The sequence below is a fragment of the Amphiura filiformis genome, chromosome 8, assembly GCF_039555335.1.
Source record: "Amphiura filiformis chromosome 8, Afil_fr2py, whole genome shotgun sequence".
Classification (NCBI taxonomy): Eukaryota; Metazoa; Echinodermata; class Ophiuroidea; order Amphilepidida; family Amphiuridae; genus Amphiura; species Amphiura filiformis.
The window spans coordinates 12,391,187-12,511,397 of NC_092635.1; the positions used below are offsets into that span (position 1 = coordinate 12,391,187).

The 120,211-nt window shown below is 37.5% G+C and overlaps 1 protein-coding gene across 1 annotated transcript; it reads right to left on the bottom strand.

Moving 5' to 3' along the window:
• Positions 1–2,080: 2,080 nt before the first annotated feature.
• LOC140158628 (integrin alpha-9-like) lies at positions 2,081–107,305 on the bottom strand. The gene is made up of 25 exons (XM_072181790.1): positions 106,337–107,305; positions 58,807–58,931; positions 51,806–51,921; positions 51,033–51,201; positions 46,632–46,757; positions 42,823–42,903; positions 27,735–27,895; positions 26,264–26,401; positions 24,747–24,855; positions 21,287–21,381; positions 20,520–20,656; positions 18,494–18,651; positions 17,547–17,710; positions 16,682–16,849; positions 16,053–16,132; positions 14,905–15,049; positions 12,840–12,971; positions 11,439–11,608; positions 10,032–10,257; positions 9,054–9,161; positions 8,322–8,486; positions 6,987–7,103; positions 6,157–6,267; positions 5,525–5,644; positions 2,081–4,935 (listed from the first exon to the last, which is right to left on the bottom strand). Exons 1-25 carry the CDS (start codon positions 106,645–106,647, stop codon positions 4,870–4,872), a joined length of 3,498 nt encoding a protein of 1,165 aa, XP_072037891.1. The 5' UTR covers positions 106,648–107,305; the 3' UTR covers positions 2,081–4,869.
• Between the last annotated feature and the right edge of the window lie 12,906 nt (positions 107,306–120,211).

Consider the following 120,211-nt stretch of genomic DNA (forward strand, 5'->3'; position numbering starts at 1 on the left):
ATCTATGCGTAGAATCAACAATCTGACAATTACAGTAATAAAATTCTATTCTTATTAAAATACATAAACATATTAAAAATATAATTGCTCAAGCCCAAATTAAATTGTATTTCTTTCCTGAGCCGAGCTTAAAAATGTCATCTAATATTAATCCAGGTTGGGTCACAGTTCAACACTCTGAGGAAGAATGTCAGCCAAGACATTTGAAACTGTCAGGTTAGTGAAGTTTAACTACATTGGTTTATGAAAAATGATCATTTGCAATTAAAGGGATCGCATAGCAACATCTGCATGCTACTTTTGTGGGACCTGCACCAGACATACCAAATTGCATACTGAATACGAGGAACGTCCTTCTGATATCAAATAATTTTGACATTTTGAAATTCGGGATATAATATAAATTTTAAGGCAAATTATTAAAAATTGATATTTTTGATATTTAACAGTCCTCGAAGTAAACTTTATAAATCTAATGATACTTAAAGTGTATGTAGCTGGGAGGAAAAGTCGTCCATCATTTAAAATTTTGACCTTTCAGTATTGAAGATACACATTTTTTCCTAAAAGACCTAAATATTTGAGGTATACCACCGGCATACCTCATATGAGAATGCGATTTGGTGAATCTGATGTGCTCTCAGGTCCTACAAAAATACTGTGCAAACATTGTTATCCGATCCCTTAAGCATATTTCTCTTTCTAAAAAACAAATTTAAAAAGTACAATTTTATAAATTTTCTTAATAGCAGTACTGTTAGAATTATTACATTTAAATTAAATCACATAGATCACAATACTTTGTGGTCTTTTTCAAGACAATTACAATACACAATAACATGATTTCAATTTGTATATCAAGATAGTGTGTAACAACATAATCTCATCAGTTTTAATAAAATAAGTGATTTCTGTACACATAAATAAAAAATAAAACATTGGCATATCAGGGCTTGTTTTTAAGCCCCCTGGTCTTAAAACAACAGAAAAAAAGGAAACTAAGAAAATGTGACTAGATAACTATATAAAGATGCAGGATTTTGACCCCTCAGTACACAAATTAGCATACTACCATTTATGGACCACTACACACTACCCAACTACTCTCAAAGGGTCACCCCTGATTGCCGTACTTAAGTGTCATATATTAAGGCATTTTTTGACACTATTTTAAACTCACTTCCATAATACTTCGGTAGAATTTTGGTATTGCTGAATGTGACAAGTAAATCCAGTGGTAAGGTATTCATTGGCTGATAGATTTGGTTCACACCATGGTCTAGGGTGGACATTTTATAAATGAATTTAGAAGAGCAGCAACGACACCACTTGCATTACATTCCAGATGTTAAATCTACATCATATGCAAAATTTGAGGAAAAATGAACAAGTCAGTTTTATTTTAGGGCCATTTGTCTATAACTGGTCTTTACATGTAGCCCTATGGAGAGAGTGCCGTTGAGGGTGCTATAACCCCCATTTTAGGAATAAAAACGTGATTTAAAAAAACCTGACCCGTGCAAATTTTCTAAAATTTTCAGAGTATATGTAGTATGAACATGTAGAAATATAATCAAGTAGTTGCCCTACCTGCTCTTCTCCGAAAAAATAAAAAGTCCTACACCTCAATGATATTGAAACCTAGGTGTTCACAGAGCGACACATGTTGCCGCATTGGATAATAAAGCATGATGACAAGTGTGCATTTCATAGGTTCAGTGGCACAAAGATGTATGTCCATTAGCTGCTGTATGAATGATTACATCTACACTGCCTAGGACTCAGCGGCATAAAGATGTATGTCCATTAGCTGCTGTATGAATGAATACATCTACACTGCCCAGGGCTAAGCGGCACAAAGATGTATCTCTATTAGCTGCTGCATAAATGTGACCGTCCACGGCTAATGAGCTGTAAATTCCTCCCCGGTCAATTTTGTTTTATTTCGTGTTTAAAAATAAACATCATAAACTTAAAAATGGTATATCATTTGACTTCAAACGATATCCAGAAGCGGGTTATGGTTTGTTAAACTTTGCTCCTTCAACAAAATTATAGCTTTTTTATTTATACATGTGTCTCTTTTTCCACATCGCTGGCAATAAATATCAAACAGTCATAATTGGCGGTCATTTCAAATCATCCCCAAGTCAACGAGGTTTAAGAAAGTTCTCTCATTGTTAATTGTTGGTTATGCATACCTGTACAAAATACAATGCCTGGTAACCCACCACTTGAACAGGATTTAGCAATATAAGCAAACAAAGACCAGAGCTATAGCCATCTAAGGTAGAAGCTTATTATCCACTTCAACAATAGGATTATTGATTAGTTTTTGACTATCGAAATGAGACGGATGTCGGGCCAGCTTAAGTTACCGATGAATATGACCTTCGTACACATTTTACACCGTAACTCAGAATACAATTTAGGGAATTTACGGCTCATTTGTGCTGCCGGGTCACAAATGACTACATCTACACTGCCCAGGGCTAAGCGACACCAAGACGTATGTCCATTAGCTGCTGTCAGAATGACTACATCTACATTGCCCAGTGCTAAGCGGCACTAAAACGTATGTCCATTAGCTGCTGTCAGAATGACTACATCTACACTGCCTAGGACTCCGTGGCACAAAGATGTGTCTCCATTAGCATCTGTACAAATGCTGTATCGATATGGCCCAGTGGCACCAAAGTTTAACTCTATTATTCACAAAAATGACATTTTAATCTTCAGATTGATCATTCCTTGTACTATAGTTGGAATTCCAATTGAATGAACATAGCTTGCAATAGTGTGACATTTGTTTGCGTACACTGCATGATGTACGCCAGCACGTGCAACAGTAACGCCGAAGTGAATCCAACCATAACAACAGTCTAGGTCAATATCAGCTTGTAAATGAGAATGTCAACATCTACACACACAGTTACCAATCCAAAGGGAAGACAGATGAATCTCCATGGTCATCTCTGATTGATACTCCTCTCATTACTCAAATAGTGACTTTGTGCTGCGGAGCCCTGGACAAAAGTGAGATCATTTACACAATAGCTACAGGAGATACATCTTTGTGCCGCTGAATCATCAATGTCACCTATAGTGGCCTCTATCACCTTGTCAATCACCCTTCATGAGACATAAATGTTTAACCCCTGAGCACTACATGCTGATCTAACATTGCCTCTGATCGGTCAATTACATGATATCTCCACTTTAATCATCAATCAGAATGGAGCTTTGTTAATAATTCACCCTAATTTTTTTGCGCGGTGAAATTATTCTAACAATGTTGCTGATTGGTCCAATTCATAATGAAAACTTCTTTTTGACCAATAGGCAGGTAGTTTTCATGGGGTTAATAGTTAAAAAATTTCAATGTCATATTGGTCCACATTTTGTGACACTTTCTAAGACTTCCATCAGCATTTAGTTAGAGGGTCTGCCTTATTGTTAGCACTGCATACAAGTATGTAAACCATATACTTCTATAGATATGAGTTGATGTACAGCATTTTATACCCCTCCAAATTCCTGCCAATCTATACCCAAGCATATCCAGCTCTATATAGTAGAACAGTCAGTTTGTCATATAGGTAAAAGCAATACATGTACGAGCGTATACTATCTAACTTCAAAGCTGTGCAAAAAGAACAATTTACACTAAGTACTATTAATGTTTATACTTCAGTTTTCAGCACAAATGATATAATATTGCCACATCTAAACCCAGCACTAAAAGCAAATACATTCATCTTCCTTTCAGACCATTATAAATGTATATACATTACTAAAATGGTGTCACCCAAGTAAGAGTTTTGTTTTACTTTTAATTTAAAAACTAAACAGGCCAAATAAGCCCAAACATAGGACATGTTCTAAGAATCAACACATGATTTGGGTACCTCCTTGATACATTACAAGTAGACTAAAATACCTATGAAGGCTTTCAATAATCTCCAAAATATATTATCTAAAATGTGAAGTGCCAGATTAGTCTGTGAATTTGCAAATGAATCCATACAGTGAAATATTGACCCAATAATGATGAGTGGAAAGTTTAATTTTCACCTTTTGCTTATAAATCTTTTAAGTGTTAAAATTGGCACACTCCAGATGTTCTTTGCTTCAACAATAATATGTGTCTGAGTGGTGCAAAGGTTACCACATTGGTATTAGACACAAAATACATGACAGCGTTGTCAATTACCAGGCAGGTAGGGTGGGTATTTATAATATATTCCCCTTAAGCAAAACCACCATTGTTTAACCCTAACTTACTGGAGGCTTTTTTGGCAGAAGGGAAGGAAAGAAGGAAGGAAGAAGATGAGAGAATTTTTCTCTTGTCTGAAGTTTTGAATCCTCAACCCCTCGGGTCCTAGACAGATGAACGGCAATAGCGTGCAATGGAGGGGTACCTTAACCGGCCATTACCGTGCACACATGTGCTTTCACATGATGACGTAATCGCATCTGGTGGGATACTTGCACTCACAGTTGCTTGCTGCTGTAGCTTTTGGTAGGGTTATGGTTAGTGGCCATCTACACTGTAGGGGATACTCTGGTATATGGCTAACATCATACAACATAGCTACCAATTAATTGCTGATGTAGCCATGGAGTACCTATCTGTACGACAGTTGATACACTGTGTACACATGAGCACACATTTAGACAATTGTATGCATATTACAACACAGGTATTGGGCACTCTTTGGTATCAATGATCTGAGTATTGACCTTAAATCCCAGAGAGCAGCATGGCTATGGGGGTCTTGCTGAAGGACCTGGCTGTGTAACTATATTTCTATCTACTGAAGCACCCATAAGACACATGAATTGTACATCTATCATCTAAGTTGTTCATCACAAGTTTGCTGCTTGCTGCATCTTTTCCATCTCATCTTTGGTTTTTCTTTTGAAGAATCCACACTGCAAAGAAATAAAGATACCACACACATTAAAGTTAACAATGAATTGCATAAGATTACTGTTGGATGTAGATGTGATCTGCTTTATTTACTTGTGTCACCCACAATACTTGATAAAAACTTTGGGACAATTTGAGTAGGCTGATGTAAATGATGTCCTCAAATTCCCTACCAATTTTGAATCCTATAATTTGAATGGTGGAGGATGGTAGAAAAGCTTTTCAGCATATCAAAAACATCAGAAATACGGCAGGATAATGGCAAGTGTTGCTCACACAGCTTTTCTTGAGAAGTGCAGTTTTCACTGTTTTGAAATTGGTGAAAATTGTGTGTTTGACCTCAGAATTATACTTTTTTCAATAAGTTGAAACAATTTCAGTTGAAAATTTAATGTTTGTACTTGTGTAAGTTATAAAGGACTGCCAACTTAAAAGACCACATCTAGCTTAGTGAATCCATACTAAAGTATGCAACATGCTTCATGTTATCTACATATTTTTGTACCATATTAGGCTTCACATATTTTTTTACTCACATGTTTCTCATTCCTTAATACTAAAAAATAATGAAAAAATACCATGTATACTTACTTTATATAATATTAGTATGATTATTACTAGTAATAGGAATCCCCCTAGAATACTGAGTAGTATTATCCACCAGGCTACAGGTTGGCTGGGTGGTTTGTCTGTCACAACACCAGTGGCAAGCTGAAAAACAACACAAAGACACTTTTGCTTAGATTTTGTTTCAACTGATAATTGTCAAATGAATTTGTTGCAGGAAGCAGTAGTACACAAACCACCTTAGGCAAAAATTAATACATTTTATGTCTCAAAGCCCATGGCAGGTTCAAAAATGAATGCGGATTGTTTTTTAAAATGTTTTTGTTAAAGTTTTTTTTATTTTAATTTTGAATTAAGATGTCATTTGCAAGTGTTCAAAAGTACACAGAATATAATTGAGGTTCATTCAAAACATTTCATGATTTTATGGCAAAAAACTATTAAAAGAAGTGAATTTGGTGTTTCAGCTGAAATGGACAAGCTAAGAAACACAAACGCGCACGGGGAGTTTGAGACATAACATTATTTTTTTAGCCTTATGAACTATTTAACTAAGAAAACAACAAAGAATGATGAAACCAAAAAGCTGGGCACTTTCAATGCAATAGTGTCAATCAATAAGATTCAGAAAGAAGTATTTAATGTGAATGTCTTACATTATAATAATCTGGTTCATGATCTTCTGGTTGCCTATGTGCACCATCAGGAGCATTGACTTCAATGATTGACTGACTAACGACCTCCTTGAATCGCAGAAAAAGCTCAGACTGAAAGTAAAAGAAGGAAAATAGAGATCACATGAAAAACTTGTAATATTATATTTGTAAACAAATCAATTTCTAATTCACATTTTCTCTATATCCATTGTATTTCTCTGTCTTAAGTCAGATGAACTGTCGATTATATTAAGTAATGTAGATGGTGGCCACATTATCTAAATAATTTGGACAGTTCAACAAACTTTGAACAAAAGATATAGATGCATGTGGCACTAGTCACATTACCTGGCTTGTTGCTCAATGTTATAGTTGATTTGAGGTTTTGACCATTATCATGGTCTCAATCTCAAACCAACTAACATCTCACCAGTCCTGAACAGCACAAACATAGTGGTCTGTTTCTCACCTTTTACCTAATACATAATATAACAGCCCTGAGTTGAAATTGGGCACACTTGTATTTCCTAGAACAATCCAACTGTAGGTGACTGCACTTTGATTACACTTGGTCAGTCCCCATGCTTGTGGCAGTAAAATGGGACTCCAGGATAGAGTGTCATAATCGTAACTTCCAAATCATAATGTTTAAGGTTTTAAAATAAAGGTGACAGTCCCAAACAGGATTTCAATGGGGTGAGAGAGGGCTTCAAATGGAGTCCTCCATTCAGGTTATCCCATTTAAAATTCAACCTCCCTGTATGTAAGAATAAAGTCATATCTTCCATAGGGGATGTATGGATTTTAACTGGAATATCCCAATGTCTTACCTCTAAGAAAGTAGGTACCCATAGTAATGACTCGATTACTACTGCAAAGGTGTCTGCACTTTGTAACTCTACATTAATTGCACACTTTAATGTCACACACAGCGCATTGCTACACGCCTGCAAATATAAAACAAAGGAAAATAATCACTATTCAATAGCATTTATATTTCTATGATATTTCCTCTTTTCTGTAATTTTTTCTGGAGGCAAAATGACCCTAAAATATCATTGAAAGCTTGAAAATTTGGCAAAAAATTGATGATTTTTTTTGCAAACATATTTTAAAAATGTTCTAAATTTTTTAAAAAAATTTTCAGTCAAAATCAATCAATTTTGGCCCCCAAATGGCTTATTTTACATAATTTTAGCAAAAAAGTAAAAAAAAAAAATCTCAGAATGCAAAAACTGGATCAGTCGGGCCTGTAAAACAGGGTTGTTTTTTCGTCACCTTAACTAGAAATTACTGTTTGAAATATTCCAGCCCATAATAAAGTTGTATAAAAAAGAAAAGGAAGGCTAGATCTTACAATAAGGTATGCCATATGGACCCATATTTATATCAAGTTTGTAAGAAAATTGGATCCATTTTTATACCAGAGATAAAATCTTAACACAAAATCTTAACAACATTCTTACAAAGTTTCAACAACAGAAAACAAAATTTGGGCTCCAGTTAGGTGTAAATGGGGCATTTTGTTTTACACCAAAATTGGCCAAAAAGGGAGACCATTATTATACCAGAGCTCAAAATAGAGACCAATATTTGAGGAACATCCCACGCCCCCACAAGCTGCACTTTGCGCTTTATTCCACAAGTATGCAACATTCTTAAATTAATCAGAGGGTACATGACAGGTACTCGATTCTGAAGTTACACCACTAGTTGTTAAATATACACAAAGACCACAGATGGAAATTATCTTGTGCTTTCACCAGCGGGATCATCAGTTGATTGCCACCTGTCTTGGGTGTTTCAGCCCTCTTATAATCAAGACTCCCTCAGAGGTGGGGGAGGGGCAGCAGTGATAAACACCACCTCCCGCTGGTGAGGTTCTAATAACACTAAAACTATGCTTTTAGCATCTGCTGCTAAATAAATAATCTGAAAATGTAACAGGCACAGGCCAGCCAACCAAAGAGATCAAGCACCAGTTGACTATGTCAGCTTGACAAAGCAAGACGCTTTGCCCTTGTAGGGATATGCAATCACTGTCAAAAGGGGGACCTGTGTATATGTACCCCCAGATGACCAAACTAGTCTGTAGTAAGCAGACCGGATCCGGCACCCCTAACCCTTCCATGCAGCTGAAATCACTTAACCCTAGCTAAACTTACCAATTGTTTGCTGCTCTTTGATGCGACTGCATGTGCCCCTTCATACACCTCCTCCCATCTTGTTGGAGCTGTAGCTTTAGTTTTGTTCACATAATGTTCTTCTAATCTGTATTGTTGTAAATCTAATATTTCTTTAATATTGCAAGTCGCAGGCACTCCCTTTGTCTGAATAAAAGAATATGCATAGAGAGTGGATATAAATATTATTATACATCGGTAATAATTCAATCTATATAAGGAATTAAAGCCTTTCATAAATATACAGGGTGTCTCAAAAAGAACTGTATTTTCATCAATTCAAATTTTAGTGCTTAATTGTCCAAAGAAAATGTTTCACTCCTGTACTAAATAAAGAAGTAATTAATATATAGTTCTTATGAAGCTCAAAACAATGTTTACAAAACATCTTTAAAAGGTAAGTAGCTAGTGTTCACATATGTTTGTAAAAAGATTATAAAGTTACGAGAAATATAATTATAAACCCAATACTCATAATCACAATGTCTAAACTTGTTCTGAATTCTGTGACTGTGATAGTATGAAACATAAAAAAAAGGTTTTGCCACCACCCCAAACACCCCCCGCCCACACACATGCAAATATTAAGATTTGAGTATCATTTACAGTTTGGTCAAATTAAAGAATCAAAGTCAAAATGTTTCATTTAGCAAAAAAGGATAATATTGTTTTTAATTCCACAATATTTGAAGAACTTCTTCATATGATACTTACATAAATATTCTTAATATAAATGAGCCAATCTCCATTAGATAGTCGCCATGGTATTGAGACATACACTACCGAGTCAAACGGCAGACGACCTGGTCCTCTATTAAATGCCTGTATAGAAATGTACAAATCAACCATAATAATACAAACTATCAAGATTATCTCATTGCAACATTCACCCACTCAAAATCTAAGAACAAAATTCCCAAATATGTAACTTCGTCTGTGGTAAAAGATCTTTTCTTTGCATTTAGCCAAAGTTTGCAACTTTTTTGGTGATTTTTTTATTATTATAATTATTATTATTACACAATACTTATACGGCGCTCTACGGAGCACACGGCGCCTTACAAAAGCGACATAAACATAGTATAGCATGAAATGCAGAAAAATTAACTCTGGAACAAGTGTGTTTTCAGGCATTTTTTTAATATAGACACTGACGCCGATTCCCTGATGTCAACGGGGAGACTATTCCAGATTGGCAAATCAAATATTTTACTCACTTTTCGTTTTTAATTATTTTCGTTTTGCCTATCACCAATAATAGAAACAATCCTACAAATGAAACTCCTTAGTCTTAAAAGTTGGAACCATTAAAAACTCTTTCATATTTGTTAGTTGTAAACTTCCATTGTAATACTCACTATTATTGGAATGTCCAAAATGCAACCCCCATAGCTCTGACAGCTCAAAATGCCCCTTTAAATGCTCTCTCACACCATGCTACAATTTCATGGTCACAATTGGATTATAACATCAGTATATTACTACAGTAAATGTTTTATTTCTTCCAAGTTACGTGTTGTGAGTCGAATGTATATGGGAGTGAATGCAGAAATGGTATACAGCCATACTGATTGGCTGATAAACTGTCATGACAAAAGATGGTCGAAACAATGGTCATCGGTGCATAGAAGAGGTGGCGAGCTTGCCTTTTCTACGTGATTAGATTTACTTTACAAAACCTTACACTCTCACCTCAAACACAAGCGAGAATGGTGGTCCAATGGCTTCCTCATCTAACAATTGAATTTCCTCTGTGACGTTCTGCACCACCACATCAACATCATATTCTGATTTCATTCCTTCCAACTTTTCATTGGAGATAACACCAGCAGCAACAAGTGCCTGGATTAGAAATATGTCTGCATTCTCTGAGGATGTTTTATTACTCTCGTAATACACAGAAGCTGGGTCAGATACTCTATATAAGAAAAGCAACACAAAATCATGGGTATATGGTATGGTAAAGACATAATTGTGATATTTCTCCTCGCTCCCATCCACTGTGTAGAATGTGCAGGTTACATGGTGGGTGCCCGGCGTCTTGTGGTTCGAATGGTCACGTAAAATGGCGGTTCCGTGTGTCAGACGAGTCAAACCTGAGCACGTAAAAGTTGCAGGCCTTATCGAAAAGAGTAGGGGGATCATCCCCGGGCTTGTTACCTGCACCCTCCCTAGGTCCCAGGGCAGTAGTAGTAGTTGTTCATACAGTGATTGTAGTAGATTAGTTGTGTTAATGTCATGTTGTGAAATGGTGATTTAGATAGATGTTCAAAGTACACTGCTGAGCAGTGGTGCGCCTGAAATATAGGCGGGGATTCTCTAATCCAATCCAATACATGCCAGCCTGAGCAATGCTCACTGGCTCAAGTGCCCATCTCATTTTCCTTGTTGTTTGAATTAGCTTGTTGTGGAGGTTTGCCACTCCACCCGCACAACAAGATTGTTTTACCTTCCCAGTACTATATATATCAGAGGTGTAAGTGAGTTAACGATCCACTCCCTGAAAAACATGCGAACCTAAGGCGAGCACCATGCCAAATTTCCGGAATTCCGCGGGTGCAAGGGGGCTTGTCTGGGGAATAGGCTGCAGGGTATCACCCCCTCCAAAAAAGGGTGTTTTTTTGCTCTTTTTATGATAAATTATCATCATCCAATTCCGGAAATGTAAAAAAATAAATAAAATTAAAACAATATTTTATTTTATTTGTTTTTTATATTTCCGGAATTTTTTTTTGTTGCCACATTTCCGGAATTCTTACACCTCTGTATATATGCCAATAATAGAGGTAAGGGCCTTGTTCAAGTGCCCAACACAATGGCACCACCGGAGCTTGAACCCGCAACCTGATTATGAGTAAGCATCTGAACCGCTGTGCAAGCGGGGCATCTCTTTAGAATTTGTGTGCACCAAATAGTATGTTTCTAGAAACTGCAATAATTGTGACAAAAAAATCTTTTGTGCAAGATTGAATAATGGTCAGCACTGGTATTGACAACATAAGGTGTGTTTGATGCAACACATCACATATGACTGTCTTATGTGGGGAACATAATGCCAATAAAGAATTATTTTAAACAATAAACATTGCCCAAACCTACCCTTTAACAGTAGTATCTGCAAGCACCACCACAGGAATCTGAGGATCATATATATTATTAGATGGTTTCGTCTCTGTGCTAATTGTGCTGGCTTCCACAGAAAAATCAAGGACATTTCTGTTGTGTTCATATGTTACACCACCGACGTCAAATCGCAATTGAATTGCGCACTGAAGGAGAAAAACAATTAATTGTCAGGTCAAAAATTGTCCACAAGTTACATAACCTATAAAAAATAATGCACTCATTCAATATCTATAATCTGAGGTATGTATGTTACTGGTTGGAATGATATATGTGACATGTCATGTCAAAAGGAGACACTTTTGGGCAGGTTATCAATTTTAACATATCTTAAATATAGAGATATTTTGCTCCACAATGCCGTTTCCCCAATGAAATCGGATATTCCTAAGCGAAGATATTGAGTTTGTAAGTTATGGTATTTTAAAATTGGAAATTGAGATATCGGCCTTTAAAAACATTATTGACAATGTTGAGAGTAGGAATTACCTAGAAAAATGTCTCAAAAATACAAGATGCCAGTTATATTCCGGTCTGAAACTATCAGACAATATTTTAAACATTAATAACGTCACAAATTTGCAACAAACCCAAATTGTGAAAAAATCACCCCCAGGCAGATTTTTGGCTATTTCTCCATTTACAATCCTGCTCCAAAGTGTCTCCTTTTGATATGGCACGTCACATATAACATTCAAGTTGCAGTTTCACAAACTGTGATAGGTCAATAAGCAAGTTGCATCTGCTCACATGCCTATGCAAGCTGCTTCTACTGCCCTACTTGCTGATATTTCAACATTGCTCCATTTATATATCAGCAATGATTTTATGGTGGACATGAAATAGGCTGCAAGATAGACTCCAGACAAAAAGTGCTTTGAAAACTATTTTAATATACTCCAATTGTTTGCAGATCCATATAGCAACCAAAATTTATGATTAGATAAACCTTCAAAGACACCAGTATAAGCTTCTTCATCCAAGTCATATCACTTTTAATCCAACTTGTTGTTATGAGGCTAAAAAAATAGTTGACTTGCCCTTTGGGTACCAACACCTGGGTCGGTGAGTTGATTTAAGATTATGCTTGGGAAAACAGCACACAACAAGTTTACTGTTCATATTGCCCAATATCTGATTTGGCACAGGTGTTAAGCATGGGTCCTAGGCAAAACAAGATGCGCATGCATAAAACTAGGCAAAAAACATTGAAAACTGCTGACCAAATGTTTTGTATGATGTCACATGTCAATTTATCTATACTAGCAAACACAAAACTAGCTAAGTTGTTGAACCATGAGAGCAATGCTATATTACTTCTACCAATCCTTAATGTATTTTTTTTTCAGCATGTTATAATTATGTAAGTCTATTTACCTCTGTCATAGATCTCATAGGGTTACCAATGATACATTCTACAGCTGCTGTATTGTTAATATATTCCACTGGTTCACATCTTACTACTTCATCAATATTGCAAGAAGCTTCATCCCCTGATATGCATGTGAACTGCAACATAAAATAACATTCATATCAAACTGTTAACTCCAAGCTCTCAGAAATTAAGCTGTTTTGTTTGCTTTATTTCATCCAACAGTTTAAGGCCTTGTGACACCATCCATTGGATGAAAAGCGACCCAAAGCAATAAATGCTTACCGGTATATAAAGGGTTCACAAAAAATAACTCCCCCCTAAAATTACAAAACATTTTTTTACATAACTTGACATACATTTCGTGGATTTGAAAAATTTAAAAACCTGTGAATAAAGAAATTGTTTTTCTACCCTCCCAACGTTCTTTCGTCTGAAAATCTTTTTGTTTTGGCCAAAAATAATCACATTTTCTAAAAATGATGCTTTCAGAAAAAGTTGCACTTTTCAACATCCTCATTTATGTCAAAATTAGCTTCAACAAATCAATATTTTGCACTGCGTGATGGTTGTATGGGTGACTAAGGGTTCAGAGACAAAAAGGTGAAGGAAAATACACACTAAATCAATCGTAACATTGATACTGAGAAAGTTTTGTACATTACAGGTATGGGATGTTGAAAAGCGCAACTTTTTTTAAAGCATCATTTTGGAAAGATGTGATTATTTTTGACCAAAACAAAAAATATTTTGAGAAGGGATAACTTTGGTAGGGTAGCAAAAGATGCCTTTATTCACAGGTTTTTTAATTTTTCAAATCAACGAAATGAATGTTAAGTTATGCAAAGAAATGTTTTGTAACTCCTAAATTGATTTTACCATTTTTGAAAGACCGGCTCAATAAAAACCCCTTACATGTTAATTAGTCATTGTTTTATACTGCAAGATGATTGCATGGGTGACTGGGTAATCGTATACATGAAAATTAAAGAAAACAAAAACACCATTAAATAAATCAAAACATTGATATCAAGAATGTTTTTGTACATTAAATGTATAGGATGTGGAAAAGTGCAACTTTTTCTGAAAGCATCATTTTGGAAAATGTGATTATTTTTGGCCAAAACAAAAAGATTTTTTAATGAAAGAACTTTGGGAGGGTAAGAAAATGATTTCTTTTTATTCACAGGTTTTAGATTTTTCAAAACAACGAAATCTATGTCAAGTTATGCAAAGAAATGTCTTGTAATTTTAGCGGGGGAGTTATTTTTTGTGAACCCTTTATGACTTGGGCAGTCCAATAAGGAGGGTTAGGGTGCATAAGGGTAATTAATGTTGGGTTGTGGTCACTAACAATAGAAAGATAGTATACCATCATCACACATTGTATTGTGGAACCTGGAAATTGTTGTATATTCTAATGTACAGTAAATCTTGATTTTAACTTTAATGTTCAACCACAGACTGCCAAAGACCATGTATCAACAGTCAAAGTCCCTGTGCATTGTATGCTGTAAATTCTAGCATATTAACAAGGGCTGATTGTTCGATCATTGTGCCGTGTCTAATAATCACGCCATCATTGCGTGTCTTCGCATATACGTGATAGAGCGTTGCATGCCTTCACGATAGACCGTAAAAATACGCGGTACGTGCATAGCAGTTTTGCCTATCGCATTTCATGGAACAATTGGCCTCATTATCAGGGGATACTGAGACTTTGACTGCTTGTATGCGGTCTGTGATCTTTTTCATCCATGTGTTCAACACATACAAAAAAAAGTTACTCAAGTATATAAACATGATTATAATTTATAGTTGTAATGCACAACAGTTCCCCCTATACAGCCCCCTTGGAAGTAAGCTTGGATTGTCATCCTTGCACTGACAGACGAAAATGAAAAAATTTACCTCCCTGGTATAATGTTATGATATTGGGAAACCCTGCAGGGCAAATATCCAGAAATGGGCCTCTCAGAATGTGATCACTGCTTGTAGTCGCTTAACTATAACCTTATTACACATTTAATTAACTTCCTTTCTCCCCCTGTAAACTAAGATAAATCTTACCCGGCTTTGTTCCAGCGCTTCAAACCGAATATCCCTGGAATGTCTTATTATGACCTTGGCATCATGAGCTTCCTCTCCGACATTACTCACTTTCAGACTTGTACGCATAGTTAAATAGGCACCAAGGGTGTAGTACGGTTCACCACTGTTTATAGGATTAAAATGATAATATCAATAATTTTAAAACTTAAAACACCTAGAAGTGCAATGGCCCCTCTCATCTTTAATGACACTGCAAGTGGGCCAAAATTACATACATGTAGATGTTTTTTCAGTATACTATAAATGTAATAAATGTTTTTTTGGTTAGCTATTTTTCAATATGACTGTGTATATTAGTATAGTCCCCTGTGACCCTCACATCGAAATCAGCAGATGTTGTGACCCCACAGAAATTATAAAGATAATACGGAAAATATGTAAAAGAATCTAAACCAACAGAGAAGTTCAGTTACTATCTTGTTTTGAAATCTAGCAAGAAGGTTTCAATGGGTGTGTCGTCCAACGGCTTGAAAACCTGACGGCCCACCAACTGAAACCTTGTTGCTTAATTGCTACTTATTTAAGAAATTATGTTAGGCCATCTTAATAGTTTGTCTCAAAGCTCTTCCCAAGTTGAAAATGTAATGCGGAATGGGGTTTTAGGGTTTTTTTTACTTTAATTTTTTTTATCAAGTGGGAAGTTACAAAGGAAATTTTAACTTGTATATGAAGAGCTTTGTTACAAAATCCCTTAAATCCATGTGCCCAATATTGAGAACACATCAGAAAATCATCAAAAAAATCACTGATATAAGGGGGTTTGCAACAAAAGCAGTTTTTGGCGGGATGCTTGGGTAGGATAAGCATCCCGCCAAAAACTGCTTTTGTTGAAAACCCCCTTATATCAGTGATTGTTTTGATGTTTTCTCAAAATTGTGCAAGTGGATGGATGTAAGGGGTTTTGCAACAAAGCTCTTCATATGCTGTCTTTTACCTCTGAAGAAGTCAGACGTGAGATTTTTGTGTGGTAGATTTTGAAGGAAAAAAACAGCAGAAAATATTTTATACTTGATTAGCCGGCAATTTCACTAATGCGCAGGGGAGCTTTGAGATGAACTATAGAACACAATGTAAATACAATCAAGGTTTTGTTATGGTAATCTTACTCTGGGAAGATGACTTCACCAGTGAGTTGCAGGTCAGTCTGACAGATAGCATCTGAACCACAATCTCGAATGAATTGAAGCTGTAAAAAGAACAAAAATGGAATGGAAATCAACACTCTTGAGTAAATATAAAGTTGTATACATGTGTTACTTTAGGTATAGGTGAACATAGTATTTGGTTTTGTTACTCTAATGTCAATAAGTCCAAACTTATGCTCCTGTAAATTTAAAGAAGCATGCACCAGATACCAGATACACTCCACAAAAAGAGCACTTGGCAATGGTGCCCAGACACTCTCAGTTGTCAACTATAAACTATAAATAAACTATTTTATTGAGCAAAAATTAAGTCACCATCATAAAAACTCCCCTTATTTTGATTCTAAAATGAACGAAACTATAGTTTATGCCATGTCTTCAGTTACGCGTATTGCAAGCGTGTGTGAGTATAATGCACTAGGTCTACTCCTACAAAGTGCTACATACACACACCTCTACAAGCGAGTTAAACGTTATCAATACACGTACTTGATGATGTGGGGTCGTCTATGGCCTGCGATTGTCCAATCAGATTATGTGTCTATGAACAAGACCACTCTCACTGAATAAGAATATGTTACAATACCTACCTCCTCAACATATGTACCATTACCACAGATATTCTCATCAATAATTGGTGGTAGACCACCAGGAAATTTGATTGGGTTATCTCCTCTGGGATTCTCAACAAACGGATATTCATGAACCCCATAGTACACATGAAAGTCAACAGGCTCAAGGAAGTCCTCAGCAGTTTTCTGTAAAAATAGAAAAAAAGCAGAGTTGATTATTCTGAGATCTATTTACAAGTGGTAAATAAGTATAGTGGTTCTTCAAGTCAAGCAGACATGAGTTTGAGTCTGTGAAAACAAATTGATGCAATAATTTATTGGTACGTAAGACAGAACTATCAAAGCTTTTAAGCTTAAAAGATGGTATATGGTATTCAAGTTGAAATATGCCTATTGAAGAATAAATTTGTTTGTTTTTTATTGAAAATAGAAAATGAAGTTCTGGTGAACTTACATGTCATAAATTGAAACAAAAACCAACATCATTCCCAGTTGAGAGCCTATTCAACTTTACCACATGAAATTGCAGCAGACTGCTGGTCCATCTATAAGAGTCATGAGTCTCATCAGCAGCCAATTCGCTGTCGTAGTGCATGTTAGAATATGACCGTTGCTAGGCCAACTGGATCACACTTTCTTTGTTACGAACCACTGATCGAAATGATCACAACACAAAGCTTATGGCATATTCGGAACAGGTGTATGAGCCCAGGCTTGGAGCAGTAACCAATGGTTACTAACGTGCACTACGACAAGAGATTGGCATAATACTTTACCCCTTTGATGTAAAAAACTTAATCTGTACAAGTCTTGGCGCTTCTCCAAGAAATACAAAGTGCCTCTAAGTTATTCATATTAGGAGTACACCATCTGTGTTTCTTACCTCTAAATATGCCATGTACGGTCCATAGCAGGTTTTTTTGTCAGCCTTAGCTGCCAGTAATCTGTAAATAGATGACTCTTGCATACCATCCTCTAAGAAATAGAACCTCCCTGGAAATCCCTGTGTCACCTTTTCATAGTCTGCAGTCAATTCAACATCCATGTCTGAAATTAAAAAAGAAAGAAAATAAGTTTAATTTAAATCTGTTCTTAAAGCCAAAAACAAATGATTAATATTTTCAGGCACATGTACCATCTTATCTTGTCTATGTATTTTGTTATTTGATTTTCTGTGTTATGGTTATTATTTGTTGAAAATTTTGTCTCGGAGATGATCATATCTGGCCTTAATGGCCTCTCTATCATCTTTTCAATTTCATTATTTATTTTTAGGATATTGTATGAAATTAAAAATGAGCTTTTTAACTCCAAAAGAACATTGAAATAAAACATTGATTCTGAAAAAAAGGAAAAACAAAAACAAAACACATTTTGCATTGTTTTATGAAACTGCATGCACCTAAACCTGTCAGCCCAGGAGCAAAAATAGAACTTGTTTTGGCAAAAGTAGAATTATTTTCCCTGTCAAAGTGTATTGCGGAGAATACACTTATTCACTATGGAATTTCACATTTTGTTTCCTTTTTTCTGGGCATGTCACTCCGGCAAAATCCCAACAAATTTGTCCCCGCACAGGCAGGTATGTCCTAAGTTTTTACTCTGGTATATCTGCCTATGCATGTCATGTTTCAATTTGTAAATTCATGTTTAAATGTGCTAGTGTGCGATGCGTAATTCTTCTTTCCCCTGTACATTCATGTTTAAATGTGCTAGTGTGCAATGCGTAATTCTTCTTTCCCCTGTACATTCATGTTTAAATGTGCTAGTGTGCAATGCATAATTCTTCTTTCCCCTGTACATATCCTCATAGTTTTTGCCAACACTCACCCATACTCTCAGGAGTACCTGGTGCTTCATAGAAGAAACACACAGAAACCTCAACACATGTAATAGGTTTGCCATCCAATTCACAGTTTTGTATATCTGGATCCATTGGGTCTGGGTTCATTACCAGCCATATTTCCAAGTTAGCAACCGGTCTTGTCCTGAAATAAAATGAACAGAAATTCACAATTATTATTATTTAATTCACATTTTGAAATCTGAATCCACTTGGTGTGGGTCACATCTCACCAGTCACAACCAACTGTAGTCTGTAGTAGCAATAGGTCTTGTCTTTAAACAAATGGGAAAAGTAGCACATGCATGCAACATAGACTTTTCACTTAAATGAACACAGCAGCCAACAATGTGACGATTAGAGGTTAATAACTGCGCATCGGTTATTTGGAGGGCATTGTGGAAAATCTAAACATTTTGCCTTTGGAACCAAGGGATATCGCGAGGTCCAAAGCAAAATGTTTAGATTTTTCACAATGCCTGACATATTACCGATGCAAAGCTATTCATTCATAACCGTCACTTATATCTCTTCACTTTACAAAATACCCAAAATTTTCCTCAAAAGTTTGTAAAAATAAACAATTTTTACATTTTAACTTTTTAAAAATCAAATGGGCTAAAACAGGACGAACAATAACAAAAGTGCGTATCGCAATCTGTGCAAATATGGAAGTGCGCATTCCAAATATGGCGGCCAGTGCGGGTTCAGTTTGTTTCATGCACAACATGGCGCGTGCGGAGGTTACTAATATTTATTTATATGCATTTTGCAGTCAATTGTGAGATATTAATGATCTCCATTTGTGTTTGCATTTTTACAAATAATAAAATATGATTGGATCACACGCATCGCGTATATTCAAGAGGTTATGAATTGTCCATGTACACTTTCTAATGAACACCTGTGTGCACATGATGCAGAAGTGAATCCAACCATGCCAAAGCACTTTTGATTGGTTAACATTTTCAATAAGGTTATCCAAGGTCATGCATTTGCGTTGTATTTTGAAATGTGATTGTGGTCCGAAAGCTGTTGGCAGCCTAACCATCTGATGTGCACATTTTTGAAATGATCTAAATGGCAATCATGAAGCATGTCCTGAACGCAATCTAATAAAGGCAAACCTGATTCTCGTGCAAGTGAAGGCATCAAATTACTAACTAATGTTAACACATACCAAGGCAAGCAGTATATGTTAAGGATAGCCATTAACACCTCAGAACAGGTTACTTGTAATATTTTAAGAAATAAACATTAGCTATTATGATTAAATGGGAGTCAAATTGACTTATTTAAGCTTATGCATTTGGTGGAACAGTTAGGCAAAATACGGTAAAACTGGACATTTTAGTGCTACATTTTCCCCCAGTTTCGCATTTCAAGGAGACATTGTATTGCGAAAATAGCAACTTGCGGATGTATTCCTTTTGTGTGTAGTTCACTGAATGGAAACTTTAGAATCGCAAATTTAAAAACAAGTGAAACAGTTCAAAATTGGCAAAGAGCAAAAAAGTACTTTTGCAAAAATGTGGTACTTTTGCAGTAGTTGTTATTGTACAGAGACACCATTGTCATTATATTTTACGTGGTATATCGAAAACAGACACTTTTGGGCAGGATCGTAAATGGAGAAATAGCCAAAAATCTGCCCGGGATGATTTTTTTACAATTTGGGCTTGTTGCAAATTTGTGATATTAATAATGTTTAAAATATTGTCTGATAGTTTCAGAAATATAATTGGCATCTTGTATTTTTTCATACATTTTTCAAGGTCATTCCTACTCTCAGCATTGTCAATAATATTTTTAATGGCTGACATCTCAATTTCCAATTTTATTATACCATAACTTACGAACTCAATATCTTCGCTTAGGAATGTCTGATTTCATTGGGGAAAACGGCGTTGTGGAGCAAAATATCTCTATATTTAAGATATGTAAAAACCTCAAAATTGATGACCTGCCCAAAAGTGTCTGTTTTTGACAAGGCACGTCACATATTATACTTACTTGAACAAAATGACTATGTCACTAGCTGGAGCCCCTACAACAATATCTGGTATAAAATTTAAATCTGAATCTTGTCCTCCAGTCACAGATAAACCAAAACTCTTGATATTTGGAACAAATTCTCTGCCAGCTAGTCTCTGCAATTAAAGTAAAGGGAAAATAATGTTAATGTAAGAGATTAGACCTGGATAATGACTTTGATTCGCTGGAATCTCAGCTGTGTGTAACACTTGCACTGTTTATACAGTGTGTGAAATATGCACTTTGTAGAGTCACTGCTATCATAAGTCCACATTTTAATAGGCCTATATGTCAGTGTGTATTAATTACTGAGCAAAGCAATGTACCGTAACCACTCGGGTATAAGCCCACCTTTGGCTATAAGCCCACCCCCTATTTTTCAAAACATTCTGGGAACAAGGGTGCACTCAGGTATAAGCCCAGTCCTAAATTTTGGCCAAGTTCTTAAACCAAATCAATGCTTTGCTCTCATATTTAAGAACAAATAAAAAAAAATATCAGTTGATAATTAACATTCCACACTTAAGAAATTGACATAGATGATAGAAATTACTGATACATTGGGCATATACAAATGGGGGGGGGGGTGGTTCTTATTTTTAAATTCAAGCACTAGCCCTTCCCTGGTTATAACCCCACCCCCATTTTTGAAGTGAAATCTGCAATCTAGGGGGGTGGGCTTATACCCGAGTGGTTACGGTAATAATTCCACCAATGTTGCGTATGACATTTTGCATGCATCGTACCTGAGAGTATTTCATTTGAATACCACTTGCTGAACCAAAGTACACATACACTGCTCCTGAGTTATCATCTTCCCATGGTGCACCAATTACTACATCTGAAAACAACAAAATGTCACATGCACATGTTAGGAGTCATTCAACATTTTCACAATTTTCTCATATGTGACCCGATCTGGTCCACGGAGGCCAAAAGAGGCATTATTGAAAATTTAGTCATTATTATTATTACTTTTAAATACACATATTAAGCTATCCTATACTGAAAACACCAAAGGTCTAGCATACTTGGTTCTAAAGAACTTTATGAAGTTTTGTGATGTATATTTTCTTATGAATGTTATTGTTTTTTACTCCATATTTTTGCTTTTATCTCAATTTCAAATTTGCCACCTTTGGCCCCCATGAACCAGATCGTGTCACATATACATGTACACCCCATACATATCTTTTCAACATCCTCCCTCATACATACACAAACCTGGTGTTGCTTTAATCGCATTCTGTCTGATTACACCTGGTGAGGGGGCACACAAACATTGGAACCTCTTTCTGTGACACATATTGGGAGCTGTTTAAATATATAATGAACATTGGAAAAATCTGTATATAATATAGTTTTCATGTATTGTTGCTATTCCTAATTAATGCATGACTCCATTTGAAATCTACACCCCCTGTGTGGGAGATTAAGGTCATTAAGTTCATGTCTTCCATAGAAGGTGTATGGATTTCAACTGGATTTAACCAATACCTTTTTTGGTACACATCAGGAACAATTGTAACATTTAGCCTATTTTCTGCAAGAGCATAGGTCACTGAACTCAATACCAAAAGACACCACCCCATCACACCAGCCTCCCCATCTGCTGCTATGATCATATAGCACTATCTTCATTCTCCTCTGAGTTTTGACAACTGACAATTCCAATTAGAGATCCCCTCAACTATGATATCAAATATTGCCATGTTTACAAGTTGATAGGCAATGGTAAATTGATTTTCTCACTAGTAATAGTGTTCTATCTTTTAAATCTATGCATTAAAAGACCTGTATAATTATGAAGAGTTTCAATGCATGCGCTGCCCAATGTTATTTTTTATCAAGATATAGCACTATCTGTGATCTGTATGAAAGTGTAAGAATATATGAAATATTTGCTAAAGGCAAGGCTATACAATTCACCATTAGGTGTTTTTTTTCATATTTTGAAGAATTGACAAAAAGAAAGAAAAACATGCTGAAAAATGTGAAGCTCCATTTAATTGTGCAATTCTTACCCCCCAAAAAAAAATTGCTTGCTTCTCCTGACCAACCCTAATTGCAAAAATTGGGATACAAGTTTTTAAGGTGCAAAAGAATACCAACCCTTATTTAAGAAATTCCAGAAATGTGACTGTCCATCACAAATGGGATGTAATATCAGCATTTCACTTTTTGAGATATTGGACAAGCATATTTTCCTCAAAATAAGCTTTATACTGACATATTAGTGTCCCTGATGCTTATTTGAAAGGAAGCAAAAAGTCGGTAAAAGAATTGTGAAATCCTTTGTTTTGTAATGATTGTGAGGTTCAGTGGACCATATCTTAAAACAAGGTCTTCTGCTATACAGCCCATTTGTGGTGGATGGTCACAAATTCCTTTTTTTATTCAGAATTGTCGATATCCTGAAAAGTTTTCTTTAAATTTTTTCACACTTTGAAACTATTTTAAAACATGAATGAAGCAAAACAGTAAAAATATATTTTAAATTACAATATTAAGGCTATTAACCACAATATTAAGGCTATTAAGCTAATTAGGTCTATGTAAATATGTTTTTGCTATGAAATAAAAACAATAAATATTTGACTCAACAATTTGGTTTACAAAGAGCGTGCGAGGGTAAGCAAACAATTGATTGTTTTGGCCTGATTAGATCGTTTTTGTCTTATCTCTATATAGTATGTTAGTACACTTGCTATTGCAAAAATATGACTTGTGATAATTTTTAGATTTTATGTAAATGAAATTTGCTACATATAAATATATCTCCTATAATGAAATCCACTTGCCCTAAAGAAAGCAAAATTTAATTTTAATTATACATTTTAGTACATATAATCAATATCTTATTTTAAATGGATTGTACAGCGTTTAATGTTGCAATCACTGTATTTGGTGCCCTCACTAAGTTAGCGATTATATCTTTTTCACATCAAGTAACAAATACCAAAACAAACACACACATGGCAGCCTTGGCATATATCCATTTGGCATGTGAAGCCTCATATTAAGTGCTATATATAAAGCTCTATTACTGATATGATATGTGATATGATTAAGCTAAGTGAGGTGTTTGTTGTGTTATATCTATTTTCATATTACATTAAATATTCTAGGCTATTTCAAAACCAACAATACACTGAGGACCAAATTGAAATTGCAATTACAATTCCTGAGATAAAAATATTTTCAAAATGTAGACGCAATGTAAAAGAGGATCAACATCTTTTATATAGCTCATAAATAAATTGCAGACAGTTGATTACCATTTGGTATTTTTTTACCATCAACTTCCACCCTTTCATAGTTTTTCCAATCCCAGCAATGCTTATGCTGGGCAATACATAACCAGCCTCCGTTCACTGGCCAGACACAGTATGTGTGTTGAGTATGTGCAGGTAAGAAACTGTTGCTCATCCTAATACCTCATGGACTCATTGATTAAGTTATGGGCAGATTTTGATAGAATGAAATAAGCCATGGCAGAACTTGGTGTTGTGTTGTCAAATATGAAATATTATTGAATTCATGTACGAGTGAGATAATAAAACAAATTAACTGTCTTAAATTTGTGTAATGGTCAAAATATGATCAATCGGCCGGTATTGTTCCATTTTTACAGTTCATGGAATGGAACAATCCATCTTTCACCTTGTGATTATATTTTGACCATCAGACTCATAGAGTTAACCTTAACTCTGCAAGTGCTCTTGGGTGAATAGAAGGGAAAGAATAAAGGAAGACAGCAAGAAGATGAACAAAGAAGTTGCTTTTTGGGTAGGATTTGAACCCGAGACCCCTCGCATGCCAAGAACTAAGTCGCCCACCAGTAGCTATTGGTGTTTCGCTGGCCCAGCCAATGAATATGTGCATATATATGACTTAGGGTGATTGCGTCATCACAACATGTGCAGTAGCTTTCAACTATGACCTAGTCCGACGAGTAGGACCTTTTTTTCTAAGTTACCAGACTATACTCATTTCAGACTATACTCATTTCACACTATGATCACTATCTGACATGGTGCAAGAAAGACGAATCGCGAAGTCCAGTGACAGCGCCTTTTTTTTTTTTTTTTGGGAGGCGCTTGTTAGTGTATTTTTGTGGTTAATCTTTCTTGAGCGATCAGAATTAGAGTATAGTTAGTAACTAAGAAAAAAACAGGTCCTACTCGTCGGACTACTATGACCTACCTTCATAACCATCATCAGTGAGATCTCCTGCTCCAGCTATTGCTGACCCAAACCTAGCACCAGCCACATTATTTCCAGATAGTTTGAAATCTAGTGGCTTTAGTTGTCCCTGGTATATACAAAAAGTGAACACATATAGTATTGATTTATAAGGATTGCTTGATCAGACAGCATTATATAGCAGCTCCTAATTTATTTAGCACAATTTCAAATATGATAACTGCACTTAAAATGTCAAAACAAATAAAACCTATGCTACTATGCTATTATAATTAAGCTTATACTATGGAAGGAGACACACAAAAATGAACATATCACCTACTTAAGTTTGTTCGACTTATATAAGGCAAAAAATAAGACTCATAACACCGTGTATTGATATAGAATGGTGTACACACAGTTTATTGATGCACACTGTAACAAAATGAGAATAATTTTCACCTATGATAAGCCACAGCAGCTGATAGGTGTATCCCATCATGCTCTGCAGTATCATAGTAGAACTGCACATGCCACAGAAATTGTATACAAAATCCCTCACTTCAACTTTCAATTACTCTCTTATATCAGGGAGTTTAGACTTTTGTTTGAAACAATATGATCTCTAGAGTATTGTGAAACTATCCATAGCTCTCAATATATAAGCGGTTCTTACTTTTTTGTTTTTTATGTATTTACTACGGAGCAAGCAGATAGACTACAATGCATGATGGGATACTCCCTTCAGCTGCTGTGATGATAAGCCAAACTAACTTTAAAGATGTGTAATGATGATTCTCATACATAGAGCTGTTTTTTTTCCAGAACCCAAAAGTGGACTTCATATTTGAGGTTCTAATTTCACTGTAATTAAATTGTTGGATCCCCCACTGTTCTATGTTCCTTAAAAGTATCCTTACTCCGCCATTGTTAATGTATACATAAACTCTTCCTTCATCCTGCTCCACGGTGTACAGAGGAGCACCAACCACAGTACTGTGAGCTCAATTACACTCCAGTAAATGTTGGACCCTCTCCACTCCTTATTCCATTCTCTTCACTCCATCCTTACCCTACCATTGTTAATGTATACATAGACTATTTCTCAGTGGCATAGCCATAGCCAAGCTGCCCCCATGTGACTGTGAGAAGTCTTGCTCTCCCTCCCTTGTGGAAGGACTTTTTTGTAATTGTAGCCAATTTTTATCCCCCCCGCCCCCCCCCCCCCCCCGAAAAAGTCCTGGCTACGCCACTGCTCTTCCTTCATCCTCCTCTACAGCATACAAGGGAGCAGTAACCAACAGATCTGTGTCCTCAAGCAAACTCTAGTATAGTTGTTGGACCCCCTCCTCTCCCCGTCCCATACAGCCATACATTATCCTTACCACGCCATTGTTAATGTATACATAGACTCTTCCTTCATCCTCCTCTACAGCATTTAAGGTAGAACCAACAACCGACCAATGTCATCAAGTAAACTCTACTAGTTGTTGGACTCACTCCTCTCCCCATCCCATAAAGCCTTACTTTATCCTTACCGCGCCATTGTTAATATATACATAGACTCTTCCTTCATCCTCCTCTACAGCATACAATGGAGCCCCAACCAACAGATCTGTGAAAGTGTCATTATTCAAATCAATAGCTGCTATGGCCGCACCATAATATGTATTCATCTAGAAGAACAAGACAAAAACAGTAAAACATAATTAATTTCTTTAAATGTTTCAAACACAAAATAAAAATGTAATTCTCTGCAATACTTTGAAGTACAAAAAAAAACCCATAATTTGCTCTTCAATGGAAAATGAAAATATCAAAATCATACTAATCTTGTTTCTGTTGGTCAGGAAACATCTAATCCTAGAGCACACACAAAATAAAAGTAAAACCTATTGGTTTGACTTCCTGTTGCCCATGGATGTACATACATGAATGGTAGCATATAAATTGATTCACTTTACTTGGGGGTGGATGCATTTATATTTGCTCATATTTTCTAATATTACTGAATATTTTGTTACAAAAATAGCCAAATTCACGGGATGTTTTTCTCCTGTGTGAAAAACTGTGTATTACTTGTTCCTCTCGATAATGAACAAACACTTGCTCTGAATGTTGATGCTTTAGTTTGTCCAATGTCTCTGCCAACAAATAACACACAGTTATTAACCTATAAAGCTTGAACTGAAATAATAGAACCTGAGTAAATTCCTTTTCTCTAGCTACATTTATCACAATACCTGCTCACTAAACCGTAGTTTTAGGCAGAGCTTAACAAACTATTTCTGAATATGTGTTTATTATAAATCCTGCCCCAAAACAGATTAAGATCAAATTTCAATGAATTGTCTGCATGATATTGAAAGTGATTTCATCAATATATCCAGTAAATCTGAAAATGGATGACATAAGCTTTTGTTATATTATCATGCAGTGAGAAGATGGATTTGAATTCTGCTCAACATAGACTGATTGCATGTTCCAATAAAAGAGGAAGAGGAATCATCCGGAAATAAATAAATAGAGTGTAAAAAGTTGTTTTTGGGAACTTGACAAGTAAAACATTCTATGTAATTGAAAAACACAGTGTTTGAAGAAAAACACACAGTGTTTTTGATAATCATCAACTTGTTTGAAGCTGTAATTTTAATCTATATAGGTTGATAAATTAAGTAAAAAAATACTGGGTGATGACATTTTGTAAAATGTACTCTTAATACGAGAGGGGTTATTTCTGGTGGTAAAGTGAAATTCATTTAGGTGTTACTGAGAAAATATTTGGTCACCGAGTGGTCCCATGGGCTATCTGGGCTGCATTTCCGGTTTTTTTCTCCTAATTTACAATAAATCAACAGTACTATAAAAATCATTCCCAGAATTAAGGGTATTCCCCACTACAATGAGGCAATACCTTATTCACGTACAAGAATCAAGTATGTTAAATTTCTCTCTCACCCACACAAAAGCTAACACAAATAACATTATACACAATGCAAAAACCCTTACCAAGTCTCCATAAAGTTCTTGGTATACTTCATAAGTTTCTAGGTCATATATGATGACCTTCCCTGTGGTTATATCTTTCTGTCTTCTCATCGCCCTAGGTGCTGACGCGACTCCCTGTATGGAATCTCTGGTTTGGAATCTCCCTGATGCAATGGCATATCCTGTCAATGATAAACAATAAGGAAGTCAATGTTAGGATATTTGTAGCAGTAATAAAGGTTAGGTTAGTATAAATAAATGTTACCATTACTACATGAGTCTAACCTTGTATCATGCGGTCAAAATTGTCATTAGTTCTGTCAGGGTTCTGTCAGGACTATATTAAAGATTTCATGTTTCCTTCTGTATATAGCTGATCTTGATAGGGGTCCTATGATATGTAGATGTACTACAACTTGTTTGTTTGTTAATGTTTAAATGGTTGCTTTGTATGGATATACAATTAAAGGACTGGATTCAGTATTTAAAAAAAAGGGGGGGCACAGGCATGGATCTGTTAGTAGTGGGGGATTCGGCAACTAGAGATCAACCCATTTCAAATTATAGCTGTATCTGTGCCCCCTTGAATTTTTTTCAAAGTGAAGATCCAATTGAAGCCACTTGGTGGACAATATTTTTGTGTAAAAGTTTAGTTGGTAAAAGTTTGAAGATTGCTGAAAATGAAGGTATTTTGTGGATCATTTGGGTTTCCAAAGCTGCAGCCAAAACAGTCACTTAGTTATCCATACACAGGGGGTGAGGCCCTCCAGGATATGCCCCATGCATTGGTTTATATACAGTTATCTTACAGATATCCTACCATGCTTTTCTATCCTTTTCACTAGTTTTCCATAAAGAGCCAAGAAAAACTATAAATGACAGAAAATTTATTGCATTGGAAGCATACTTTCATGCGCTGCACAAGTAAGGAACCTGATCTTGTATTCAAATTTACAAAACATATTTTTCACAGTATTTTGACATCCTACACAAGTACATTGCATTCATTTCTTTGTGTGGAATAAGACACCTATTCTATCCACCTTGAAATACCACCTCTGGTTATCAACTAAGAAAACAGTGGCATTAAAAAGAGCCCTGTGTGCGGTGTAGAGACGTTTAAAAGAGAATGCTGTCAGCAATTTCTATCATGTATGCGGGAAATGCTTATACATCTTCAAATAGGCATTTTAAGCACCAGAGCATGATGCTTCTACAGAACTACAGAATTAGCACACTAAACTATGATTTAAACCTCTCCATTACAGTTCCATATTGTGATAACCTAAATTACTCAAATTATTCACTTGACAGTGTTTACCTGGACTAATCACATTTCTGAGGAAAGTGCATATTAATCAATGAAAAACTGTCAAATTGTCAATCAATCTATCAATAACATTAATTAATTGATTACAATGATCAATTGATGCATCAATGAATGAATTTCAATCAATCAGTGTTCAGTACATAAATAAATAAAATATATATACTTCATTACCTACCTAACTGACTGACTACATAGGGCTATCGAGCTATTAACCCTAGAACTACTGAGCCATATTTTGTAACACAAAATATGAAGATGGGGGTTGTTGCGACCCCCCCTTAATTTTCAATTATAAACATCATATACCGTACCGCTATATTTGGTACTTATATATAGTTATGGGTCTCCTCTATCCAGTGATACCAAAATAAGTACAAACATTCCCCACATAATGTCACTATGATGTCATAATGTGAGCATGCAAATTTGGGAAATTCTGGCTATGAACAAAAGTATAGGCAAAATTGATTTTCGGCTAAAAATTCTACAAAATGCGAATTTCACAGAATTTTTTGCTAAATATAAAAGGAAACAACTATTTTCACATAACTAAAAAGTAAAAAATCAGTAGCTCTTGAAATAATTACATAAGAACGAAATGAAAATCATGAGGGCCTCACCAACCCCCCTCCCCACCATCTATGGTCATCTTTGATGGCTGGTCCTACCTCCGGGTAAAGTGCTGGGGTGAAAATTTTTATCACCAAAATGAGCGCAAAGGATGTATCTACGATTAGCTTAGATCGTTTGGGTGTAAACGTGTGTGTTTCTTTTTATGACGGATAAAAAATCTTGGGGGGTGGTACAACCCCCTTCTTTGTAGTTCTAGGGTTAATAGGTCATTAGGGTCATTAAAAACCCTGAGTGGATTAGGATTCTGGGTGGAACCTCCTTCTATTAGTAGCTGGATGGTTTATATAAAGACCTCACTCTACTTAGATTGCTCAATGTTTTACATGCTTTCCATCTAAACATTTGGCATAATGTATCAAAATCACTGTGGGAGTATGGGCGGAATTGACAACTGATTTTCCACCTGGAATAACTGTTTGTGTTTCAGTCACATAATTTATTCAAACATGTTCATCATAATCACAACAGGTTCTTTTGTTTTGGCAACAAGTCCAACTCACTCAGGTCCAAGTTAACATAGTTAAAAATTTAAAAGTGGGCACAATCGTTAGCCCAATCATTGTAAACACAATCAACACATTTCATCATTAACCACATCACACAGACACAGTGAGACACCGTAAATCTGGGCCACGAATTGTGGGTGTATGAACTCCCGCAAGTTTAATTCGGTATTGATCGAAAATAAAGTCCAATCACTCCCATGGTAACCCATAACTTAATTGTGCATGTTTACCCAAAGGCGCTTGTGGTGTATTAGCACCGACCCTGGGGGATAAATGATTGTATTGCTACAATGGACAAAGTCATTACAATACAATTTACCAAGTGTTGGTAATAATACTAGAATACAGTCGGGTTAATCCCACTGTGAAATCTCTTGATGTAAATCTGAGAAATTGGACACATAGGAACAACTGTAAAAAGTAAATCAAGAGTTAATAATGCCTTCATACAATATCTACAAAATCATAATTTAATAATCCAATAATGATGCCGAATTACGGATGCTGTATATACTTGCACTTAAATCCGGAATATGCAATATGCATGCATGAGCATGCCATGGAATTAATTTGAAATGGCTATTATTAATATCAGAAAATATTGCTTCCTTGCAGTCCCAGACGTAGCAAGAAATATTTTTTTTGGAAGGGGACTTAAGAAAAAGTGAACTCCAGTGCACCAGTGCTACGCAACATGCTTGCAGGGAATCTGAAGGGTGGTGTGCCACCCCGGAGAAAGTGAGCTAAAGTGGCAAATTGTTTGAAAATGAAGTCCCAATTGAAGCCATTTGGTGCAACATTGTCACACCATGTGAATTTAATGTATAAGCATAGACTGTGGAAGCAAATTCTCGTAGCCAGGGGGTACCTGTTTTTTGGGGGGGATTTAGGATTGTGAAAAGGGAGTCATCTTCCTCCTTGACCCTGGCTACAGCCTTACAGGCCTGCTTGTGGGTTCACTTTTCCTCTTTTAAGGTGCTGATCTATCTATACTGTCCCAAAAAAGTTTCTGTACGTGTGCAAAAATTACTAATTTTAAAACTACACCATTTTGGGTAAATTTTTTTTTTTTAATAGATGCACTACCGGTATCTAATCCTGCACATTATGACACCCTATTGAATCCTATGTGACCTCAAGAAGTAAAATTACAAGCATTTGATTAGGCAAATGTCCAGTTTTAAAGGTGACAAACTGACCTATTCAAAAATCCACAGACTAGACTTCTGGTTTGAGAATGGTGGATGGCTAAATTTTGCACGGCAGGATAAGAAATGGCATATATTGAAAAAAATTATTTACTTTAATTCATATGATTTAGATTTAAAATTGGGATTTGTTTTTAAAGTGTTTGGATACTTTTTTGGCATAGTATACAAGTACAATAGTAATTCATTGTATATCTTTATATCTAGTGACTATGATTTTAAACTCTATAAACCATAACCATACTATACAATGTACTTTACACAACATTAACCCCAAATCTTTACCATAAACCTATTTATATAAACTTAGCACCAACCTTTAATACCCCTGGCCCTAATACCCTTAACATAACCCTAATTCTTAACCCTCCTTTCTTACCATACCTCAAATCCTAACATCAGCCCAAATCCTAGCCTTAGCCCAATATGATCTAAAACCTTCGACTAGCCTCATTATAGTAAGCTTGCCATAATCAAAATCCCAATCTCAGCCCAAACCCAAATCCTTACATGTTAAACACTGTTTAAATGTTTAACAATTCCTCATTTTCAGAATGCAATTTAGTATGTCAGATGTGCTCTCAGGTCCCACAATAAAGTACTATGTACTTTTTGCTATCCAATTCTTTAACTGAACTGAACAACCAATTGCTGAACTATTTAAACAGGTTGTTTAATTAAGAATTTTAGACAACCTGTTTCAATTAATTTAAGCAACTGCTGTTCAGTTCACCCATTAAACAGGGTTGTTTGAACAGTGACAATAACCCCAATTCTTATATAGCAATGATAACCTGAACCAAACCTAACACAAGCCCCACTGAATTATATGTCCATTATAACAATTAACCTAGATAGAAGGGTATTCACTTCTCTAGATTAGAAACTGGAGGTTTCTGTTTTGCTTTGTTTTTTCTGTTTACAGGTATTGAGGAATCAAGATTGAAAGTCATTGTTTCCTTGTTTCTGTTTACAGGTATTGATGAGAAACCAGATTGAAATTCCATCTTTCCTTGTTTTGCTGTGTGGGAATTGGTAACGGCCCCACAAAACCAGAAACATGTCAAACTATTTCTTCTGATACAAGGCATATAGCTGTAAACTTGTAAAGACCAGCTAATTCATGTTAACCCCAATACTGCCTGTGTTTTTTGGCTATTGGAAAGGAAAGAAGGAACGAAAGAGGAGAGGTGATGAATAAAGAAGTTCCTTGGTACTCTCAGCATTCAAACTTTTACTCCTCGCCTGCCAAGCATAAGATGGGTGGAAATGACACCACTTATATCAAGCATTGTATAGTACCTCTTGTGTGTCAGCTTTATTTGTCTCAATGTTTGAGTGCAAACACCACTAGGTTATGCGCCCCTGCAAACTGCCTTAAAATAACACCACATTTGTTTTTATATACTTCTTCACCCTAACAGAACGGGGTACTACAAAATACTACTTGATATATGTGCTGTTCGTGCGTGCATCCCACGTGGTGTGATGACGCAATCGCTCTAAGTTATATATAGGCACGGTTCCGCTGGCCAGCAAAGCCCAACACCCATGGCAAAGTGTCGCCGACCCAGTGCTTGGCATGCGAGGGGTCTCGGGTTCGAATCAACCCCAGAGCAAACAACTTCTTTCTTAATGTTTTCTCTCTTTATTCCTTCCTTTTTTCCCTTCCCGTCGCCAAAAAGCCTTATAGGCAGTTAGGGTTAAGATATAATACAATTTGCCCTGGGTTCTTCGATGTGATTCTAAGAAATTAAGTACAATTCATGCAATTACATGTCAGCGTTGAATAGGGATCAACAAAAGTCAACATGTAATAATTGATTAAAATCCCTCTTTTTCTATTTTATGCATTCAAAAAATTGACCAATTTTTATAGTATATATTATTTTAAGGCCATTATCTCAAAATCAAGTTTGCCATCTTGCCGACATGTTCTGTATTTTATAGGTATGGGCATGTTCATTAATCCACATACATAGATCCGGTATTTTCCATGTGACTTCTTTACTTGTACATTTTGACATGTTTTCACTCAGATTCAGAGTTGTAACTTAATTTACAGTGAGATCATATACCAGATTTGCTTGCAGCGCTATTAATCCAAATATATGGGGAAATATGGGAGAGTTTATGGTAGAGTTAGAAAATACTCAAAATGCTATGGAAATGATCAGATTGTATAGGAACTCTTTAACATACGTCAACCTGTGACAAAATTTGATATAAATTTAATATTTTTTTAGTTTGATGGAAAAGTCAATTTGATGAAAATGTGCAATCTATAAGAAGCACATTTTAGCATGATCAAGTGTTTTAGAAGCCTACAAAATAACCAGCAAAAACACATTTAAAGGTGAACCTCATTGAAAATAAAGTTATACATCAATGGAAAGCTTATGATGTCAGGAATCAGAAAAGAATATTTTTTATTTGCATAGCGTACCAGGCTAGACATAATCTCCATCCAAAGATTGGATATTGGCACCCCCCCCCCATAAATTACAAAATGAAATCGTTCAAATTGGGCGCTTTCGTTGATGACGTCAGCCCAGGGACACACAGTTACTTCCGGGTTTGATTGTAAACACAATGTCCGTGTATTACTGTGGCATGCATCGGGCCAATGCACGAATTCAGTCATTGTCAACTTACTTTACATGAAAAATATCTTCAATAAAATAAGAATAACATGAAATATCATGATCAAATTAAGAATGAAGTTCCTGAATAAAGTGTGTGGATTTAAAAATGGGAAAAGTGCTGGCGGGGTGATTTGGGATAGGCCAAGCCATCCACGATATGCATAGGGAATATTACAGTAAAAGCACGAAGAAGCGAAGATTCGCGAAGAACCGGAATGAAAACAGATTACAAAAAATAACTGCTAGTGCTACCAGTACAGATCGTCACGCCAAGTTGAGATGAACTTATCACAATGAGAAAATGAAGGGATAGAATAAGGTACATGTACAGGATTTTTTAATTATTTCTTAGCTTTACAACCAGTCATGGCGGTCATGTATGATATAGGCGAACTTCAGATAGATACATACGGGATGAGCTCAGTGACTGACTGAGTCTCACTACGCCGAGTGTTCAGTATCCGCGACTGTACTGAACTTGCAGACAAAATGACCGATTTGATATTCACATTCTGATATTTCCAACTTATTGCTACTTCATCAGCAAAATTTATTCCTGTAAATGTTCCAAATATAAGGGAACGATTGATCAAATCTGCTGAAACACCCCATGAAACACGGAGGACGAAGCCCCGAAGCGAGTCGCTGTGTTTGTGCTTATCCGTCCCTGCAATTCAGCAGCAATTTACGCATCGTGTTCGGTAATCCATAAAACATGAATGTTTCACTTTTTCAGTACCGTACACTGATTGTACTATCATTAAAGAATCATGACACAAGTGACAATATTTTAATTTTATTCAGATTTCAGAATTCCATCAAATAACAGCATACTAAGCCTAAATTGTATTTATTATATAATAAAGTATCTGCCCGAGTATCTGTTTCTTTCAATCGCGATTGTGTGGAAAGAATGTATTACCGTACGCTAAATATGAAAACCTTTTATGGGCTGGATTTGATGAAATCGGCGGTTTTTTATTAATTTTTTAATTACTGCAAGACGATATTTTTTTTAATCCGACATTTTAAAATGAATCAAGAATATATAGGGAATGTCACAAACAACCATTTAATTTGTTATTCGATCATGTTTATTCAGTCCATGACATGAACGGTAGCAGCATTTGCGCATGGGATTGATCCCAGCGCGAAATTCAAACTCAATTACCCAGTTATACCCAGCCATTTTGTCAAAAATGTACGGAAAATTTATGTGTTGACAATAATTCTATTATTTCTAATATATATAGAAGGAACCAGCAATTTGAAGATTCCTCTAATTTCAAGCTTTATTGTGAAAATCAGACTTGCCGGGCAGCTTGCAAAGTACAGGAAGCAAGTCTTGTTTACATGTTTCCGAGTAGGATCACGTGACTCACGAACCCTGAGCTTACGTCACGAGCATTCCCAAGGTCATAGACGATTGATTTGGGTGCTTTTTGGGCGCCTTAAAAAAGACAAAAAATTCAATCATTTTTTAATTTTTCAGCTTTATTAGCAATCAAAAAAATCGGAAAAAATAATTTTTAATATCCTGACATCATAAGCTTTCCATTGATATATAACTTTATTTTCAATGAGGTTCACCTTTAAAGGATATTTCAGAGTATCTGTTGAGGACCTTAAATCTGCACAAGTTTCTGAAGTCACAATAAATCATGCTTAAATATAGTTGATAATCAGGAAAATACTTTTCAGAAATATCAACAAAATATGAAAAACCTGAAAGGTGCATTTAGTGTTGAGATCATTTTCCCCAGAGGATTGCAATAAAGAATAAGATTGGCCTTTCATACATGATGTGAAAATGCAGTGTGTAGCTTCTTCATTGAAGGGCTTAGTTATTACATAAGCAATGCCTATGTATTTTAAAGGTGCAATTTGACAGGTGTGGGGAATAGTGTGGTTTAGGATTGATGGATCTCTGAATGAAGTTAATGAACTTTTAAGAATTTCAACTTCCAATACAGAGAAATGCATGAAATAATTGCAGAATCCGGGTATTTAGGTCCAAGAAAATGGAATATTGTTTCAAACAGCATGAACTCAGTGAAAAAGGAGGTCAGCTATTCATAATAAAATAGAAATGCAACCCTCATATTTGAGCCTACACATTTTCCCTCAGCATGTGTTTACCACACTTCCCTATAGACTATGTAGTTTCAACTTTCAAAATATGGATCTCTTGAGAGATTACTAAAACAACTGAAACACAATAAAGAAATTGACATGGCAAGAAAAATATGCCAAATTATGAAACAAAATGTTTAAAATTATAGTATGATGCTGTAGGTGCATAATCAAACTACTTATTAGGTGATTTACACATTCATTATCCAAAAACAATGACCAGGGCATGATGGGTTATATTATGCATTATGCAACAGAACAGTTCACCCATGCATTATGTTTTTTAGTTTGTTTAAACACTCACAGTTGCTCCATGTGGAGACACACTTGGGTCCTGATGGAACCATACATTATAATGTTTTGATAAATCCAAGTGTGTGAAAATATTGCATCCAAAACATAATAATGATAAAATTGGATGCTTTTAAGCCCAATATTTATTGGTCTCGCTTTGAGTTTTAAAATATTGGACTCGACTACGTCTCGTCCAATATTTTAAAACTCAAAGCTCGACCAATAAATATGGGCTAAATCAATCAGTCATTTTAGCATGTTCATATTTTTTGAAGGGCGAAATGGAAGTTTCGGTTAAAAATGCATTTTTTAAAAATAAATTTCAGAGAATAACTTGATATTTGTGAGGAGTTCAAAGGTGACAGTTATGAATAAGATTAATGACTTTGCATCCATTATGTTGGGCAAAGTGAACAATCTAAACATTTTGCTTTTACCTCAGAACATTCCTTGGGGCTCCCTTCCGGATATCCTGGGCTCCAAAGGCAAAATTTTCTCAAAAGGCAAAAAGATTTCTCATGATACCCTCCAACTAACTGATGTGCAGTTTAACCCGGCACTAATTATCATTTGGTAAATTCTTTTTTTTTACGAAGTACCAATCTCAAATCAATTTTGTTTGCTTTAATTGGTTAATTTAAAATTGTCTATTACAGACTTCCAAAATAAATAATCAAGTTTACATGTTTGATTGATTTTGGCACTGTTGGCACAAGAACACAAAAGGTAAGAAAATAAATTATAGCTGACAAAAAATTCAGTATAAAGTAAACTGGAGTGAGTGGCCCCGGTCGAGTGGTTGCTTTACTCTGTGAGAAATAATAAACCAATAATGGAAAACTAACCCAAGTTTAATATTACTGTTGGAACCAAGATCCACATGATACCAAATCACTGATAATTCTGTTTATTGTTACATACTATTTTACTCTGATGCTGCCAAGGTATACTAACATGTACTTGGAATCTGTTTGATCTCATTCAGTTTATCCTAGTCAACTGCATATGTTTAAATCAGGGCTGCAGCAAGGTTGCAAAATGTGGGGCGGCCATCACAAATGTGGGGCCGCCAAATTACAAATATGTGAGATGATCAAGGGGAATGAGTCGGATGTCGCTAATATTGTTTCTGAGATATTGGCAAAAAGAGTGTTCAAATTCTTTTGTTTTATATTGTTTTCAGCCATTGATAAATTGCTCATACTCGGTAACCAGATGTCCGATTTTGACGGGGTTTGCATCACATATGTCACATATATGTCCAAATTGAAATAGAGGTATAAAAGAAAAAAATAACAAAATTGCTACGGCCCTGGTCTTCCTCTACACCCACAGATAGGTTGTCATTGGTATTAACAATAAATTGGGTAGGGCACAGTACCAGGCCTAGTATAGTGGTTCGAGTAAATGGCACTGATAGGTAGCTTGAGGTTGTGGGTTCAAACCCCTGCAGTGTGAATGTGATGCCTTACAGCATGCAACACCATGGGTAAGTAAGGAACTTCACTCTGCTTGCCCCACCCCACCCAGTTGTATCACAGAGCTAAACAATATGTGACATGATCTGGTCCATGGGGGCCAAAGGAGGCATTTTTGATAATTGAGTTACTGCAATTATTACATTATATACAATAGTCTACCATTTACTGAAAATACCAAAGGTCTAGCATACTTGGTTAAGAAGTTTTTGGATGTCTATTTTCTTATGTATTTTATTGTTTTTTACTCCATATTTTTACCTTTATCTCAGTTTCAAATTTGCCGCCTTTGGCCCCCATGGACCAGATTGTGTCACATATTATCCCAATCCATGCAATTATGCTATGTGTTAATACTTGTGCAATGAATGTAGGCCTTGCTAAAGTGCAATGATTGCAATGTATCTCCAGACTTGACTCAGAACAGGTAATTGAAATGAAACATGCTGGTAGCAATTGGTAGAAAAGCACATACTGGTATTAAAAATCACCACTCAAATTACTGTTTCCAGTTTCAACATTCACATATTGATTCACTTCAGCTGTACTTGGTTCTAGGCAAAAACACTGCATAAATTTGAGTGCCAATAACCATGCTATGCATCATTTAGTGTTTGAAGGGTGTATTGGGAATCGAAAGTAAATGAATGCTGTCTGTAGAGTTTAATTATACCAAAGCAGTGTTTGAGTATAAACCAAGTCAGTTCCTTTCCTATAAATGGTTTCCTGAAAGTGATGAGGTAATAAAATATTTAATATCATATTCTAACTATGGCTTATCTGTTTTAAAGGAGGATTGTCCTATTTCATTTATGTGTTATTGAATGACCTTGATCCCTACTCCCTGTCTATTATGAAGTTTGGTATCAATCAATGTTGATATGAGAGACACAAAGTTTGATTTTGAAGACCCCATAGAAATTTATGTGTTAACCCACTTACCATTTTCAACACATTTTGGCTAACAAAATCTTTCAACCTTAACAATATAAAAAATTACACTGGGTCATCATAGACAAATATTGGCTTTCCACCACTGATGCGAGTTATTTTGTGGATTTTTTAACCAACATATCCACCTCCCTAAAATCTGCTTATTTTTCATCAAATATCATCATCATATGTACGCAAAATTCTACTTTTTGAACTAAACCTGTTAAATTGTCCATGAATTTCACTGATTTTCCACCACCCCCCAAAAAAAACACACCTTTGCACCTACTCAAGAAAATAATATTATTTAGAGGGCAAAGTGTTTTCTATCCTCCTCATCCACCAATCAACCCACTCACTCGCTCAAAATCATCTCAATCAGCATGTTCTCACTCAATCAAGCCTTTGACATATCAATGTGCTATAGATTTGTCATGCTCACATCACAGTAGCAGTCAAGCAACAGGTTTCCTCATTTTGGGATTTGTTTGTTTAACGGTATCACATTCAAAACTGGGGATACATTTAATATCCCTACCAATGAACCATATATTTACTTTATCTTGCAATAAAATCCCTATATCCCAACTTCCATACATATTGTATGCATTGTGTCCAGTCTATTTCCTGACTTTTTTGTGTTTTATTCAATTTTGTGCTGCTCCAGTTCTGAAGCTAGATATTCAATTTCTGGTATTGCAAATAGACGGTATTGAACCGGAAGGCAACGTGATATATAAAATAAAGTTTGCTTATTGATATTCGGTCTCAAGTTTTCTCTAAATTTATCAGTTTTTATTAACTCAGGATTCTGGATTGTTGAATCAAATAAAATGAAAAAGTCCTGAACAAATTTACTCCCAATAATGGGGAATGTGACACCAAACAAGTGGAGCATTATATTGAATGTTAAATTAATGTTTGACTAAATATCAATAGAGGCACTGTGATGCATGCAGTGGTCTAAGACTTCGACTCCTAATTGTGAGGTAGCTCCAGGTTATGGGTTCAAGTCCCCATCGCATCAACCTGTTGTGCACTTAGGCAAGGCTCTTCACATCTATTGCCTCTCCCTACACAGGTGTACAAATGGGTACCAGCTTTATTCAATGCTGGGAAGGTAACAGACTCTCTGTGGAGGAGGTGTAGCGATCCCTCACAGCAACATTACATGGAGGAGTCTGGTCCAATAAATTTGTAAGAGAAGTGGGCACCCCAGCCTGTTAACACAGGTTCGTCCCATTTACCCTTTACCTAAATATCATATCAGCATGTGATTTTCAGAAGATGGTTTGCTATTAAAGAAAGAAAATGCAACTCCTTCAGGTTTAACTAGTAGACATGCTACTTCCCATGGTTTAATAGTAGGCCTTAGCTTGGCGTAAGGTGGTAGATCAAGATAAAATCTCTTTTGCTGAAAGAACATAGAGAATGATCCCATTACGATACACCCAAGTCATTTGATGATTTATTTGAGTGTCTTAACAACAATTACCAAGATGGGCATACACATCCCTGCTCATAGACATGATGCAAATCATAACTATAAATTCTGATAACAAATCACTACAACTATATGCACCTTTAAACCAAGCTACAGGGAAGAAATTATTGACATTCTTATTTAATATCAACAGAAAACAACCGCTGTATGAATAAAGTGGATGCCAATTTTAAGGATGCACTTTACATCACCGTCAATCCGATATTAAGTGAGCACTGTCTCTATGAATTCCCAAACTCCTTGGCAGGTATACTTGAGTACTGTTTGAATGGGACTCTACCTGCACTTCAGCTCTGCCATTAGACCACTTTCCAGAAATACGTCACCCAAGAGCATTGTCTTAAGCGTGTCTTCCAACAGGTGAGATGTAGCACCAATGGCTGCCATATTTTACAACAAAGATGTTTTTAAAAATCTACAGGTATACTTGTTAAAATGTTAATTCATGAGCCATTGATTCTTGTGGTAATCTCCACATGTGTCAGCTAGAATAAACCACTGGGTGCATATCTCAGTTTACACATAGGCCAGTCTCAACTTCAGACATGTATAGCCAATCATTATTTCACAAACACCTCCACCGGTCGGATCAGGAACACAGGCTTTTAACATGTTGGGCACCCCTGTTCTGAAGTGTCATAATTCAAATTTTTTTAAACTTACGATGCAAAATGGGCTCAGTTCCTCATGCACGAGCACATAACACAAGTTGAGAGCCCGGGTTGAGAGCACAGGCAGAGCATGCTATCTGAGAGAGTGTCAGATGGATGTAATCAAGCATGTACAACAGCAAGTGGCAGCCACTGTACAACATATCTTTCTTAGATGATTCTCATATTGATACACAGGCAGGATGTAGGATGTTGCATAGGTTTTCTATATTCATGAAATGACTCAATAGATACCTTGGTCATCTCATCAAATACAACATAATAATTGTAGGAAATTAAACTTCTAATTGGAGTCATCATGAATTTTAATATGAATTGATCACTCAAAGAGAATGTCTTTATGCATCTTCTCTAACAAACAAGAGTATAGCAGTTGGTGCTTACTCAGTACAAATAACCATTATGAGGATGTGTCGCAAACATGCATGGGTCTCATTTTAGGGCCTCTGGAATAACAATGGCCTCATTTTCAGTCAATTTTGGTATTAAATAAAATTTTCACCTAACTGGAGCCCAAATTCATTCGGGAGCATAGGCTGAAAGAAGCTCACAAAGATAATTAGGGGCACAGCTCTGAGAGAACCTCAAGTCCAATTTGGCAGGGATTTACAAGATGATATACCCTGGTCAAAATGGTCAAGAATATCAAATTAAAAGATGAAAGTTGATATTCCAACCCATCTGATATGAATGCCCAACTCGTTGCACCATATGCCCCATAAAAATCCTATTGTAAATTTGCACTGGACATGTAGTATCTAATTTACAAGCTTTACTTAAGTTTTTGAGAAATCCATCCTGAAATAGATGATGATTACTTCCAGTGGATGGATCAAGTTTCTAAACGAACACCTGGTCTTGAATTCTGCTTACATATTTTAAATATATTACTTTGTAATTCTTCACATATCATTGTCAGTATGCATACTTTAAAAAGTGCAATATACCACAACCTGCTGCCTGAATACTACTGTAAAAATGGTTATTTTTGTGTATGTAAAATTTGGCGCTTTGCCGATTTTTGAACCATTTCACTTGTTTCTAAATTCGTGACTTTGAGTTTTCTTACATAGACCTACATGTATACATAAAAAAGAACATATTCGTGTATTTTTATTTTCGTGGTAGCTGCATTGAACGCGAAGAAGTCCGAAAATTAATGTACCGCGAAAATTTCCACTGTTACAGTAAATTATTACCAGTACCGATGCTTACACGGGTAAAATAATAATACTAATATAATATATAATAATAATAATATCAAAATCAATGTTACAACAGTTATAGTAATAATTTGAACAAAAAATGAAAAAAAAACCTCATTTTTGAATAGCACACAATTCCATACCCTCGTATATTTTCTGCACAATAACAGATTTACACATTGATTTCATCAAATTTACTCATTATGTGTTGAAACAAACCAAAATAACTCATCACCCTCACTTGGAATGTTTTAAAAAGCATCCAAGGTGATAGTGATGAGATATAGTAGATATTCCTAGTTTGGGTAGAAACTTATGCTTAAACCTTAATAGCATGGTTATATTTCTCCCCTTTCACATAGACATTCATAATGCAAAGGGAGATACGAGCTGTGACTTCCTTAATCTAGTGCAGCCTAGGACGGATAAGCTTACCATTAAATTTACCTCCACAGTAAAAGTAGTACCTGTTTTATAAAATATTTACATATACACCATTTTTCCTTGGAAGGACATGTTTTCATCATGAGTATAGGGTGAGTAAATGGTTTACCAATTATTTGACCTACCTGTGTAATCATCATCTTCACCCCATATGTCAGGTGCAGGTTTGAAATTAAGATCAATTCGATCACTCTCAAACACGGTTCCTAGAAACGAAAAAAGAAATATCTTATTTCATATAAAATTTTAAATATAATATTTAAAACATGCTTTTTATAATTATTAAGTTAGCATATCCCATTGGAGCTGACGCAGACCACACTTTTGCCTGTTTGCTAAATTCACCCTCACTGCTTGCAGAGAACATGATGCTTAACTTGTTCCGAGTCAGCTTACCTTATGGAATGGAATACGCAAGCATTTTTTGAGTGGCATATAAAAAGCTTAATAAAGTCTTTTCAAAGATAAGGCTGTGGTTTCACCCAAGTAATGCAGCTTGCCTGCCTGTCAGACTGGTAAAACTAAAATTTTACCTGTTCAATAGGTTGTAAAGGTATATAAATGTCAGCCCAGTTCATGCTCCAGTTTCTACTTGTTAAATTTGACTCCACAGGATCACTCTGTGCCAGAGATTAATTTGTTCATGCAACTCATTAAAGTTAACAGGTATCAAGAAAATTTAAGTGCCAATTCAGTGCAGTGATACGTAAATAGGAATGTGACTATCACAGTGTAGATTAGTGGCTGAAACTCTCATCAAATTCTATCACAAAATGAGTGAATTGATGCAGGATTAGCTATCACTAGGATCATCATCTGTAAGGACAAAGTTCCTTTACTCCAATAGATTTCTACATTCATAGCATGACTTGTCCATGTATTGGGTACAAAAACTCATCCTTTACAGTTTGAGGTCAACCATAGAGCTCTGAATTGTTGACTGAGGGTTATTGAACTATGCTTTTGGAGATGAGAGTACTGTGGCTCATATTGTATGAGTCGCATCAATCCTAAAGATAAAACATTTTCTGAAAGCTATATTCATTATCTTGGTCAAATTTTAATTTTGTTATTCTTTGCCAAAATTATGAAATAATATTAGTAACAATTGCCGGATGGCTTTTTTGTGTATTTCAAGCCAAAATGAAGGTAAAATGCAAGAAAACTCCACTTTGGTCATCTTAGTCGCTTTAAAATTGTGGAGCTCTTGAGGGGGATTTAATGTTTAATTAAGCCATTAATTTAAAATTGCTGTTGTCCTACAAACACAATAAATTTGATTGATTCTAAATTCCATTATGTGTAAGTTGGGACTTTGTGAAACATTACAAATATGCCAACAAATCAGCGATAACTCTCTTGTCCAACAGCTCCCTAGTCCGAAGGCTCAAATAGTCCGAAGGTTCGCTAGTCCGAACACGTAATTCACCATTGGCCAGTCCGAATTCTGAAAAAGGTTCGCTAGTCTGAATATCTGGTTCTCTAGTCCGAGGGCTCGCTAGTCCGAATAATAAATAAGGTTCTCTATAGAATATATAATAAGGCTTGCTAACCCTATCACTAATCCTTATTCTATATTTCGGACTAGAGAACCTTCGGATTAGCAAACTTAATTTGGTTTTCGGACTAAAAGACTAGAGAAGTCACAAACAAATCAGGTTTGGGAAAAAAGCAACCAAATTAGATTGTACATTAACATGGCTTTAGTAAGTCACGTGGTTAAAGTAGTATAAAAAATAGCCTCCCAAGGGATTTAAACTAGACAACAAAGAATATTGAGAAGCACCACTATTGTTATGGTTTCCATAGCAATGTGATGTGGATTTGCCACATTATTACTTCCATCAACAGATGATCCATTTTCATTTGACCCTTAACACTAAGACATGGGAAAATGTGCTACAAATGCATGCCAAATCTCATCAACACTGTGTCTGTCAATTGATACATGTTAAAACCAGGACTGGGAAAGTGGCTGGGAATCCAAGATGCTCTTCCCAGCGGTGTGTTGGCCAAAATTTCCAAGGGCTAAACGGAGCAAATTTGGTTTTAAAATGCAGGCTCATAGAAGCAGAGGGGGCCAGACAGAGGTGCAGTCAGAAAAAGGTATACATTTTGTAAGACAATATTTTGAGTGAAAGTATTCAAAAACAACCTCAAAATGCTACTTTAGAGGCAGTCATTTTTGATTCTGAAAATTTTGACTAGTTCCCTCGCGACCCTGTGGCACTGCCGTTCATTTAGCTGGCGTGAGTAATACACACTGATTATTCTTTGGATGCTGTTTATTGTTATAAATGGGTCTACTATGGTAGCTAATGTTTTTTTGTCAAGATCAGTGATTGACAGTAACAAATTTTGACATATATGAAAAAAGTTTTGTACGAAGTGTTGAAAAATAACTAGGAATAACATAAATTTCGAAATATCTCAAAGAAAGATTTTTGTCATTGATTGGCTAATGCTAATGACTGTTTAGCTATTTTTAGCAGGTGCAATATTTAATTTTCCATTGCACTCACACGCAGCTCCCATCTGTCCACTGGTCCCTCGGTGTTGGCCGATTGTTTCTATTTCCCTCTGCTGCGCATCATCCCCTGAAAACGTGCTGTATTCGTACACTACCATGAGCATCAAGTGTCACTTGGTAAATGCGAATCATCTCATACTTGAAAGAAATCCTAAATTTGCATTAGCCAAGGGGTACTTTTACAAAATATCCCCTGGTACTGTTCCCCTGCCACCTTAATGCTCCAGACAAAATAGGTTTGGAGTTACACTCCATCAGCTGCCAAACAAATCAGAGATGTTCTGTGCACCATTGGTTCAAAGTTCACATACAAAATTAGACTGCTCAATTGGGCTTAATCTGACTCACCTAGGAAGATTCACCTCTCAGGATTTTCAATTGACCCAAGAGGTCGAAATATGCAAGACATGCACAAAATAACAATTGCAGTCATTCATAACATGTGGTGTCCTAATCCAATTGATAGAATACCAAATATTTGATAAACATTGTGAACAAGGGACATGTTTGGTATAAAGTTTGAGTTCATCTAAATCGATCTAAATCATTTATTTCCATCATAATAATGTGACTTTCAGTTATTATTCAATATCTATAATGATAAAATCAAATTATTGAGAATACTTTGATAAAATAATAAGGATTAAATTGTTTGTACTAACCTTAAGTTCAAACACATCCATTTATCAGCTCCTGAATTACATAATTTCACTTCACATAATTTTATTAGTTTCATCAAAATACAGGCCACCTGTTCATGAGGCCAATAAAAGCCAGCAGCACAAAAACCATAGAAAATTGAAAATTTGTTTCCATCACAATTATCACTAGTGGTCTCATCTGTGCTAGATATAAAGCATAGCCCTTTTGGTCTTGCTGGAGTCCCTTTAGTCCTATGGATGATCCTACAAACTTACCAGCCCAGTTACAGGAGCAAGCAGCACCTATACATGATACTAAAATACCATCACATGTAGCACACTGAGCACACATCCCCGTTGAAGACTTGTATTGTAGTCGAGTCAAGTCACCAAACTTAAGTCTTGAGTCAATTTATCTAGGGCTCAAATCTCAAGTTGAGTCAATTCATTTAGGATTTCCGAGTTATGGGGATTTGAGATTCAAAACGAGTCACAAGTCTTAAAATGTTGAGTTGAGTCATTTGAGTCAAGTCCTTACACTGCAAGTCCACAAAGTCCCTACAGGTATACCTATGGTCCTATACTACCCTACTACACCCAACGGAAGTAAGGGACATATTACAGTCCTGCAAACCTACCTGTCCAGTTGCAGGAACCAGAACCTGGCAAGAAAATATACCAAGCATTCATACCTGTCTGGACGTCTGGCACAAGGAACTGGAAGGTCCTACAGTTATCCCCATGATTCTATTTATTAACCTACCTGTCCAGTTATAGGATCCAGCAGCACCCACCATGATCTTATTTCCATCACTGGTATACTGAGCACTCATTCCTGCCTGACACCACCCATGCACCCTGGTGTGAGTAGACTCATCTGTCTGATTATCTAGAAAAAAAAGAGTATTTTTTGATTAAAAATAAATTGATAATTTTGAATAGTTTAATAGTTATCCTACATATACAGTCCAAAGGAAAAACAAATTTGTCACAGAATCCTATATGCATGGTTTTGTGAAATCAGATTACTTGCTGTGCCTCCTACCTGATTGACCCATTTTAGAATTTAATTTATTTTTTGCTCCAATGTGGAAAAGGAATAAATATGCAACAACAAAATTAGTACATAGCTTTGATCACATAGCACAGTTTCTTGGTCAAATAACTGCAGGGCCATCACTGCATGGTGGGGAATGATAATTGTATGTGTAAGGAATCAACAATCCAATTTGGTTCATAAAGAATAGAAAAAATGCTCCATGATGTTGAAGCCTCAAACAAAAGACATCCAAAAATTTAATAAAAACAGAGGCGTGTCTTGATGGAATGACTTAAATAGGCAGTTTCTGATGTGTCAGGAAGTTTGTTCCAGATTTTCGAGCATACTTAGAGAAACTGGCGTGCTTATTGTACTTTTCACAATTCTGATATCCTTCCTTCATTTAATTACCATATGTGTGCAATATAAAGCTGACAAAATTACCGGAATCTGTTAAAAAAATCTTAATTAACATTCCAAAAATCTTGGGGCTGAAGTAAATCAAGAAAACACGCTACTGATTGAGAATCAAAATGAGCATCATTAAGAGAATTTTATATACAAGAATATCAGTGATAAATGACGATTGCCTCCAGCACAATTACCCTATGACTGGAAATGAGCATTATCAAAATACGCACTCAGAAATACGACTACTCTACCTCATGAATATTCAATGCATTTCCATGCCCGTTTCCACTACTATATACATAAAGTGTCAATTTTTGTACCGTTATTATTTTTGTACTTTAAGATTATATATTGGGCAAGATTTCTAAATATATACATGCAATGTTTCCTTATTGTGGAGGCTAATGTTTAAAATTAAAATGTTTTAGAGTAATATTTCATAACAGTTGTGATCAAGTATTATAAGTATTGACTTCAAAAAAGTATGTGGTATGCGATTCAAAAATAGGAAGGCTCCAAAAATTGGGTCAAGTTTCCTAAACTCTCTAAGGCCAAGGCTAATTGTGTTGATGATACACATTATAGATGTCACATTGTCAGCTATTGTTCTTAATATGCAAACTAAGCTATTCAAATATTTATTAAATATCCACAGCACACAGTCCTGCCTTCCCATGATGCATTGTTGAATTTGTGCCAAATCATGCATGAAATAATGCAAAACTTTAATAAATATGGAACACCAACAAAGTTCATTTGTACGTTATCAAATCTCAGTCAAGGCAAATGTCTGTAATTTGTCAATATTGTGTGATCTGGGCTGGTAGAAACATTGTGGTGTTCATGGGACACCAATGAAGTCAATGTATACCTTATCAAACCTCATTCAATGCAAATGTCTGTAATTTGTCAAAATTATGTGATCTGGGCTAGGCCATGAAATAAGGCATGATGGGAAGGTAATACTATCTGCTGTGGATTCTATCATATTAATATACCCACAATTCTCATGATTGATTGTATATAGCCAGTCAGTATGGATACATGCACCATGGCACATTTATATAGCAAAATCTGCTCAATTACATTGGTATGTTCAGTAGACAAGTGTAGCAATAACACATACAGCTACAGCTAAAACATGAACCAAATGATTCAAATATCAACCTTTTTGTTGAACGCCCAGTTGACAGTCCACTTTTATCGGGGCACCCTGTACACTGGTGAATCTTCTTTATATTTCAACATGCATGGTTTCCTGACTACTTTCCCGGGTAGCTCCCTATATCATCAGATTCACTTCGGATATCCCCATAAGGTCACTGTGTTGTACTTACAGAAACTATTGATTAATCCTAGCCATACTACAATTTCAGTATTATCTCCAAGATGGACAGTACTCTCCAGCACCATCTCAAACATACTTGTCTATCAGGACAAACCCCCAAAACTTGTTCATGTATGGAAAGACCTGTGAACCCTAAGAGTACTAACATTCCTAGTCATCCACTGAAGGTCATTTTGGGGCACCCAATTCCTTTTTAAAGGAATTTTTATTTGAGCTATGACAGTTGAAAAGAGGTTACTGAACTATACCATGATGCTTCACTATGATAACCTATGTGTTTGGGTAACCCATACACCACAACCTAAGGTCAAAGTTTCAAAATTACTCAATGGCTGTGGGTTATTGAACCAAGCCGCAGGGTATGAGACTATTTGTGGATTAAATTGTCTGTTGGTTCTTCTTCTATATATCTGTATAAATATGACCAGGTTTAACCCGTAAGTCTTACACCAACTAATAATTAGCTCATTCTAATACCAACTCATGTTAAGTATAAGACTGTTCAGGTTGTCTGATATAATAATTTGTCAAACATACAAAAATAACAACACAGGAAAAAATGCCAACTATTCTACGTAGTATTTGCAGTCCAATATTTGTGTAAACGTACTTATCAAACTGTCTGTCTGATATATATATACAGTTAACACCAACGTTGAAGACTGCATATATGTATCAATCTATCTAGTTGAATATCATCAATTATTAACTATACGGTGCTGACTAATTAGATAAGCTTGATATGACACATGGGGTACGATTGAGGGTACAAATTCCACTAACTATACAGTTATAATATACACTTCCATTTCAGACACTTAATCCAAATTTCAAAATACTGTCGATACCGGAACCACATTGCTATTTCACATATTCCAATGCTGTATATGATTGATGAATCTATTACTATTAGCAGCTCTGAAGATATGCAATTTAAACAAAATTGTGATGAATTTTCAGATTTTGTGATAAATTTGATGATGCACTAATAATCAAATTTTTCATTAGGAAAAAGTTCAAAATTCTTACCCAGTTCGTCGCTGTTTTGGCATACTGTCGTATGACGAAAAATGCAGTTTTGAGAAAATCGCATTTAAATTTTTCCAATTTTTGAAGACCCACTGGAGAGCACCAAAGTAAAATATGTTTATTATTATCAAAGAATATAATCAATAATATATTTGTCTTTGTTCTCAACATAATACTTTTTATTCATTCACTAATTAGAAGTAATTAATTTGCAAACTCATATGGCAGTATGCCAAAATATGCACAATTTGACAACCTATATGTATTAATATATGATACACCATGTGATACGACAGTATGCCAAAACAATACGCAACTGCAGTTACATGGTGGTCTATGGCAACGTATTGGCAACGTATCATGATACGACTATGATACGATAGTATGCCAAAACACAGAATGAAGATTTGTGGGGGGTGTTACATAAAAAACATGTCATATCATACTAATTAGTGCTATATCTCATTAACTAATTACATTTAGGTCTCAAAACTTTGTGAATATATAGAGTTTCATTCATAGATTTTGAAAGTTTATATAACTCATTTTGCCCAAAAATACGTTATGACAGTATGCCAAAAGAGGGACAAGTTACTCACTCACTCATTTGCTGATATATACCAATCAATTATTATATAGTAGTACTAGTAGTTGTATTGTTCAACTGATGCAAAAATTATCATAATCAAGTCAAGAAACTTATCTTAATTAGCAATTAGCAATTTATGAAGACGAAAAATTGAAGGGAAAAAATGCATCAAATTTCAGCAACTTTGGTGAAACCAGGGTTGTGAGAGTAGCCATCTCTGGTGAAACAGTTTCAGTATTATGAATGAAAGAAATAGCACACTTGAATACAATGGACATTTCCCAGGAAGGCAATACAACATTAGTGTTTGTGTCACTCAGGCAGCTATACTTGAAATCACCCTATAAATATCTATATTTCTCTTTTTATGAAATGTCGCAGTAAATATCAACAAAAAAAGGATATTTCAAAAATTTCAGTTGATTCAGAGTTTGCGTTTGCGAGTTACGCATGATTATGTGTATTTAACTGCTCTATATTAGCCACTGTGTTGTAATTTCGTTCTGTTAACAGAACATAAAATATAAATTTGACGATACTTTTGCCAAGCTAATGAATCTGCAAGAAATGTTTTGCACATAAACATTATTTTTGAGTAAAGTGGGGGATGAGGCTGTGGATCACGATCCCCCCTTTAATACCCAACAAACAGAAAACTTGTGCATCCTAAATTGACCAATCAAGCATTAAATTAATTGCATCAATAAATCAATCAATCAATCAATCAATCAATCAATATTATTCTTACATTCGCCACATGGTATAGTTATAGTTGAATCTACCAATCCACTATTTTTTGTCGCTAATGTATAACAGATTCCATTAGGGAACCTATCATTAGCATCAAAGGTGGTGTTGTCATCAGGAGTGATGGAGTACTGCACATATTCGTCATTTGCATATCTGTGACCACACACCTGCAGAAATAAACAAAAAAATAATTAAAGCAGTTTAATTTTCATGCCTTGAACAGTTAACTCACATTGGGGCAAAAGAATTGAAATTCATGTTAAATGAGCCCTTTTCTGTGATTTCTTTGCAGGTATCACTGCTGATCAACTCAACTGTCTCCAACTAATTCAAAATTGTGCTGCCCATCTCATTGTTAAGAAAAGAAAGCATGGGCATATTTTACACCAATCCTCACCGAGCTTCACTGGCTGCCCGTCGAATTGCACATCCAATTTGAACTTGCTGTTCTGGCTTTTTGCCACTTTGATGGCACTTTTCCACCATGCTTGTCATCTCTGCTTTGTACTTATCAAACTTCCCGCTCCCTTTGATCATTCTCTGAAAAATTACTCAAAACTCCTTGGGTTAACCTCAAACCAGCCAGTGAATGCTCATTTCACATGATTTTACTGCTCTGCGAGTTCCAAACAACTTTGGTAACATCCCTACACATCGTGACAAACCTCCCAATAACTGCACTCGATCTTGCCCCTCCATATATCCAGGCTAGCTAGCTACCCACCTCAATTGAAAAAAACAAAACAAAAAAAACCATTTTGAATATCTTACGGTAACATCTGATAATATGTCTCGAGATCCGCTTGATGGTTGCCTTGTCACAGAAACCCCTATCCATGCATTGTCTTTGATATGCTTGTATCCAGGAATATCTGGATCTGTGTTACCTGCAATGGTCAACAAGGTCATTATGAAAAATTAAATGATGTACATACAGGGTGATTTAAAATGAACTGTACCCAACTTTACCCATTTTTTATATATATTCACGGAGATTGTACATATCAACAAGAGCACCAATGGCGCTGTGGCTCTACGCTTTTTTTGTGGGAAAGCAATTGTTCTTGGAGTCGAATGCGCAACAGGTTGGTAGGTCGGTCAATTTTTTAACCTTCAGTTTGAAAAAAATTCCCCACAAATATTCAATACGGTCCTTGAAACTCGATGCGGTGGTCAATCTTCCTCCTCCGCATTATTATTTTTTGCCGCATTACTATTAGTTGCAAAATCTGAAAATAATTCATTATTGTGCAAATTACTATAGAACCAGCAAGAATAATTTGTTCTGCAAAATTTTAAAATCCCCTTTTTTTAGTATTTGAAGCTTTCAACAACTATAGAAAGCCTTGGCAACTATTAGAATTCATCTAAATTGACCTCAGACGACCCCTTTTAAATGACCTCCCAAAAATTTTTGCTCTAAATGGTGACCTCAGATGACCCCGAAATGACCTTCTAAAATTTGACTTCAAATGTTGACTGTACCCACCACGTTTCATGCCCATACGACAGTTTTTAGTAATTTGACCTCAGGTGACCCCTGGCTAACACCGAAATGAGCTTCCAAAAATTTGGTTCTAAATGTTGACTGTACCCACCAAGTTTCATGCCCATACGACAGTTTTTGCTAATTTGACTTCAGATGACCCCTGGATGACCTCTGGTGACCGTGACCCACTATCCAATACAAACTTGTTCTGTGCGACCCTACAAAATTAGGCTCCAAATGTTGGCCGTGCCCACCAATGCCCATACAACATTTTTAGCAATTTTACCTCAGATGACCCCTGGGTGACACCGGTTGACCCTGAAATGACCTTCCAAAAATTTGACTCCAAATGTTGACTGTACCCACCAAGTTTCATGCCCATATGACAGTTTTTGCTAATTTGACCTCAGATGACCCTGGATGACCTCAGGTGACCTTGACCCACTAACCAATACAAACTTGTTCTGCCTGGGGTCAAGATGCACCCACCAAGTTCGAGGAACATGCGACCCCACAAAATTTGGCTCCAAATGTTGACTGTATCCAGTTTCATGTTCATACAACAGTTTTTAGTAATATGACCTCAGATGACCCCTGGGTGACCCCAAAATGACCTTCCCAAAATGTTGATTCCAAATGTTGACTGTACCCACCAAGTTTCATGTCCATACGACAGTTTAGTAATTTGACCTCAGGTGACCCCGGATGACCTCAAAATGACCTTCCCAAAATTTGACTCCAAATGTTGACTGTACCCACCTAGTTTCATGCCCATACGACAATTTTAGTATCTTCCCAAAATTTGACTTTAAATGTTGACTGTACCCACCAAGTTTCATGCCCATACGAGTTTTTAGTAATTTGACCTCAGATGACCCCTGGGTGACCCCGGATGACCTTCCCGAAATTTGACTCCAAATGTTGACTGTACCCACGGTTTCATGCCCCTACAACAGTTTTTGCAAATTTGACCTCAGATGACCCTGGATGACCTCAGGTGACCTTGACCCACTAACCAATACAAACTTATGCTGGGGTCAAGATGCACCTAGTACCAGGGATCTATACGATGATTTTGTTTTTGGGTGGATCACCGCACAAGCCGCATAGGCATTTTACACATAAAATACACATAACCCACACACAACGCAATTGAATAACAGACCGGTACTGCACAGTGCCGCTGGTTACCAGTTGTTCTCATTTATGTAATCAGCAATTGGAGCCTACAAAATGTGGTGCATTTATAGTGTACGGTAGGCCTACTATTATGTGATATCGGGAATTGACACAAATTTTACGGTAACAAAATCAGTCATACCCAGAAAGGATAAAATTCGAATGAGAAAATATTGTATGTGTGACTTGTTGTACTAAAGATGCATCCACCCACCAAGTTTGAGGAACATGCTTCCCTATGCTAGTGCTCTGACGATAACACTCGATCGCCATGCAATCTAAGTTTTGTAGGCCAGTGGGACAACGGAATCACTACGTGAACGAGCTACTACTACACTAGTCTCTGAGAGAAGAGGCAGACACAGACAAACAAACAGATTCTAGTGAATTAAATAGTGATGATCAGTTGTAGCAGCTACAAATTTCGAACGTTTGTCAGGGGTCAAACCCCTCCATTTATATTTCCCCACACTTTTTAGACAGACACCCTTTTTATCAAAAATTGAACCCCCACCCTTATGCAGTGTTTGTGACCACAGCTTACAGCATTACTTTATCAAATTCGGAAGACGGAACATCGGCGCTATCGCCGTTGTATACAGTCACTTCCGGGTCCATTTTATCACTATCTGCGCCATCAATCCATTTCAGAATCCAAATTGATGCAGAATTTATCCTCATCTATCAAACACTCATGATTTTCTTATTCATCTGAAACATTTGCGACATAATATTGGCAAAACTGCAATCATCTGTCGAAAAGATACGACTTTAGATTGTTTACAGCATTACTTTATCAAATTCGGAAGACTGAACATCGGCGTTTCATACAGTCACTTCCGGGTCCATTTTATCATTATCTGCGCCATCAATCCATTTCAGAATCCGAATTGATGCAGAATTTATCCTCATCTATCAAACACTCATGATTTTCTTATTCATCTGAAACATTTGCGACATATTAAATGTTGGCAAAACTGCATCACTGCAACTGCATCGAAAAGATACGACTTTAGATTGTTTATCATAAAGTAACACATGGGCAAATGGGCAAAAGGCTGAGATACCTGTGAGATCCTGAATACATGAATACGTCAGTCTATACTCTCTACACGGCCGCTGTGGTTCGGATCGCTCCACTTCTAGTGTGAGCGAAGCGGCCAAAGCGGCTGATGTAGAGACTGAAAATTATATTCATTCATAAAACTCACGGTAGCGTCGATTCTACTACAGGTGACGTCGTATGAATTGAAAACATCAGCAAATTAATTTTTGACATTTTCTTTCCAGATTTATGAAGAAAATATGAATGTTTTTCAACAGATCATCAAATTACTTTATTATATTTTTTTTTCAATTGGTAGCGTTACCCCTACGCTTTATAATTATATATTGCTCACACGCTTTTTAGAAACCCACCCTGTCACCGGCGAACTAGAGATCGGAAGAGCGTCGCAGAGTGCCCAACCCACGCTGTAGAAAGCGTGCCAGACAAACAATGATAATGAATAGCCAGATGTGACCTTCGCTGTCGAGACGTTGTTTTCAGGGTTGTCAAACCCGCGATTTGGTAACCCAATTAGGCGACTTTTGAAGATTTTCCACGGGACAATTTCCTGCCCCATAGAATACAAAGGGTAAAGAAAAAATTGGGCGACTTTTTCGATTATTTGACCTGCGATTCGGGCTGAATTTTTTTGGCAACCCTGGTTATTTAGCGTTCATTTAATTAAATTACTACGCCGCTGGTCTCTAAATATTTTGAAGTGTTGTCCCATGGTAACAAAACTCCCGAGAACTCAATAAACAATCTGGACAAAGGAATCATCCAATCACGTTTCTATCCATGTGAGATCACCGCCAACATTCATGATAAAAGGTCACTTTCCCAAAGAAAAATAGTGCAATCCGTCAATTCCGCCATGATCTCACAACTTAAATTACTCAGACCAAAATAATCTCTAGCGCATACAGGGAACCAAGCAAAACGATAGAAATGACTTGTTTCTCATGACGACTTTTGACTTTTCTCACTTCAAAATAAGTAATTTCCCCCCCCAAATTCACTTCTAAAGGAGTGCAATCGATTGCTAAATAACTAAGCAAACCTTGGAATGTAATTTCAAAGCCAAATATCATTAACAAAAGAAACCTTAGCATAAAAAGCAAGAACGCAAGTGGCCAAAATTTGTAGCAAAAATACAGTCCTCACTGACTACAATGACTAAGGCTCACTAGCTCCGCTAAGAGCCAAAAAACTATCATAGAAAACAGTGATAAGTGTTCTGTAGTAGAAATTTTGAATTTTGATAATAAGTGGTTTTAGTCAGAAGATATCGCATTTTCAATTTATCATCCCATTTTTAGACCAACACATGGAACTAAGTTTATCCGTGTTCTCTACCGCAATAACAAAATTGGTGTGTTTTATAAAAATGTACTTTTCTTCAAAACCATGTAAGGTAAAGACATGATTTTTTCACCAATAATAGGAAACATACTATCCTGTCACAGCTTACAAACACAAATTATTTAAATGTCGGTAAGTATTTTATTTTAATTTTTGAATCTGGGTACAGTTCATTTTAAATCACCCTGTACAGTGGCGGCACCAGTCAGTCAGAACTCTTCCCCCCTGTTGCCCCCCCCACCCAAGTAAACAAACACCCAAAATTACAAAAATTTCCACTTTTTTTTCACTTAAAGTACCAAGACCCACCATGCATTGTGTAGTATATCATGCATCTGGGCACTACTTTTGATGTTTTTCCACAAATCAGGTTGATGCACCAGTGTCAATGACTACCAGGACAATGGGTTCAGCATGAATTGGGGACTTAACACCCCTTTTTTGATACCACTGTTACCAAAGAGTCAACCCCAAATATTACACTCAAAGATCAAACATATCACCTACAGTCCCTCTGATTTGTCAAAATGAGGGAAGTACCATGCACGTTTTTGTACCAAATGCCAAAATTTATTTTTTGAAATGAAATACTCAATGTATTTCTAAATCTAATGATATTTATCAGACTTATGGACATGTAAATAAAGACTGCCAGTTGTGCACAGGACAACCCACTTTGTCACCCTTACTGTGAATACTGCCACTGGGGTCTACAGTACTGTCAGTAGTAGTAATAGAATTTGTTAGCAACTTGATTGTCCCTAACCATGCTTGCCCTGAAGTGTTTCTTACACAGTCACTGGTCTTTAAATCAACTTCTTAAAGGTCTATTCAGTGATCCCAGCGAAGGTGTAAACAAATAAATAAAATTGTTTATAAATTGCCTAAAAGTGAAGATTAAGTCATTAAAATTGTCATTATAAAGTATTTTTGAAGTGAAATATTTGGCAAAAAACAAGGAGAAAACATTTCAAACACTTTTTCATAGGTCAGAGTTCAGCTGTGCCAAAATTTGCCAAAACCGTCCCATAATGCATTAGAAACATTTTGAATGTTGATATAACTTATTCAATCAGTCCCCATCTAACACGGCCCTGCACTTCTTAGATCGCCTTGATAAGAGTTCGAAGCCCTGTCGTCAACAGAGGGCAGTAAACTCGAGGTAAAGAATATCCCATATCGCGTTAATGAGCTGGGCAGTAACCGTAGAAAAAGCTAATTTCTTGCGAAAATTGACAAGTAACTTGCACAAATTTCTAGATACAGTTACTATAAGGTCGTGCGATGTATCCAAACCATTTGTTAACCATTTCTTTTTTATGGAGCAATAATTTTTTATCATGAATATTATTGTCATGTTGATGACATCATAGTTACTCACATTTTGTTCATTTTTAAATTTTGAAACATTTAACGCTCAAAAGTCACACAAAATCAATCACATATATTTTCTTTATTTCACCAGAGTGTCCTTGCCAAGATTCTAGCATCAGACCATGCTTTTTCAAGATACAGCCTTCATAAGTGTTAGGTCACTTCTGTACAATTCTTATAATTTGTTTCATGCATACAAATAGCGATGCACGTTTTTGTTGTGTTTTTGGTAGGTTTTCATGTCCGATTTTAACGATAAAACATTATTCCCTATAGAAAAACAATATGGCAAAACATACAACAGTTTGTAACATTCTCCATGAACTTAACCATCTATGTTTGGATTGTGATGTAATTAACGTGTGTAATGAGATTTTCTCTTTCTGAATCCGACTTGTAAAATGTTATTTTTCATCACAATTTCTCATCAAATTCATACATTTCTGGGTCAAAAGTCAGGTAAAACACTTTGTGGTTTTGAAATTTGGTTTAGAAATAACGCTAATAAAATAATTTGGGTTGATCAAGCAGTTGCTTTTTATGATTTTCAAGGCAATGTGCATAAATGATGAATCTGCATGTACATAATTTTTCACTTCAGTAAGCTCGTCTTTTGACCAACGTTCATTATTGATCACGGGTTATATTGTATGCGATTGACATCAAAGAACCACATGTGTATGAGCTTGTGCATTGAATTGAATTATACAATGGTTATTCAGGTTATTGATCGCTAGATGGAAGCGAACATGATACATATTACGTAGGATTCCATGCCTGTGCGGGGATTTGAACCCTAGCGATCAGAACTATGAACACTTTGAAGTGTTAGCACCTTGCAGGGCCGTGCTAAGGACCCAAACTGGTCATGGTTTCAGCATATAGGGTGCAATTCCAATCAGTCCCCATCTAAGGACCAAACAGGTCATGGTCTGCAGCATGTAGGGTGCGAATTCCCAGAATCCTTTGCAAAGCATGTCTGGGCCACAGAAGAGAAAGAAACAGACCGTGTGCAACCAGTCAAAGTCCCCGTGTATTGTATGATTGTTTGATTGTGCCATGTTTAACAATCATGCCAGCGCTGCGTGCCTTCATGTATACACGATAGAGCATTGCGTGCTTTCGCGATTGACCGTTAAAATATGCGGTAATTGCGTAGCAGTCTCGCCTGTCGCATTAATGGAACAATCGGCCCTCATTATCGGGTGATGCACTTTGACTGATTGCACACGGTCTGTTTTCTTTCTCGTCTGTGGTCTGTGTTAAATTTGCAAAGGCTTTTGGGAATGACCAAATTGGTTTCAAATCTTTGCCACTTACCTGAATCATCTAATAGAACTTCAAAACAAGAGACTGGTGCAACATTACATAGAAATAATACGCCTGGTCTTTCCACCATCCCGTCCTGAAAATAAGAGTTGGCTGTAGGTGCTCCCACAAGTACACTGCAAAAGATAAAAACAAAATAATAGAAAATTAGTTCAAATGTCTTTCTGCCTATACATGTAGTCTTGAAATCCACAAAATGATACCTTACATAGCACAGCTTCTGAGCATTCTGTGTTCTGAGCCTTGTCATAGGAGTCCTCAATAAAGTTGTTATCTTAAAAAAATGTGAAAACCATGACCTACCCTCTCTGAGCTGTCAGCAGACAGCGGTTACTAAATATTTCACGATCAGAGGGGAGGGGAGTCTCAGGACTTGTGGTGACGGGTTTGTGCACAGTGCATCAGTGCAGTGGTTTGTACCCTAATCACTACATTGGAATTATGTCATAGTTATGCTCTGACGCAGTCCCTAAATATTTCATGATCAGATGCGAGGGGCAGTCTCAGGGTCTGGTGAATGTGATCAGAGCGTTTGCTTTTGCTTCATTTCTGTTCAAATTTAAGTAAATTCACTGTCAAATTTTGCTGTGATGTTCAAAATTTTACTGGAAAAGCTGCACCCCATTTGCATTTCTGCTGCACATTCCTGTACTTGCCTTTCCACTATTTTAAGCATGCCAAAGAAACCCCCTTTCCTCTACTTGATGACCTGAACTGCATGTACACACTCAAAATCAAATTCATGATCTTCAAAGATCATGATCTTGACACTGAGAAATTCCTTATAATTTGACACCTTTTCAGCAAAACAACCCACTTCAACTTGACTGTGACAAGTAAAATGTGATGGAGCTTGTTGAAAGCTATTACATTGCCTTCAGCCATGCTTCAGCTAAAGGTCACTGCCCTGCATTATTTGAGTAGCAATCATGGTAAAATGAACAGGTCCTGTACAAAATGTACCTGATGGTTTATCCATAGTATAAAGACATGGTACTATAAAAGCCAAAAAGGTTTATATAAATATGTTCAATTCAAACTTCTTAGTTAGTAACACACATAAACTGATGATAATGGATATTTATAGGATTAAGAACTGGTTCAATATATTTCTGTAAAAATAAATACTGAGTCAGCAGTTTTTGAGCTTTTGGATATTTAATACAATCAGTCTGTGTATGATGGGCCAAGATTTCTCAGATATACAGGGCATATTCAAAATGAGTTTTGCTGGGTTTCTGGCTGAACTACACCATTTTTGCATGGATTTTGAGAATTAACAGAAACACATCTCAAGCTCGGATCTCAAGATTTCTTCCAAAGGTACACCAGTCCCCTTTTCACTAATTTTGTGATGCACCAAAAAACATCCTTTTCCATATGATATTCAGTTATAAGAACAATCATAACCTATGCGACATCTTTAGGCGTGTGCAAGTGTATGCCAGCACTTTGAGCGAACACTGTACACAATGAAATGTGCACTGATATCACGGCCACATCAGGGTGAAAAATGGCATAGTCAAACATGGTAGTAGTATTACGATTACTAGCATTTCAATAATTACACAATAATTACAATGAATAGCAATATCACTCGCTCATTTCCCAAGTTATCATGATAATGATGTTCACATGCATGATTCTTTTTAGATTCCCCACACACACAACTAGATCACTGCAATGTCAACTCTGCACGCTTTCAACTTTTACTTTCATTGCCTTTATCCCATAACTTTCCTAAAACGTGGGTGGGAAAATCAACAGGTATGTTTTTCTTCTGATGCATTAGGCCATATATGATTAAACATATAGACCCAAGAAGAAATGTTTCCATTCAAAATTGTAGACGTTTAACCTACAAAAAACATGCAGGCATACATTGCACAACTGAATATTAGTTCATAGGGGCATTCAAATACCGAGTAGGATAAAAAGGTCCCCCTAATTTCAGTGGTCAAACTTTTGAGCACAATATAGGCCTTACTAACAACAGTAACATCTATGTGACCCAAATCTGATCCACTCCGGCCAAAGTCGGAAATGTTTAAGTTTGAGTTACTACCACCATTACTAACTTGCTCAGTGCATACAGTTACTGATGTTGAATCCCCAGGTCTCTTGAATACTTGGTTGCAAAGTTATGAACCTTTAAAAGTTTGGCCACTTTGAAGTACAAAGTAAAGTACGCAGTAAATTACGCAGTTTTGGCAGGCCATAATGTCAAAAGGAATTAAGACACTGCTAGCCACACACAAATGCATGAGCGTCTTAATACGCGATGCACAGTACGCTTACGCAAAATGTGCATACCTTACTTCGTACTTCAAAGTGGACACACTTTATGACCATTTTCTTATGCTTAATATTGTTTTTCTCCTCACTTTTTGCCTATATTTCAGTTTCATTATTGCTGACTTCAGTCTGATTGGATCAGATCTGGTCACATTTATGAGCATATGGAGAAATTTGTTAGCTGCAGTGTTGTTACCGCACATAGTAAACAGAAATTGGAATGATTGATTGAGAAATTAATGATTGAAAAAAATTAAGTGTGTTTTGAAAAGTTACAGCAGCATTTTACTGTCTAAATGGATATTATGCATAATATCAACAACTCATAATGCTCTCCAAATTATTGAGAAGATGGCCAGTGCTGACTGCTAGTTCTTTACCAATGGATGACACAGGCTGAGCACCACTTACTTAAAGGTGAGATAGAGTGGGGTGCCAAAGTTATGTGAAGCTGCAAAAAAGAGCCAAAAAATACAGAAAAGTGCAAAAAAGTGGGGCACCCATGGGCACCCCGCTTATGCACGCACCTGAGTGGAACGCTCCACCACTAGTCTCTTTAGGTGAGTGAAACTTTCACCAATTACGGTATTTCAGCTGAGTGGAATGTTCCACCGCTCACATCAGGTTAAATGGAACTAATACTTAAGATCATTGGAACATTCCACCACTCACTTAAGGTGAGTGGAATACTAGTATATTACGCCATGTATTTTCATATTCTTTGAATCTGCACCTTTCAAATCACACCAAATTTCAGGCAATCATTTATATCTTGATCATTCCGATTTCTTATTTATACACAAGTTTGCAACTAGCAAAATTTGCTTTTTAAATACCGATAATTGTGCTCAAGGTTATTACCACTCAAACTAGTAGGCCAGGGACATCCTCTTTTTTGAGGTCTAGTATGATTCATGGCCTTAATGTCATATGTAGCTTGAATTGAGGTACTTTTGTAGTGAAATTGTGAAAATGAAGCTTCAAAAGGTTTGACACCAATGATTACCTCCTGTCATTCATAAACATGATAAAAGGCGCTTGAGTTGACAGGATAATAGACTGTAAATAACCAGGCAATCTTTAACATGCTTTAGAGTACTCCATCACTTCATGATGTCATGACACTGATTTTAACCCTCTGTTTGACTACACACTAAAAACTACGGGGTTATATTTTCCGTGGTCATTTTGAATTGACCACGTTTGGGGTTGTTTTGACCCTTCAAGGGGGTTGTACTGTTTTAATTTGACCACATTCACGAGGTCATTTTAGCCACGACGAACGTGGTCAAAAACTTAGTGGTCATTTTGCCGATACCGTCGCAAGCATTGATATCAGTTTCAATCTTCCGCTTTGAAAATCTCAATTCATAAATGAGTTTAAACATGAGCTGCAATTAATGTTTGTTGATTAATAAATAAAACTCATTTTTTGACCGAAGTTACCCAATTTGTCAACTTTATAATGACTTGCATTTCGAACTATTTGCACACACGGTGTGCATCGCTCACGTGGTCACATCAGCGCCATATTTGTTCTGATTGTGCAGCTCAGCGGATTGTCGTGTGTGCTTGTCTGCATGATGGAATATGAAAAGTTAGTTGAAAAGTGAGACTGCAAGGATGCATAGACCCTTGTCTATGCACGCAGATTCATTCCAATTTCATGCTGTCATGGCTGGTGTCTTGGCTGCAGTTGTTAAGCTTATATCATGTAAGCTTATAATACGTGAACTGTCATAGGCGATGACTGACTGTGTGTGAGTGTGATACACAGATGCATTTTGCAGTTTGCTGTTTATGTAATGCTTTCTCTGTGCAGAAACACACTTATGTCCTGGTGGGACCAGCATGACCATAGGCCTACTAAACCAAACAACCCCTAAATGTGGTTATTGAGTAACCCTATAAAACAACCCTTTCAAATGGGTCATTTCATTTGACCCCGAAATGAGGTCATTAAGTAACCCAATAAGGCAACCCTTTTGAAGGGGTCATTTCATTTGACCCCGAAATGTGGTAATATTTTGACCCCAATGGGGTTACTATTTGACCCAAATACGTAGTCATTGCAATGACCCCGGGGTTAGTTAGTGGTATGGTGTTTAGTTGATAACTATGCTGGGGTCAAAAATGACCCCGTTTGGGTCATTTTTGACCCCGTAGTTTTAAGTGTGTAGACCCCAGACAAAATATGTGTCTCAGAAACACCTGTCCAGAGCTATGCATAGGCCCTAAAGCCTAGGCCTATTTGAACAGTTTACAATGGATGCAATAAGCGGCTGCTAAGCTAGAACTAGTTCCAGTTCCTCGATGGGGGTCGGGCCCGGGGGCCAGGGGTACGAAGCACACAGAGCCTTCGCGGTCCTTAGAATGTTTCTGAGGAATCTGAGACAAACTTTCTTTCCCCAAATGAAGAGCTGTGAACAACCTACTAGAACTAGGATACTACATTAGACAAAACTGGATGGATCATGTTGGGGAAATTTTATACATAGGGTGATAAAATGTGCACTTCCCTGAATATAGTATACTTTCTGAAATATAACCCAAATTTTCCTATTTTATGTAGGATCTATCTTTTTATGTGGTGAGGTAAAAGCGTACGTCATTCCAAATACACAATATTCCTTGAATGAGATTTCTGATTCACTTGTGATCACAACGCTAGAAACCAAGCTTTATGTATACCAAGAATTCCCCAGTATATAGCAAATAAAAACTTGTAACATTTATTCATGAACTGGCATTAAAAGTTAAACCCTCATGCCAGAGTAACTGGTAAAACAAACAAAACTTTGAAACCATAGGTCCCTATGTAAATCAGGTATGAATACCTTACCTGTATAATCATGCATATCAGAAAATAAAATATGAATGAATGAATGAAAAATATATTGGGTTAATTGTTTTGTTGTTGTGGTTGCTTATTCATCATATTCAACTTCAAGTTCAAGTGACTAAATAATTACCGTGATTATTATTCATCGCTCTACTGAATAAGTTCTTTTTGGAAAGACTTTTAAACCAATATGTGACTAGATCCTGAAACCCAGCAAGTTTTTGACCTACCAAATTTTGACATACGATTTCAAATTCTTGAGCTTGACTTTCCACATCATTGGACATTGGTTGTGATACCCATACAGTAGTAATAATATGAAATCACAGATTCTCTATCAGGTCAATCACTGTCCATTGACTTTGCTAAATCCCTATTCACTGGTGTGTAAATTTCACAGAATTGCAGCTCAGAAGTGGTAAGAAAAATTAATTAAATAAATAAATTTGCTCAAAATGATAATTCTTTTTGTTCCTTTCGATGGGGGGTAGGGGGAACACCCCTATGTAGACCCACCCGGACCCAGCTTTATATTAAATTATATTGTCTTTCTTGATATTGATATTATTATTAAGGCAAACAGGCCGTCTACTTGTGAATGGTTAATAATTAATCATCCCCATCATTGGTCAACTCATCCTTTTCATCATCAGTCATCATCACTTTACATAAAACATGCACAAAATGATTTACATTCAGACTGGGTTGTGTTTAGTCAAAACCGCCCCAATTGCATGCGCGGTATGACCCCAGGTATGACTAAGTTAAATGGCATTTGATATGAATATGTGACAATGCTTTCACACCAAATTAATCATGCTTAATTAATGGCATCATGAACTTTCTTTGTAGACTCATATTCAAAGAAAATAAACATGAAAATTGATTATAAAGTTCAAAAGTTTCTGTTCCATAATAATAAAAATCCCTTTAAAAGGGATGTGCAGCAACAGGGATTCATTTTTAATTATGTCGGATATATAGTTTCATTTTCATTTCTTTAGAATAGTTTCCTGTTGTGTCATTTACATGTAGTTCATATGGTGTGATCAAGCAAAATCAGTTTGAAGTTGGGCATATTCAACTTTCAGTTTTTTACATGATTGAAAAAAAGCATTTGCAAAGCTACATTTTGACCTAGGACTATTATATAGGCATTGAACATTCCAACTTAATATAATTACAGCAGCCTAAAATAAATAACTAAATGTTGTCACCAATTGATGTTGACAAATCCATTAGATTTATTATTCCACTTAAAACTTATTTTGAAATCCTGACCAACCTTAATTTTGATTGAATTGTATGTCACCTCAACATGACAATGCTGTAAATATCCAAACAAGACCTTTGATTCCAGTGCAATTTCCTGAACTGAGTCGTGGTTGCCATTAAGACAAAGACTACCAATGTAGGATTAAAATTTTATCAGATTTGAGGTATCCTGCTATTGAAAACTGTTCACCAGCAAATTGGTTACTTGACTTACCAGTAACCAATGGCAATTATTGTGATTGTGGTTCAGGATTCAGAAGTGGGATTCAGTTGACATTGTGATAATTGGAATAAATGCCAGGATTACATGTAAATCTGTGATTGGTTTTTTTTAAATTTTAATTTTCAATGGGAAAAATCTGATGACAAATAAAGTTCACGGCCTATAATATGTGCATAATTTATGCATGCATAGTATTGAACAACCCAATTGGACCTGGTAAATATGAATATAATCTTCATGGCGTTGTCTTTTTTAAAGACAATTCTTGCTCATTTTAATTTCTTCCCCGGTTTTGGCTTGATGCAGTGGCGTGTGCAAGGGGGGGGCAGGGTCTATGCCCCCCCCCACCTTTTTGGTCATTCAGGGATTCTGGGAAAAACATTAAAAACATCAAAATCAGACTCTATTCGGGAACTGAACAACCTGGCCCCCACTTTCACTTGGTGACCGAATTAAAAAGACTAATTTGCGTATGACATCTTGTCAACCAGACCAAAATTGCTGTACTGCGCAGGTCAGCAACCAATCACATCGCGACTTTGCTATGACGTCAGATGTAAGCTACCTATGCGAAAAAGGCATGGTTGAACTATGGTTAACCATGGTCAACCATGGTTCAACCATGGGTTTTGACCATGGTCAAACCATGGTCAACCATGCTTTTGAAAAATGGCACCACGGCCAGAGACCATGGTTGAACCATTGTCAACCATAGTTCAACAACCAGGGTTTTGACCATGGTCAACCATGTTTTTGACCATGGTCAACCATGTTTTTGACCATGGTCAACCATGTTTTTGACCATGGTCAACCATGGTCAACCACGGCCAGAGACCATGGTCAACCATGGTCTATCTAAAGTGACCATGGTCAACCATGGTCAAAAATTTGCATGTTTGACCATGGTTAAGAAACAATAGCAATCAAGGAAGAAACAATTGAAAGAAACAATAGCAATCAAGCTTAAACTTTAAATTAGCACCCGATAGAGGGCAGGGCCTGAAGAATGAGGGAAATTATGGGTAAATATTTAACGGAATAAACTGCATAATCATATTATTTAGATTTATTCCGTTAAAAATCTTATTTTAACTTATCAAATTACTAGTTTTTATATTCTATGGTGTCAAATATTTATTCACAACGTTGTAAATACGCATTAAATACGATTAATAACAACAGAGGGCGCTTTTTCTCATTCACTACCCAGAGTCAACCATGGTCAGGTGAGGTGATGACCATGGCTGACAATGCTCAGCCATGCTAAAGCATGGTCGACCATGGTATACTTAAAAGTGACCATGGTCAACCATGGTCAGGTGAGGTGATGACCATGGCTGACCATGCTCAGCCATGCTAAAGCATGGTTGACCATGGTATACTTGAAGTAACCATGGTCAACCATGGTCAGGTGAGGTGATGACCATGGCTGACCATGCTCACACATGCTAAAGCATGGTTGACCATGGTATACTTGAAGTGACCATGGTCAGGTGAGGTGATGACCATGGCTGACCATGCTCACCCATGCTAAAGCATGATTGACCATGGTATACTTGAAGTGACCATGGTCAACCATGGTCAAGTGAGGTGATGAACATGGCTGACCATGCTCACCCATGATAAAGCATGGTTGACCATGGTATACTTAAAAGTGACCATGGTCAAGTGAGGTGAAGACCATGGCTGACCATGCTCGGCCATGCTAAAGCATGGTCGACCATGGTATACCATGGTGACCATGGCAACCATGGTTGACCATGGTCAAGCCACCATGGCTGATCATCGCTGACCATAGTTAACCATGGTCAACCATGTTTTGACCATGGTTGACCATGGTTGACCATGCTAGCACGGTTGACATTTCGCCTAGGCAGTCTTTTCAATTCGGTCTTCAATTATATATCTGTGGATGCATATTATCCTATGGTTTTACAAATAAAAGAGCTACCTAGCCTACCACAAGACATTGTGCACCTGCTGGTCCACCATGTACCTACATACAAAAGTACATGTAGGCCTTAAATGCAATATATTGCTGAAAACATGTCAGATTATACAGGTGGTACTGAATAAGATATATGAATTGGAATGTCAAGTATAATACAAAATAATATGAATTATGCACATTCAACGTGTTTACATGTTGCAATTGATGGCAAAGGCATTTTATGACGAAATCTTGTGCCTTTAAATTTGGCTGAAATTACATTTTTCCATGGAATTATAAAGATACCATTAGAGGTGAGGTTCAGAAATGTACATTTATCATTTATGGTGTTGTTTATCAAAATTTTCATTCAGAATTGTTTGAATGAAATGAAATGAAATGAAATGAAATGAAATGAAATGAAATGAAATGAAATGAAATGAAATGAAATGGAATGATATATTTATTTATAACAATAAATAGATTTATCATAAAAAAAAATCTATAAATTTAAATAAATAAAAGTTCTTTGATGTCATCCTTTTGTGTTGAGCATATTTAGTGCTATTATGCACTCTCCCAGACCTATTTGTAGTACTTAACACAAATACATTGGTGATAAATAATGCAAACACTTCGGGATGTTTCCCCCGTGGATGATGCATTAACAGTTCAGTGTTTGTCTCTTCATCTGTTGTGCCCACTTCCTTTTAAAATATCCTTAAATATGAATGAATTCTGTCTGCAAGTTGTCTTGACTGTGAGCAGTAGCGGCATCAGGAATTTTTTCGGGGGGTGGGGGGGCAGTGGGAGGGCAAAGTGAATTTCAGGGTAGACTATGGACTTTCAATTTAAAACAGGATTTTGAGCGGGCAAAGTCCCTAACACTCACACTGTCAATCAGACTTGTTTATCAATCAAATTTAACTGCAAGCAAATACAATACGCGCTCATGCACTTATTGACGTGTTCATGCAATTACACAACACAATGGCGGCATACTTGTGTACCATGTAGTTATTAATGGTAATGATAGGTACCGGAGGATTTAAACCATAACGAGATCTGGGCGACCAATCACAAGCCAGATCCATTTAAAGATGCATTACATCCCCGGGGGGGGGGGGCCCTCACATGTTAAGGTGGTACGGGTATGTGCGGCGGTCAAGGGTCCCTTTTTCAGGCTCTCCGGCAGTTCCTTAACTTCCCACATTTGAATCTAATCCAGTTCTTTGAGCCTCAAACTCTGACAATTGTAGCTCTTTAAGCTCAAATTTGGAAAAAAATTGGAAATTTTTAGCTCAACCGCCTATAATTTGGCCCAAATTTCAGTTCTTCAAGCCCCTATTTTGCCCGAAAATCAGTTCTCAGTTCCCAAAGTTCGGCGCCCCCCGCCGCACACCCCTACCAAAATTTAAGTTGAGTGCCCCCGGGATTACATCATGGCCAATTTTAGTAGGCCAGATTTCCGACAATCTCATCCCTAGAAGCTCATAGACAGCCGTGTTAAGCATGAAAACCACAATCCAATGTCAGTAGTCCACTTGGGGAGCTAACAAACATAGGGTGTAGGGAGGGTGACTGAAAAGATCAGATGTGAAAATCTATCAATTGTGCACACATTAATTAAATCAGAGTTTTAAGCTTAAATACAATATCCAGAGTATATGCAGAATGGGCAAGTGGACTACGGGGTAGTCTAATTTCAGGGGGGAAATCAACAAATTTTGTGCAAAATTGCTGCAAAAAGTTAAAATTTACAAAATTTTGGGGTTTTGCCTCAAAAGTGGGGGGGGGCAAGAAAAATATTTGGAGGTGGGGGTGGCAAATGCCCGTCTCCCCCCCTAGCACCGCCACTGACTGTGAGCAAGTTATTGAAACCTTAACACATCTTGTTAATTATTTTTATTCCTCCACAAACATGCGTTTTGTCATCCGTGTCAATTAAACCAGTTTTGGAAATGGTTTTGTTCCAAAACCTACATAAATAACACTAGACAATAATGCTCTGTCTTTACACAGACATGTGTGTGTGCTTGAGATGGAAATGATGTAGTTCAGCATACTTTGTTTTGGTAAGTATGAGCTAAATCATAAATAATCATGATAATAGCAGTCATTATGTCTATCAAATGTGAAATTTGTGTTCCATGTCATATGTGGAACAACAATGAAGCCACCAAAATGTGGTTGTTATTTCCATAAAACCGCAAGCTCCAACAGACACAAGTACCTGCTGTAAAGTTTATGGAGTGCAACACATTTGAGAGAATTCATGTGAAACCAAAATTTTTAGTACCTTTGGTGAAACCCCCTGGTGAAACACATGCTTGACAAAATTTCAAATGATTTTTTTAAAACAAATAAACTATCAAGACAGTAATGTTTGAACAAAATCAGTTTTCCCCCAAAATATAACATTCTGACTTATGGGGGGGGGGGGCAAAGGTGGATCCCCTCACTAAAAATATTTGAAGGTGCTTTTGACAACAAAATTTTGATTCTGAGGGGGGCACTTCAGGCGCCCACAGAATGGCCCAGAGTTAAGTTGCATTTGCCGTAAAATGTGGGTATAGGCCCGGGGAGTCACTCCCATTGTGGCCTGTACACCATCCGCGATAATCAACTTTTGAAAAGCACCCTAAACAAGGATGGTGTACAGGCCACTATGGGAGTGACCCCACCCCCGGGTATAGGCTCAACATCCAAATATTATGGTAGTGCTTTTACTTCAGACATACATGTACTACTAGTCAATAGTACTGGTGGAGGAGCACATGTTTATTTATTTGTCTTCCTCCACCATGTTCACTGGGAGCTGGGAGTAAAAATAGAACTGTACAAATTCTGCAAGAAGGCAATATGCACCACTCAAAAGAGTTTGCTTTTTGCTTGATGACAATCAGATACTAGGGTCAAAATTCTGTGGGGGAAATCCCAATATGTTCATGCATATAGATACATACGAGTTTTTATTTTTTTTGAAATCCTATAGTGTATGCTTCATATAGCCTACATGTATGTATCCATGCATGAACATATTGGAATTTTGCCCCCACAGAATTTTGACCCTAGTATTGGGGTCTACCCGGGTCTATCCTTTTTAACTGAAGCCATATTGAGCCAGATGATAACTAAGAAGGGTATTGTATGGTACCTACATACACATACAATGTATATTTATCAAACAAACAATACAACAAAATGAGTTCACTAGCATAGGTTAACAAAATATGGGATGAAAAGGTCAGATTGAACATCACAAAGCACAGTAATGTGTGGGTATGATGACACTGCCTAATTTCCTTAGGGATCAATTACTATCAACATATTGTACAATGTAGGATGTACAATCAGAGACTGTCCCTGGTACAATGAAGTCCAAGTCTAAGTAAAAGAGGTTCATCATCGTGAATTCGTGATTTATACATGTATGTTGCAGAATTCATATTATGCTGGAGCGAATCTGGTCTAAAAATCTGACCAATTATTCAGCCAATTTATTGTAAAATTTGCGTAATTGGATCTTTACTTCCATAACTCTCAATAATGAGTGGGATGATAGGAAAGAGACTTTACATGTGTATCACTTGCAATGACCTAATTTGGATCTGTGCAATTTGATGGAATTAAGGCCAGTGGGATGACAGGAGCCATAGTGGGGTTGTTTTTTTCAGTTTTAACCATTTAAAGGAGTATATATACATTTTTGTGATCCTAGTCCTCCTTTTATGACATTTTCAGTAGATATATGTATCTACGAAAAAGCTTATCCAGTGGTATAAAAATCTCAACGAAATGCCCCTTTAACGAAAAAAATACAGTACACATCTTTAAATATGAATACACTGATCTTATTGGAAATGAGTATAGGAAGTCAATTATCATGTGTTTTATATTTCCATATATAGGTCTTGCAGTTCTTGAGTTATGAGGCCAAGAATATATCAAAATTAAAGTTTTTTCTCCCTCCTGAGAAAAATCATGCAGATGGGTTGGAAATGACATGCTCTTAGCCCTTAATATATCAAGCCTTGAGGATAGCTTGATTTTACTCACCTACCTTTGATGTATAGACCTATAACTACATATATACAGTACAGTAATTTACTCTCCTAGTGCTCTCCTGTAGCACTAAGGAGAGCAATTAAAAGCGCCCCTGCTAATTTCAAATGGCAAAGCCTGTATTTGTCTCAGTATTTGAATGCAAACACATCTAGCGCTGCCCTCCAAGCTGCCTTAATATTGCAAATCAGATTGGCACTATCAGGTATGCATTTTAAGTGTAATGCATTTCTTAGCCCTGTTTAATTTCACAAATTGAAACCACTTTCATCAATTTGATTTGATGTCCTCAAATAGATCAGCTAGCCCTGGGGCAACATCATCTTTCTAGGACATCATTTGAGTGATCTGACCATGGTATTATGCCCACTATCTACATGTACATGTAAGCATTGAATGCATCATAGACCCTAGAATGCTAGTTGGAGAAATGGTATGGTATATTGGCAGGGATCAATCCAACAGGGGGGTTGGAGTGCCCCCTCTGCTCAATGGGAGGGTATACCAAGGGGACGAGACAAATACAAAGACCTTCAATAGCAAAAGTAGGATGTTTGCACATGACCTACTTAGAAGCATTGGGATTGTACAAACGTATAATATACTGTAAAAACTTGATAGTTAGCATCTAGATGTACTTACTATCGAGCGCTTTTAAAACATGCAAACATGAAGAGACCCTTCCACAAAAGTGTAAAGGGTTTTGAGCAAATCATTGATACACTTTAGTTATATATGAACAAGTAAACCTGCAAATGTGTGTATCAACCCCATTAGCTCAGTTGGTAAAGCGCCCGACTTTGGTACAATTTCATGTTTTCAAAAGTGCTCGATAGTAAGCACATATGCTAACTATCGAAGTTTTTACAGTATCAGGATTAAGTCCCAGCCTAGTATGACATACATGTAGAACTCCTCTAAGCTAAGGAACTAATAACCTGTAAACATAAGTGCTCACAATTTTATGTTAGTTGATTGATTGATTGATTGATTGATTGTTCGATTAATTGATGATTGATTTTATTGCAGTTTGTGTTTATTAACCTGAATTATTACCTAATCTGGATTATTTCACAGAAAACGCCATATATACTAAATCATGAAGTTTGATCAAGAACTTTGCTTGAGAATCACTCATCACTTGACATCATGAACAAGATTTATCACAATGGCACTTGCCAATGAAATCATTTTACAATTGAACAAAAACAAATCAAGTGTTACTGTGATGTGTCATTATTTAATTGAGCCTATAATTGTACAGCATGCACCATTAATCACATAATGAGCTTCACTTGTGTCATTTCCAAGTCAAGTTCAGGGACCTAATTGTACAAGTGGTAGAAATTGTCAGAAATAGCAATGATTTCATCCACATGGCATCAAAACCGGTAACATTACATGTATGCTGTGGTGTATGATAACATTATTATGCCATCAGCTCTGATTACAACAATATGAGGTTATTATGAATCACAGGGTTTTAAGCTCTATATTCAATGAAAATGGGAAACAATGAAGTGGTACTGCCTTGCAACCCAGAGCTCCATCAGGGAAACCACACTCAATGACGTTATCACTCCAAACCACATCACCGGCAGCAACCTTTACCCAGTAGAAATAAAACACCATTGGAGACAAATGGCTGTAAGGTGGCCAAATAAAACTACTAACATTCAAATGAATTATTCACCAACCCAAGTCTGTGTTTTCCAGGTTGGTTAATCACCATGATCGTTACCTAACAATTAGGAATTAAGTTAATTTGAATTTCAATCAAATTAGGTATTAGACTAGTTCTGCTATAATCACCCTTTTAAATATTACATTACAAAGCAATGTTGCTGTCTTTAGCCAGCTAATAATAGAAGGATTATTAGACACTCAGCTCAAGTGGCAATGCCTGATGTGGGTTTTCAAGTAATCATGGTAATTACTTTCCTCATTTATCTCATTATACAAACAAAATATGAGAATTACAAAAAGTAAAGCAAACTGTGTACAAGTGTAAATGTTTCACAGACAATTTGAACATTGCAATTTTAGTTTCTCAGCCCCTCTATCATCATATCCTATAGGGGTCTGGAGTGCATAATACCCAAAGGTAGCACCATACAGGGTGTCCCAGAAAAAATTACCGGGCGAATGAATTTGGACGTAAGATGAGCAATAGACATCAGAATCCAGAAATCTAAAAATCAGCATGTAGCCCATCTTCTTTTGCATCTTATACGCTAATTTTACTGGAATCGGTTGACAGATTGCGAAGAAATGAGCGATAACATAACGCATGCATCAAATCATTTCATTCCAAGTTTGAAAAAAGATCATTCAACACAATGCGCACTAGTGATTAACTGGGCTTCATATTTTGTACCGTGAAATCCCTTTCGTTCTTTTTAATAATCTGTTTCTTGAAAAACATTTCATTAGGCTTTGTTCATTTTTGACATCCTGCACAATATTGAAAATGAAAGCTTGCATGTATGATGATGCTCGGTACTTGCACATATCTTTTTTCGTTAATGTTGATATAAATGTTTTATAAAGAACTATTACATAATGAATTTCATCTGGCAAAAAAAAAAAAAAATTCTCACACACATTAATGTATTTGGAATATTATCAAGAAATTATAATACAAAGTTTAAATCTTTTAAAACTTCAACATTAATGTTGCCTGGTATCAAAAATCACACGTAAAGCTGTAAGCACTTGTTCATTGTCATTCTTGGCTGAAATGTTCCTTGGAAAGTTAAAATATGAAATATTTGCACAACATAAAGAATTAAAGTTGGAAATCTTCCGATTGCAGAAATCAGAGTTTTCTCGGACAAACTGTTATTCATCTTCAGTGAAAGCATGAATAACATAACACCGCCGGGTTATAAAATAGGTAATGTGAACTAAATTTAATGAGATACACAAACTTGAGGAAGCGGTTAGCGAGTATGAAAAAAACGCCTGTTAATCAAACTTGGAATGAACTGCATTGATGCGCGCATTATGTAATTGTTAATTTCTTAGCAACCATTCAACCGAATCAAATAAAATGTTCGCATGTGATGCACAATAAAATGCGCTATCCGCCACATTTTAAATTATTTGAATCTGATGTCTAGTTCACGACTTACGTCCAATTTTATTCACTCGGTAATTTTTTATGGGACACCCTGTATAAGTGGATTTGATGTGCTCTTGTTTTTTGTGGGGGGCACTTCAGGCGCCCACAGAATGGCCCAGAGTTAAGTTGCATTTGCCGTAAAATGTGGGTATAGGCCCCGGGGGAGTCACTCCCATTGTGGCCTGTACACCATCCGCGATAATCAACTTTTGAAAAGCACCCTAAACAAGGATGGTGTACAGGCCACTATGGGAGTGACCCCACCCCCGGGTATAGGCTCAACATCCAAATATTATGGTAGTGCTTTTACTTCAGACATACATGTACTACTAGTCAATAGTACTGGTGGAGGAGCACATGTTTATTTATTTGTCTTCCTCCACCATGTTCACTGGGAGCTGGGAGTAAAAATAGAACTGTACAAATTCTGCAAGAAGGCAATATGCACCACTCAAAAGAGTTTGCTTTTTGCTTGATGACAATCAGATACTAGGGTCAAAATTCTGTGGGGGAAATCCCAATATGTTCATGCATATAGATACATACGAGTTTTTATTTTTTTTTTTTTCCTATAGTGTATGCTTCATATAGCCTACATGTATGTATCCATGCATGAACATATTGGAATTTTGCCCCCACAGAATTTTGACCCTAGTATTGGGGTCTACCCGGGTCTATCCTTTTTAACTGAAGCCATATTGAGCCAGATGATAACTAAGAAGGGTATTGTATGGTACCTACATACACATACAATGTATATTTATCAAACAAACAATACAACAAAATGAGTTCACTAGCATAGGTTAACAAAATATGGGATGAAAAGGTCAGATTGAACATCACAAAGCACAGTAATGTGTGGGTATGATGACACTGCCTAATTTCCTTAGGGATCAATTACTATCAACATATTGTACAATGTAGGATGTACAATCAGAGACTGTCCCTGGTACAATGAAGTCCAAGTCTAAGTAAAAGAGGTTCATCATCGTGAATTCGTGATTTATACATGTATGTTGCAGAATTCATATTATGCTGGAGCGAATCTGGTCTAAAAATCTGACCAATTATTCAGCCAATTTATTGTAAAATTTGCGTAATTGGATCTTTACTTCCATAACTCTCAATAATGAGTGGGATGATAGGAAAGAGACTTTACATGTGTATCACTTGCAATGACCTAATTTGGATCTGTGCAATTTGATGGAATTAAGGCCAGTGGGATGACAGGAGCCATAGTGGGGTTGTTTTTTTCAGTTTTAACCATTTAAAGGAGTATATATACATTTTTGTGATCCTAGTCCTCCTTTTATGACATTTTCAGTAGATATATGTATCTCACGAAAAAGCTTATCCAGTGGTATAAAAATCTCAACGAAATGCCCTTTAACGAAAAAAAAAAAACAGTACACATCTTTAAATATGAATACACTGATCTTATTGGAAATGAGTATAGGAAGTCAATTATCATGTGTTTTATATTTCCATATATAGGTCTTGCAGTTCTTGAGTTATGAGGCCAAGAATATATCAAAATTAAAGTTTTTTCTCCCTCCTGAGAAAAATCATGCAGATGGGTTGGAAATGACATGCTCTTAGCCCTTAATATATCAAGCCTTGAGGATAGCTTGATTTTACTCACCTACCTTTGATGTATAGACCTATAACTACATATATACAGTACAGTAATTTACTCTCCTAGTGCTCTCCTGTAGCACTAAGGAGAGCAATTAAAAGCTCCCCTGCTAATTTCAAATGGCAAAGCCTGTATTTGTCTCAGTATTTGAATGCAAACACATCTAGCGCTGCCCTCCAAGCTGCCTTAATATTGCAAATCAGATTGGCACTATCAGGTATGCATTTTAAGTGTAATGCATTTCTTAGCCCTGTTTAATTTCACAAATTGAAACCACTTTCATCAATTTGATTTGATGTCCTCAAATAGATCAGCTAGCCCTGGGGCAACATCATCTTTCTAGGACATCATTTGAGTGATCTGACCATGGTATTATGCCCACTATCTACATGTACATGTAAGCATTGAATGCATCATAGACCCTAGAATGCTAGTTGGAGAAATGGTATGGTATATTGGCAGGATCAATCCAACAGGGGGTTGGAGTGCCCCCTCTGCTCAATGGGAGGGTATACCAAGGGGACGAGACAAATACAAAGACCTTCAATAGCAAAAGTAGGATGTTTGCACATGACCTACTTAGAAGCATTGGGATTGTACAAACGTATAATATACTGTAAAAACTTGATAGTTAGCATCTAGATGTACTTACTATCGAGCGCTTTTAAAACATGCAAACATGAAGAGCCCCTTCCACAAAAGTGTAAAGGGTTTTGAGCAAATCATTGATACACTTTAGTTATATATGAACAAGTAAACCTGCAAATGTGTGTATCAACCCCATTAGCTCAGTTGGTAAAGCGCCCGACTTTGGTACAATTTCATGTTTTCAAAAGTGCTCGATAGTAAGCACATATGCTAACTATCGAGTTTTTACAGTATCAGGATTAAGTCCCAGCCTAGTATGACATACATGTAGAACTCCTCTAAGCTAAGGAACTAATAACCTGTAAACATAAGTGCTCACAATTTTATGTTAGTTGATTGATTGATTGATTGATTGATTGTTCGATTAATTGATGATTGATTTTATTGCAGTTTGTGTTTATTAACCTGAATTATTACCTAATCTGGATTATTTCACAGAAAACGCCATATATACTAAATCATGAAGTTTGATCAAGAACTTTGCTTGAGAATCACTCATCACTTGACATCATGAACAAGATTTATCACAATGGCACTTGCCAATGAAATCATTTTACAATTGAACAAAAACAAATCAAGTGTTACTGTGATGTGTCATTATTTAATTGAGCCTATAATTGTACAGCATGCACCATTAATCACATAATGAGCTTCACTTGTGTCATTTCCAAGTCAAGTTCAGGGACCTAATTGTACAAGTGGTAGAAATTGTCAGAAATAGCAATGATTTCATCCACATGGCATCAAAACCGGTAACATTACATGTATGCTGTGGTGTATGATAACATTATTATGCCATCAGCTCTGATTACAACAATAATATGAGGTTATTATGAATCACAGGGTTTTAAGCTCTATATTCAATGAAAATGGGAAACAATGAAGTGGTACTGCCTTGCAACCCAGAGCTCCATCAGGGAACCCACACTCAATGACGTTATCACTCCAAACCACATCACCGGCAGCAACCTTTACCCAGTAGAAATAAAACACCATTGGAGACAAATGGCTGTAAGGTGGCCAAATAAAACTACTAACATTCAAATGAATTATTCACCAACCCAAGTCTGTGTTTTCCAGGCTGGTTAATCACCATGATCGTTACCTAACAATTAGGAATTAACTTAATTTGAATTTCAATCAAATTAGGTATTAGACTAGTTCTACTGTAATCACCCCTTTAAATATTACATTCCAAACCAATGTTGCTGTCTTTAGCCAGCTAATAATAGAAGGATTATTAGACACTCAGCGCAAGTGGCAATGCCTGATGCGGGTTTTCAAGTAATCATGGTAATTACTTTCATCATTTATCTCAATACAAACAAAATATGAGAATTACAAAAAGTAAAGCAAACTGTGTACAAGTGTAAATGTTTCACAGACAATTTGATCATTGCAATTTTAGTTTCTCAGCCCCTCTATCATCATATCCTATAGGGGTCTATAGGGTGCATACCCAAATGCACCAAATAAGTGGATTCGATGTGCTCTTGTTTTTTGTGGGTTGAAGAAATGTGTCCTGAAGATGAATGTGTGAGAGATCTTATGTGTCCTGAGGATGAATGTGTGAGAGATCTTATAAATACATTAAATAATATTGAAAAGAAGGGAGAAATGATGAGTGCTGTACATATATGATTTTCTTTTTCTTTGAAAGCATCATAATAACATTTCAAACTCTGTAAGCCAATATACAATACTCAGTGTGTTCATGATAAGGCCAAGTAAAAATAAAAATATGTTTCTCGTCCGGGTTTTTAAAAATTAGGAAGATGAGGGGCTTTTTATTTTCTATTTTTTATTGGAAAACAACGCTAAACACCTGTATTTGGCACCATATTTTGGGTATTCGACATACAGATTGATATCTGAGAAAAGGAGGAGGCCCTTTTTATTTTATTGTTTTGAGAGGTGGGCCCCTCTAGTGATCACAAAACTCTTCTGTAATTGATGTATTATGCATTTATAAAGCCGTAAAATAAGTTTCAACTTCTGAAACATCTTTTTCAAAAAGTTATAACTGAAAGTTTACAAAATAAAAAGAAATTTGAAAAATCTTCAAAAACGGAGGAGGGCGCGGACCAGAAACATGTATTTTTTTTTTACTCGGCCTAACATTGCCTCTATTATCAATATTACAAATATATTTAATCCTTCAATCTACATTGTACCATAGATCTAATATATAGAAATGGTAACAATATAATGACAAATTTATGTAAAATTTCTCCTCAATTTGCGATGATCCATTGATCACAATGAATAGCTTGAGGTCTTCATCCTTGAATCATTTGAAAGAGTATTAATCAAGGATTTGTGGGATAAAAATGTTGATTTTAGAGAGTATTTTGTAAGATAATTCACAAGGTAAAGGGTACTAATGGAGAGTCATGGACACAGATAATTGCAATGGATTAACATTGATAGAGTCAAGATCACACAACTTTCACAAATTGGAAAAGATATTGTGATTATAAATTTTGATTTTTATCTCAGAAGCATAGCCAATTTTTAATTGATTGGAGCACTGTCAAAAACTATAAACTAAAGGTACTCATGGCAACATTTTTCTTTTGCGATTGAATAAATGTGGGGTGTAGGGGTGGGTGGGTGTGTGGGGGGTGCATGAAGAGCTTGGTGTGCTGGGTATGAAATTTAGTTCACAATTTCAAGAAAATTTGTTTGTTGGTGCCATTAAAACATCTGTTTAAAATGATGTATCATATCTTGCACAAATGCAGCCCACTCTTAAGGTGGTATTGGATGCATTTTCTAGAAATAAGGAAATGCTTTGAGCATGTTTTAAACAGATTAATTGAGTAGGGTAAAGTACACTGATCAATATGCCTTTTGTTTGAAGCAAATCGGACATGCAGTTTCCATACTACATCAAATTAGTCCCAAACAGAAATGTTTGGTAGACTCATAACCGGTGCGATCTTACCTTTCCGATGTTGATTAAGATACTTCTTGCATCGATCCCGAGATGCGGAAAAACCAATAGTCATTTTGTCCCACATAAATGAATAAATAACAAAAACCCCCCGATCCCCCGGTGGACTCACCCAAAAGGTGACGTCACACCATATGATCGTCCCTTATCCGACTTGGGATCCCCTACTCGGACCAAACTTGTAGGGGGTGGCGGGGTCGGGATAATCAACATCGGAAAGGTAAGATCGCACGGTTATGAGTCTACCAAACATTTCTGTTTGGGACTAGACTCAGTACACGGTCGATCTTACCGTTCCGATGTTGATTAAGATACTTCTTGCATCAACATCTGAAAGATCGATCTAGCAAGTAACCGGCGGATGGAGGTACAAGATTGGTCAGCATCTGATCAGGGATCGGGAGCGGTAACGATGGTTTTCGCGAGGTCAGAAAATATTTTCCCCCAACGGTCGGGAAACAAAAAAGACCACGCGATCACAGACATAAACCTCCTTACTTAATAAGTTTGGTGGTTAAGAATAGCGACACTGGTTCTTACCATGGTGAGTATTCTGTATAGTCTGAAAACCTGGTACCCGTACACCACCGTATTATGATCGCCGAACAATGTCCCGGTAAACCTCCCGCCCTGTCTCTGATTACTAACGTAAGCGGAAGTAGCGAAGAGAAGGGCGAAGGTGGCTTCCGGGACACCGCCTGCTAGATCTCCTCAAGGGACAACCGAGCGGTTTACCCAAGATGATGAGATAGCTCAGTGTCGAGTGGGTCGTGGGACGCGAAACCTTCGCGATCCCCGGACCCCACCAACACCTGGACCAGCCATTGCGACAGCGGCTGGACCGAAAGGCTCTGTAAGGGTGATGAATGCGGTCGTGAGTCCCTCGCAAGGCTTGTGTTCGGAAGACATAGTGCTGCAGCGCCTTATCGGACACCCCAGCCTATCTTTGGCTTCAGCCGAACCTTGCCCAACCCTGGGGATTGGAGAGGGACGAATGTCGGTATGCACCGCGCCGTTCAGAGTCACGAGAACAGAGCGCCCGAAACAGTGTCGCTCCAGTGTTTGTGAACACGGAAGCTAACCTCGAGACCGTGTGCAACTCAGCACCGCCGTCCCGAAGCCAACGCCAAACCGGAAAGCCATCTTGAGAGTTACGTATTTAAGCGTCCGCTTTTGACGGAAGGTCAAAAGGGTGACACTTAAAGTAATCTAAGACTGTGTTGGGATCCCTTAGGAGGATCACTTTCCTTTTGGTAGACACTGTTGAACATACAGTCGAGGCGTAGACTAATAAGGTAACCATCGGCTATGATAGTCGACCCGTCTCGAAACCTCGGTGAATGGAGAGGACAGCTGACTTATAGCTGGCCCCAGTGGCCCGCTGAAGTCTTGCTTGGAACTTTTCTGTCAGAAACTCCGGAACTAGCAGCACAGAGGCTCTAGCGGGAGAGCTATTTGTCTCATTGCACCAAGCGTAGTATGGAGCCAGACTCTGGCTATACGTCACGGAGGGTAGACTTCCGTCTAGCCCCATGGCGATGAGAAAAAACAGCTTCTGATGAAAAGTATCCCTCCGCTGCGTGTTCCTGGTAAGGGCCATGCAGCTAACTGCAGGTGCTCTAGTGATAGACTGGTACCTCCGCTCCGGGCATCCGGAGTAGATCTGGTACTGGGGAATGCCAGCGGCCTTGCCGCTAGCAGAATGACAATGCAGTCTTCCCACCCGATCTTGGCCACCACCCTCATGAGTAGTGAGATCGGAGGGACTGCATAAGCTGCCATCCCTCCCAAGTCTATGGACAGAGCGTCCACGGTGAATGCTTGGGGTCCGCGACCCTTGAGCAGTACACCGGCAGTGGATGATTGCGGTGAGATGCAAACAGATCTTTCGAGGGTGGTACATCCCTTGAAGATCGTCTGAGCGACTCTGCGGAGCAAGGGACCATTCTGCTGGTCCCGACACCCTTCCTCGTGACAGATTGTGCGCGAGGATGCTGGTGACGCCCGCGATGTGTATCGCTCTCATCGTAATCTGCCTGAACTTGCACCACCCTATCAGGTGTCGTGCATGCAGGCTCAATCGTGGTGGCCCGGAGTCCCCTTGTCTGTTGGGGTAGGCTACCACGGTTGTGTTATCCGTCAGGACAATGGTATGTGATTCCACGATCACCTCCTCGTAAGCGAGGAGGTTGATGTGAAACTCTGTCTCTATGGCCCCCATAGGCCGAGGCGGAGTCTCCGTGGATGTGGACCCCCAGCCCGTTTTGACGCTATGGTCGGCACTACGTGACATACCGGGGGTGCAGGAAACCTGACACCCTGGGTCAAATTGGGCTGATGGGTCCACCACCAGAGTTCTCTCGCGCGATCTCCGACAACGGAACCGCGAGGGATATTGGTGACGACTGGGCCTGCAAGCAGGCTAGAAGGTGTAGTTGGGTAAGCCTAACGTAGAAACGGCAGTACAGTACGAGGTCTACCATACTGGCCATTAGGCCTACCACCTTCATCCATGCCACAGCGGGTTTTGCCCGAGACTCGGCCAAGAGTCAGGCACACCGCACCATGTTCGTCACCCGCTCGGGTGAGAGCACCGCCAACCCCTCCGTGAGGGTGATCTGGGCCCCTACAAATAGTGGTGTCTGCGTCGGGACCACGCTGGACTTTTTGAGCTGATCAAAAATCCAGGGTCCCGCACCCTCTGACGGACTATCAACCCCATGAGACCCGTAGTCTTCAGTGGAGTGCGTCCAGTATATGAGCCAAACGTCCAGGTAGCAACTGATGTTGACACCCCTGTGCTTCTGGTACGCTGCCACCGCTCTGACCAAGAGTGTTAAACACCCTGGGCGAGATGGACAGGCCGGATGGCCGGTATCAAAACTGGTAATTTTGATCCTGTACCTAGAAGCGCAGATGCCTCCGATCTTGAGAGGCGATTGGCATATGCAGATAGGCGTCCGAGAGATCTAGCGATGCTGTTCCCATGCCCCTGATGGGGCAGGCTAGCACCGAGGCGAGAGTCCCCATTCTGAACCTCTTGGGCCTGAAGAACGTGTTCAACAGCCTGCGGTTCCGGATGGGGCTCCCGTCGCCGGTCTTCCTTGGAGCCAATGGCTCCAAGATCACCCGTAGAACGGGGGGCAGACCGGGACAATCGCCCGCTTCGTGAGAAGCTGTGTGATCCCTGTCAGTAGTGCCCGACGCTGGGGGCCGTCTGACGGCACTACTGTGGACCTCTGAAATGTGCAGACGAATGTGGGGAGACTGGGTTGCCAGTCTGTAACCCCCACTCACCACTGACCATACCCAGGCGCGCAAAGAGATGGTTTCCCACCTCTGGGTGAAAGCCATAAGCGGTCGTCCACTGGGAGATCCCCTGTGGAAAAACCGCTGAGCCCCCAGGAATGCTCTGCCTAGCTTCCCTTGGAAGAGCGCTTGCTCTTCTTCGGGCTTGCCAGCTGTTCCTGTGCTACCCTTGCGCCTCCCAGAAATGGGTGCTGCAGAGGTAGTGGGCTCAGGTACTGTTGGTGGTGCACGGCCTGCTGAAGTCGGAGCTCCTACCCATGGTAAGGGCAGTTTCCGACCTCTTCAGAGTGCTCCGTTGGTAGCTTCTTTGCACGGTCCTCCACCGTGGCGCAGAAGCATCCAAAGAGAAAAAGGACCCTGCCTTTCCATCGCGTTGAGCGATTGGAGTGGCAGGCCCCTCCCCCCGGCGCTGAGTGGACACCCTATGGGCTAGGCCCATGGAGCTCTCGTTGAGGCTAGCTAATAGGCTCACCTCGCGGAAGAGCTCAGATGTTGTCTGAGCGTGATACGCTTGACGACATCTGGGTCCCTCTCGGATCCCCTCAGGTAGGTCCCGTGGTCCTCCCGCGTTACACGCAGAGGAAGCGTGCAAGCACGCAGGCGTCGCCATAGCTCTACTGAGCTCGACAGCCCTACGATATCTACCCGTGAGGTTTGCCGGAATGAGAGTGCAGGCGTCCCCTGTGAGGAAGCAGCAGCTGAGCATCCTACTGAAAGGATCCCTGGTCCTCCTCCATGGACTCCCCTTAGGGGGTGTCCGGAGGAAGATCAGTGCTGTTGCTCCCCAAGGGCAGCGGGGGAAGGAGATTGTAGTGATGTCACTACCGGCCTCAGCTTCCGACTCCTTTCCCTCGCCCACAGTATCCGTATCATGCTCCGATGATGACGGTAACTGAGGACGGGCATCTGAAAGCGGGTAAGAAGGCATAACCACTGTGTGGCTCGCCGACTACCTGCCAGCAGAAGAGGGAGTACTCCCGCAAGACCCTGAGGTATCCGCCATGGCACCACTGGGTCCGCATGCTCTCGCAGCCGTCGTCCTAGCGCTAGCAGCACGGGGCCTACCCTGATCAAGATCTGGGTTAGCCCCATGCCGGCTGGCCTGGTCAACAGCTGATGTTGGTACTGCGTGGCCATCGCTAGGCGACACTTGCCACGGTGCTAGGCCGTGGAAGAAACACCCTGCGGCGGGTACCACGGGGCATACCCAGCCGGCAGCTGACCCTGAAAGGATCCGCCACCAGGGTAACCCCATGGTACTGCAGTACCAGCACCGCCTCCCCCCCCCTTGTTGCCACAGAGACTGTGGCGACTAAAGCGGTGCTGCGGTACCGGTGCGGTATCAGCGTGGGTACCGTGAGGGTTCCCAACTGTGGACCGCTGTACCCTCGCCACACTGCGTTCCCTGTTTGGGGATCAAGCTGTGTGCTGGCGTGGTACCGGCGCCGGTACTAGCATGGGTACCCGTGAGGTTCCCGGTTGTGTACCGCTGTATGCGTGGTTCCAGCGTAGGTGCCCGTGAGGGCTCCCGGCTGTGTACCACTGTACCCATGCCTCACTGCGTTCCCCGCAAAGGATCAAGCCGTGTGTATGGGTACCCGCTATACCGGCTGTCCCTTGGCTAGAGGGAGCTTGCCTAGTACCACGGGTAGCTGAGCGTGCATACCCCCGATCAATCACCTCGCCACCTGAATAGGCAGCGTCAATCAATGGAGCCTATCCCAATCGTCAAGCTGGAACTCGGAGAGTCCTAAGCAAAAGAAAGACATCTAGAAGATCGTGAGCACTCCCCGTGGGTGAAACAGAGCGGGTGTGGGTCCCGCTCCGTCACCAGGGAAGGGCAAGCCCGACAGGGCCGAGGCGGCGAGGAGAAAGGGAGGGGGCACTACCCCCCCAACACGCGACTCAAGCCCAGTAAGCAAACCTGAGCACGGAGGCTGGTCGCTAACGTTAGTGGTAAAGTAAGGACTGGCTAACTTTATTACTAAATGTCAGACGGGTCCCTACCAATCCCCACCGTATGAATATCTGATTAACTCGTCTTTATTGGACGGTAATGAAGACATAACGATAGAGTAATCACCCTAACATAGCAACAATAACCTACCGTACATGAAATACAATGTGTATGTACAAACATCTATTGTAACTTACAGGCTGCAATGGTTGTTTTACGTGGGGAAACAAAATGAATGGCGTCAACGAGCGGCCATTTTGAATTGCTCGTGTGTCCCGTATACAAACGGAGGCACGATATGTAGCTAAGTTTTGGATCGTTTTTTGCCACTTTTTCGCCAGAAAATGCCGTCAAAACTATCCTCAGCCGAACAATACCGGTTTGGTTTTACCTAAGGTGTGAAACTACAACCGTATATCTCGCCTTGGTCGAGAAATTGATACACAGTGCTATGAACAATCGATAGGCACGCGTCTGTGTCAGTCGGAGACCAAGGAGGATAAGGACGATCATATGGTGTGGCGTCACCTTTTGGGTGAGTCCACCGGGGATCGGGGTTTTTGTTATTTATTCATTTATGTGGGACAAAATGACTATTGGTTTTTCCGCATCTCGGGATCGATGCAAGAAGTATCTTAATCAACATCGGAAGCGGTAAGATCGACCGTGTACTGAGTCTATATTTTCTTTGTATCTTATTGTTTTTATCAATAATCAATATAGTTAATGAGCTAAAAGGACTGTAAAGGCTCATTAATATGTAATTTTGACAATATTTTGCTAAAAATCAATGCATAAATGTTCATGGTACTTTTATTTTGCATACTTTTGCCCTGAAACTTGGTCAAAGTGTTTCTAATATGTTCTAATGTATTATATAGTGAAGCCGCCCCCTCATTTGCATATTTGCATAATTAATGAGCTAATTTGCATAAATACTAATTAATTATGCAAATTAGGGCGGCTAGCTCATTAATTATGCATAAATTATCTGGAAGTCATTAGGAACACTTTGACCAAGTTTGAAACCAATATTCTGTTAAATAAAAATGTTATGAACATTTATGCGTTGGATTTTAGCAAAATATTGGCAAAATTACATATTAATGAGCACTTTCAAGTCATATTAGCTCATTAACTGTATTGATTATTGATAAAAACAATACAATACAAAGACATTTAAAATGTATGTATTATGAAAACCGTATTAGCTTCAAACAAAAGGCATATGGATCAGTGTTCTCTGCCCTACTCAATTAATATGTTTAAAACATAAATAGAGCACTTCCAAAATGGGTCCAGAACCACCTTAAAATCAGTTTCCACTCTCCACCTCACCCCACGTACCCCAGTATGAATCTAGCCCTACTATAGGGCCCCTTGCCCATGATAATCCCAAAAAAAATCCATGGTATATCCAGAACTGCTAAACCTAGTGGCAACTGCTATTAAAACCCCAGTGAACGTTCTTTTTTCAAGTGGAGCGGTCACTGGAGTATAGGGTGTTTAAAAAGCCCTACAGTAGGACTAAAAAATGAATCATGGGTCCCTGTAACCATGCAAACTTTGCAAAGCACAATGTACGGTACTGCAAGCAATCCGGGAGTTTCAAACCAAATTTACCCTACTACACCATGAATGCTGAGCTTTGGGCATGCTTCAGGCATTTCTTTCCTATGTGTTTATGCTCCTTTTACAGGTGTTCACAAGGAAAACATCATCCCCAATTTGTTTAGAAAATTCACCCGTAGGCATGGTAGGGAATGTACCAGCTCAATAATTTCCTGACAGGATTTCAAATGAGAACAATACAATAACAATTAACCAGACTTGGTAGAAAATTGCCCCTTGAGAATCAAGAATAAGCTTTGATTCTTTGGTTTTTAACAATATATTTTGTGTCCTGTTTAGATAAGGTCACTGTTTCATTCAGATACATCACTTTACCTGCTATAATCCAAGCAGGCCAATGTCATTGACTCTGATCAATTTCAGTTAAGCTTGCTTTAAGTGCTTTTGTATTTAATTTTTGATACAAGTTATGACTTTTTAATTTCCACAAGGTTTGACAAAACACAATGTTCACCTGAGTTCATTTTACTTCATACAGTCATCTCCCACCAATGAAGTAATTTTGAAGCTTTTTGGCGCCCTCTACGGAGGCGCCAAAATATAGGCATGACTTTGTGATTCTTTGTGAAAAGCTTCTAATTTCACTCTTGCTAGATTGACTTCGCAATTGTTTTGCTAAAATTATGCCCAGCTCAGAAATAAAACCACAATTTGCTTGGATTTTATTTTATTATTGTTTTCTGATATGCACAGGATAAAATGGTGAGCGTATATTCTTTGTTTAAAATACAAAATTAGGATTTATAAAAACACCAAATAAATCCTGACCTTTGTATGGGTTCAACCAGTTTACCGTGTGCCAGGGCTATGACACTCAACTCATTTGCATAGCAAAATGACCCGTCTCCTCTGCAGCCAATTTAGTTCCGCTCCATCGAAATCAAGCTGGTCACGGAGGAGACTACCCTCCTTTGTGTTTGTTCATTTGTGTATGGAGAGCCCATCTTGGAGTCCGTAATGACTTAGGCTACGCTCTCAGCTAGAGTCCGACGCTGCATTTCACTAGAAATACCTTTTCTGTGAAATCGCTATAGAGCCAACCGGGAACACGTATTCGTTTTGAAAATATAGCATTAAAATTAGTATCACCCTTAGACTACCCTTGTGGCCCCGTGCAGTGGAAAACCTTAATTCTTTCATTAAAAGGAAATGAAAATTAAAAAAAACACGGATCTACCTGTGCACATATAAAATGGGCACAGCAATTTGTCTCAAATATGAATGAATTTTAAGAAACATACGGGATATGATGAACATTGACCTGACGCCATGATAGTAGGATCTATTAGTCGTTTTACAATGTATATACCGTATTGTCATAATACCAATATTTGTCATCATAATACTATTTACAGAGTGTCCGTCCGTCCGTCCGTCCATGGCGCTATCGCGTCAAGCGCATAGCGCTTTTCGCTGAGTCCGCTTCGCTATTAAGCGTCGAGCGGAGCGCTTATGCTTGAGTCCGCTTGGCTATCGCGTGCACGCGGATCGCTTTAAGCTGAGTAGCAACGGGTAGCAGTGTGTGCAACTGAAAGCATTAGGCCTAACAGTGTGACTACCAGGTGCATCTCATCGGACCAATAGGCCTATTTCAATACGGAACGAGTGCATAGGCCTATTTCAGTAGAACATGACTATTTCCGTGGTCCTCCAAAATGGTTAACATTAAAATAATCAGTTATGGTAAGGCATTATAACCCGTTATATTAGGCGTTATTATGTTTACTAATTTCGGGGTATTTTCGGGATCCTCCTTGGAAGACGTAGGCCTAGGCCTATATCATAGTAGTCAAAAAGGTCAGGGCAGGTATATTGGTATTAGAGATAGGCCTATTACAAGAACTGCCCGATCCGAGAACCGCGAAATCTAGTTATATATAATGAGTAATATTTAGCAACGTAAATGTGCAGTTCATATGCACAAACGAATACTGATCTTTATGATATTCAGGTTTTTGTACATCACATATAACATGTCACATAGGAGGTCATACGTGTTGACCTTCATCTATTGTGTTTGTTCATCTGTGTATGGAGAGGATTAACGCCATTAAAACTCCATCAGTATTAGGGCGTAGTTCAGTGAACTCACCGTATTGCTATTCCAATTACTTTGATAATAAAGATAATAATGTATTAATGGGTCGAGGCGATTGCATTGAAAAACCTAATAAATTATTCATAACAGTTACGTAATCAATCGATACTGCGGACACTTTTCATTTGCAAACCACCAAAATTCGTGATCTTTTAGCGTTGGAAAAGAAACCACGTGAATAGAGTGCCCTCTCAAGAATATCAACTCTCTGCGTGTGCCTTAGAAACCCGATAGATGGTGACATTTGACCATACACTAGGATCCACAACATGCTCATCTATCATGGGAACAGTTCTTAAGCCCTAATACATTTGTAGGCCTACTTTCATCCTTTGAAAATTTGGGTACACAAACTCATACTCTGCAACTTGAGGTCAAATTTTGCACTATGATTATGTAATTGAGGTTATTGGACTATGCCATTGGGATGAGACTATTGTGGTCCATAGTGATAAGATCAATAAACGAGGACTCTACTGATGGCTTTTGTTTGCTAATTACCATAGAATCTATATAGCGGTTATTGCCAAAGTTGCAATATGGTGGCACAATTGGGCAGAAAACTGTATGCAAACAACACGGCATATTAATTATACATGTTCTACATTGTTGTATTTTAAAACACTGAAGACCAAAATTGACGTTATTGCCATGATTGGATCATGGAGGTAGTAAGCCTACTACAACTCTGGCGGAAATTCGTTGCCACACCAGGGCCACACCAGCACGTTCTGGTGTTAAAAGCATGCAATCGAAGCTAAATATGGGATAGTTCCGTACTATTTTGTATAATAGTTGCAAATGCACATTCAGATTACACTTGCCCTTCCCCACCCCCCACCCCACCCCCATTTTCCAATGTTGGGAGACTGTAATGTAGAAATGATGACGATTTTGTCCAAATCAACATTGCAATAGGGGAGCGGGGAAGGATGTTGGCCAATTAACGCTCAGGTGTGGCAACATTTTTCCCCAAGGTTGTAGCTATACTACCTCCATGATTGGATTAAGTAAATAACTAAATCCTGTTATCTACCCAGCAATGTTTGCTTATCATAATAATTGTAACAAACTGTAGACAGAAAAGGCAAACAGACAGAAATTTAGAGTTTTAAATTAGAGAGTTGACAGGAAGTTGTAAGAGTTAAATTGTTATGGATATGATTGGTGTAAGAACGAAAAAGTTGAATGTCAGATCAAAGTCATCCGAGCTGGGGTGAATTAAGTAATGTCAATCACAAATTGTTACAGGTCATTTGAGGTGGACTAAGTTTATATTTGGATTGTCAGAACACCTTCCCCAATCAGACACATTTCTCTTGTTTGGCTTGACTTTGCAAAGAGCGTCTAATTTCGGTCTTGCTAGATTTACTTCGCAACTGTTTTGCTTTAAAGTATGCCCAGCTTAGAAATAAAACCACAATTTGCTTGGATTTTATTTTATTATTGTTTTCTGATATGTTCGGGATAAAATGTTGTGCGTATATTCTTTGTTTAAAATACAAAATTAATGGACTTCTTTCTATGCTAATATTAGTAATTATTACATTATTGTTTTAAAGAGAAAAAAAAAGTATCCAAACAGTTGGGCGCCCATTCCTTTTTTAAAGGAATCTTTATTTGTACAGAGCTTGGCCTGAAAAGATCTATTGTTCATACTCGAATAGAACACTGCACTTGTACACCAAATTAATGCACAACTTGGAGTTAACTACCATCATTGGTTTGGTCCTTAATTTCAATAAGATCGATTTATTGAAAACACTAATTGTGTTATTACCCCTTATTTTCGGTTGTCTCAATTATTTATGGCATTGTACTTCTGTACATATTTCCACATACATGTAATTCACTATCCAAATTTTCACTTATCTGGCACCCATTATGGCCAGATAAGAGGTTGGACTGGACTGACAAGACCTGCTCAAAAAATGCAGGATCAGTAATTGCAAACATCTGAACAATTATTATTTTATTATTTTTGTCCTCTTCTACAAAAAATGAATGGTCTTTTTATTTCCTTGTTTATGTTGTTTTAATATTTTCAAACTCCAGGCACAAGTCTTTCTTTTTCTGTGCACCAAATTTACCAAAACAAATAAGACGCAACTTTCCACCCCAGGGTGTACTGTACCTCATTACATATCATTTGTGAAGTACTTTCAATGCTGGCACTGCTAACCAAATTTTAGTGTTTTTGAACATTTTATTTGACAACAATTATGATTTTTCAATTTTCAATGCTTTGTTTGGTCACAAATCCACGATAATGTTAAATTCCCACCTGGGGGTAGAAATTAATGAAGAGACTCATCATGTCATTTGGCATGTTACAAATTATTATTGCCCTAAGAAATAAATAACATCTGGGATGGGAGTTCATTCTGATTGGGTCTATTATATTCTGAGCACGTAAATTCACTTTCCAACACGATCACAAGTTGCTTTTAAAGATACTGTGCCAACTGACTGTGAGTCAAGTGCTTTGATCGACTCAAATCACATTACAAATGCAAAGTCATGAAGCCAATAAATTTCAGTTTAATCATATGGGTACAAAATTGGAATTAAAATCATGTAATATTTTAAGCAAAGTGCAAGTTTATGTTTGCCTTGACGGATGTAGTAGTACCATTTTAAATTTTTATACAGAAACTTTTGGATATGTTTTATATATTATTTACACTGACAGAACTTGCCAAATTCTTCCATATAAAATGTACTACATGTAGTAGTGATATCACTTCACTTTTTAAACTGAATACGAGTGTCATGGCCCGCAGGGTACCAAGTGACTTCTTTCTTCATCTTCTCTACTTTTTGCTCCTTCTTTCCCTTCTAATAGCAAAATACCATGGGCCGTGTTAGGGTTAAACCAACTCGGTGTTTTTCCTCACCTAGGCTATTGTACAGGGTCTTTAAAAATTGAATGGACCTCAAAATGGTTCTTTCTGGCCTATACAGAACCTTTTGGGGTGTTTGCAGGTTATACATGTACAAGCCCAGCACTAATTTTATTGCACATTTGTATAATCAGCTTTAATTATTTCTTTTTCCAATTCACAGATTTCCCACATAAAATAAATCTTGTTTCATTGATCATTAGACCAACAATTTCCTCCCATACAGGACACAGTGCTCACCTTTTTCTTACCCACAGGAAATGGTTTGACATCACCATTGTCAATGCTGAGTCAATTGGGCATTAATAAATATTACATAAGGAGATTGTTTTTACAGAATCTTTAGGCCTATTATATAAATCCTTGGAATCTCTGATTGCAATCCTGGTTTTTTTACCAATATCGGATTGTATCGGATATCAGCCGATATTACAACATCGATATCGGATCGGTAGACAAATGCCATATATCGGTTGAGCCCTGACCAGATCTGATCCAATCAGGCTAAAGTCGGCAATAATGAAACTTTTATACAAACAGTGAGGAGAAAAAACAATAAAAGATAAGAAAATATATAGAACTGGTTCATTATATTGCAACCACGTATTTTGGGATTCAACATCATACTGAGCAAGTTAGTAATGTAGTAACTCAATGTTCAAAATTTCCGACTTTGGCCTAAGCGGACCAGATAACAGGCCCTACATGTATATAAATGTTGGTTGGTCAAATATTACATGCACCGTGATGAAGACATGTGCACTCAAGTGGCCAAGTTTTAGATTCCACTAGGACATTTGCGCACGAAGCGCACGAACAAATTCAATTTTAGACTATTTTAGCTCAAAGTGAAGCTGAAATTTGCTATAAACGCTGGGCCAGTGTAATTTTTGTACCCTATTTTGGTCCAAAACATGGTGTTTTTTGGCTAAAATGGAAGATGCACACTGCACAAGGCAATTTTGGGGCCATCAAAATAGACCCCCTATGGTAAATCTGGCCCTGCACAGGGGGGTTGTATTGTTTCATCCAATATAAAAATATGTATGAGCAACCATAAAGAAATGACGGGGGGTGAGGCCCACCATATTTAGTATCTAGAGTAAAATCCATGATTTTCATTTTGCTATTAATTGCAAGAGATATTAATAAACAACTTTTTAGTTGGTATATATACACTCTAAATTTCAAGGATTTAAAATAAATCCCAAGGGACTGTGATTAGGGACCAATCAAGTGTTAGATTTAAAATTAAATCTTTAAGATTTAAAATTAAATCTTTTAGATTTAAAATTCAAATCTATAAGATTTATTTTAAATCTAAAATTGATTGGTCCCTAACTACAGTCTTAAGGATTTATTTTTAAATCCTTGTAATTTAGAGTGTATATACATGTAGAGCCTAAAGGTTGACATGTGGGTTGAAATAGTCATTTCCTTTTTTATGAGGAGGTCCACAGCTATACATTGTTACTAAATACATTGTATAACAGTAGGCCTATACATGACTCGGTAAGACCAGGGTTAAGGAGAATAGAACCTTTACTTCATACATGTATACTGTGACTTGACAGCCAATGATTTTCTCTCCTACAGGATGTCCTACTTTCTCTTTTACACATTACATCATACAGGAACTGGGTGTAGATCACCAAGTCAATGCTTCAATGCAAGCATTGCTCACAGAATACAAGATTTTCATTAAATTCATTAGAATTAATATAGGTTCCTAGTACCAGTACTACTCATTATAATTAATAGGACCTATTAGTAATTCAAGTTTGTTTATTTTATTTGCATTTGTAGCACCTCATTCTTTTTTCTAAGCTTTTATGTAGGCCCTACAGAAATTTGTATACATAGACCTTTTCAAGTTTCATGTCTAGGCAAAATGGGGGGGGGGACAGAGAGCCTCATCATCTGAAAAATATTTTAGGTAAAATTTGAAAGGAAAACCATGAAATTTCTTTAAAATTACATGTAGCCGTTTTTGGGTGCTTGATCTTGGACAACATTCTTACATGTAGTATTGTAAATGCAGCCTTGTCTTGTACGTACATGTATGCCACGAAAAAAGGTCCTGTTATTCTAAGTGACTCAGGAGGGTGCCAATAAATGCAGCACCCAGAGAACATAGTTGTGTACAAATTGATGCACAATGCAGATTTACCAAAATTCCTTTCAATTTTGATTTCATATATATATTCTTTTATAGTAATTTATTATTTTAGTTCTAGGGGAAACTGAATACCAGTATCTCAGCAAAATCCGCCTACATGTAGCTGCAGATGTATCTGCTGACTGAGGGAGGTACTCTCTGCGTGTCCAGGATCTGTTCCTGCGGGGGCTCAGAGAAGGGATTTCAGAGTTATGGGAGGGGGGGGGGGGCTTAATGGCTAAAATCGCCAAAAACGGCTGATTTTTCATGATTTTTAACAAAGTGCAGGAAGAAACCTCAGCCACCAAAGCCCCCCCCCCCGGACACACCACTGTACTCAAAATTGGTTTGGGTAGGGATATACCTCAAGATTCTGTAGTTATACCAATTTTCCAAGAAAATGTCACCCATTTTTATACCCGAGCACCAGATTTTTGGTATAAATTGTATAAAACACAATTTTGTGAAATGCTCACAAAGTTTAAAAAGAACAAAAGAGGAAATTGGGCTCTATGCCCATGCATGGACAGGTTATGTTGTAAAAAATCCCAATTTTATACCAAAATTGACCTACATGTAGATGGTATACAGGTAGTACATAGCAGTTGCATGCCCCAAAATAAGTCCAATATATTTGTGATACATCACTGCATACAAGGTCAAATTTGTACTAAGCTCCCCCCCCTCTTACATCACAGTTCCAATATCTGTGCCTAGCTCCATCAGCTACTTCTTCATGTTCTTGCTGCTGCAGTGCTGGTAAATATCATCAAATAGCAGACCTTGTCAAATGTGTATCAGAGAAGGCTTATCATCTATAAACATGATAAATGCCATCACCTAAATGAAACCATACATTATAATAACTTGTCTCTTGGGTGGTTCAGTTGGGGCCCTCAGGTTTTGTAAGGAGAGCCATATTTATTAATTTTCCAAGAAAACTGCCAGACCATAGATAGTGAAGGAGCCCTGTCTATGGCCAGACCCATCTCATATCTGAGATCCAGATTCCAAAATTTAACTCACTTTCGCAAATAGTTTGCAAAATTTCAAATGTTTGTATTGAGGCGATGAGAAAACTATGAGCTTTCTCCTGATATCTAAATTCTCAGTTTTGATGAGGAAACATGGGGGACAAAATTGTTGATCAAGTCACACGCTGTTAAACTTCAAACGATGAAAAAGGTAAAGATGTGTAGGCCTATTGTTTTTACATCTCATGTGTGTTATACCATGAAGCCCAGGCTTCTTCATTTATCCCAACTTATCACAGATCTCCAACATGAATCTAGGCCTTTATTTTCAAGGGCTGTGTCTGAAATGCGATTCCCAGTGCTACAATGTAGGCCCTACATCATAGGGCCTACATGTAGTGGGATATAGTTAGACCCTCCCTGGCAATTATGGGGATGTGCAATAATTATGAGCCCCAGAGGGGGGATTTCCAATTTCCAAATGGTGTGCCAAAAATGGCTTGGCCACCTCTCAGCCTGCCAAAAATTGATTGCCCCCCTCCCCCCACTCGGCCTGCCAAAAATCTTTGCCCCCCTTTGCACATGTCAAATATTTAGGTTCCAAATTTGCAAACTAGATACATTGTATGATGCGAGCGTAGCGAGCATGAGAAGCAGGACATTTTGCATATTATTTGAATGTTTCTCTACTGTTTTCCTATTAAGCCTTACGAGTGTGTTATTTAAATAGTGCTCCGTAAATGTGTGCCAAAAATTTCATGCCCTCTCTTTCAGCTGGCCAAAAATTGCCATCCCCTCTTGGTTGGCCGGCCAAAAAATCTCCCCCCCCCCCTAATTTTACCCTCCCAGGGCTCATAATTATTGCACAGCCCAAACCAATTGCACTCCAGTGGCCATGGCTGGAAAGGAACTGAGCCAATTCTATAGTCTGGACATCACTTGCCAACATCATAAAATGACTGATCTGTCAAATAACACATTTTACCATGTTTATAGTCATTTTTATGACACATCACTAGTTACTAAATTGACTGAGGATTGATACATTTATGACATTTGATGATTATAATCATTATATCAGGCCACTGATTTTGACACATTGACCATGACCATCTGTCATACACCAAATGGTGAACCATGTTCAGAATGCCCTTTTGTTTAAAAAAAAAGGCCTCCTAAATAGTAAAAATACAGGGCTCAATATAGCTAGTTACACCTATTTTTCTTATTTTTCAATAAAAAATAAAAAGCCCCCCTCATCCTTTTTCTTCAAAACCAGGACGAGAAAGATGTTTTTATTTTTACTTGGCCTAATAATTTTACCATCACCATCACATAAAGGCGCTGGAACTGACAATAGCGATATTAACACAGAATAGCAACACTGACTGCTAATATGCAATTATCAATGTGAGGCTTTGAAATTAGCGCAATTATGATAAGAATTTGTTGAAATTAGCGCAATTATCAACCATCTTTTGAAATTAGCGCAATTATGAATTAAACGTTGCAATTATGAAACTTTCAAAATGCTCCATGAAAATAGCGCAATTATGATAATAACTTTTCCAAATTAGCGCAATTATCAACCCCATTTTGAAATTAGCGCAATTTTGAACTAAACATTGCAATTATGAATCTTTCACAATGCTCAATGAAAAAAGCGCAATTATGACAAGAACTTGTTGAAATTAGCGCAATTATCAACTGCATTTTGAAATTAGCGCAATTATGAACTCAACGTTGCAATTATGATGAAAATAGTTCAATTATGATAATAACTTGTTCAAATTAGTGAAATTAGCGCAATTTTGAACTAAACATTGCAATTATGAATCTTTCACAATGCTCAATGAAAATAGCGCAATTATGACAAGAACTTGTTGAAATTAGCGCAATTATCAATTATGATGAAAATAGTGCAATTATGATAATAACTTGTTCAAATTAGCGGAATTATCAACCCCATTTTGAATTAGCGCAATTATGAACTCAACGTTGCAATTATGATGAAAATAGTGCAATTATGATAATAACTTGTTCAAATTAGCGCAATTATCAACCCCATTTTGAAATTAGCGCAATTATGAAGTCAACATTGCAATTATGAAACTTTCACAAAATGCAAGTGATAATTGCTATTCGCTATTTTCACCAAAATTATGCAATTTTTTGCTAAATTGCGCAATTTTCAGATTTTCACTTTACCTCTTCATTGAAGTGATAATTGCGCTATTCCGCTATTTTCAACCAAATTGCGCAATTTTCAGATGTTCACTTTACCTCTTCATTGATGTGATAATTGCGCTATTCCGCTATTTTCAACAAAATTAGCAATTTTAGCTAAATTGCGCAATTTTCAAATTTTCACTTTACCTCTTCATTGAAGCGATAATTGCGCTATTCCGCTATTTTCAACAAAATTAGCAATTTTAGCGCTAAATTGCGCAATTTTCAAATTTCCAGATTTTCACTTTACCTCTTCATTCAAGTGATAATTGCGCTATTCCGCTATTTTCAAAAATTGCGCAATTTTAAGCTAAATTGCGCATATGCTCCAAGTGGGACCAGAACGGAAGAACCCCGCAGGGCAAGAAAGAAACTGTGAACTGCTAACTTTTTTAATAACATGCACGCAGCAGCCCAAACGTTTCAAGAACCTGCTCCAAGTGGGACCACAACGGAAGAGCCCCGCAGGGCAAGTAAGGAAGTGTGAACTGTTAGGTCTGATGTGTTAGGTCTTTCTTAAGAAATTGATGTTTATGCAGTTTAAGTGCGAACTGTTATTGAGAAATTTTGAGAATTTAACTTTACCTCTTCATTCTACTGTTCAGCGTTTACGCATACGCAGCAGCCCAAACGTTTGAGAACATACTCCCAGTGGGACCAGAACGGAAGAGCCCCGCAGGGTAAGAAAGAAACTGAACTGCTCATTTCTTTAATAACATACACGCAGCAGCGGAAACGTTTTGAGAACGTGCTCCAAGTGGGACCAAAACGGAAGAGCCCCGCAGGGCAAGTAAGAAAGTGTCAACTCTTAGGTCTGACGTGTTAGGTCTGATGGTTACGCATTTCCTTCACATCTGGGGATTCTACGGCCAAAATGTGTTTCTATTTGCTCCAAGTGGGACCAGAACGGAAGGGCCCCGAAGAGCAAGAAATGAACTGTGAACTGCTAATTTTGTTCATAACATACACGCAGCAGCCCAAACGTTTCGAGAACATGCTCCAAGTGGGACCAGAACGGAAGAACCCCGCAGGGCAAGAAAGAAACTGAACTGCTAATTTTTTGAATAACATGCACGCAGCAGCCCAAACGTTTAGAGAACATGCTCCCAGTGGGACCACAGCGGAAGAGCCCATGCAAGGGCAAGTAAGGAAGTGTGAACTGTTAGGTCTGATGTGTTAGGTCTTTACATACACGCAGCAGCCCAAACGTTTGAGAACATGCTCCAAGTGGGACCAGAACGGAAGAACCCAGAGGGCAAGAAAGAAACTGTGAACTGCTAATTTTTTAATAACATGCACGCAGCAGCCCAAACGTTTCGAGAACATGCTCCAAGTGGGACCACAACGGAAGAGCCCCGCAGGGCAAGTAAGGAAGTGTGAACTGTTCCAATTTTGCGCTAAATTGTGCAATTTTCAAATTTCCAGATTTTCACTTTACCTCTTCATTCAAGTGATAATTGCGCTATTCCGCTATTTTCAAAAATTGCGCAATTTTAAGCTAAATTATAATATGCTCCAAGTGGGACCAGAACGGAAGAACCCGCAGGGCAAGAAAGAAACAATACCACTCATTTGCCTTGTCTTTGGTAATTATTCCGTTTAATCCATGACTTGGAGCATGTTCCGTTTAGGTCCCACTTGCAGCATGTTCTCGAAACTTTTGGGCTGCTGCGTGTATGTTATTTCAAAATTAGTTCACTGGGAAATCAAGTCAATTTCCCTGGTCATAAATACAACTTTTGCATGTTTTGTATCCAATATATAATCATCATCATGGACAGGTAACAAGCGGCACTGTGCAGTACCGCTCTGCTATTCAAATGCGTGGTGCATCGGTTACGTGTATTTTAAATGTCAACCTGCCGAAAATAATCTAGGTAACCTAGGCAAACCTTAGTTAACACATTTACTAGTCAAAGAAATCGCCGAGACCGGGACACCAACAAAATGCATATTGACATAAAAAAAAAAATTTTTTCGAGAATAGGTGGGTGAAGAAAACCTACATAAATATGTTTTCTATACTTCACTTGACCCAAATATATGATTTTTTATGGTGATAATCAAGTCGCACATGGAATTTTTAGAGGGATTTTGATAGCAGTTCCATTAAAAAAAGCTGCCATCGCCATGAGACTAAGATCTAGAAACACCCCGAAATGCCGTTTTGGGGAATTTTGCTAGCTGAATCTTTTTGATGAAAGTCAATCTTTGACAAGATGTAACTTTGCTACGGAAAGTGCTATGAAAAAAGGTTTTCAGTTTTGGCTTAGTTTACTCAAGGGCTTTAATTTGATATATAAAATGATGCAGTTTGATGGCAAATTTGAATTCACCTAGGATACCTAAATAATCATCGTATAGATCGATCCCTGTACTAAAGTCTAAGACAGTGTCGCACCCACCTGGCTTAATATTAACATTTGCGACACTCGATATTCCACTCTCTTTATCCTAATTATATTGAAATAACACACACTTGCGATATCGTTTAACAGTCTACCTTCAGACAGATCATCACACTTTTCATGCAAATGGATGCGACTATACAAATCGCGACATGTTTGTCTTCTATGGAAGGGGCCATTAATTCTTATTCCTTTTTTTTAGGAGCACCATCTGATTAACGCCAATGCAGCAGTGGTCGGACGCGATAATCTACCATTTACTTGTTCGCGAAATTTGGTTGACGGGTATTGGCGCCTACTTTCTTAACGTTTTGCTTACAGTATATCTTTATTTATAGCCTCTGGTGTTTCATTAAATCATGATATCGGAAGTAGGTCAACCAGGGGGTCTGAAATTTTGGCAAGACAAATAGGGGCATCATAAATCTTGTATGACCCAAACGTTCCTATTTTGATGTTAAGTCTTTTGGAAAGGGGGGCCACCAGGGGGCCCCTCATATTGTGGGAAGAATAATAGGGGGGGGGCATAAAAATTGTGATTGACACACAAAATAAACACACTACCTGTGGTAATCCTTCGAATTTTTATATTTTGGTCATCCACAATTTTATGCCAAACCCCCCCCCCCATTGTCTGCCCAACGTTTTGTTTGTTTGTTTGTTTGTTTGTTTTTCGGGGGGGATGCAGCAGTGGTCGGACGCGATAATCTACCATTTACTTGTTCGCGAAATTTGGTTGACGGGTATTGGCGCCTACTTTCTTAACGTTTTGCTTACAGTATATCTTTATTTATAGCCTACGGGTGTTTCATTAAATCATGATATCGGAAGTAGGTCAACCAGGGGGTCTGAAATTTTGGCAAGACAAATAGGGGCATCATAAATCTTGTATGACCCAAACGTTCCTATTTTGATGTTAAGTCTTTTGGAAAGGGGGGCCACCAGGGGGCCCCTCATATTGTGGGAAGAATAATAGGGGGGGGGCATAAAAATTGTGATTGACACACAAAATAAACACACTACCTGTGGTAATCCTTCGAATTTTTATATTTTGGTCATCCACAATTTTATGCCAACCCCCCCCCCCCCTATTGTCTGCCCAACGTTTTGTTTGTTTGTTTGTTTGGTTTTTTTTGGGGGGGGGGTGGTCACATGGTATTGGCGTGATTCTCAACCTCCCCCCCCCCCCCCCCGCCCCTTTAACCAAAGAAGGCGAAAGGTGTATCGTTGGGTTCATAGAAATTGTGAATGAAAAGTCATAACATTACCACATATAGGCTAGTGTGTTTATTATACTCAGTAAATAAACACACTATGTGTGGTAATCCTTTCAATTCTGACATCCACAATGTTATGCCCCCCCCATTCCCTTTGCCAAAATATATATATATCTACCCCCCGCCCAAACGGTAGGTCTACTTCTACATTTGGGGTTTAATTCCTTTTTCGATGTTAAGTGTTTCGGAAAGGGGTCCACCAGGGCCCTCATATTGTGGGAAGAATAATAGGGCGGGGCATAAAAATTGTGAATGACCAAAATGTAGCAATTCATAACATTACCACAAATAGGCTAGTGTGTTAATTATACTCAGGAAATAAACACACTTATCTGTGGTAATCCTTTGAATTTTGACATTTTGCTCATCCACAATTGTATGCCGTCCCCCATTTTCCTTGTCCAAATATATACCTCCCCCCACAAGGACCCCCCCCACCCCTCCGCAAAAAATGGCCTAAACGTGTTGTGGTGGTGGTGACCATAAGTTCTTTGTACCAAAAATGGGGGGGGGGGGTTCACATGTTTTTGGCGTGTATACTTTTTAGACATCTGGGGATCACTATATGTTTACAATTATGTTCAGGTGGGGGGGGGGGGGTCACATGTTACTGGCGTGTATACTTTTTAGACATTTGGGGTCACTATATGTTTACCATTATGTTCAGGTGGTACGACACCCCTTGATAAAGTTTGTTACTGATTTTGCATTTTTATCAACAATAAGTACACACTGGTAACAAAACTTATGTAGATTATAGGGGCAAGGAATCCAATTACTTTACTGACATTTCAGTGATTCAAGACAAGTGGTTTATCATATTTTTATGAAATGAGGTACACTATATAGCGGTAGGCCTACCTTTTTCTGACCATAAATAACGCATCGCTTGTCTTGAGTCACTGAAATTCCAGTGTAGTATCAACTGGATTTCTTCACTTCCAAAGTTGAGTGCCCCCCCCCGGGAAATAATACACGTTTATTCGACTAAAATTCGTTCTGTGAACCATAATAATAACTCCTTTGAGTCATAAGGCTATACATCAAAATAAAAAACAGCCCCTAAATATACCACCCAATGTCAAACAACCACCAAGTAATGCTAAAAAATCATCAAAGTATATAAAACAAGGGGCACACAAAATAAGCAATAAGCAAAATCCTGTCCAAAACTTGCAATGTTCAATCTTGGCATTCCAACAGTTCTAATTTCTCATGCAGCCTGTCAAAAACTTGGAATTGTCAGAATTCTAGAATTACGACAGCGCCCACTGTCCGTAATCCTGGAATTCTGACAGTTCCAAATTTTTGACAAGCTGCGTCAGAAATATGGAACTGTCAGAATTCTTGCATTTCGACAAAGAGCGCTGTCAAAATCTTAATAAAATGGTAAGAAATTACCTCCGTGCTGTTTGTGTAAATAGTGCCCGTAGAGATGCTGAAGTTCATGATGAATGAACTTTATGACCTCTACACTGATCCCAACGTTAGCGGCTGTGCAATAATTTTGAGCCCCCTCTCCGGGCCCCCCAAAAAAACTTGCCCCCTCTCTGGACCGCCAAAAATTCTTTTGCCCCCCTTAAACATGTCAAATTTTGGGATCCCAATTTGCAAACCTTAAATGGTCTAGATGTATGTTGCGGCGCGCAGCGAGGGACAATTGCATATTTAAAAGTTTCCGTTACAACAAGGCTTTTTAGAGCGTTTTATTAAAAAGGCACTTCATGAATGTGTGCCAAAAATCGCTTGCCCCCGCCCCTCACGGCTTGCCAAAAATTGCTTGCCCCCCTTTGTGGGTCGCCTAAAATTTCTTGCCCCCCCCCCCAAATTTTACCCTCCCCAGGGCTCATAGATATTGCACAGCCCCTTACAAATTTATTCCAAATTTTTGAAACCCGTCCAAATTATAGAATTTCCACATTCCAGAGATCCACACACCAAGAAACAGTAGGCCTACAAAAGCACTGAATAAGGTCTATGCACATTTTCACCCCCCCCCCCCTTGCAATAAATCAAGATCAAGACTATTTGGGCCTACTGCTACAATTTGGGAACACTTTATGCATGTGCCGGAGGGGAGGGGGCCCCGGGCGACATAACCATATCCAGCAAGGGGAAGGAAGGAATTAGAAACACGGTAGCAAACCAAATGACGACAGTAAGATAGACTTCTTTACATGCCTTTGGCAACTCCCCCGGGAGAGGAACCCTGTCACAATTATTGCACAGCCCTTCAACACTGAAACCAAACCAAAAGGCAATAGGGCCTATAGTTTATTTCCATTGCATATAAATTGTACACACACACATTGAAAAAATTTGTACATGACCAAAAATAGGCCTACACACCAAATAACCGCGTAAATATTCATCAACGACTTTGCAATGGAACAAAATGGAACGCCATTTACCAATTTTAGCCCTCCCACCACGCCGACGGCCTCATCATTATTGCAGACCACGACGACGGCTTATCCGAAAAAAAGACTACAACATAAACTATAAAACACGACAAAACACACATGTCATGTCCAGCATCGTCTGTTATTATTAAATAAACATAGCGCCCCCACTCTACAAAATGGTGACAGTCCCGTTTAATCACATGAGTCATCACATGATCGTAAACAAACAATCATGATAATCGGAACCTTTCACATACAGCTCCACGATGAGTAAACAAACAAAAACATACAAGAATGTAACGGAAGCCTAATGTATTCAAACCAGGTAACTTCGTTTGTTTTCATTGACAATGCAGTTAATAACACACATTCCTTACTGTTACCCTTACAAGTGCCTATCACGCGAATCAAAAGATAGCCTGTCTTATTAATATTATAATGCACTTTCAGTTTCCCACACGTTCGAATGGGAATTGCATTGCGAACTTTCCCAATGTTTGGTAACCGTATTTCCTGCAATAATGTGACAACTTAACGTGGAAAGTTCTATTCTATATTGTTTGGCAATATTGTATTTTGTCAATACAATAGTATGTTTAAACTTGTAACTTTGTGTTTTTGATCGGAAAGATCGGATATTTTTATTGCCGATTCAAATTCTGGACCATCGCAAGGGTGCATACTGTTACGCTAATGTTTACGCATTTCGATTCCGCTTCGTGTTAGGTCAGACAGATACGCATTTTCGACTTTTGAAAATAGCGGAATAGCGCTATTATCACTTGAGTGGTGGGGTAAAGTGAAAATTGCAAAATTAAGCAATTTTGTCTAAAGGCCATTTTGAAAATAGCGAAATAGCGCTATTATCACTTGAGTGGTGGGGTAAAGTGAAAATTGCAAAATTGCGCAATTTTGTCTAAAGGCCATTTTTGAAAATAGCGAAATAGCGCTATTATCACTTGAGTGGTGGGGTAAAGTGAAAATTGCAAAATTGGGCAATTTTGGCTAAAAGCCCTTTTTGGAAAATAGCGAAATAGCGCTATTATCACTTGAGTGGTGATGTAAAGTGAAAATTGCAAAATTGCTAATTTTGTCTAAAGGCCATTTTGAAAATAGCGAAATAGCGCTATTATCACTTGAGTGGTGGGGTAAAGTGAAAATTGCAAATTAGCAATTTTGTCTAAAGGCCATTTTGAAAATAGCGAAATAGCGCTATTATCACTTGAGTGGTGGGGTAAAGTGAAAATTGCAAAATTGCGCAATTTTGTCTAAAGGCCATTTTGAAAATAGCGAAATAGCGCTATTATCACTTGAGTGGTGATGTAAAGTGAAAATTGCAAAATTGCGCCATTTTGTCTAAAGGCCATTTTTGAAAATAGCGAAATAGCGCTATTATCACTTGAGTGGTGATGTAAAGTGAAAATTGCAAAAATTGCGCAATTTTGTCTAAAGGCCATTTTGAAAATAGCGAAATAGCTATTATCACTTGAGTGGTGGGGTAAAGTGAAAATTGCAAAATTAGCAATTTTGTCTAAAGGCCATTTTTGAAAATAGCGAAATAGCGCTATTATCACTTGAGTGGTGATGTAAAGTGAAAATTGCAAAATTGCGCAATTTTGTCTAGAAATAGCGCTATTATCACTTGAGTGGTGATGTAAAGTGGAAATTGCAAAATTAGCAATTTTGTTTAAAGGCCATTTTTGAAAATAGCGAAATAGCGCTATTGTCACTTGAGTGGTGATGTAAAGTGAAAATTGCAAAATTGCGCAATCTTGTCTAAAGGCCATTTTTGAAAATAGCGAAATAGCGCTATTATCACTTGAGTGGTGGGGTAAAGTGAAAATTGCAAAATTGCGCAATTTTGTCTAAAGGCCATTTTGAAAATAGCGAAATAGCGCTATTATCACTTGAGTGGTGATGTAAAGTGAAAATTGCAAAATTAGCAATTTTGTCTAGAAATAAGCGCTATTATGACTTGAGTGGTGATGTAAAGTGAAAATTGCAAAATTGCGCAATTTTGTCTAAAGGCCATTTTGAAAATAGCGAAATAGCGCTATTATCACTTGAGTGGTGGGGTAAAGTGAAAATTGCAAAATTAACGCAAATTTTGTCTAAAGGCCATTTTGAAAATAAGCGAAATAGCGCTATTATCACTTGAGTGGTGGGGTAAAGTGAAAATTGCAAAATTACGCAATCTTGTCTAAAGGCCATTTTTGAAAATAGCGAAATAGCGCTATTATCACTTGAGTGGTGATGTAAAGTGAAAATTGCAAAATTGCGCAATCTTGTCTAAAGGCCATTTTGAAAATAGCGAAATAAGCGCTATTATCACTTGAGTGGTGGGGTAAAGTGAAAATTGCAAAATTGCGCAATTTTGTCTAAAGGCCATTTTGAAAATAGCAAAATAGCGCTATTATCACTTGAGTGGTGGGGTAAAGTGAAAATTGCAAAATTGCGCAATTTTGTCTAAAGGCCATTTTGAAAATAGCGAAATAGCGCTATTATCACTTGAGTGGTGATGTAAAGTGAAAATTGCAAAATTAGCAATTTTTCTAGAAATAGCGCTATTATCACTTGAGTGGTGATGTAAAGTGAAAATTGCAAAATTGCGCAATTTTGTCTAAAGGCCATTTTGAAAATAGCGAAATAGCGCTATTATCACTTGAGTGGTGGGGTAAAGTGAAAATTGCAAAATTGCAATTTTGTCTAAAGGCCATTTTTTGAAAATAGCGAAATAGCGCTATTATCACTTGAGTGGTGGGGTAAAGTGAAAATTGCAAAATTGCGTAATTTTGTCTAAAGGCCATTTTTGAAAATAGCGAAATAGCGCTATTATCACTTGAGTGGTGATGTAAAGTGAAAATTGCAAAATTGCGCAATTTTGTCTAAAGGCCATTTTCACCAAACTGATTTTCTTCTAAGTCTAAAAAATACACTGATAATAGCGAAATTAGCACTTTTTGATAATAGCAGTGCTATTATCGCAATTATGTGTAGAAGCGAATGACAAAATAGCGCAATTAGCCTAGTATAAAAAAGCGCTAATATCGCTATTATCAGTTATAGCGCCTTTCTCCACCATCATGATCATTGATCAATCGCTCAGGTAAATGTGGAAACTGACATGACATGAAAATATAAAATACAAAGTAAAAAGCATTCAATATAAAAACTTACAAATTTTCAGCAGATCCTTGATGTTGAAGCACTGAATATCCAAATAAACCCTTGGTATAATCAATCCCAAAACCTTGATCTGCTGTTGGTGCTCTATATATCAGTGGTCCGTTGGTGTCAATATTGCATCCAAATACATTGATGACATTAGCAGAAAATAATACCCACATAAAAATTGTCAACATAGTACAACGTGGTGAAACTTTATATTGTGACATGGTTGCTGCTGCTGTGAACGTCCTACTACAAAATCCACCGTGTTTGTGTGACAGTTTATAGGATCCCGACTTATCTTGAATATGACATTCCATAGTTATGACACTGGCACTTTAGTAGTGAGTTAGCAATGTGACTTACAATAAATAAACATGCACAACGACGTGCTTTTCCGCGTCCCTAGAGTACCGTATGAGCAATGGTACCACTCACTGCACCGTTTATCACCGGGTCACCGCGGTCCACTCAATGGCACTCCACGCCCACGGACGACAAACCCCACAAAATACTCGTGCGTGGAAAAAGAGCTAGTAAAATTGTGGCAGACCAAGTTTACTTTAAAATATTGATGTTTTTCTGAGTAAAAGTGTGAGCAAAGATGAATGTCAAATAAAGAAGTGTGTCATCCATCCAGTCAGTTGTAGCCTCAAGTAAACTTCATCCACCACGCATCAACATCACCAACAGATACATACATGTGAAAATGCAACAAGTGTTGACCAGCAATCATGAAAGTTTCTTCTCTATTTTGTAGATCGATATCAGTGCTATGCCTACTCAGCGAATGATATCATGCTACCAGAGCATCTCAATATCATGAATATTATCGTAAATATAGTTCCAAAGTTCAGCTGGTGAATGCAATGATTTTTTTATGAAAACTTGACCGTCAGTCTGCTGTCTGGTTGTGCTGCAGTGTATTTCCGGGTTTACACACCACCATGCACCATCTCCGGTCGCGAAGATTCCTGCCCTCTGACGATCTACCTGTATTGGTTTACCTACCAATACGCTCTGACACACTCGTGACCTTCACAAGTAAATAGGTATTGTATTTCACAATAGACTCACAATGAAAATCTATTTTGGTGTCTGCGTACTACAGGCTGCGTACCTTGTATGGACATGTACGTAAATAAATAAATAAATAAATAAATAAATAAAAAAAAAAAATAATAAAAAATAAAATAAAATAAATAGGCCTAAATAAATAAACAAATAAATAAATTAATAAATTAATAAATAAATAAATAAATAAATAAATAAATAAATAAAATGTCTTGCTTTGCTCTCAACTCAAGTGGGAAAAATATAATCATAAAGTTGGGTTGGTCGCTATAATAACAAGAATTTGTCTTTAAAAAGACAAGTTCACGGATCAAGTGTATAGTACATGTACTTTGATCTAACATTTAATATTCATATCTAACCTACTCTGCACTTATTCGACAATAAATTAAGTGATATGAGGCTTAATAATGATACCTGCGTCTTGACTCTGGAAAACAATATTTTTTTTAAAACTCATTTTGCATTTAGTTTTTTAAGCCACCTCGGGAGCCACCTACAGGATCTCATTTTGCATTTAGGTTTTTATTGCGTTGCAAAGTAGCAACACTTTCTTTATATATGGCACAATTCGTGCCTGGAAAAGGCTATCCCCTCTTACAACCTATCAACAGGTCTGATTTCTGTAATGAGGTGTCACCAGGTTTGCAAGAGATAATAATACCAAATATAAAGACCATGAAATTCACCACATCACGACCAAGCTCACATTGGGTGCCCATTCCTTTTTTAAAGGTGAACCTCATTGAAAATAAAGTTATACATCAATGGAAAGCTTATGATGTCAGGATACTAAAAACTATTTTTTCCGATTTTTTTGATGGCCAATAAAGCTGAAAAATTAAAAAACGAATGAATTTTTGGTCTTTTTTAAGGCGCCCAAAAAGCACCCAAATCAATCGTCTATACTCATTGCTAGCTTTTGTCAGGGTCAGGGTGAATATTATACAGGTTTATACACATGGGTTATTACAAGAGTCAATAAACATTCAATTAACTATAGATAATGGACTTAGTTTTGTGCAATGTAGTTATATTGAACTTTATCTGAAGTAAATAACATGCTACACAGTTTTCTATACAGAATGATGAGGCCTGACCTCGACCTGCTAGTTTTGATTAACCAATCAGTTATGTGTATTGTCAGCATGTGATGGCTATAAGCCAATTACAAACATGTTTCTAAATAAAAATTCCTTTAAAAGGAATAGGGCGGGCAAATGAAAAATTGTCAAGAGAAATGAAAGACTATGATGAGTAAGTTTTCACAATTAAAAACAGGGAAAATATGACACAACATCGATTTCCAATGGGGAATAACACAAAACGTATAAACAAAGTTAAAAGAGTTTTTAACTTTATACGTTTATACGTTTGTTATTCCCCCATTGGAGGTTGTGTCATATTTTCCCTGATTTTAATCTTATCTATTGCTTATCCTTTATTCTCTGCTGGTCAGTTGGATCAGATTTTCCCTGTTTTTATATTAACCCTTCACATCATAACAGAAGACGTTTTATGTTAACATTTTATATAAAACATTGTTATAAAACTTTTGTAGATAATAGTTATTTAAAACATTTTCGTAGTCATACTATAGAGGGTTTTTTTATCATCAGATAGAAATACTTTTGCTCATCTCCTCTGGTGAGACAACAGGGCTGGGGTATCTTTCCATATCAAAGTTTAAACATCTGTCATATCAATTTCCTCAATATGTTGTTTTGATACAACTTACGAGGGGAAAACTTTGATTTTACAATATTTCGATATTATTTTTCAACTTTGTAACTTTATTATGATTAACATAACTGTATTTCAAAGCGTCAAACTATATCATTATTTTGTCCCAACAAAAATAATCCAGGGAATAAAATATTCATTCATATGTTTATTTATTTTATTCAACCTGGGCCATTTCTACTGGTGCACATGCATTCTAATAATTTGTCTATAATACCTTATACAAGCATTATCAAGCACAATTTGTCACAAGATTTGAAAAGTAAATAGCCTATGTACACACTGAACACAATGTACATACACGCTGTATTTAAGTCCATACAGAAGCTGTCAAAATGATATATATGACCTTCACGACAGTGTTGGAGGACTCGGGACTCGGACTCGGACTCGAGTCTGGACTCGAGTCCTTTTTTCAAGGACTCGGACTCGGACTTGGACTCGGAAGCTAAGGACTTGGACTCGGACTCGGACTCGGACCCCAAGGACTCGGGGACTCGGCTTCGAGTCCTCCTCGAGTCCGGCAAAATAGGGTCTTTTTAGGTCTTTTATTTTCGTTCATTGTAAACTTCTTATGCTTGATCAATCACATCACATGATTAATTTAAGTAGTTTTACATGCAAATAAATTCAGTTTGTAAATAAAAGTAGGCCTACAATCAAAAAGCAAGATTGCTTTCAGTTATAACTTTAATTGGTTAAATGGATTTTAATCATATTCGTTTGTTTTGACATGACTGCTTTGTTAGACGCAAGTCTATAATGTACATGAATAATAATAATACTCTGGGGCACTCAAGTTAAATTTTGGTAGGGGTGTGCGGCGCCGAACTTTGGGAACTATAAGAACTGATTTGGGGGCAAAATAGGGGCTTGATGAACGGAAATTTCAACATTTTTTGGAGGTCTGTGAACTAAAGTTGGGCCAAATTATAGGCTTTGGAGCTAACAAATTCAAAATATTTCCAAATTTGAGCTCAAGACCTACAATTTTCAGAGTGTTAGGCTCAATGAACTGGAGCATGATGCAAATGTGTTAAGGGACTGCCGGGAGCCTGAAAAAGGACCCCTGACTGCATCTTATGCCTCTCTAAAACACAAGCCTAATAAGTTACTGTGAGTCTGTGATTATACTCTGTTTCCAAGGTATGCTACCTAAGGGTAAAATTTTTGACCGATCGAAAGGGAGGGTGGAAGCAATTTTTGGCACTGGGGGAACAAGCAGTTTTTGGCACATATGGGGCACCTTTCAAATTAAATGCTCTAAAAAGGCTTAGAAAACAGTACGGAAACGCTTACATAATACAGATTTCCCTGCTCGCTGCGCTCGAAACATAATTATCTAAACCTTTTAAGGTTTGTAAATTGGGATCCCCCAAAAATGGCATGTGCAAAGGGTGCAAAGATTTTTGGCAGGTCGGGAGGGGGGGGGACGATTTTTGGCAGGCCGAGAAGGAATAAGCATTTTTGGCAATTTCACCCCTCCCCGGGCTCAGCATAATTATTGCACAGCCCCAAAACAATACTAGGCATGATAGGTGGGACTAGCAAATTATGTATATATTTACAAGAAAATAATATAGAACTAAAATTCTGGTTAAGTATAGGCTATACGTTGATAAAGTATTGGTGAAAACCCCGGGGCCTGAATTTGATACATAAGGACTCGGACTCGGACTCGGACTCGAACATTGAGGACTCGGACTCGGACTCGGACTCGGACATCAGAAATTGGCAGGGACTCGGACTCGGACTTGGACTCGGACACCAAGGACTCGGACTCGGATGACGAGGACTCGACTACAACACTGCTTCACGATGCTGTTAATTTAGCCCAAAGATTAGGAAAACTAGCAAAACTGGTGAACTGGTACTGTTCAAATAAAAACATCTGCAAATCTTGCTGCAATTTCCAAATAGTATTTCTGTTACTTAAATAATTATTTTTGTTATTTCTTTTAATACAAACACATTACTGCCTATGACGACTTTATCGTATTACTTACATATCAAAAGCAAGTAATAATTACAAAACTTGCCGTAAACTATCACCTCTGTGGGTGTTTGGGATATAACCGGCACGAATATTTTCTCAACACTGCGGCATGTGAAAAAGTAGGTCAATAGTCAGAGAATACAGGGCGGGTGCGGCACGCCGCACCCGCCCAAAAAGGCTAAAAAATTCCTACGCTGGATAGACTCTTGGCTAGGTTAAGTGCTCATAGTAAGTTGTCATGTTGGGCAAGATTAGATAAAGGCATACAAACTAGGGTATGAGATATTAGGAAATATTTCCTAGCTTCTTAAAGCACATGGTTGGTGGGCTATATAGATATTCAAGACACAGGGTATGTAAGGGATAAACTGTGCATATGAGATGTGGGTGCAAGTGGCATCATTTCACATATCAAAACGTTTTAGCTGTGAGAGACCCTTTGCACACTGCGACTTATTACTTCTTTCCAACACTGCTTATAGGGATCACAAGGTCAAACCCAATCTCTGTGTATGGCTCTATGCATTCTCAGATTACCATCCTTAACCTTTGGTGAAATCTCAGCATACCAACCGTGTCACTGCACGCACTGTATACAGATTGCGGAGAGACCAATATACCTGGTTCATGCAGAGGTAATATGGGGGTTTTGCTTCAGAAGTTCATATACTCCTTTTATAGTTTTTTCGCTATAAGCGAGTGAGATACTTGGCAAATCAGATTCTTTATTAGATGAGAAGCTTGGAAACATCCCAAGCTTCAATTGGATACCAGGAAGCAGGTATACAAATGGTGCCACGACGTTGTAACGTTTTGAGATAAATGGTCAAAATACATAGAAAAGCAGTAGAAAAGCTGAATAACGCGGATCTCAGGCACAGATCGGAGCATTTCTAATACATAGGCGATGGTGAATAACAATTATTTGCGAGTAAACAATATCATCTACATTGTTTTCGATGCGATTTTAAATTGCAGGACATTCTCATGATTGTTTTGGTATGAAGAAGCATGATATACGACTAATAATGTCAAAGTTGTGGGGTTAGTAATACAAATGTTTTGAGAAAATGTCTGAATTTTGTTGATGTCAGTGGACGGTTGTTAATGGAATGAAATAAGAAAATGATCAATGACGCTAGGGTACCCTAACGTTTTGATATGCTGCCGTGAAAAAAGGTTTTAATTCTACACCATCAATACACTCACATCTCATGCAGTGCTGATCTCCATGAGGTCTGCAAATGTAAATCTAAGAACACCTGCTAACGAGGATAGTTAGGATACTATAATTTTCTTTCGTATGCTGTGGAAACTATTATAGGCCTGGTATAAAACTTTTAAAGTTATATTTCCTTCAAACCATACCGGTAACTTTCGAAATGTTCACTCGTTTTCGTTCGTTGAAACGGCAAAACATGCTTTCTTTTAATCGAATAGCAGATCTTACATATAGGCCCTATTTTCGCCATAAAAAGTTCCGCAAAGTAGCCTAATGCTATAGTACTGTGTAGTCTGCAAACAAAGCCAATCTATAGCCAGGTTTTATTTATGACAAAAAAATCCCCACAAATAATGCTTCTTCCATTAGGCTGCGATCACATAGAAGTATACGGTATTCGCTATTCGCAAATTCGATCAGGCTGCGTTCACATAGGAGTACATACTTCTATGTGATCGCAGCCTTAGGGACATTTGACAATTTTGACTACTGGATATTTGATAATCAAAGTGAAAAACATTGATTTTTGTAACATTATCTGTAAAATCGTCATTCAAAAAAAAATGCGACCCTGATCTGTTTTTACGCGATTTATATTGTACTTTATCTAACATTCCCTGCAAAAATCAAGATTCCACTGTAGTTTTAAGAATTACACTCTAAATTACAAGGATTTAAAAATAAATCCTTAGGATTGTAATTAGGGACTAATCAATTTCAGATTTAAAATTAATCTTATAGAATTAAATGTCAATATTACATCCAAATACATTGATGACATTGGAAGAAACATAAATATTGTCAACATAGTACAACGTGGTGAAACTTTATATTGTGACATGATTGCTGCTGCTGTGAACGTCCTACTACAAAATCCACCGTGTTTGTGTGACAGTTTGTAGGATCCATAGTTTATGACACTGCTTTAGCACATCACAGATAGGCTATATATGAGCACATGCAGATATTTATAGTGTACTAGAGCCACATCCTGGTGATAGTCTACTGATAGACTGTAAATTAAGTTGGGGGAGGTGGACCCTTGACCTTTGACACGACTCCTGCTAAATGTTCCAAACTGTTCCTGGTGATGAGATTTGTTGAGCAGAGCAACTTAAAATTAGACTTTGACTTGACCTTTGACCTGGGATGACCTTTGCGGGTTTATACTCTCCGGGAGTCAGGGATTATTTTTCGCAAGTTACAGCCCAATTGGAACAACTTCAAATTTGACCTGATCTTTGACATCGGATGACCTTTGCGGTTTTAGACTCCCCGAGTGTTGAGGATGATCATTTTCCCCGAGTTACAGCCCAATTGGAGTAGCTTCAAATTTGACCTGACCTTTGACCTCGGATGACCTTTGCAGTTTGGTAGGGATTATTTTACCCGAGTTAAAGCCAGATCAGAGGAACTTTAAATTTGACCTGACCTTTGACCTTAGATGACCTTTGTGGTTTTATACTCCCGGAGTGTCTATCCCCGAGTTACAACCCGATTGGAGCAACTTTACAAATTGCATTATGGGTAAACAACCACTTCACATTGCATTATGGGTAGGCTTACACAACCACTTCCATACCCTTACCAACAGACAGAAATGACAAATAAACAACCACTTCACATTGCATTATGGGTAGGCTTACACAACCACTTCCATACCCTTACCAACAGACAGAAATGACAAATCTGTACCATTTGCAGACCATTCGGACAAAGTTTGAAATTAAAAAATAATGTGCAGCAATGAATTCTGGGTAGACATTACGGTGCATGCATGTGTTACTTGAACTCTTTCTCTAGTGACTGCCAGAGGTATGTTTCCACTACTACTGCAGTTGAACACAGCTGATGAATGCAACTTGACCGTCAGGAGTCTGCTGTAAGTGTAATGCACAGTGTATTTCCGGGTTTACACACCACCATGCACTATCTCCGGTCGCGAAGATTCCTGCCCCCTGACGATCTACCTGTACTGGTTTATCAATACGCTCTGACATACTCATGACCTTCACAAGTAAATAGGTATTGTATTTCACAATAGACTCACAATGAAAATCTATTTTGGTGTCTGCTTACCTTATATGGTCATTTTAACCTTACGGCGGAAACTTAGAGCAAAACTTTTTACTTTAGGTGAGTGCGCTCTAGAAACAACTTTGCCCCGACAAAAACGAGAGAAAACAAAGTCACAGCAAAACTGCAAACGGTGAGGGAGTGAAACAATAGGTTTTTTTTCTACAAAAGTCAATCTTTAAAAATTGCCTAAATTCACATAATCAATATTTCACTTAACATTTACACTTCTTCAGTGCCAATTCCATTGCGGCAAAAATAAGTGCTGATGTATTTTTTTCTGGAATAGGTACCGTAGTGAAACAATAACTTTGAAAGAGCAAATAGGGCGAGCAAATGAAAAAATGGTCAATGAATGGGTAATTAGGAGCTATTAGGTTTTAGCTATGTTTCATTTGGCAAAACAGGATAATATTTTTGAATCCAAAAAATTAGTATTTTTCTGGAATAGGGAGTAGTCTGGGCGATATTTTCATCAAAGATTCAAAATCGTTTTTTCTTCATCTATTTCCTCAACATTTATATTGCTTTGATACAACGAAAGAAAAAGCATCACTTTATAGACCAGGAGAGCATAGCGCAGGAACACAGCGCCATCATGGGCGTCGCCATATAGATAATATTTCAATAATGGTATAGGGAAATATGAGGGCAGAATCATAATTGACTGTACACATTAGGCAGCCTGACATTAGGCATAATGTTAGCCATATGGATCCGAAAACATTGCTATATGACCCGCCAATCGTTTCTCGTATTTCATTTTCAACCAAGAAAAACAAATAAGACGTACTATGACCGTTTTATATCGTTTTCATTTCAACCAAGAAAAACGAAAAACAAAGCCAACTATGATCGTTTTCCGCAGGTTTTCCGTTACACAAGTATAAAAATAGGAATAAGAATAATTCTTACTGGTCTCAGACAAGTCTAATGCATTAAGGCCTATAATAATAAAATCATGCAGGAATGTCGTGGGTTACGCATGGTAAAAATAATATTGTGTAAGATGGATATAATATTACTCATTTCAATCAAAATATTTCTGCTCATGAAGCGTGTTTGCATCGAACTTGACCCGTTATATTGAATTCAGGCGCATTTGCTATCTACCGAAGATAGCATAAAAACGCAGTGATTTATAGTGCGCTACGCACAGGCACAACGCCTATAGACGTTGATCCACAAGCCTCAGCACACTTTACAGGTGACGTGACCACAACGGCCCCACATCATTCCATAAACCATTAAACAACAATTCAGGGACTTTGCTGCTTCAAGAGCGCACACCCTAGACATTCCACAAATAACCTTCGGCGAATCGCAACCAGGATCAGCTCCCCGAGTTTTTTTTCAATTTTTCCACGAGAGCGTAACTTTAATGCATTTTGTTATTTTTTTATCTCTTGATAAGAGTTTTCCTATCTACTGAAGATAACTCAAATTGAATATATGTTGTCATACTGTCTCCTCAACGATATAGCGTATTGTTTTAGAACCGTTTAAGTGGTGCTATCTACTGAAGACAAAAAAAATCAAATGTGGCTGTCAAAATTCTTTTTTTTTTTAAAGCAAGCGGTAAATAAACATGTTTCATGTTTAAATCAATTCGACACTGCTTAACATTTTAATTTGATCTTCGGTACATGTAGCACCAGTAGGCCCAACTCGATTCTAAAATATCAATCAATCTCGCAGAGGAGACAAAAATGACAACATTGAGCTATCTTTAGTATAGATAAGAAAGAAAACACGTAAATTTAAAATTCAACCAAAAAAATAAAATAAAACAAAGTCGCAACATTCGAAAATAATCACTCCATCTCCATCCGGGGACCAAAATGTCCACATAGGCCTGGACAGTCCACAAAATAGCTTTCCTTACTTGCAAAATAGAGGTCGCGTTTTAGGCCGTAAGTCGAGTTACCTTGAACTTTGAAATATACATTTGATATCATCTTAATCAGAACATAGTTCTGCATAACATATCTAAAAATTGACTTTTTCTCAATCAGAATACTATTCATTAAAAGTTGTGTAAGACTGATATTTTGTTCATTTCAATCAAAATATTTCTGCTCATGTAGCGTGTTTGCATCGAACTTTACCCGTTATATTGAATTCATGCGCATTTGCTATCTACCGAAGATAGCATAAATTTAATACATTTTGTTATTTTTTATCTCTTGATAAGAGTTTTCTTATCTACTGAAGATAACTCAAATTTAATATAATTATGTTGTCATACTGTCTCCTCTACGCATGAAATTTTAATTTGCAAAAAGATAGCACACCAGTAACATGATTCTATAAAATACCATCGGTTTATCTCGTTCAGCAGACAAAAACGACAACCAACACACATTTACATTTAAGCTATCTGCAGTTGATAGCAAAATCACACGAATTCAACATACGCTAAATAAAACAAAACAGATAGAGAAATGTAAAAGCTTTATTTCAAAGCTTGTTCCAGCGTCATACAGTGTTCCATTCTTGAGATATTCCAATTTTAATATTCGCCATGTAAATCAATGCAGGAGCTTTATAGACAACGGGTACCAGAATCGAGCAAATTACGGCATGTCTTGCGACAATTTCTTTTTGGCATAAAGTTATGGTAAGTTCGTGTTTTTACTGTACTGAAGATTTCATAAATTATATGGATGGTTTAATTTTTGTCTCCAGTAGTGATTTCTGATTTCTACTGAAGATCAAGTTATAATATTCAAGCAGTTAAGCCTGCAGAGTGTGTGTGACATTATTTTGAAAACGAGTACGTGAACGTACATAAGTGTAGTGCGAGTATAATGCGTGGCATCAAATTCGCGTGTTGTTTTTTTACGCAATCGCTCGCGACATTCGATCTTTGTTCACAGACCACAAAATAGCTTTCCATAGACTTTACTTGCAAAATAGAGATCGCGTTTTAGGCCGTAAGTCGAGTTACCTTGAACTTTGAAATATGCATTTGATATCATCTTAATCAGAACATAATTCTGCATTACATATCTGAAAATTACTCCATATTTTCCGTTTACTTTTTGAGAAAATTAGCGCTACATTAAAAGGCCAGCTTTTCTCGTGTTTACATCCGAATGTTAACCGCGTTTTGACTTCGTGTGTTCATGCGCACATAATTGTAAACATCACTCAAATTTTCGCGTTTTCTTTTCAAATTTGTAGAGATCATATTGACAGGTTCTAGTAAAAGACGATTTTCAATACTGAAATTCTTAATATTATACCGATTTCGCACAATTTGTAGGCAAAGTTGGGACTATAGGCGTGATAAAATTTGCCTGAAACCGCTTCACAGGTGGATTTATTGGTATGAACCCTTCAGCAGATAGCAAACCATGGATGAAAATGCGTGCGCTATGCATGGAGTGCGTGAGCAACAAACTAATAATTATAGGCGAGCCCTGATGCTAATAATATTTTGTTCACAAATTGACATTTCTCAATCAGAATACTATTCATTAAATGTTGTGTAAGACTGATATTTTTTTCATTTCAATTAAAATATTTCTGCTCATGTTTGCATCGAACTTTACCCGTTATATTGAATTCATGGGCATTTGCTATCTACCGAAGATAGCATAAATTTAATGCATTTTGTTATTTTTTTTTATCTCTTGATAAGAGTTTTCTTATCTACTGAAGATAACTCAAATTGAATATATGTTGTCATACTGTCTCCTCAACGAGATAGCTCATTGTTTTGAACCGTATGAGTAATGCTATCTACTGAAGACAAAAATGTGGCTGTCAAAAATAAAATTGTTAAAAGCAAGCGGTAAATAAACATGTTTAAAGCAATTCGACACGGCTTAACATTTTAATTTGATCTTTGGTACATGTAGTACCAGTAGGCCCAACTCGATTCTAAAATATCAATCAATCTCGCAGAGGAGACAAAAATGACAACATTGAGCTATCTTCAATAGATAAGAAAGAAAACACGTAAATTTAAAATTCAACCATAATAAAATAAAACCAAGTCGCAACATTTGACATTTTAATCAGTAGATATAGCACCAGTACGCCTAATTCGATTCGAAAATATCACCTCATCTCCATCCGGGGGCCAAAATGTCCACTTAGGCCTGCATTTAGTTTGAGATATATTCAGCAGGTGAAAAAAAAACCCGCATGAATTATAAATTAAATAAAATCAAAATGTTGTAACGCTTGAAATTTTAATTTGCAAAAGATAGCACACCAGTAACATGATTCTATAAAATTACCCTCGGTTTATCTCGTTCAGCAGACAAAAACGACAACCAACATACATTTACATTTGAGCTATCTGCAGTTGATAGCAAAATCACACGAATTCAACATAACACGTAAATTTAAAATTCAACCAAAAAAATAAAAATAAAACAAAGTCCCAACATTTGACATTTTAATTAGTAGATATCCTAGCACCAGTACGCCTAATTCGATTCGAAAATATCACCTCATCTCCATCCGGGGGCCAAAATGTCCACTTAGGCCTGCATTTAGTTTGAGATATATTCAGCAGGTGAAAAAAAAACCCGCATGAATTATAAATTAAATAAAATCAAAATGTTGTAACGCTTGAAATTTTAATTTGCAAAAGATAGCACACCAGTAACATGATTCTATAAAATTACCCTCGGTTTATCTCGTTCAGCAGACAAAAACGACAACCAACATACATTTACATTTGAGCTATCTGCAGTTGATAGCAAAATCACACGAATTCAACATAACACGTAAATTTAAAATTCAACCAAAAAAATAAAAATAAAACAAAGTCCCAACATTTGACATTTTAATTAGTAGATATAGCACCAGTACGCCTAATTCGATTCGAAAATATCACCTCATCTCCATCCGGGGGCCAAAATGTCCACTTAGGCCTGCATTTAGTTTGAGATATATTCAGCAGGTGAAAAAAAACCCGCATGAATTATAAATTAAATAAAATCAAAATGTCGTAACGCTTTAAATTTTAATTTGCAAAAGATAGCACACCAGTAACATGATTCTATTATAAAATACCATCGGTTTATTTCGTTCAACAGACAAAAACGACAACCAACACACATTTAAATTTGAGCTATTTGCAGTTGATAGCAAAATCACACGAATTCAACATACACCAAATAAAACAAAACAGATAGAGAAATGTAAAGGCTTTATTTCAAAGCTTGTTCCAGCGTCATACAGTGTTCCATTCTTGAGATATTCCCATTTTAATATTCACCATGTAAATCAATGCAGGAGCTTTATAGACAACGGGTACCAGAATCGAGCAAATTACGGCAATTTCTTTTTGGCATAAAGTTATGGTAAGTTCGTGTTTTTACTGTATTGAAGATTTCATACATTAAACTGATGGTTTAATTTTTGTGATTTCTACTGAAGATCAAGTTATAATATTCAAGCAGTGAATACAGAAATGTTTAATATTATACCGATTTTGCACAATTTGTAGGCAAAGTTGGGACTATAGTCGTGATAAACGTTTGCCTGAAACCGCTTCACAGGCGGATTTAATGGTATGAACCCTTCAGCAGATAGTAAACCATGGATGAAAATGCGTTCGCTATGCATGGAGTGCGTGAGCAACAAACTAATATAGGCGAGCCCCAATGCTAATACAATTTTGTTAACAAATTGACCTTTCTCAATCAGAATACCATTCATTAAATGTTGTGTAAGACTGATATTTGTTCATTTCAATTAAAATATTTCTGCTCATGTAGCGTGTTTGCATCGAACTTTACCCGTTATATTG

Coding starts and splice junctions, on each gene's coding strand:
- LOC140158628 (XM_072181790.1), bottom strand. CDS start 106,647: ATGGAATGTCATATTCAAGATAAGTCGGGATCCTATAAACTGTCACAC. Junction 27,896..42,822: donor TGAAGATGATGATTACACAG/GTAGGTCAAATA, acceptor TATCATTGACAG/GATATGCCATTGCATCAGGG. Junction 11,609..12,839: donor CTATGAGATCTATGACAGAG/GTAAATAGACTT, acceptor TTTCTCCTTCAG/TGCGCAATTCAATTGCGATT.